Here is a 143,831-nt window from a genome sequence, read left to right as displayed (position 1 = left end):
CATCAGTGGGGTAGCTCTGGTGGTAAGCAGCGATCCAGCACCTGGGGGATATCAGGCTCTGCCTGTCAAAGTGTTTTGGTGATGAATGTCGCAGGGAAAGCTTTTGGGGAAGGAACGTAGGGGAGAGGAGAGCAGGGGAAGCGCAGCGCTCCGCTGGGATGGCAGCACAGGGACAGCGGGATTAGCGCTGCTGGAGCTGGGCAGACAGCGAGCATCTGCTCGGGGCCACCCGGATCAGAGCACAGCGGGAACGAGAAATTCTTGGACTGGTTATCAAGGAATCAGGAAACTCCAGGATACTGTACTCATGGGGGATTTTTACTACCCAGACATCTGCTGGGTAACAAATGCAGCTAATCACGGCGATAATGTACAGCACTAATTCACTATAAATTCTCTCCCATATGTTTAGAATTGTATTTACAGTAGGGAGGGAGTGATAGTTGTTCATGAATCAAGGTGAACTGAGTAGCTGGTGCAGAGTTAGCTGTGTATTGTGGAAAATAATGACAGGCTGGAACAGAATCCCTCTGAAAGCACGGCTGTATTTCAGGTATTCTAAGAGAAAAATGTTTCTGTAATTACTGATTACTTTTAAATGTACTGATCAAACTTCTAATTTCTCCAAAACCTCTGCTCACCTTGAAGCACGAGTTCACGAGGGGGAGCTGATGAAGAATTACCTGTCAGACTAAATACGCCTCCTCCAAATCAGTTCTGCAGATCGGGAGGTTGATGAGAAGGGTTAAAAAAAAACAACAACAAAAGAACAGAGTTAATGGTTGCTCAGCTCACCAGTAGCAAGTGAGAGTATGTGGTTTTGTTGATATACTTCCGTGTCCTTCCTTCAGTTGCAGGCAATCATTTCACCACCTAACTCCCTGTGGCCCCAGAGGAGCACGATGAGCTCAGGTATACCTCATACTGAGGTGGGTGGAGGTGTCTCAGCCCCGGAGCTCGGGGCTGAGCGCGGCTGGTTAGTGTTGAGTTACGGTGCCTTTTCCTTCCCATGGGCGATTTCCCTGCTCCCCAGTTGTCTTGTCCCTGCTCTGCCTCATTGTTCGTGGGGGTGTTTTGGTAAGGATGCCATATGCGAGGCCCTGGGATTTGCATAATGGCATTACTGCTTATTCCTCAATTGCAATTGTGAATATGCAAATCTGCTGACACTGGTTACTGTAATTGCCCTGGCCAAGTTCATCCCCAGCTTGGAGCCATTTACTACTAACAAGGATTTTCCTTCTGGTTTCTCATTTCCAGCTGTGGGTAAGGGAGAAGACCCCTTGAACAGCTGCCTGAAACAAGGGGGGAGTGAAAAGCAAAGAGAGAGGGCTGCAAAACTCTGAGAAGAATAACATCTTTTTTAAAAGAGCTTGCAATACTTTTTCCCCTGTTATTTTCCTTGCAGGAGCTCATGTTCGTGCTGCTGGTGAGAGATGGATGGGTCAGATTACTCCATGCCACCCACTGCAGCAGCATTTTGTCCTTGCCATGGCTGTCCCCCATTTCTGCCTTCCCTGCCTGCTTCCTGCTGGAAATCTGCCTTCAAAGCAGAAGGGCTGAGATAACAACCGACCGCTATGAACACGGCTGTCTGTTCACAGGTGGTCCAGTGGGTCACTGAGAGGCAGGCAAGGAGTCCAGCAGAGGATTATCTCACTGGGAGAACGGGGAAAGCATCCTGAGCATGGGGGGTTTAGGGTCACCTGTCCCAAGTTGGTTGTTGTTTTGGACAAAAGAAGGATCGATGAACCGTGGAGTATTTTAACATGTCTAGAGCAGGAGCTCTTCTCATTAAAACATAAACTGATGAATCTTTTCCACTTCTAGTACCAATATTTTTCTCACAGTGTTTTGAGTACTGTTATTTTTTCCTGTGCCTTTTCAAATAAGTAAAGAGAAAACGAGAGCAATTGCTTTATTTTCTGGAAGAAATAGGTAAAACAGGAAAATCGATGCCTTGTAATTCTTCCTGAGCAAGGTTGAAATGCTGGTGTCCAGCTTCCCAGGACTTCTGAAGAGGCAGTATTTCACTGAAAACACCCTACAGGACTGGCATTCAGTAAGAAGAACTGTCCTCAGATCCAGCTACCTTTGAAGGCATCACGCACCCCTTGACTCCCGCAGCAGCAGGACCAGGCCCTGTAGACTTTCTCCCAGGGAATTTTCTAGTCCAGTTCTCCCCTCAGGCACATGCTCATGGTGTGAAAACACCGAAGGCTGCAGTGGGTTAGATCTGTGTCGTCCCACCAAGACCTTGCTGTCACTCTCACTGGTGAACTGATGCTGCTGGTGGAATAACCTGGACTTCCCAAATTAACAGAGCAGGCCAGGCTCTGCAGGAACGTTCTTTCTTCATTTAGCCTAATATTAAGTGAAGTATCATTTCAATTAAAACTAACACTAAAGTTGGTTTATAATCAAATGTATTATTTAAAAGCTCTGGAAGGTCATTGTACTATTTCCTTACAGATTCGCCTGCTAATGCTCTGCATTCTCACAGCACCCAGGGTCACCCATATTCTTCTTTTCCCTTCCTCCACAGACCTGCTATCACAGTTATTTTACATCCGAGTTAGTACCAAGGCTGTGAGAATGTCACAGCAACTCAGGTCAAGCGTGCGAGGAGTGGGTATCTTGACAGATTTGAAAGCAACACTTTAGCCTCTGCATGGGGACATGTCCGATGCCATTATGTGTTAATGGATATGATTTATTTCAGAGGGAAGAAAAAGGAGAAAACCCAGGCAAATGCAGAACCAATGATGTATGGGAAACAACAGTGTTTGGAGTATAAATACAGACAAGCAGCATATTTGTTGCTGATGGTGCTATGATGTTCCCTCAGATAATAAAACCATTTTGTAACCATTTGTCTGTGTCATGAGCTTGCACACATTTTGTCTCAAAGTTTTTCATTTCTAATGAGCCTTTCGGTCCTGAATATTTTTTCTCAGATCAACAAAAATGGTTTGACATCTTTTTGTAAAAGCCTTCAGTTTAATGTATTAGTACATCCTGTTCCCACATCAGTTTCTTCCGTTCTCTGAATCTCCTCTAGCGCTCCTTTATCAGCCAGATATAGGTGAAATACCTGGAAATAAAGATGTATGTTGTTGCTGCAGATAATGTTCCTAGTGTTCCTGAGCTCTGCTTTCATGCCATACCTGGCAAGAGCTTGTCATGCTCCTTTTCTGGAAGATTAACATGAACTGAAACACTTGGAAAGCAATTGGTCCCCACATGGTTTTTGACTCTTTCAGTGACTAATCTTGTAAGGGTTGTTCACCTTGCTTCCACTGCAAGAATTTTTGCTGTACCATAAAAATAATGAAAAAATAACTGGAGAACTAGATTTTCATCTTATTCTATGAATGAAGCAGTACATAAGAATTATTTTTCATTATGTACAAATGAGCTATGTCTTTTTTTAGGTGAATTGTCATCACGGAAGGGAAAGAACATTCTGGGAACTGAAGCGTGGTGGTCAGGGCAAGTAAAGGACAACAGCATTGCTTGTACTGTTTTCTCATCATGTATCTCTATAATCTGTAAGAACTCCTCCAAAAACCTTTATAAATGAGAAGGCTAATCTAGTGTGCAGTTTTATTCAGTGTTTCTTACCTTCTGGGACCAATGTGAAGAGGTGAGGTTATGATGTTGATGCCTGTCAGAAGCTGAGTTCGTATCACTAAGACTCTTCAAGCATATAAAGTGCCACAGCCATAGGAATCAATTTTTATATCTCAGAAATTGTGCAAATAAAATGTAACCACTCAGAAACGCTGCAAACAAGTGACATGCTGCTGCTTTTGTGTTGTGGAGCAACATGGCAATGTGGAAGCAAGAGCAAGTCCAGTAAAGGACAGGACTTGCAGATGTCGTCGCTTCATGACCAAAGTGTCCCACCCCGATTCAGACTCCTTGTAGTCAAAAATTATAGCCGCTGTGAGACTTGAAATATGTTCATCAAAAGAGATTTTCTTTTTTTAATGTGAGCTTTCCCCTCACATTATATCTATGAAGTTGTCCAGGTTTCCCATCTTTTTGTTTTATTCATGTTTCCCCCAACAATATTGGGTTATCTTTTCATCCCTTTTCAGTTTGCCAGAAGTTGTAACTGGTAGAAGTGAATAAAATTCTTCAGGGTTAAGTTCTGCTGCACTGCTCTGTTTTACTTAAATACATGATCAAAAGACAATGCACCTTCTGAGGAACATTTTAAAACAGGAGCAAAATCTGGCAACTTGTTGCATGTCCTCAATGCTTCAAGTCTTACCCAGACACTTTGATCACAGCCTCCTTCGACACTTTTCATGTTGCTTACAAAGTTACTCTATGTAAAAACGTAGTGTATAATTTACTTTTAGCAAGAAAACACAGATTTATGATGAAGGCGGGAGATGGCCGGTCTCTGGGTTTGAGTCATGCACAGATCCTGAGCAATCTCTGTGCAGCTGCTGTGGAGGGGACTTGCCAAGTGACTGACAGCAGGGACACACCACAACACATCGCGGCACCAGTCACCAGCTATAATGAAGTGGAAAGGTGACTTTCTGCAGTCAGGTTTCATTAGTTCAGATTTGGAGACGAACTTTCCTCAAAATTGTATGGCATCCCTGGTGTCTCTGCACTGATCCTCTCACCCACCCTGTCTGCTCACCTATTTTCTGAGGCGTCTGGAAGCTCCTATGGACCAGGAGCCGTATCCTGAATTGGGGCAGGCTTCTCCAGAGAAGCCGTGGAGGTTACTGATGCAGTTCAGCCTTTACTGAGATTTAGTCCTAAAGAGACTGTTCCCACCACAGCTGAACCGCAGGTAGTGCCGGGTTGCTCTTATGTAAATGCAGTGCTACGCTGCTGTATTGCAAGAAGAAAAGTGGAGGATGACTTTTGCATTTGAAGCAGTATCAGGGGCATGAGTCAGACAGCATGCGGCTACCCTGGCTGGAGAAGGGCCAGGGGAGAGGGTCTGCGTCTCCCCTTCTGCACCTTGATTTTCAGAGATTGCATGGAATGCATTGAAATTAAGGAAGCAAACTTCCTTTCTATCTGGACATCTCCATCATGCCCGCATCAGCCACAAATAACTCATCAATATGGTTTACACTGTGCTGCCCTCGAAGGCTCAGCTTGCCAGCCCAAACGAAGGAGCAGCGGGAGGCGAGGAGCTGTCCCCATTCATTCAGGTGAGTTGTGAAGTAGGCCACAAAAATGCTTTTTTTCCAACACAGGCAAAATAGGCTGTTCAGACAAATAATTTCTGCCTGTGACTCTTCCTCTTACAACAGAAACCATGGCCCTAATCCAGTAGAGCACTTTAGTATGTGCTTAACTGGAAATTTGTGAGTGGCCCTGCTGTTTTCAGGGGATCAGCTCTCCTGCTTAAAGTTAAATATGAGGGGTGGGGGACAGCAGGTGGGTGGATGAACGGCACGATTGCCTGGGGGCCCTGCCTTATTATCTACGATTATACGGGCTTAGCATTTGGCTGGATCCAGGCCCATTTGAACAAAGAAGCAGGATTAGCTGGCACGCAAATAGGGAGCAAAGCCAGAGGGTTCCAGCAGTGTCGAACACAACTTTGTTACTCTGACAGAATGTATAAAAGTGAATGAAAAGGCTGTATGATTGCTGTTGCCGTCCTGTTAATTAGGCTGAACTCATGGTTCATTAGTGCTATAATATGCTTCCATCTTAACAAAGCCCTGTTGGGTGTATGAAGCCACTTTACTATTAGTAAAGTGAACCCTTATCAGAAAGCCCCGTAATTCATTTCATAAGACGTTGTGACATATATTGTACTGAAATTGCACTGGAGAGACAGATTACTTGCTTAACACTTGCTTTGCCTAATGAACATCCTAAGATGTTTTCAAAACCAAGTTTTTTATTGTATTGGGAGCTCCTCTGACCTCATGCTTAATTACATTGTATAGTCCTATAGCAGGGTTTCAAGTGCTTAATAAATAACCCAAATTGAGCTGAGCTGCTTTTCCTCTTGCACATTCCCTCAGTGGCATTGTGAAAATACAGCTAAGCAATAAAATCCTTGTTTCTTGCTGTCATTGTGGGGAAGGGAGTTTTGCGTATAACCAGTGCGATATCGCTGCAGCAGGAATGCAGCAGAAGCACTGGCACAACCCACACTGCCACATTACCTTCTTGCAGTGATCAGAAAGCAATACTGATCAAGCAGCATAGCAAAAAATTGGCATAGAAATAAGAAATAAGATGTACTGGCTAATTCACTACCCCCAAGGAAACACTACACTCCCCTGACACTACCCCTTCGTAGGCAGAAGGTGCAATTGTGGTGGTGTTAGGAGAGATGCTGAACTGGCAGTGGTTTTCCTGTGGACTCCCTGTGCAGGGAATACAGTTTGGATTAAATCAGAGCACAGGTCCACACTGACTTCTACTGGGGAGCTGACTTAAGCCAGCCCTGCCCTACTTGACATCACCACTTCTTCAGCAATGCTGGTAGGTTTCTCTGGCTGCCTTTGAAACCGAATTTGTTCAGACTAGAGTAAGTGAGAACTAGCGTTCCCCCCAAAACCCAATGAGCTTTTGCTGACCTTAATTATTTGACCCATCCACCTAGTGTAGCATATGGTAGCACTCAACAGTGTGGTCAGCACCATGGGAGTGACTGGTTGTGGGTGGAGAGAGAAAGAGCAAATGGGAGAGAGTGCATGTGGGGAGGAGGGACTGTAACATCTACCACCAAGCACAAAAGAAGGGAAGAACTTAGTGTCCTGCTCACAGAGGTATGAATTTGAGGCAGAATAACTTCCCAAGCTGTGTAACAGATTGCTAGGGACTGCTAGAGATGTGAGGCAGCTTGTGGTTTGTGCCCCAGTGACTGCCAGAACCACAGCCAAACTCAGCAACTCTCTCTGCTACAGGCTGAAGTTGAATGTCAGATTTTGGCTTTATCTCACTTCAGCAGGAGGAGTAGCACGGTGCTCCACCATCTCCCCAGAAGGTCCTCATTTGGTGGTTCCCTCCCGGGAGCCCCAGTGGCAGCACCGCTGCCTGCTGCTGCCGAAAGCAGCTGTGTCTGGCAGAGTGGGTCCTGCGTGGTGGAAAAAGCATCTCTGAACTGCTCGTCGACTGTTTGCTCTCCCAGCTCAAGCTGCTTACTTTGCCATCCAACTCCATGTTTGAAAGTCATTTCTAGGTGTAACCCTGCAAAATCCATGGATTTTATAACAGGGTGGCTGCAGTAACAAACAAGCACAGCGGGTGATGGGATCAGTCCCACGTTCCTGTACCAGCTGCTGCACGATTGTACAACCCCAATGAAATTAGCACCAGCAGCACCAACATGGGGGGGAGCAGAGCTCATTCACACCAAAACCGCTTTGCCACAGTGGTCCAAAATGAGCACTGTGATATGAAATTTGTAACAACGACAATTGGGAACTAGTGGTGGTTTCACAGAAGGAATATTATGTACTGCCTAAATGTATTATTATTATTATTAATTATTATTATTATTATCTATTTATTTATTATTATCAATAAGTCTTACAGGCATGGAGAATGCTACAGTACAGTAAATTGGGAAGACCCTGAAATATTTTATTTCAAAATGGAATTATGCTTTTCTTGATGCCTTAGTGCCACCATCACCATAAGCCATGGCTCCTGAGTGTGGCCAGGTCAGTTTAAATCCAGAGCAGATCCCTTGCTATGTTTTGCCGTGCAGCTGTAGAGATGTTGAGCTGAAACAAAGTGAAGGGGCCAGTGGCAGGACAGGACAGGAATGGCTCTTTTGGTGGCAGAGCCAGCTTAAATCAGTTTAAAACAACCACAGAACTATGGTACGAGATAGGAAATTGCTGATGTTCTCTGCTGCTTATGCTGAAGGACTCACCTACAACTGTTTGGTAACTTACCCATCTGATTTCCTAGGTTCATTTTCATACAGGTTACATATCTAAGTGAAAGGGGATAAAGAAAACCAGTGTGTCAAATAGCAAGAACTTGTAACTGCCCATTTATGCTTGTGGTTTTTAGTATATGTGATCTGTAAGAGCACCTAATTCTCCATTCTCTTGTCTGGGCTTGTCAATGTGAATACAAAATAAATGGTCCATTATCAATGCAGTCCCACAGAAGTGACTACAACAGCAGTACAAGATGCAATCTACTTGCAAATGTCTAATCCATTTATACTGGGTTTCTTTGTTGTTGTTGTTGTGTTTTGTTTTTAAGATACCAGTCCTCGTGTGAAATAAATATTTTTTTGGAAGGAGGTGGTCAAAATGTAGCATGTTGAGGAGCACAGGACCCCCTTCCCCCTTCCCTGTATTTGTGAACCATCTACAAGGATGGTGGTTGTCATGCATATGTATTTTGCTTCACCTGTCATATGCCTTAATTTACTACAGTGTTTTGCATCTGGGTCAGCTGTATTTTTATCAAGCATTAACATGCATAAGGGTTTGCCAGAGCTTCATAGAAATGCTCATGAAAACTACATTCTTCCACCTCTTTATTGGAGCAGATTATATTGTGTTTGAACTGTGTTTGAACTGAAGGTACACTCATGTGAAAACTGTTATATTCATAACCCACACCTAAGCAATAACAAAGAGCTCAGTTAATGAAAATCAGTCAAAGGAAATCACTGCCCACCCCTTCCAAGATCAATTAGAGAGATTATTCCAGCATCCCTAATGCTGCCACACCGCTGTTTTACTGTGCAACTCCTCTTCCCTTTAGACGGCTGAGGCAGGGAGTCTGACAATAATGTGTGATAAACAGTGCTGGAAAAAAAAAGCATTTATGGTGCTATTACCACCATAAATTCCTACAGCAAGGGATGATACTTGGACATTATAAATAGATAAGGTCTCCCTGGGAGTCACACATTCAAATGAGCACAAGAATGGAAGGTCTGGGGCCAAAAGCTGCTGCCCCAAAATGGATAGGAGTGTTTAAATGACATCTTCAGGCAAAGGCTGGCAAAGTCTTTCTCAGGGGTTGTACTGTCTTTGGAGGACAATTTGGTGTGGCAAGTTGTAATACTCAATAAGTCAAGGATAAGCTGGAAGATGACTGTTCCTCCAAACAGAGAAGAAAACATCCTTTCTGGCAGCACATCGGTAAAATTGGATGCCCTAAGACCACAAGAAGTGGAGCAGCCACCGGAGAAGAAATACAACGCATAGAGAGGGGAATCAAACATTTTGTTCTGTGACTATAAGCACAGCAGTGCAAGTGAACCTACAGCTGCTGGGACATGATGATGCTCCACTGGCTTCCCAAGACATACAGCGACTTATGCCAGCTGAGAGTCTGGCTTTGTTGTGGACATCCTAGTTTCCAAATGGGTCGTCCTCTTCCCCTTTTTCCTCTTGTCTTACATCTCAACAACGAGGAGTGTCTATCAGGGATTTATTTTTCCCACTGCATCAGAAGGTAGGCTTGAGCTTTAACGAAGCAGAGCTGAACACTAGAGTTTCTTAATAACTGGCAGAGGTCTTCAAATCTGAGACTAGTATTTATCGATAATGAGAAACTGTCAGAAACACTTTGAATATTTGTCTAATACTAATTGGTCTGCCAATTTTTTAACAATGTGAAAAATTAGCATTGCCAAAACATTATTTTTTGTTGCAAAAATGCACCAATCCTTGAACCAGCGTTAAAGACTATAATTCATTGACTTGCACAAATGAAAAATGTTCATAATCATTTTGGTAAATATTTCATTTAGTGTAAATACAGATTCATTTTATACTGCAAACATATGCTAAGGCATGTAAGATTTATTTCAAACAGTTCACAGCACAAAGAGCTTCTGCATTTTTCAAGTGAGTCTTCCTTCTGCCAGCATCTGGAAGCTAAAGGGGAGGAGGGAGAAGAGGGCTGACCTTTTCCTCCAGTGGTCATGACTAATTCACTGAATAACCACTTTTTGCTCATTACAGCCTTGTTTTAATATGCAATGTGATTCACATACAACACTACTAAGGGAAAAATGCCCCAACACGAATAGCTAGGGACAGAGAATGGAAATGCTAATCTAAGTACCCCTATGTTTAAATAAGAGGATTTGTGGAGCACAGCAGGAAGAAGCGAGGCATCAGTTCCCTTTGAGCTAAAACCTCCCTCCTTGCTCTCTGGAAGTACAATTCATCAGCATAGCACATTAAGATGCATTAGTTTGGCCATGTTAATTCCTCCGAAATATGTTTCAACCCATTGTGTTTCCAAAATCACAGAACAGTTGATTTAGCTTTACGTGCTTATGCGTTGTTGGCAAGATATGACATTTCGTATTTGCCTTTGTAATATTCACTAATCACACACTTCAATTTTCTTGTCTGAGCTGTTAATAAAAGCTTATGAACTTCTGACTTCTGATTACAATCAGGAAATGTCTTTTTTTACACAGAAGGTGCTTGCTTTTGTCACGCCAGAAGACGGGGAAACTTCCACTAATTCCCTCCATTGATAATTTTTATCTTGGCTTTGCTTGCTGCTTGCAGCCGCCTTCATCAAAGCGTGTTAGACCACGTCTGCTTGCAGAACATTAACGGGTGCTCCATGCTTTGCTGGAGTAGCTACTGGAAATGGCATTTAACATCTTCATCGCTGTCCACAGCGATGGGGTTTATAACTGAACAGGATGCAGCAGTTATGGGCGGTGGGCAGTGGGACTGCCCTGTGCCAGCAGTTCGTGGCCCTCTTCAACATGTTGCATCTGTCTGCACACACTTTCTTCTCCTTCCCTAAGAGTGTGAATCTTTCTGTTGTTCTTCCTTACAGTTACAAGGAGACGTGGCTTGTGCTCTAAGTCACTCCTCTGATTGTTCCAAATCAGCCAGCTACAGAAATAACCAAAAAAGTGTCATTTCTCATATGATAAATAGTGCGTCCTGGAACGGGGCTGGATGTGAAGACTTGCAAGTAAGGTGACCCAGGCTCGCTGCCTATCAAAGTCACACTCCCTGGTAGGCTGCCCACGGATTTCAGAAATAATCTAAAAGAAGAGTGAAAGCTCAGCCTGCACCTGAGATTGTCAAAAGCATTGTTAACAGCAAAGCCGACAACTCACTTTGTCTTGGAAATTCACCGGTGAGGGTTTCACATCTTGTTGGAGTCCCTTCAGTCTCTCAGAGAAATAAATATAGATGTGCAGAAGAGCACAGAATTGCTTCAGCAGAGTCTGAAACCACATGGAGCCCCCAGCATGAGGTGGTCCTTTCTGAGGTTTGCGGACTTCTGTGCATGTAATGATGGCTGCAGTGAAAGGAGAGTGCCTGGAAAGCAATCAGCAGTGATCCAAGCAGCAGTGATCCAACGAGCCAGGCTAGTCCTAGAGAAGTTAGACCAGGTGAGATCGCAATGTTATGTTTCAGATGTGGAGGGATGGGGAGAAGAACCACTATTAAGTGGGAAAATAATGAGCCTGTGCAGCAGAAATATTTCATTCAGGGAGGGTATTGCAGGGTTTGCTAGCCTGTGAATGGATAACTTGCTGCTCTTTTATTAATCCTGGGTGTGGAAATGGCAGGGTGAATATACGGTTAATTCTCAGTAAACACTCACAGTGAAAGTCTGGTATTCCAGCTGGGTCAGAAGCAGCCAAAAACAGTGAGAGAGCCACTGAGCTGGCAGGCTTCACCCTGTGCCAGGCCAGTTTCTGATGAGCCCAGCTGGACACAGCCTCCTGAAGGACCCAGCAGCATCTCCTGCAAAACTAGATGGGTAACAGGAACTGCCCAAGAGATGCCAAAACACTCAGGGATGTTAAGGACTTTAAGTTGGGGATTCATAACAATAGATCAAAACTTATCTCTGCAGTGCCAGAAATATTGGGAAACCTGAAACTGCAGGCAACTCCCTTGGGTTTGCTCTCTCTCTTATAAATTCTGACCTTTGACTCAGCTGCCCAGACACTGTTTGGATTTTTACATTGGTTTACCTCGTAATTGGATGAAGCTCAGCAGTTTTGGCCGAGTCTCCGGGTTCAATCAAATCTTCATAGATATATGAACTCAGAAACTTAGCATGAAGCACCTACTGGGAATTCACATCACAGCCCCAAACGCAATAAAGCATTCTCAGGAGCAGTGTTGAATTGGCACCTCGTACAGCTGCCCATAGGGAACTTAAACATCATCTGGTCCTTTGGCTGTGATGCAGCTCCTGCATCCCTGTCCCTGTTTCTAGCATTTTGGCAGTCTGTGTCTCTGCAGCAGTTGCTTCCTGCTCTGGCTGCTCTGCAAAGTTCCTTAGATGTGCTGGTGTGCTGATGGGTTGTACAGAGGCATTCTGCTGCCTCTTGCATCAGAACTTGCTCTCGTCTGAAAAGGCTACATGAGTAGACTTATATTCACGTATATGACTTATCTGTTCTCAGACACTTATTTTTCTGCTGTAATATGTGCAAGAAACACAGCAGGATGTGTGATCCCCAAAAGTCTCCTGCCTCCAATTTTCTATAGCATACTTTCTGTGTCTCAGGCAAATCTGCCCTAGTTTTGCTCTGTCTTTGATTTCTGTATGGCTTACTTATGGGTGTGGGTCATCTGAAGACTCATGGTAAACGAAAAATATGAAAATAAGGTAAATTGCCCAGGTTTGTTATTGAGTTTTTGAGAACCATGCCACATTAGCTGTAGTTTGTCAGTAAGCAACTGCCATAGAAGTTGCACTGTTTGTTATTTGGATGTTCCTATAGAAGCCCTCAGTCATCTCTTTTTTTTTTTTTTTTTTTTTTTTTTTACAGAAATTGAAAAATATCTCTGGGTCAAATATTGCTTTCACACTTGGACTCTGTTATGGTGATAAAGAGTTTCAATATTTGCATTACTTGCTTGCAGCTAATGCTACGCCCCTGGAGGTTCTCTGAGTAGGAAGAACACTTTCTGTACAGGAGCCATATGTGTGGAAAAGATAAGATTTGCAATTGCATATTAAAAAAAAAGGGGGGGGGGGGGAACAACACATAGGTCAACTGAGCAGCTGGTCTCAGTCCTGTTTCCAGTGAGCTTCCTTGTGGCCAGGCTCAGCTCAGAGAGTTTATGGAAGCATGGCACTGTTTATGGCACTGGTGACTGAACTGTTATTGAACAATTGTTAGGAAATAGCCTACATGAGAGACAGGAGGCATAGGAAAAGCTTTGGAAGGTTATTTAGTACAGTGAGATTTTTTTTCTGAGTTCACCTTTTCACTTGGTTTCTGTGACCAAAATAAAATATTTTGCAGCTAGTGCTCTTTTTTTTCTTTTTTTTTTCCTTTTTTTTTTTCTTTTTTCTTTTTTTTTTCCCTGAAAGTTTTAGATGAGTCACTGGATTTTATTTTGGAAAAGTACATTAAGAAGTTGTTACCGCTCTGTTCTCATCCTTATTTTTCATGCCTGGGGCCACGCAGTTCAGGAGACGAGCAATGGGCAGTGACCCAGAACCCCGCAGCCTCTCCCACGTGAGCATGGGAGGTGCTGCAGGGGCTGCGACCTTGGGAAGGCAGAGGTGAGATCTCCTTGCTGTCAGGTTTGGGATAGCTGTGTCTGCTATTTGGATGACTCCATCCTGAAATTGCTATTTCACGCATCATTGGTCAGACTGCAAAGGCAAAAGGGTTAATAGACTTAGAGGGGTTTTCTGCGTAGTAACTTCTGGACTTCTGAATCACCAGGGCATCCCCACAAGCTGAGCTGCAGAGCTGCAGAGGACAGAGGTGGCTGAGCTGCCCGTGGATGCTCAGCTTAGCACCGCAGTTCGTAATGCAAAAGCCCGATAAATACTTGAGACTGCGCGTGGTGATACAAGTTTGGCTGAAGTTTCCGATTCACCTTGCGAATTGTAATTTTCCAATTACTCATGAAAAAGAAGTAGAAAGCAGAGGTCCAGCTCTTTTAAAGGGTGTCTGAAATTCGTGACATCCAAGGTTGCTGGGGGACAGATTTATGTGTTTTCATCGTATGCCCCGTTTCTCTTGTGCTGTTCCTTGGCCAGCTCATTTTCCGAGATCATTCTGATTTAGGATATAGATTGTGCCTTCCCCTCCCAGTCACTCCCCTGCTGACAGTGACATGCTTTTTGAGAGAATACCTGGGAACACAAATCCATCAGGAATTTCAATGAGAGTGGTTTGTTTGAAAACAGCAGCTCTGAGTTTCGTACGTCTGCCTCCCGACAGATGCACATTTCCCTATGGCAATGCTTCTCTGGAAGGATGGTCCTGAGCTGCCCTGCAAGGATGCTGGCAGCCTTCATCTTATGCAGGAGCAAAACATAGGGTACGTAAGAAATTTTCTAGCAAAAGAGTATTTATTGAGGGTAGTTCTGAGGACAGTCACTCTGAACTCAAGCACCTAAACTCTCCCCACTTGAGCTCTCAAACCCTTTAGTTGGTCTGACCTTCAGAGTAAGAAGGGAAGAGGAATGTGTCAGACCCCTGCCAGACACCGTGCTCATCCTCCACGCTGACCTGAGAAACGAAGTATCTTATGGAGAACTTCTGCCCTAATTCATTTTTGGTTAATGGGTAAAAAGAGCTGGCACAGCTTGAAAAGTGCAGCGCGTGTAGTTTAGGAAAGTCTCAAATTGCAGTGGGAAGAGTTAAACTGCGCTTAGTTAGTCTTGTTAATCTGATTTATTAGTAGCAAAGACACTCCCAGCAAAACAGCAATCCCTTAGATTTTTGTAAGAGATCTGACAACTGTTTTGCAGAGGCATATGATAACATTTAAGAATATTAAAAAAGCATATATAATTGCCTCCTAAGAGAGGCATTTGTGCAAGAGAGTAGAAAGTGGCAGATTTGATGAATAACAGTAGAGAAAAGCTGAACTCTCAGAAATGATATTATGAAAGTGATGCCTAAAGAATATTTTCACAGTGGCAAAACCTTACATAAATATTTAGGGAGTACATAACTTGTTTTCCCACTCAAAGACGGCATTTCTGCAGCAATAGATGTACAGATCTCTCCCTTGAGTAGCAAGTATTGGACCCTGCCCACAAATTTCTGTGCCTTAGAATTCAGTTGGCAGGGAAATAGATCAGATATTAATATCAAAGATAGGGGAAATACTTGGACATTGTATTTTTTTTTTAAGTCTACTTTCCCGAAACTTAATTTGACATTAAATAATGTTCTGCTCAGGGTACCAAAAAATGTAACTTCTATGTCCTTGAGGTTCAATACCTGGGAAATTTGTCTGGGGTGGGAAGAAACAAAGCCTTGTTGCGGTGTCTCCCTGGGATGCAGCTGCTGTACTCTGGCCTGCTGCAGTCTCATTCCAGGGCACCGAGCAGTGCTGGGCAGGCAGGTTTTAGAAATGTTGTTGTAGAGCACTGGAGGATGTGCAGCATGTCCCGGCACAGCCAAACCCAGCAAGTCATTGCCAAGTACTTTTATCCCCAAGTGTCAAATTCTTTTTTTTTTTTCATAGTTTTTTCTTTTTAAATCATGGCCTTGGTACTCTCACACTGAGTCGAGGCAGCTGAGCAGGCTGGGGGAGTGGGGTAACTGCCTGCACATCAGCACAGCATCTTTCTTGCAGTGTCCTGGTGCTCCTCTCACTTAGCTTTGGCAACAGCATCAGGAAAAAGGAGAAGGAAGACAAGGGAAGCATGACTGAGTGCCTGCCAGAAAGATACCAAGTAAGAAAGGGCAATTTTTTTATGTCACCGCTTTGCAGAGGAAAGTCACCTTTCCCAGCAGCTTTTGAGACAGGGAGGAGAATTCATGAAAGAGCTTTGAGATAGTTTTTGGCCTTGCACCTGCTCAGGGCAACCATGGATAAGAGCAAACCATCCTTCCCCATCTCTTTATTTTTGGAGACGTGCACAGGGTTCACCTGTGAGGTGAAGGCCGGCAATAGGAGGCGAGGAAGTCACAGGTGGCTGTTGCAAAACATCTGCTGCCTCAGCCCACGGGGAATTTTTGCAAAAAATCAGCATTGCACCTGTAAGGCAACCCTGGCCGCAGGAATGCATCTGGAGAAGCACAGCCATGCACACTGCATCTAGTTAATTGTTTTAACTGGCCAGAGAAAAACACTTTTATAACATAAGACATGTCTGAAGGGAAGCAGATGTGGAGGTCTTCTCCATTGGGTTCTGCCCTGGGACGGAGCGGAGTGAGCAGCACCCTTGGTGCAGTCTGGGTCTGCAGTCAAAGTCCCCTTTTAGCTCTGGATACCGAGGCTACTGTTCTGGGATAACTGAACTTACGTTCTTTCCTATCACAGGACAAAAATAAATAGAGGCTGGAAGGTGTTTAGGCCTGATGGCATCAGGAGTCCCTTGAGGCACTATTGTAGGGTGAACTTAGCTATTGAAGGGATCAAGCGTCACCTGAAATAGGAGATGCCAGAGGCTCTTCCTTCTGTCTGTCCAAAAGGAGGTCTGTGCAGTTAACTTCCTACACCTGACATCAGATCCTTTTTTTTTCCCCCACACTTAATATATGCACTTTATCACCCATTAACTTTCAGAACCTGCTTAATGCTGTGGGTCTGGTGCACGCTAATTCTTCACAGACCTTGAAGCTAAATAGACTACTCCGTCAGTGCCATGTGAGGCTGTTAGAAAGATGGATGCAGTAAAGCCCTGTAGCACCTATACACTGAGCAGCTGTGGCTGTCGAGTCACTTTTTCAGGAGGCAGCAGGGCCACGTAGGTGGAAACCCACGCACGTGGAAGCCAAAAGCCCTGTGGGGCCCCTGTGGGCCATGATCATTTCCAGCCTGTTCTGAGCCTGAGGGAGCTGGAGCTGGCTGAGATGAGGCCAGTTGCTCTTGACAGTGCTTAGAATGTCCTGAGTTTAAGAAACAGGTGAAACTAAGATTTAGTTATTGCTCTGAAGACCTATAAGGAGGGAAAAAAAAATGGTAAAGATAAGTTATCAAATCTCCAGAATCCGATCTAATAACACCACCGTCTTCTTCAGCTTCTCTCATGGGTTAATATTTTTATACCAAGTTAAAACCGTGCAGTTCAGACAGTATAATCCAAAAGTCATTACAGAAGAGGATAATTCCAACTTCCAACCTATTATTTAAAAAAAAAAGTCCTACAGGGAGTTAATCATACTGAGCTAATAGTTTTCATTATCACTGATACGAGCATAAGACTTTGCAAAGTTCTCTGAAGAGCAGCTCAGTGGTACGGTGCCATCAGCTTTTACGGTTTCAGGTTGCTTGTTGTAGCCCATGTGAGTATGCTCTCAGTACATCTTGGCTCCTTGGTGATGCAATAGTTGCTTTATCTGTTCCTTCCTCCAGCAGCAGAGTGCTCTTCCAGGAATTGCCATAATGAGGAAACCTCAAAAGATCACCCGGAGAGGGAATTTCCAGGATTCTATAAAAATTTAGCGGGGTTCTGCAGAAATGGTTTGAAAAAAACCTAGAGAATTGGGCTCTTTCTGTGGGGAGCTTTAAGCATCCAAAATATTTCTCCTGTGGCATTGTACATCTGTTGAACTCTTCTGAGTGATTTCCAGAAAAGCATATTTTTTCCTCTTGAGACCCTGAAATTCTGCACTTTTCCACACAAAAGGAAACAGGAATATTTGTTTCATAATTACCTTGGCCCTTTCTGATTCAAGTTTCTCTGAGTCCTGGACTTGGTTGCAGGAGGCTCTGTTCAGCTGGTGCATTTTATTTCTGTAAATAAAACAGCTCCAAGCACCACTGTACCAGAATCACTGCAGAGCACCAGTACACATAGCAGCACTACCTCTCAGCGCTCACTACCCAAAACCACTCTCAGAGTACTACTTAAATTATCTTTCCCACTAAAGCCTGGAGAATTCAGACTTTGTGAAATGGTTAATCCCATGCCACTGGGGCTGCAAATCCCATAGGGTTGAGACTTGTGCAAGGAAACACGGATGCCCAGCAGCAGGAGCTCTTGGGGCTGCAGAACGCAGGTGGTCAGACTGCATCCTCACCAAGACCAGCCCTGCCAGATCAGGGTTGATAGCTAAATCAGATTTTGGTTCATAAATTTGTTATAATGCATCATTCGGAGCAGCAGCGCTAGAAATATTTAAAGGTTCTGCAAACCCTGAATTTCCATACCGTGCTATTGTTCTCTTTTCTTTTTTAAACCCCAGCTGGGGCCAAGCTCCTCACTGGTGTGCACTGCTCTGACTTTGTGAAGCTGTGCTAATTGAGAGCAGCAGAGGATCCATCTCTTGTGTTATGTTTAAAATATTCATACAATTAAAAAGTGCTTTGAAGTGCTCTGGAGCTAGATGCACTCTGCTTTACTTTGGGTGGTCAGGAGATGAAAATGGAAATGTTTTAATTGGATTTGGTCCTAAGAAAGTGTGCCATGTCCTTGTTGGGATTTCCTTGTTAAGCAATACTACATCCTCTCCTTGTAGCTCAGTGCAGCTGGCCCTGTGCAGAGGGGACCGTGATAAATGGTTGATTTTAATCATCTCCACTTTGGAGTGAATTAGGAAGGAGGGGCACGTTTTTATTCACTGAGCTGTTTTACTTCACGGAAAAGGATTTGAACCAAGGAGAGAACTCAAATGCATGTTAACTGTAGGACAGCTTTGGACTTGTCTATTTGTTTCGCTTTTTACAGTGAAAACCGTTTACTCCAGCTTCTTACAGCTGCATAACAAGGTGCCATTTTCTAATAGGCAATATTTAAAGGTCACAAAGAGCCTTGCTGCTGTAAATTAATGGCTCAGGCACTTGCCGTGTGCACAAGAATTTCCTCTCCCTCCCCTGCACCAAAGCATCCCAGCTCTAGGTAGGAGCCACACAGAGAGAACAGGGGCTATGGCATACTCGCTATGTGGAAACACCTTCCAAGAAGCTGCCATCACTTGTGACATAGCGTTGAATTTTCAGATTTGTTGTACTGTTGCTGGATGGTTTTTTGACATGCTTGTCTCATTTCGGATTCGTTTACAAATCTTTCAGTCTCTGTTTTTGCAAAGCGTTCACTTAGTCGTCTCATCCTCAAGCTTTGTTGGCTAACATCTTTTTGGTGATATAGCTCTGGCACAGCTAGGAAGTAACAGCAGATGAAATGAATGTTAGCTTTCCCTCTGACAACAGCAAACATTGATACCTTCACAAAAGCTTTTTTCCCTCCTGGAGTTGTGGAAAAAAAAAAGTGTGTATATTTATGTAAATATATTTACATAAATATATTTACATATATTTATTTTTGTGAATGCACATATATAATATATATGTGTGTATATAAGTAAAATTACATATATACACAGAAATAAATGTGTGTATATATACACACACACAGAGTCACTTGACGTATTTCTGGAAGGTTAGATGACATTGTAATCATTCAGAAGTTTACTTCCTTGCAAGTTTAAGTTGAAAAAACTGCAGGCAACACTAAATCCACTGATTTTAGTCACCAAATGAACTTGCCGCTCAAATGTGTATTTCTGTGACACTGTCCTTCCACCGCAGATTAGTTTCCTAATTTTATTTTCCTCTTTCATCTTCCAGCTGCTTATCTGTCCTTCCAGATTCATTACCTCTCCATTTCTTTCCCCTTACTTCCTTTCTTCTCCTGCTGTGTTCCCATTTTTAATGATTTATCTTACGTTTTATTTTGTAATGTTTATATCTGCAGAATGAACTGGTTTTATAACCCCCCCAAATGAGCTCTATAATTAATTTTCCTCACAAAATTAATGCTCACTGCTGCTGAACAACTTCTTGCTGATAGTGATGCATGCCCTGATATTGATGTTGAGTGATTTCACTGCAGCTCAAGCCACAGATTCTGGCTGAGTCAGGGTTGTATCATGATGGGGAGGAGGTGACCAGGCTGGGGTAGGATTTTAAATGCTGCTCTTCTGAGTCAAAACAGTCGTCCCTCTGTCCCCAGCCCCTGCTTTTAACAGTAGCATGTAACAGATGCTCAAGCAAGAATATGAACAGGAGGAAAGTTCAGAGAGCTCCTTTCTTAAGCAGCCAGCTCCTCTTCCCCTTCTTGCCCTGGGTTACAGCAGTCAGAACTGGGTGACTTCCTAAGCAGTGGCTGCATCTCAGTCATCACATTTAACAGCCACTGCTTTGTCCTGTCTTCCATGCTTGCCTAATCCACCTGTTAACTTATTTATCCTTTCAGTCTCCATGATCCTGTGGCAGAGAGTTGCTCAACTTCATTATGCATAGAGGAAAAAATACTTTATCCTGCTTATGAGCGTGTGTATTTGCTTTTCCTTTAAACCCGTGCCCTGACCATTTCACTGGGTATCTCATAGCTCTTGAAGTGCGTAAAAGGGCCAGGAAGATGCAGTACTGATGGGTTATGAATCTCTGTTCAGAGTTGGGACTCTGCAAAGTGAAACCAGCTTGCTGTCAGCTGAAAACTGAAGTCCATAAAGGTGTGAGCATCAGTGAAGGGTTGCATAAATGCTACCGAAGGTGCATAAATCAAGCAGAGTATTTTTAAATAATGGCATAACACTGCATTCATTTCCCCTGAGCATCCTTCCCCCTGTCTCCGAGCAGAGGGCCGGGACCTCTGGGTGCGTGCATGGTCTGCTGGGCTGGAGTCACCACCTAGGGGGGCCTGGAAGGGCTCCTGGGGTCACAAAATCGTTCTGTTTGTTGGGATCACGCTGGCGGAATGAGAGGGGGGGTGTCACAGGCTGAAGGTGCCATGCAGGTATGGGGAAAGCCCCACAGGAGGTTGTACGTGTGGGAAGTCTGACGGGCGCTGAAGTAGGCCCCGTGCTGACTGCTCCTCACCTGCCTGCTCCTGGGGGAGAGTGGAGCTGTCAGGAAGGGTTTTGTCCTTCAGACCCAGTTGTTTTCAGTATAAAACGTAGGGTGAGCATGTTGGGTGCTTCAGCGGCTCCTTTCAGGTGTCGATACCCGGCCAACATGCTGCAGCTCCTGTCTCAGACTGAGGGGAGGAATGGGCCAGTCTGGAGCAAATGCCGGATGGGGGAGCCTGCCCAGGTCAGGAGGGGAACCCCAACTTCTCCTCCTGCATCCCTGACTGCTGGCCTAGGATTTCTGAGATTGCGTTCCCAAGTGGCTGAGGATGGTTTGATCCTGAAGCTGGATCCAACTACTGCTTTCAGGAGCAAGACGTGATTCAGAGTGGTCTTTGTCTGGGTTTCGTCTGAGGGTAGGTGTGCCTGCCTGCCTCCCAGCCACCGTGGCATTGCCCAATAGCAGGAACACAATGTGCATCTCCCATTTGATTACCCATCAACATGCAGCTCTGCTGCCAGTCGCATGAAAGAGAGACGGTGGGAAGAGCAGCAGGAGGCAAGCAGTGCACTCGCTTTCAATTTGCCCATAAAGGAGGAACAGAAAGAGAAGGATGATGAGGTGGCCTGCAGTGCTTTGTGAAAGGGAACATCTTTTTCAATTATCTACGTCTGCATTGTGTAAAATATCAGGAGTCCTAGTACGTTCTCCCCAATATCCCTCTTCTGTCAACACAGATCAGCTTAATGCACAGAAATGATACGTGATATGAACAGCTTATTCAACACGGTAGGTAATTGCTGGGCACTCCATCCAACAGTATGCTGGGCAGCCTTAATACTTTGGCTGTGACCCTTGGGAGTGTTTTTTTTTTAAGCTTGCAGTCTCCTTTATCTGCTCCTGCAGTTCAGGAATAAGAATTATTTTTAGGAATATTTCAGGATAAAGATCCGGCCTGTGAATCTGTGAAGAGAGTCCCAAGGAAAACATCTGAGGTGGGTGACTGCCTTGGAAAGCTGGGACGATGCAGAGAAATGCAGTGCGTGACACCACGTAAAAACATTTCCATCAGAATTGCTCTCCACCCGCTGCAGTCCTGGTCTGACACAAACCTTCATCTCTGTGCAAGAGAGTTCAGCATTTTCCTTCTCACAAACTCCTATGGAAATAAGCATCCTCAAAGCTTTTAATATAGTGATCTTTGGCAGGGGCAAACTACTCAGGGCTCTTTTCCATCCCCTCCCTCCTCCCCATGCTGCCTCTTGATTATGCTGGTAAACACTGCAAAATAAGATAGAAAGACCTTTTAGCATCAAGGACACTATCTCCCTAGCAATCCAGTACTTGCCAGCCTGAGAAGTGAGACCAGATGTGCTTTGTTGCTCTTGAAGTACCAAAAAAAGCACTGACTAACGGGTTATTAACTTAGGAAAGTTGTCCATCCACTAGGAACCATAAATAATCCACGTCAGCCTCTCTGCCCGACTCCGCGTCCAATCCCCCCTGCTTACGCTGATTCACGGCCAGATGAGATTCTCCTCCTCGCAGCTGGCCAGCAGATTATTTTGGGCAAAGATGTGATGAACCGAGCTGGAACCACCTGCTGCCCCTTTGGTTCTCGTTAGCTCTGCGCAGCTCTTGGCGTCGGACTTGATGATCTTTTCTGGGAGCAAGGAAGGACAGAGGGTCCTGATTATAGCTGGAGAGCATTGCCATCTTCCTGGGGACGGCAGCCAGAGACACGCTGGCATCGATGCTTCTCTGTAGAAGAGCTCAGTGCTGCAGGAGTGTGGCTTACAGGCTGGCTGTGGTTTGGGAGCTTACAGCAGAGTAAATAGCTTTAGGCACACATGCTTTGATGCTCTGGAAGAAGTTCCTGTCCCCTGCCGATTCAGATTTTGGGGGTTTTGCTGCTGTGGGGTGTGATCAGTCCCTCTGGTGGGCCTGGAGGTGGGCACTGCCCCCCTGCTGCAGGAGTGCTGGTGCCATCACCATGTCACAGCTCGCTCTGGTTTCTTTGTGCTGGTAGCAGCTTAGAATCACAGAATCATTTAGGTTGAGATGGATGAATAATGCAGACAGGAAGAAAAAAAAAAGAAAGGAGCTATCACGGCTTGATAAGATGCACCCACACTTAATTTCTGCTTGTCTCTGGTAAAACTATTATGTTAGAAACAGCCTGACTACTTCTGACTAAATTTCAGCTCAGTTTTCACGCCTGATGCTCAAACATGGCTTTGCTTGCTTACATGCATACGCATCTGTTCAGATGGCACAAAGCCTACTTACATGTCAGCAACATGCCTGTTGCACTGGGGGAAAGTGTCTCTTCCCACTTAATTAACCTCTGGGAGGAAAAATGCCAAAATGGGCAGAAAGAGCTTCAGGTCCTCAGCCTTTGCTGTGTCTCCCTGATCTCCCACTTAGCATGAACGACTTGCAAAGGTTGCTGCGAAGAAGAAGAAAATAACGTTTCCTTCTCTGCAGTATAAAGCAATGGCTTAAACTTCAGCAAGGATGTTTCAGACTAAAAGGGAGGAAAAACCTTCTAATTGTAAGGATGAGGGATTCCTGGGGAGGCCACAGAGATCCCACAGCTGGAGATCTTCAAGAAGAGGCTGGATAAATATTTATCAGGAGTGTCACAGCCATGGTTGAGCTTTTGTGAGGGAAGGGAGTATAGAAAATAAACTGTATTTCCAGCCCTTTGATTCCATGGAATAGGTAAGAAAATGTTAATTTTAAAAAAGAAAAATAAATCTTCCACTCCTGCTGCTCCTCTAGGGCAAAGAATCTGGATATGAATTACCCATGCCAGGAAAAGGAAGCTGAAGAGGACTAGGCAGTGTGCTTCCCAGCCTGTACCAGCCAGCAGCTGTGGCATTGCAAGCTGGAGCAGCCACAGCTTCTGAGTTTCCTTCCCAAACTCAGCAATAGGGCACTCAATAGAAATCCAGATCTCTGTGTCCATTCATATCTTCGTCTGTTGTTGCTTTAGCTATCTGGGCTGGTTAAAGCATTCTTTAGGAAATACTGTTAATGGTTACTTTCTGAATTTACCTTTTTTGCTTCTTTTTACTTCTGGAATCTCTTTGGTTGTTGCAAGCCCTATCCACATTCCCTTGGTCTGCTTGCATCTTGCTTGCTGCTGCATTTTGTGTTCTGAATGCTGCTGCAGTTGCTGTGTTTGGCTAAGCTGAAATACAGACTTTCACACCACATTTCTGTGCCTTGCCTGGCCAAAAAACCTGAGACTTACGATGGCACTGATGCTATAATACAACTTTGTCATTACCATGCAGAATTGGCTGCTGGTTGGATGACAGGAGAGGGCAGCCTTTTGGGTTCCCTAGAAGCAACAAGAGATGTGCTCTGTGGTGGGACATCTCTGTCTGCCTCCCTGTTTTGGGTGAGCAGCTCCTGCACCAGGCTGAAGCTGGCCCCGGCACACATCCCCCAGATCTCTGGGGCAGCCAGACTGTCTGCTGCACGTGGGGAAAGGAGCTGAGCCTCTCCTTCGTGCAGGGTGAGCAATTATCAGAGCAGGGGGGAGATGGTTATTTCCCTCCTCAACCTGGTAGCTTATGTGTGGGTAGCAAGATAATGATGCACCCCACAGTACAGGCAGCCCAAAGTCCCTGCTCGCAGAGCACTCTTACCCACGAACACATTAGGTGGTTTATTTGCAGAAAGCCAGCACAAAAGGAGCCTGTGGAAATTCACTTAGCAATCAGCACTTGTTTTTTGGCCATGGCTGTTACCGTAGCAGATGAGGCTTATATGACCCCAAGACCATCCATCTTCTTGAATAGAAGAGATGCTGTGAGCACAGGGTGAGGTAGCAGTTTTTTTCCATTACTTTGCCATGGTCCCAGCTGCTTGCCAATGGCTGTCTCTTCTGTCTCAGTTGATTTGGAGCCAACTGCTCTGCATCCAGATCTTCTATTCCCCCCCAGAGTATGGCACTTTCTAGGTAAATCTGTGTTACTGAGGCAAAGAGAGGTGCACCCTGAGGTCAGCAGAGCGCTGGCAACCTGTGGTGTTTTGCAGATTTTCCTTTAAACTGACAAACCACTCATGCAGGTGTTGTCATTGCTGTAGTTCATGAATATACCGTGTGTCTGGTTAGGTAATAGCCTGCCAGCAATACTGATTTGGGACTGAAAGAACTGTAGTTTTCTGGCCGTTGAGCTTGATTTTGTACCTGTGTCTAAAGAGGCCCTAAGCAGGGAAAAATATATAGCCTAAAATGGCTACGGGGAATGAAACTGCAGCCTAAGGAGGAGAGACTGGGACTCCCCATTTGGAGACAAGAGGGCATGGGTGGGGGGAACACAACAGAGTCTTATAAAACCACAAATCTAGTGGCTGAAGTGCACTCAGAACTGTTTTTTTTACCAAATCACACCATATGGGATCTGGTCAGCAGCCGACAAAAGCAGTACAGTTTGTTCTGTGCAGGCATGGAAGAGATCCAGAACCCAAACCTCAAAAAGGGGAGCCTCCAAATTGTGCCGTGCTCATGTGAAAGGTGGTCCTGGGGGCCAAATATTTATAAACAAAACTACTTCACTAGGTCTGTGCCAACATGTTCATAAAGCCACTCTCAAGTCTGCTCTTAATTCTGCGGCAGGGAGACCACTGGTTTTGCTTGAGCATTCATCAGATTAATGTGCCACCAGCATCACGGCATGGCCAGTGGATGAGTTCCAAGCAGGCAACAGCACAGTTACTTCAACGGGAAAAAAATACAGTTTTAGGGTTATGATGTGTCGTATAGTGCTCCTGCTTTAATATTCACTCCCTGAACTGCTCTCTTGGATGTGTTAATTCCACGAGCCTTTGTCTGCTGCTCTGCTTTCCTCTCACAAAGCCAGGAAAGAACAAATAGCAGTGTAATGCAACGTGCCACAGTATAAATGTCCTCCAAAGAACAACTGCTGAGACTGTTGACATGAGAGTTTGTAAGAGAAACAAAAGAAAATATGCTGATTCTGCCCGTTTGCAACCAAACTCGTGCTGTGCCTGACTAAATGTTATGTCAGAGCTCTGTAGCTCACGGTTTTTCTGATGGTTTGCTGAGGAATAAATGTCGTTGTTTAAGTTATGCTGCTAAATTTCGAGTTGCAGGGTAGGAGGACTCACCTCTCTTCTCTCAGCTGCCTGTCTAAACACTTTTATGAAATACAGACATTAGGTGAGAAATCCGACTCTGTTTCACAATATTCTGTAATTATTAAGAGGAAGAGAGCGATACACAGACCACCCCTGACTGCAGCATAAGGGTAACACCTCCCACCTGCCTGTCGGTTCGGCTCAGCATCACCCTGTGGGTGCGAGTAGGGAAACTAAACTGCCTGCTGGAGGCTGCTGGAGAGCACGTCCTCACCTGGGGGGAGCTGGCCTGGGACCGCTGCAGCCTGGTTCACAGCTGGGGAAAACGTGAGGGGAGGTCGGTTTCAGAAAATCATATGCAAGTGCTTGGTGTTGGACAGGACAAAGGAGATCTGTGTCATCCCTGCCACCAGCGGCAAACGTGGAAGAAGTGGAGGTGCAGGAAAGGGTCATGAAGAAGGCTGGTACTGAGGACAAATGTGGAGCCCAGGCTTGCTAAGACAAAGCAAGGATGCTCCCTAGTTCCCAAAGTACCAAGGAGCCAACAGTCTTACAGTTGCCTCTTCTTGCCTACCCCTGTCTACGAGACTTGTCTCCCTGGGGCCTTGTGTTACTCATTCATGTGGTGTTGCAAAGGAAACACATCATTGCCCTGAGGGGTAAATCCTAAGGGACCTTCGTTTAAAGGATGACGCAGTATAAGAACACGGTATAAGAAAGCAGAAGAAATTCCCTTGCAGTTAATGACAAAGGATTAATAAAGTTGGCTGAGGCAAGGAGATCAAGGTATTTAAAAGGGAGGAGGAGAAGGTATTTCATGAGGCCTTGCACCCCACTCCTTTCCCCATGCATTCTCCGCTGATCCACAGGCATTTGAAAATATGTCTCTGGTGGGTATTTACAGCCCCAGATGGTGACTTTTTACTCCCTGCCCGGAGGGACATGGACTGAATTTTCAGCTCTGGTGACTGCTGCTTCTATCTCAGCCATCACACACGGGGGGCTCGGTGGAGATCTGACCCTCGAGGGACTGCAAGGAGCTGCAATGAGCAGGAGAGGTTTTTAAGGTACTGTGCCCATGGGGAGGATGAATCCAGGCCACCCCCAACAACAAAGCTTCATCCCAGGCTGACAACTGGATCTCTGGAGCCACCTTGCCTTTTTCACCTAGGTGTTTGCTTAGGGCCCTTGGTCATTCATTAAATACCTTTTGTCTTTCCAGCTAATTACCTAAGGCTCTAAAATCTGAAGCAAGGCTTAACTCGAGAGATAGTGATAATAATAACTTAGCATTTATCCAGTAGTGTCCCATGGTGGGAAGCGCTGAGCTGATCTTTAGTGCTTATTGATATTGGTTTCCCTCATGTATCAATCTGGGAACTTATCAGGGCGAAAAAGCATTCAGTCAATAATCTCCACTGAAACCGTGGGGTAGCACATTAATTGGATGCAGGCAGTCCAACTGGGAGGGCTTGGCAGAGCTAAACAGAGGTCTTGGGCTCACAACCTGTTTCCGAGGCAAAGCCTCTCTGAAGATTTATTGCAGAAAGGTTCAGAGCACTTGGCACAAGGTAGATCCTGAGCTTCCTTAGTCCAGCTCCTGAGGAAGGTAAATCCAGTAGCATTTTGCATGCCTGGATTCATTTTGACTTGCATGCACGAGGCACATGCTGTAAGCTGATCCCCTAAAGCTCCTTCCCTAGTTGGAGGAACTGCTGAGAGCTCGTGACAGCACCGTACCTATGAGCAGGGTGTTGTTGCTTGGAGCTGCAGGTTTCCTTGAAGGGCTATGAGGCAGCACACGAGAAGCTGGCTTGCTTCAGAGGTTTAGTGTTAGGTGAGATGAATCCAGACTGAAATGCTTAATTATGCACTGTAAACTTCAAGCAACCCTGCAGGTAAGGCAGAGCTTTACTGCCTGGGGTAGAATTATCACAGCTTCTGATTAGAAAAGGAAATTATTTCCTAAAGCCCTTGGAGCAGCTGCTTTCTTGCCTCGAGCTGGCTGCTCTGGCCATAGTCCTTGGGAAGAAAAGGAGCAGTCCCTGTGCTTGGAAGTGGGCTGAGATTTAATGGCTATGAGTCCAGCTAGATATTACCTTCGGATAAGGAGGTTTCTTGATCTGCCCTAAACCAGACTGATAATATCTGACCCTACAACAGGCTTCCAAAGTCTCTGTGGCAGCCGAATTAATTGCACAAAGCTACTGACAACAGCAGCACCTGCACAAGTAAAACTGACTGGCAATTCCAGTTAACAGCATCTGGCAGTTTCAATAGAAGTGTCAACAACCCATGCAAAGGTTATTGGAATTAAAGTGAATTACAGAATTGGTTCTAAAAACTTAATAAGCTCATGAACTCAGGAGACTGGATACAGGCTTTGGCTTTAAAGCTGTTCTAGTGCATCCTTCTGGTAAAGGTTATCTCTTTGACCATCTGTGAACGTACAGCACACAGAAATAAGGCTCTTGGCAATCTTTCCGTTCACAATTTCTTTCCTAAAGCAATATTATTCACAAGCTTCCTAAGAAGAGAAGCAAGTCACCAGAGAGAAAAGGGGAGCATTGGATATATGATATGTCTCATGCAAAAGCTCAGATCACTTCAAATCATAGGAAATTTGCCATGAATTTCAGGGACTAGATAAAATTTTCCTTGTGAAGTCTGCCTAAAGAAAAGCGCAATACAACATCAAAAACAGTGATAGCTTTTCAATGGATTTCATTTTTAGATCAGGCACTGGACAAGAAGCCTAGCACCACTGAAATCAATGGGATTTTTGCATATGGTATTAGTAGGATTTCATCTACTAACCTCATGCTGGCTCTGTAGCAGATTCTGCAAACTTTCCAGTATCCAAGCTGGTTTTAGTCACCAAATCGCCCCTTTTCATTCAGAGGGACAACAGACATGACTAAGGGCTACTCAGGGATGGAGAAACTCTCTGAATCATCCTGTGTGCTTGCAAGCCAGGTATCATCACTCATACCTCTGACCATTAAACACTCATCATGCGTACTGCAGTACCTGCGGATAAAGTGTTGATGTTTCTAGGTCAATCAAGCAGCTGGAGATGTGCCAGCAGGGTGAATAGAAAAAGTCTTCTTTCTAATGTGATGACGACGGTGAATCCTTTCATCTGAGCACCTCACCTCTAAGCCAGCATTCCTGTTCCTGCCAAAGGCCCTCCTGACATGTGTGGTATTTGTAGGCTTGATGCATGTGTAAAAAAAGAACAACATTGTACTCGAAATCCTTAAGACAAACTGCAAACTTAATTAGAAGCAGAAGAGATGCAGGTTCCTTAGTGAATTACTCCCTGATAATGAAGGAGTGCATGCTCAGCTGCCTCCCAATCAGCTCATCCATCTCATATCTAAGGCTGCCATCATAAGTTTCTCTATTTTTTATGTCAACCAAAGAACAGATATATGGGTAAATAGGCAAAAATTAGTAAAAGGAATGGAAATTAATTGCCATCCTTCATTAGGCCACTCACCTGGTCCTTTATGCAGACATGAAATACGCCAGTGCATAATCTTTGTTGCTTTATACGCTGGCTTTAGGGCATTCAGGCAACTGCAAACATTCCCTTTAGTGTTTCCCTTTGTAAACTGAATAGCTGAAACTTAAATTAGCATTTCTGACAGATGCTGCATGCAATGAAATGCCAGACTTCCTGGTGGGGGGAAGAAGTGCCTCTTTCAACTGGGCAGCAGTGTGTTGGTAATTTGAAGGGAGGAGAGCACTGACTGCTGCTTTCTGCCCGTGCTTTGACCCTCCCGCTCTGTGTAGCCTTGGGCATGTCACTGAACCTTCCCCTGCTGGTTTCTCTTTGTGTAAAAGCACAGAAAGAAAAGTTCCTTTCCCTGCTGCTTTCCACGGCCAGGGTCTGTCTCTCTGGGCCCTGCCTGGCTGTCAGGACATGTCCCAGCGCAGGTACCAGCACGGCTCGCTCCATGTCCTGCGCCACCGACGTGCACTGCTGGTTTTTGCATGCTGTTATGCTGTCTATCACAATGCTGTCACTTGAGGAAGGACCCCAGGATGACAAATAAGTCCGGCCTCTGCTGTGAGATTGATTTAGTCACTCCTGGCCTGTCACTGCGGGATGTATGGCAAGCACGGCCCAAGCAGACAAGGCCAACCTGGATCACCAGCAGGCTTAGCCTGCTCTCAGAAGTTGTGTGCATGCAAGCTGGCTTCTCATCGTCTTCCAGAGCTCGCCTGTGCCAAAGCTCACACAAAGATGTTGGCTGAGAATGGACTTAGGGGGGAATGGCGTGGGGGCTCAGGGCGAGGGTGGGAGCCTGGACCCGAACACATCCTCACAGACACTCTGGATGCGATCCTACCAGGACAGACCACTGTAGCTTCAGCTCAGCAGTAATAATTAAATAAATACCAAAATGTGGCTTCTTGTACTAGCACTGAGACTGGATATCCTAAAGAAATCAGTAAAGAAGCTTGTGTTATAGGGCACTATTGTAATACAACAGCAGAGGCATTTAGATCTTAGACATAATGTGAAGAAACATGGCGCTTTCTGTGTGCATTTATTTACATAACTTCTCTCACACCTCTGGTATTGCTAAAGTAATTCCCAGCTCACAAAGTAATATGTTTTTTTTTCTCCAAATCTTTTTTTTTTGGCAGTTCTATATTCTTCTGGCCACTGTCTGCTGCAGTTGGTCATGCTGGACTGTCAGCAGGCAAAGGGATAGCTTACAGAGGAAATGGAGTCACTTTCACAGTAAAAGCTTCAGAATTTGGCTCAGATGACTTCTGTATTGCATATCATTTCTAATCTTTTCCGCACAACATTTGGAATAATCCCTGTAAGGATTACTTGGATTAGTAAGATTTACATTAGTAGTAATTACAGGTTTTTATTTCTCCCAAAGACATATTTTACATACTAAAATAAGAACATTTCAAGTGTCTGCTTGGAGGAGGCAGCCCAAATAGTGCAAGTACCTCAGTCTTGATAATATTGCCTAAAAGATGAATACATGTTTTTTTCCCAGTAGTACCAGAAACAGGGGCCCCCACTGCATTCAGAAGGTTGGAAGTTGGGAGTTACTCCAAAGGATGAAGCCGGTCACTTTGGATTTACCTTGTACTGCTAAGAGCAAAACTGATTGCTGATGCAGTCCAGCACCTGGTACAGAAACCCTAATGAAACCCTGTACAAAAACCCTAGAGGGTCTACAGGGTATTATACAGCATAATAGAAATGAGTTCAATTTTTCAGAAAAATGGGTAAAAGATCCCAGCAGCATTATTCTCCTCTTAGCACTGAGTTATGTGTCCCATCCAGCGTAGCTTTGGGCAACAAGGTGAATAACGTAGTGATGTCATATTGCTTAGACACCTGATAATCGTACCGTTTGTAAAGTTTACCAAGCATTAGCAGAGCCGGAGGAAGAAAGACAAAAACTTATCGATAACTTGCACTTTGCTGCTTTTATAGCAAAGTCTTCCTAAAGAAATCGAAGACCTAGCTGGCCTTGCGTAATGGGGAAAAAGAGAGAAACCTCCTGCTTCCCTTTGAAAAATTCTGCTTCCCTCTGAAAACCACATAGAAAAGCCAGACATTGGAAAAAATCCTGTAATATGTGTCCTTCCTCTCACCGAATGGTAGTGGCAGGCAGCTGATAGGAAGATTAGTCCACCAAGAATAAACTACATGTGACAGCATTTTCAATGACTTTTAGAATTTTTTAAGAGTTGGAATAATGTCATTACTGCGTAACATTGCCAGATTCTCTGATCTCCACAAAAACACAAACTGTATCCATAACACTCAAGAACATTTTCTATTTGCAATAAAAATTTGCATTCCTAAGATGTCCCTTAAAAAGGCAGCAGGCTGCTGTTCAGAGCCAGCTGATGGGAGCGTGCAGGGCTGCCCGATGCAAGCGCACACTCACAAATGCTGTATTCCTACAGAAATGAAGAACAAATAAGTACAGAAAATAGTTCCCAGGCCTCTTTGGGGAAAGTTTCAAGGACACTGCAAAGCTAACACCTAGAGCAGCACAGTGCCACTGGAGGTGTTAGTGCTGGAGCCGTGGTCAGCACTGTCTTTTTGCTGGGTGACCTGGAGTGTTGGTCACCCAGGCTCAGCCCAGCAGTGACATGGGGACCCTCAGGCATCATTGTTGTCTTCTGCCCAAGAACCTCAGAAAGGCTATGAGTCCTCTGTCCCCAGACTAGAGGGAGGAGATTGTTATGAGCTTGGCCAGATGAAGATTAAGCGTTTTTCTGTGGTTACCCTGGTGGGAACTGCTTGTTGCTACTCCTGTATATAAGGGTTGAGGAACGTCACAGAGAGCTTCTACTGGGTTGGTTCAGTGTTCATGTTTTGGTTGGTTCAGTGTTCAGTGTTCATTCTGTGTTCATGTTTTGAGGCTGCTGTGATATTGGGACACTTGTCTGGATTACTGTAGGGCTGCTTAACACGCCTCCTGGCAAAGAATAAGATTTTCAGCTGTGCTGCTGAAAAATGTACTTTTTTTTTCTTTTTTTCTTTTTTTTAAAGTCAGGGCTAATAAATGCAAAGCAGATGGGGAGGTGTCCTCCTCACCTAGCAGAAGCAATCCCACCAGCTGCTGAAATGCACAGTGGGTTGCAGCTTGTACAGGGAAGCTGATGTCCTCTCACGCCGTCTGGACTTGGTGGGCAAGAAGGACAAACATCTTATTTACTCTGTGGATAGCAATTTAGGGACCAAAAAGTGAAAGGAAGTATCTGAAATGAACTTTGGCTATTTCATTCTCAAGGACAAACAAAACTAATTTTGCTTTCAGGCTCAGACTGCCTGGGTGGCTGTTTCCAGCACAGACAACAATTTTTAAAGAAATTTCTTGAAGCTAAGATTTTAATGACTTCTCAACACCATATCGCATCCCTTGGATTTGCATCATTTGAACCATATTTTTGGAGGCAATTTTTCAAAGCGGTGCACAGCACTTTATCTGCATGAATGCCTTCGCGTGAGTGATTCATGCTTCTAAACTTTGGATGTACAAAAGGGGTCCAGGCGTTTGAACAATAAAAGTATCACATTTTTCTTCTGCTTCCAGCGGTTCATCTGGGAAGGGTCAGTGTGTCATTCAGCTGGGAGAACATCACACAGCTGCTTTCATCCTCGCTTGGGGCAAAGACCCCTTGAACCATCGCAGCCTGCACGGTGCTGTGCTCTGCAGAACAGGCAGGCTGGGGGGCTGCACCCCAATGCACCCCATGTCTCCTATCTGTGTAAGGATGCTCTGGGACTGTGCAGGACGCAGTGCACTGACCTGATGGACCTATGGCTCATCACATCCGCACCCTGCCCAGGGAGCTGCCTTGGAGGCTTCATTGAATTATTGCTCTGCAGGAGGATATTGGAGAGCCTGTGGATGGAGATCTGCTCTTCCCTCTGCCTTCACCCCCCTTCTGGGCTATGCCAACAAACTGGCCTTTGCTCTGACAGCTCCAAACAAAAGGGAAATCTAGGATAGTACAGGGAGGTTTCATTCACCGTGTAATCATGTCCTAAAAGAAAATAGCCCTCTTGTCCTGGAGATGGATAAATTAAATAACTCTCCAATGTTCTCAGTTCGGAGTTCAGCCAGAGCATTTAGAACCTTTAAAACAACCAGGGAAGCCAGCTGATTTCACTGTGTCAGTAACGATGCCGCAGCTTTGAGAAATTAATTTCTCCCCCACTGCATGCTCTGTTTGAGAAATGATACCACATCGTGAGAGACTGCACCAAGCTTCGCAGATCACATTGCATAACAGGATGCTGGCTAATGATCCAAGATAATAGAAGGCAAAAGCTGAATACATTTTTAAAAATCATCACATGCTACAAACTAATGCCAGTACTTGGTACTGCGCAGGAGAAGGGGAACTGCTCTAAATGCGCTGCCCAGATATTCCATCAGGAAGAATACATTTTAATAATCTAAATCAGAATGATCTATTTCAGCTTTTCAGTGAGGGAATCAATGAAACACCTTGGGCTGGATGCTCAGCGGGTGTAAATCAGCAGTGCTCCATCGGAGGCGACGGGTCGTTATTTCTTACTGCTGGAAGAGGAAACTCAGAGTAGATACAGTCAGCAGTTAATAAGTCCTCTAGTCCCGAGCAAGTGGGACTTGCAATGCTACCGTCATTAACATCAAGCAGAAACCTGCCCTCACTGTAGATTAATAGCAATATTCCCATCAAAGCTCCCAAATACCTACAGCAGGGACCCTGGGTGAAATCCAGCCGGCATCAGTTAGCATTAGTTAAATCAAACCGCTGGGGCTTATTACAAAGGTTAAACTCCGCAAGAAGGACAGCGTGGATTGTGTAAGCGCTGACGCACCTCCCCTGACCTTGCTTCGCGGCTGGTGCTGCACGTTTCCGTCTGACACCACCAACCAACTTCACTGCAAATCCGAAATTACGTGGAAACCCTGTGATCTCCTGTTTTCCAGCGTCTGGTGATGATCTTGCTTTTACGAGGCTGAATGTGTGGAAATCGAGAGTAGAGGACAAGGAGGGGAGAACAGAGGGACAGCACTGCTCAGTAAAGCAGCCCAGTCTATTTTTTGCCCTTTTGCAGTTTTGTTACTCCTGACTTCTTAGGTGAATGGATTTTTTTCCTGTTCAGAATAATTCTCAGATTTCTTAGAAAAAATAAAAAAATAAAAAATCAAACAGGAGTAGATTTGTTCAGTTTTCTCCTGGAAAAATTTCAAAGTCATTAGGAAACAGAAAGAATACATATGGCCAGCCATATAACAGGCATAATAACCAAGAACAGCAGGGGAAGAAAGTCAGACTGCGCTGCCTGTGAGACACCCAGGCCTGTTTGGAAACCCTGTGTCCAAACAGCATCTGGTCAATTACAAGAAATGCATCAAATGAAATTCAAACTCATTTAGAAGTGAATTAAAACAGGAGGAAAAGAGAAACATTTGCAAAGAATATGATTGCAGTGAATAATTCAGACAATACTAAGTTGTGCCTTCAAAATGCTGCACAAACATTTGCTCTGATTTCACGAACACGGGGCTGTCACGGTACCTGTCCTCTGGGGCCACCGTGGGGCTTTCTGGTGACTTGATCTGAGTGGGGAACACGAGCGCTTTGTGCACAGAGCCAGACGTGTGCAGCAGAAGGTAAGGCTGCCTCGCGGCCTCATGCAGGAAAAACAATAATTCCTGTGGTCAAGACCAAGGCCAGGGGTGCCATCGTGTCACCTAGAGGTGTCATCGTGTCACCTAGAGGTGCCTGAGCACACGCGCATGTCCCTCCTGCTCGCCTGGGGAGCTGCTCTCTGCGACAGCCCGCAGGGGTTCATCACCTGCAGTAGCCGTTAGATTTGATGGGCAGCATACAGACAGCAAATGGGGTAATTGGAATCAGCGGAGAGGGAAAAGCCTGGATGGAAATGCTTTTTAATGAGGTTTCGAGTCATAGAACACAGCTGCTTGTGCCATTCTCCTACCCCCTCCTGCATTCCTGCGTGTCTTTGAACTCCTGCAAAGCCCAGAAGCCCATGCTGAAAACTGAGCATATATTTGGGCACCACCCTGCACGTGTTCTGTGCCTGCTCAGCAGGGAACAACAAGAGGCCCCATCAGCAAGGAGCGAGCAGACAACAGAGGCACTCAGCAAATAGGTGCTTAGTTATAATATTTCTTCCAGTGCCTATTTCTGTGTCTGTCTGGGGTCAAGTGCAGAACCACGTCTCCTGCACCGCAAGCTCATTAGCCTTATTTCATCTCTTCAAGGGCTGGACACAGATCCTGACATTTAGCAGGGAGAATCAGATCTTCGGTCCAAGCTTGAGATTAATTGTTGGCATTTCTCTCCCCTTCCCCCTTTGATGTGTGTGAAAATACATATATTTGTGTACGTCCATTACGGGAGGTGAGCAGGAGAGCAGCCCAGTGGGGGGACTGCCCAGAGATGCCGAGCACAGACCCCAGTGCTGCCCCTGGGCACCAGCAGCTTGCTGACTGCTCCTAATGAGAGAGCAACAGCAGTGGAGAGCAAGGTGAGATCCGCAAAGCCCTTCTGAGTGCAGGAAGCATCAGAAAAGTCATTCAGCTCACACTTCCCTCTGCTTCCCGCTGGCATATGGCTCGGCCGTGACAAGGTCCATTTCGTTGCTGTGTGCATGCAGGGAGCCAAAACAAGCAAGCAGCAAGTGTTGTACACAGCCTTCCTGACCTCTTGCTTTACGTTTGTTGCCTTGCCTTTGTTGCCTCTTGCTATTTTCAGTGGTGCAAAAGGGAGCACTGGGGGCATTTAGGCTATTTTTGATGCTTGCAGCAGGGTAGGTGAGTGCTTGCATGGATTTGCAACAGTAGGCAAGAGCCAATCGCAGCTCAAAAACCCAAAAGCAATCAAAATGGTTTCATCACTTCAGTCATCTGCATCATACTTGGGAAGCAAAGGCAAGAGAAATTAATGAGCAAGCACAGCCTGAGAGCCTGGCCCTGCTGAAAGCAGTATGAAAGCAGCCCTGCTTCAATGGGTGCGGGATGTCTGTGGCAGTAAGGCCCATCTGCTTGCTTAAAAGCAGCCCCAGTTTGCAGTCCTGTGCTCGAACCCGGTAACCAGTAAGTAAACCAGTCTGCACCCCAAACCCACCACCGCTGTGGCTCTGCCAGCCCATCCAGAAGGTCCCTCAGCCCCGGCCATCCCCTGGATGAGTGGTACCGAAATGCCACCTAGCTATATGCAGTCCGAGCTCTATTAAACCCTTAGCCCCAGGGACATGGGATGCTCCACCGCCCTGCCTAAGCGATGCTCTGCAGGAGGGACTTGGCAGGGATTTCCAGGGCTGGCTGAGGAGCAAGCCAGGTAGGAAACAGCACTCTGATTTTCCAAGGGGAGTTGAGAATAATACAGCGCAGCCTTCCCCTGAGGAGGCAGAAAGAGCAGGACATATTACTCTTTCGTAGGTCTGTAATTAAGATTTTTCCTCCTTACACATCCTGCTGGTTTCTGTCCTGCTGACCGTGTCCTCCCATCCCTGATCTGCTCGTGGGTTGCTGCTGCACAGCCCTGACAGCTTGTAAGTCAAATGGTGCCTTCAAGTGCAGCATCGCTCCCAGGAAAAATCCGCCTCACACAGCACAATAGTGCCAGGTGTGATCTTTCCCCGATAAAACATGGTTTATAAGGGTTTGATGCTCCCTCAAATGGAAAAATTCAAAATGTTGCTAGAGGAACTGAGCACCTAAATCTTCTAATGAGCAAAAAATTTATCAGTACTGCTACTACAGCAGGCAGGAAGACATCGTCAGACAGTAAATCTGTCGTGGTGGTTATTGCCATTTAATATTGAGTCAATATAAGTAATGTCTTGGAGTCTTTCCACACAAACTGATAAAGCAGCCAGGACATGGGCTGCTCTCCAAGCAGCGAGTAGTTTGAACTTGAGATTTCTGTAATAATTTTTCTCACTCGGTGCTGAGGAGGAAAGGGTAAGTTTCAGGGGGCAGGAATTAGCTGGAGGACTGGGTTGAAGTCTTGGCTCTGCCTTTGGCTTCCTGTGTGACCTTGCGCGAGTCATTGAATGAATCTGAGTTGCTGTGCAAGAGAGATTGCACTTCTGCTACCCCCAACTAAGTTATTTCAGGTCTCTGGGATAGAAGTTGTTTCTTACTGTGGTTTGTATGATCTCAGCTTGATCTGAGATCTGGTGCATGTCTTGGACTGAAGCATAGGAGACATTGCGGACAATTATATATTCCATAAAATTTCATTTATGAGGGTCATTTAACACAGACCCTAGTCTCGAATTAATTCAGAAAAATCTGGCGGTGGGTCTGGTGATGCCATAGTTTTGTGTACACAGTCCTGGGAAATTGATTTGAATATTGTGGCACACTGTGACACATACCCCCACATCCAGTCTTCACTCCAGAAAATCTAACCCAGGGGCCCAAATCCCACACCATCACACGGATGGGGGGTAAGATCACTCTCCCTCCACTCTAGGTTCATGTATTCAGCTGACTTTTTCTTCTATTTTCCCAGCTGTGGTTCCCTGGAGAAGTGGAGGGAAGGCATCCAAGCTTCACTCCTGCTCCCGTGGGTGCCACTGGGATGCTGCGCTCAGCCCCAGCCTGCTCCTGCAGCTTGGACAGAGCAGTGACAGGGACAGGGTTAGACTAAGATTTCTCTTTGTTGCTTTACAAAGTCTTTGCACTTTCGTTTGTTCAACGTGTTCCAACTCGACACAACACAGAGCTCTAATGGGTTAAACACGGCACCCAGATAAAACTGTCCCAAAAGGAAAACAGCCTGAATCTGGCTGATTTGAAAAAGCCTCAGTCAAAGGTTTTCACTGAGATATTGAATTGATGTAGCAGTTTAGAATTTATTTAATATTTATATATTCATGCCTAGCATCCAAATAGGTCAGGGCCCTATCGTGCCAGGGGAGACACAGGCGCATTCGCATGCACAACATCTCCAGCACATTTTGAAGCCACTGATGTTACCTCCAGGCTGGGACTGCAGTCACCAAAGCCCTCCTAATGGGGAAAATGGGTTTTGCACATATTTCTTAATGCAACAAAAACCCTTGGTGGAAGAGTTTGGATTACACAGACAAATGAGTTTTCTCTGAAAGTCTGTTCTTGAAGGCTTTGTTTAAGGCAGGGAAGTCTTCTGAATCGGTGGCACTTCATTCCTGCCTAAATGTAACCCAATGCTGTATGGACCCTGGACCCAGGCACTCTAGTAACTGGGGCTGAAGCTCAGCATTGCTCCGGGAACTGTGCAAAGAAGTTTGGTGAAGTCTATATTTCTCCTTTCCCTTCCTCCTGCCTCCGTCCGCCTGCGAACACAGGCACTCAGGTTGTACTTGTGCTCCTGTACATGGCATGCATTACAGACTCCCATGTTTGTGTATACACCCAGATAATGCTGGGCTCTGAATATTTGGATGCTAGCATATCTGCAGGTTAATTTAGCAGCCCAGACCTCAGTGGCCCTTGAATTGCTGGAGGCAGAATATGCCCGAAGGGAGCTGTGGGCATGCAAAAATCCTGGCAGAGGGGAAAGGGAGGAAGAGAGAAGAGAAAACAGCTCCGTCCCCAGCCCCTCTCTGCTTGTGGCACAGCAGATGGTGGAGGGTTACGAGACAGCAGTTCCTTGAGGCTTAGCATAAGCCAAGAAACAATAAAAGAAAGGGGGGGGGGGGGAGAGAAGATAGAAATGAGAATTTAAACAGATTGTCGTGTCACCATTCTATTCCTGCCACCTCAGCGGGAAATTAATCACATAATGTCATATAAAGCAAAGCTGGCCCTGGAGGGCCCATCCAAAAACAGCTCTGCCTCGAGGGCACGTGTGAGTCAAACCTCAGGGGAGGACAAGGACAGCAGCAGGGGGGGGCCGGGGCAGTGGTGGCTGGGCTGGGACGTGCGAGCAGCTCATACAGACAAAAATCAGGCTTGGATCTGTCCCATCAATGCGTCCAATGGCTCTGAGAAGTGGAAGAAAAGAAAAAGAGCTGCAAAGCCAAGCTGGGGAGGTGCAGCTCCCCTGGGAGCTGCACTGTTGGCTGGGGGCTGCAGCAGGGCAGGCAGGGAAAGAGACCAGCCTGACGGAGCCGCGGGTTAGCAGCGCCTCGGCATCACCGAGGAGTAAATGGACCGTTCTCTTAATTGCAAATTTACGGCCAAGATGGGTACAGAGGAGTCCATATTTCTTCACAGGAGTTGGATGGCCGTGGAGAGAAGGCTCCCTGGGGACATATCTGGGATGTGGACGGACGTTACCCATAAATACAGTGAAATAAGTTTCCCATTAGACTTAAATCCAGTGAGGCAGCATGAATCACCTTAAACATGCATAACTCTCCCTTATATATCACCTCTGCTGAAGCATTAATTAACCCATAACAACCATCCCCAGACACTCAAAAAGATCTCTTTCTTCATTCTATCCCAGTGTAGCTGCTGGAGAAGGAAAGTAAAGGTTTCTGGGTCAAACCACGGTCTGTGCGCTTGGCTCTGCAAAAAGCTGTGGTGAGGGTGCTCTGCTCTTCATCGGGGAGACAGCTGAGGACATGTGGGACTACATGGCCCGGGTAAAGGGGTGGCTTTAGGGGATATGCTCAGCTCCTTACACTACTCATGCTCAAGCGCTTTGCCTGGGTGGTGCTATGTCTGATGGCAGACCCTGGTAAGGTAATAAGACTTGCCTGGAATATGGGTATTTTTCCTTTTCATTGACTGGCTTTATACAACTATATCTCCCCCACCAAAAAAAACCAACAAAAAACAAAACAAAACAAAAAACCACACAAAGCACATTGGCCTGCATTAGATTGCACGGATTGGTTTGAACTGGGCTTGCAATCAGAGAAAGGCAGCTGAAAGAGCCAAGAAAAGCAAATAAAGAAAAGGTACAAAGCAAATAAAAGGGCTACTTAAGGTGGCTGCATCTCCAGTTGGAGCTCCTAGTATTTGTGTCTGTGCCAGGAGAATGAGAAGCCAAAAACAGAGAGAGAAAGAAAGGAAGGAAGGAAGGGAACAAAGTGGAAAAGAGAAATTAATCCTCAAGTAACTGAGAACAGGTGCTTCATTTGGGCACTTGGATGTGAATGAGCTGCAGTTGGTTGCTCTATCGACTGGGGAATTCAATAAGCGAGGCTGGTGCACTTATGACAGAGCTCAAAGAACGAAACCCCATGTAAATTAACTACCTTCCACCAGCCTGTGCTTTATTAAAAAGCACAAGTTGTCAAGGCACTGCCTTGAAGGTCACTGCTCCAGGAGCCTGGGCAAAAGAATTAAAACCTGAAACTCCTAAATGCCTCGTGCAGCTCAGGGGATTTGAGTTGCAACCCTGTGTTTTTCCTTCTGCTGACAGGAGGCTGGTGCCTGCCTGACTTCTGTGACGGAAACGTGCTTGCTCAGAGCCTTGGGCTGTGGCAAAGGAAGGAAGAAAAAAAGAGATGGCCTCACCCAGCTGGGCTTTTTCTCTTGAGCTGTGGCCTCTGTGTGTTGTCCAGAGGGAGATGGAAAGAGCCATGGTACCGCCATGGCATGGCGTGGATGGTGTCTGCTCCTGCACAGCACAATGCTACGGCATCCCGGCTCCATTTGATGCAGGATGATGTTTCACAGAAGAGTTAAAAGCATCATGTCAAATATAATTATGAGACAATAACAGCCCATTAGTTCCAGTGCCTAATTTTAAACCTCAGACTGTCTAAAAACCGTCAGTCTGCTTTTAGAAGAGCTGTCAGTTCCTCAAGGTATAAATAAGAAGCGTAGAGAATGGATAACCTTTGCCTGTCTTAGGGCCAGATATCATCTTCCAAAAAAGGTAAAATTCCCATTTCATCGTTTACTCATTGAGACTTTTCTTTCTCGCTAAATCTGTGCGATTCCCCCTGGGATGAGCAGCCTAATGTACGGGCTTTATCTGCTTTGCCTCTAATCCATTGTAGTTCCTTGGAAAAGGCAAAAGCATCATGGAGAGGCACCATCCTCCAAGCAGCTCAGTTCATTCCTGGGTTATTCCCAATCTGACTGGTTTCTCCTTCCTTTGAAGCATCCCCTCTGGCTGCTCATTGCCCCACACACCACTGCCGTTTGGGCTCCTGCACTCACCCCAACTTGTTCTCTGGATTCAGGCACGGGTCAGAGCACTCAGAGCGAAACATCCTGGGTAATTTGCAGGTCGAATTATCTACGGAGGAAGAACTAATTGGTCATGTGGGTATGAGCCGATACAAGGATTTTATTGCTTGAAAATCTTTAGTTAATGTTATACATATGCAAATAATGCCTTTAAATGTTAGGGCGCCATTTGGGTTGCTGTTATAAATTGCTACACAAAATATCTCCCCACCCCCACCGTGTGATGCAGAGTTGATTATCGTGTGTGTGAATGATGCATCAAAAGCACCTCACATACTGAGTCAGGGTATTTTCCACTAATGAAGTCCCCAAAGAAATGCACCACAGACCTTCTGAGCTGCGATATTCTGATGGCTTGGATATATCAGAGATAGCTCAAATAGCGTTAGATATAAGATCTCCCTAGCAAAATTCTCCAAAGAAGCACACGAACATCAAAGAATCTTAACTCTTAACTCCTATAAAATATTCTTCTATTTGGATTGATAAGAAATTAGGGTAGTGCCCTAGATACATAGCTAAGAGAACTAGTGTGGCTCTTGAATTGTTGTGGCTACTTGTTTTTATAAAATTATAAACATATTGAAATAATTAATTTTTGCCTTACAAAAATACATCACTTTTTTATTTGCAAGTCTACAGCACATGGTCATAATATACTTGATTTCTCACTGTTGACCAAATACACACACTAATAATGCTCAAGGGCTGCACATTAAATTGAATTGAAAAGTGCCTACCTTTAGCTCTCTCAAGACTTTCCAGGCTGCTTTCTATGGTTAACTATTGGTTCCACTCACATAAATGAAACAAGCAAATTCTCTATCAGATCAGACCTTATCTGTTGAAAATAGACATTGTCACAGACCATTCCACACGATGAATAAATTCCTATCTTCACTTCTTATCATGAATAATTAGAATATTTCAGTTCTGCACCCTGAGTCATAAACAATGATAAAAAGTTAGTAATTCAATTAGAAATCGGATTCTTTTTCTAATGAGCAACTATATATTGTGATATCAGTATTCAAGCCTAGTGCTAAAAAGGAAATATTTGCAGGCTTGCTAACAACTTCACTGAGCTCTCTTGAAAATACGGAACTCCTGGTGCCCAGCCCTGAGGGTGGCTGTTAGTCCATGAGTTCCCGCTCTGCAGGAGGCTGAGGGTTACATATGGAAGTTAAATCTGGGAACTGGAAATCGGTTATGAAAAGATGTTCCAGTAGCAACCCCCTCTCCCTGGGTGCTTTGTAAAAATTCCTCCGTGTCGAAGCTGGTGAAAGCTTTGGGGCGCCTCCGTGCCATCTCCTGGGGCAGCCACCATGCGCCACAAAGTCGAGTCATGTCTTCTGCTTGCCCCATGCCATTCCCCCAAGGAACAAAGTAATTTGTGCGCACATATTACTGCTCTGGGTATCTTCTCTCCCCAGACACCTGCCCTGCACTGGGGTGGCATGGATGTGCCAGCTGAAACGCTGCAGGGAGTGTTTTGCTGTCTCACTGCCGCAGAGCCCCCTTCGCCGTGTTTTAGCACATGGCACTTGAAAACAAAGTTATCAGAATAAACCGTTTAGCTATAAATTGGAGGTATTAAAGATCCATGTGATAATTGTCTTATCTGGCTCCAAATGTGCTTATGATGCTGAGAGAGAGCAAATTGGATTACGCTTGAAACAGGCTCTTCCATTTTCATAAATTACCTGGAAAAGCAGTGAGGGCTCAGAAACGCAGACGCCTTGTTTTTGACAGATCGTGATTTCGTTGAAGGATCTCACGGAAGGGAACAAGCAAACAAACAAGCTGAGAAAGGTCTTTCTGGGAGGAAAGGATGGAGAGTTAAAAAAAGCATGAACCAGCCCTGCAGAAATGCAGCAAAGCAGCAACAGAGGAATGTGGGGAATACTAAGTGACGTGCACCCAAACCCAGACCTGGATAAATTCGGGGGTATGGTTATCAGAGAAGAACCAATCTGTGTCCCCCAGCTCACCTCTGCCAGGTTCTGCAGGGTCAGATTGTCCATGCTGAAATTCAGGTTTTATCCTCACTCTGCCCTCCGCAAAGGGTGAGCCCACACGTGCCTCTGGGTACAGCATCACGGAGACCCGAATTTCTGAAATGCTGGCATTCATAAGGACCACACCGGTTTTCAGCTGCCTGGGACCAGCAGGGGCTATGGCTTTCGCTCCCCATCCTCTGAAAGCCGCTAGAAGCCAAACCCTTGGTGGCATAAAGGAGTTGTGCAAAGCATACCTTATTTTATATGCTTAATTCTAGCTGGTTAGAGACAAATGGGAACAAAAGTGGCAGAAGATATGAACGGTGTTTTAATCTAGGGAAGCTCTTTCAAAATATAGCAAAGAATACAGCATAGCTGTAATAAATATGAAAACTTTCTGGGCTCTGGTGTACAATAAATCTTGAGTGTTTGGTTAGTGATATTTACCATACTCCTGACACAGATGATCTTTTCATTTCCCCATCTTTCTTTCACTCTCACCCCTCTTTTTGGAGGAGAAAGGCTAAAATATTTATTTCAAAGCAGGTTGCTGAATTCATAAAATATGTTTTAAGATATTTCTCCACTCTTGTCAGCTCTTTGTAAAAACTCCTTGGTAAGCTCTTTGGAGATCCTAAGTGGATTTTCCTCCTGTTGGTTTGCTCAAAATGTTTATTGTTGAAAATTACTGGCATTAAAAAGAAAAAAAAAATAATAAAAGCAAACCAAAAGCTTTTAGAAAGGAAAACTGAGAAAGGAAACTTAGACAAAGCTAGGAAGGGTTTAGCATTAAGGAATATACAGACAAATGCAATGAGGCTCCAGACTGGGCCTCCAGCTGGAAAAGCAGCTCTGGGGAGCCACAGATGGGTCTGTCCTGGAGCCAGATGTTACGAGCCAAGGTCAAGAGAAGCCTTTTGCAGTGGTCCTGGGAAACTTACGACCAAGGCTGCACATTTCCAAGGGACAGTTACTGCAGCAAAATATTCTTTCTTGTGCCATATTTACAGACATCCCTGGAGAGCCTCACCAGGTCAGGCTGGTCTCCTGGTGTCAAGCCTGCAGCAGCCAGAAGGGGTGGGACGAGGGGGACTGGGCTGATGCCTCTTCTCTTCTTCTGCTCACGCTCTGGCTGTGAGAAGGGGAGCCAGGCTAATATGCAGTACTGAAATTTTACTGTCTTCAAGGCTGATCCTCCTAAAGCCAACTGCCTTCATTTTAGGGCAGTAAATTGCTGGCAGCACAGAATAAAGAGACTGAACTTTCTTTATTAGCCTGAATTTTCTTTATGGGTTTGCCAAAGGTCTTTTTTTTTTTTTTTTTCCTCATTCAGTTCTGGCTCTCTCTTCATGCTCCCTCCCTATTTTCTGTTCTTTTTAATTTGCCTGTGAACACAAATGAAGACTCTAAAACATTGCATGTGGCTTGTTTCTCCTTATCACCTGCACACTTACTCTAGGTGAGATCGTTGGCACGTGGTAGCAGCGTAACTGCCTTTGAACAGCTGAGCAAATACATGAGTTATTGCGCGTTGTTAGCAGTTGGGAGGAAAGAGAACAGCAGAGCCTCATACCTTTGGCATAACTCTGTGCATTTATTAAGAATGTATATGAAAAAGGCACATTTCCCAGAGGAAGAAACCAAAGTAAGAAGGGTCTATTCCTACGCCTAGCATCCAAACTGCCCCAGCAGTGGTCTCTGAAAGCTTCTTTCCAGGCTGTCTGGCAGCTCTGCTTGGGCGTCATCTCTGCAATATATCTACTACTCCTTGTTTTCTCTTTCCCACACACATCTAAAGCATCCCTCCCTCATCATATTCAATAGAATCTTAGGGAAAACTCCTTTTACCACATCATTCAGGTTCACGGGTGTCTTGGCATGTGTCCTTCTTGGAGCAGCTATTTCTGCCTGCATTTTGGGGAGGGCTCCGCAGTGACCAGTGGCTCCCAATCCAATCCAATCCAATCCAATCCAATCCAATCCAATCCAATCCAATCCAATCCAATCCAATCCAAGAACAAAACCAAAGGGAAGAGGCCAAAGAGCTGACGTGAGCTGCTAAAGGAGAAAAACCAGCAAGGAGAGGGTGCACTGGTTAAATCCTTGCACGTTTGCCTCATTCATTCCCCCTAAGGCAACATCTTTATTGTGGTCTTTGCTCCTACACAAGCCCACACATCATTATAGTTGTTTACATACCATCACTAGCAATAATAATAATAGCTAAGTAATAATTCTTCATTTGAATGTGATGAACGGCTGCATCTCTCAGTAAAAATAAATACATGGGGAAAGGGAAAATACATCATTGTTACTAGCAAATGAGGCATAGTGCAAGAAATTAAAATATCTGGCTCGTGGAAAAGCAGGGAAAAACAACTTTGCAAGGAAGTCTTAAACCAACAGGCATAAGGATCATTTATCGAACGTAAGAGAAATTAATAGGGAAAAGGGATAATTAAGAGAGATATAAATGTTTGCTGAAGTTCTGTATAACTGAATACCAGCAGGCATAAAATTAGAGCTCAGATAAGAACATAGATTAGAACTGCATACTTCGGCTGACACAATCAATTTGTACAGTTTATAATTTTATTTTTTTATTTTATTTCTACATTTTTAAAGGATAAAACACATCCAGGCAAGACAGACCCCATAAGTTCCCTGACACTTAAATGCCTAGCTCAGTAATGGAGCAGATGAAGTTAAATTTCCCCTTTCCACGCAGCGAGACACCCTGCAGCAGTCATCCACCCCAAGCACTTCTCCTTCTTCAGGCATTTTCTCTACTGTTCATATAGCAAAGGTAGAAAAGGCAGGAAAGGGACTGGGACACTAGCAGCACTCTACCTGCCAGCCAGGCTTCCCCATCCCACCCAAGAGTATCCTTGGGCAGCCCTGCTGAGCAGGCAAAGCCTGGGATTTCGGGGGTTAGCGCTGCCAAAGTTCAAAGGCAGTTCAGGTGAATGCTGCCAGCTGAGAGCTGTTACAGCAAAGCCCAGCCTGCTTAAGCTGAAGGCTTTAAAAGGGAAGGAAAGGCAAGTGAGCAGGCTATTTGCCTGAAGAGGTGATGTGGGGTGGTGAGACATGAGGCTCAAGGTGGGTCATGCTATGCAATGCTGCTCTTACACCTTTCAACGCTTTGCTTCTGTGCTTCCAGGCTTGTCGTGTCCATGCAGTGGGTGCTATGGCCAAACTGGCAGCTTTCTGCTCTGGGCAAAGACACCTCTGCTAGACCCTGCCATAAGGATGGCAGCTGTTGCTTTCATCTCTCAGGGCTTTGCTGGCCTCCTTTTCCTCCTGCAGCAGTGGTTGTGCTGTACTGGGGCAGGGGATGGGTGCTGGGCAGGGGAGGGTTGAAGCTTTGGGGCTCTTCAGTGCTCTAGGCATCTAGGAAGCCAAATCATTCTTCCTGGTGGGATGAGGCTCTTGTTTTCAGTCCTCAAAGGTTTGGATTTTACTTGGTGATGTGTCAGGATTTAGCTTGCTCTCTGAAGCTGGAGCTATTGGATTCATGACTTTGACGGAGCTTTCTATACCAGCGAGGGGGGAAAGCAAATAGATTGGAAATATTAATTTAATAGCACTGTAAAGCAGCTTGTCCACAACCTGCTGCACATCCAGAATATGCAGCAGTGAGGAGGCATAATGTTTCAACACTTTTTAAAAAAAAACTTTCAAGCTTATGCTGGAAAAATTATCATGCTTGTGCTCTCTAGTATAAATACGTCAATGTTAAAATCATGCTCTTGTTATGCTTCTAAGCACTTTTCTATAAGGAGGATGCAGGATCACTCACCAGTCTTGAATAACTGTGCTTAAGCGTGGCACAAAGCAGGGACCTAAGACCTGTCTCATCAAAGGCAGCCTGTATTTCTGTTTCATGCTTTTCTTCTTCTCCTGAACTGTTTACAGATGGCTGTTTAGCCCCTGGTCTCTGTCAACATGCTCGGCCACAAAGCCTCCAAAGGTGGCCGAAAGTACTTCTTGCCTTTTGCTCTAAGTCCTTTCACTACTCCACCAGAGATGAGCTACATTGTTTAAAAATAAAAGATCAGGAATGAGTCAGAGGCACGAATGCGAGTGATAACAATTAGGAGCTGCTGCTCAGCTTTGATTGTTTGGCATTTGGGCAGCTGCTCCAAGCCCTGCTGGCTGCGGTGTGGGGCTGGGCTGGTGGTGAGGCAGGGCACGCTGTTCTTGTTCGTTCACAGCAAAATTGGAAACTAATTTCAGGGGCTACTGAGGTGAACTTTACACAAACCTTCCAACAAGCTCACCTGTACAGACCTACATGTTTATGCAAGAAAGCTGGAGAGTTCGCTGTTTCTCAGGAGCTTGTAGCACTAATCGCTGTATTATTGCTGTTACCACCTGTGTGCGTGTATACATGCTGGAAAAAAGATCAGATTTCTGTGCTATGGCTGTGTAAAGGAACCAACATCTATATTTAATGAAGCTACGTCATATGCTTATTACTCTTTTTCTGATGTAAGGTGCTTAACTTCTCTTTAATATAAGAGGGTGAGAAGTCACCCGGTATGCCCGTAATTAGTCATGGGCCCAGAGCACGTTATTTCATTTTTGCAGGGATCCAGACTCTGCATGTTCATTAAAACTTAGTTCACCCTTTACTTTTATTTCCTAATGACTAATATTGCTACTGGCATAGGGAACTGGGGGGAAGGTCTCTTTACCCCTATAGTAATGGAAAGGCTGGGATCGGGTTGCTGTCATCCTGCTCCTGTGGCATCCTGTGGTAGGATATGCTGATTTCTGACCAAAGGCTTTTTACTAGAAAAATAGGAAGGAGGAAGTGGCCACTGTGGTTTCTTAAAGTGTAGGCACTGAAGTAGAAAAATGAAGCCTTTTTAGTTTAACAATGAGAGAAAACATAGGTTACAAGGGGGTAAATATCTGCAGTAAAAACCAAGCATAAAGTTCAGCAGTTTTGTTTAAATATATATATATCATAGACTGACTTTCCTCTTTTTGGGGATTAGAAGAGACTGGTGTTGTGGGGAAATTTGCCACAAGTGTTACAGAAGACAATGGGACACGCTTCCAGGTGGGAAAGCAGCATGTTGGCTCAGTCTCTCACACACTGAGATACCAGCTGTCCCATGTAATGTGGGATTTCCTGCAGTACATTCACAAATCCTGTGCCCCTCATTAAGATGGCATTACCTGGACAGTTACTTCAGCAGCGATGTTCAGAAGCAGTCCATCTGGTACACGTAGCCAGCAACAGGCACCGTTATTCTCTAAAAGCCTCGCTGCTGGCAGCGTGTATGGGGCTCCCCATTGTCCTGTGCCCCCTATCTGGGGTCTCTCCCCTCCTTCCAGGCTCTCGTGTCCCCTGGTCCCTCAGTCACTGGAGACAAAGGTCCGCTGGTGGTTATCAGAGCTGGGTAGGGCAGATGTCGTGCTCGTCAGTGGTCTGATCCCCATTGTAAATGCTTTAAACCTTGCAGCCCTGTTCTGACTGAAGTCTGAAAAAAGGAAATGCAGAAATCCATCATTTTTACTGCATCTTCTTTCAATCACTATCTCCAAAATGTCTTGTCATTTCGCTCCCTTCCTCTCCAGTTTCGCAAGGCAAAAGTTGCACTGAAATTAATGAAGACACGGAGATTCAGCATTATGAAATAAGAAAGCTGGGCCGTATTAATTTTCTCCAAGGGCTTTATAACCTCAAATTCAAATGTTACTTATTAGCAAAGGTCACAAGAGAGAAAACCTAGGAGTGAAAGGGGTTGCAATTAGGAGCATGTAACTGGAATAATTCCTCAATTTCCATGCATGATGAAATGAATCTGTCCTGGCAGAGCTAGTGTGAATAGAGGATGTGTTGTGGTAAGTGTTGTGAAGTGTTTGTATTGTCTAGGAGTAAAGAAAAAGCTGTGTGTAGCAGCATGTTTGGCAATGCTTCCATGCTTGATCTGTTCCCTAAAAATGGTTGGGTGTGGTTGCGCCGAGCTCCAGATGGTGGATTCACGTTAGGTTGGAAGCACAATGAGGTTAATTTTTTAAGCAAGTTTTAAAACAGCTCAGAGCTAAGCTATATTCTACATCTGAGGGTCTTGCAGGAATCTAAAGTGAAAAGGAAATGCATAGAAACTTCTGTAAAGCTGCACAGGATGGAGAGCAGTAGTTCAGCTTAGAAATGCAGCCCATGTCCCTTGGTTTGGATCCTGTTGGAGTAGCACATGAGAGAAGCATCCTGGAACGGGCAGAAAAAATGTCCTCAACTTCAGGAATGGTGTAAAATTGGCTACCCCTCAGGGATGGGTGAGATCCTGAGATATTCCCATGCTCCCCCAACTTCTACAGGATTGGAACAATCATTTTTGGGGTTTCTTCTTGTTCTAAAAGAATTGCACAGTACTGTTCTTGTTTTTTCTTTGAATTTGAACTTTTTAATATAACTTCTGAAATATGAACACTTTCTGTTCACGGAGTCCAGGCTGTGCCTGCTTTTATCACTTCTGAGAGCTCATTTGTACTCTTGTAAGGCATTGTATCCCATTCCTTTCAGTTGAAAGATTATCTCCGGGAACAGCTTACTCTTTGCCAGTGGGTCCTAAGGCGGAGGATCAGTCATGAGAAAGAAACTGTAATAAACGGGGCACTTCTCTCACTGACCTGCTCTGTCCTCTTGATGTAGCACTCTCACGGGTTTGCGAAGGTGCTCAGAGATTAATGTAGACAGAAGGAGAGGCAGTGCAGGGCCTCTGGCTTAACCATTCATTTTGATGTAAAGAGTATGTAGCAACAGTAGTTAGGGTGACAACCTGGGATTTAGGAAAGCTGTGCTCAATTCCCTGCTTCGCCATGTGTGACGTTGCACCTCTGTGCTGCGGATCCACATCTATATAATGGGACAACTGTATTTTCCCAATTCATGGGGCTCTTGGGAGAATAAATGCCTTTAAAACTGTAAAGTGTTCAGTTAGCCTGACTATGAGATCATATAAGTGTATTACCCAGATACAGCAGAATCCCATGAAGGTGGATTTTAACATCTATCTTCTTGAGCTTAATTCTATAAGAAGAGACCGTTCTGCACCTGTATTTCAGTCTATTAATCATATTGCTGATCATCCATCACTCAGGATGTTCCTTGGCTGTGAAAACCCAAAAGTGCTTTGTCACAAAGTGCATATTAGAATAAAGATTTCTTCCATTTGATAGAATGCTGGGATCTGACATTTTCTTAAGTGCCTTGTATTTTCTTCTAAACTAACAGTAGTTAATAAAATACAGTGATGATTTTTACAAGGTGTCCCGTAACTCAGAGGAATAGCTTGGAGATTTGAACTTTGCTCATCTTTCTAGATGTCTTGCCTGGGCTGTACAGATAGACCAATTGCAATGATTAAGGAGTTCTGTTAGCATCAGCACTATTCAGAGTTTTGGCTGCTTTATCTCTGTCTTGCATTTAGTCCCAGCTGAAATCAAGAAGTAGAAAGGCAAAATGAGTGAGAATGATTATTAATTAAAAAAAAATTTAAAAGTTATCCAAACTTTTTCAGTCTTAAAAATAAATTAAAAAAAATCAGGTGTGATGTCTTAAGCTCCTCGTACAAGTAGATCTATTCCTCCTTTATCTGAGTCCATTCAAGCATACCACACAGTTGATATGGGCCCCATGTAGCTTTATCTGAATCAGTTCTCCCAAAGTCTTAAACTATATAATTAAGCTCATTTTAGTGACTGGAAAACTGCCACTAAATTTGAAATCTGTCATGGTAATTTCAAGGCTAAAGGAATTAAATTTAACATGAGATATTATTCCTAATTATTACCCTCTCTTCAGCCTTTCTCTTGCTTAAATTCTTTTAAAGTTGTGTCCGTTCCGTAGCCACCTGATCACCAGAATTTTAATTAATGCTAATCAAGATGTCTGAACTGTGACTGCCCGTAGATTACTCTTTGATTTAATAGTAGGTGTTCATCTCAAAGCCTCATTGTATTTGCTACTTGGGGTGACATAGCTGTCATGGCTTCCAGTTTTGATGCAGCTTTTCCTGAAATTGTTTGAATTGAGTGAACTGAATGTAATGTGTAATTTCAGAGTAGATTACCACTTTTCTGCATTGTGGCAGTCTTGCAACAGGGTAAATCCTTCCTGGAACCATTTGCTGTTGCCACTGATACCATGTTAGATGCAGGGTCTGATTTTTATCCCGGAGAAGTATAGATGAACTGCTTATACTGGCCACATTTTTGCTGGTAATTTAGATTATTGACTGCAGAAAATATCTTCATTGATTCCCTGTAATTACTGGCATCATGTTTTTCAGTGGTATTTAATAAGCTCTTCTAGAGTTCTTAATAGGATGAGTATTACTACAAAAGATGAATTCTCTTCCATGAAGGAGAGGGGGGTCTATCCTTCAAGGGGCAAATATCCACTGAAGGACAGTGGTTGCACAACACAGCTCTGTAAATGAAGAGGTAAAGAAAAGTTTGGCTTGGAGAGGTTGTTCACCAATTTACTCCCATTTATGAAATTGTCCTTAGTTTTCCTGTGGCCAATGCTTGACTTCAGAAGCATTGATTTCTCTTTATTTTCCTCTTCATTTTCAGTAAATGATGTCATTTACAGAACACGACAATAGCTGGACTGGGTCAGACAGCTGACTGCCTCTGGAAACAGCCAAGAGCAGACTCCTGAGGAACAGGGCAAAGATATCACGGCAAACTGTGGGAATTTGCCAACGTGTTCTCCCAGTTCTTGGTAGCCAGAAGGCAAGGCCTGGGACTGTCTGAGCTTCCCCAGGCACCGAAGTGGTGTGAACTTGTAGGCTGGTGGAGTTGATTCATAATGATTTTTGAAGGTGGTATGGGAAATCTTTTTTTTTTTCCAAAAGAGGGTTATGCTGGCACAAATCTGTGCAGCAGGACATGACGGATGGGCCCCTACGTCACATCAGGGGGTGATGTTCCTGGAGGCTGCAGTCAGGTACTGTGACTGCTCTTTGTTAGTGATACTCAGGCAAGCACAAAACGTATTGCCGGTGCAGTAGATGATCTGAATTTGAACAAGAAAGCAATTATGGTGCCAGATTTCCATTAACGGGTAGAAAAAAGCAAGCCCAAGGTTTCTTCTGCATCTCAACTTGCAACCTGATGTTCAGATAAGATGCAAACACAATATTCAGTGGCTAGCTGTGAAGCACTGGAAATAAGGCAGTTGTGTTTGTTCTCAGGTACGGGCTTACGTACTTTCATCTAGGCACTTCTTTTTGAATAGTGTGGCCTTCTGTGACACCATGGAGCATCTTTTATGTGCAGACTTAATTGAAACAGTCTTATTTATAGCAGTGAATATTCATTCTTGTTAAAGGTGGTTCTGAGGGAGGCTAATAAATGCTCTCCTTTTCCTTTGCGTCAGCTAATGATCTGGAAAACAAATATACTGCCATTCCCTGGGAAACCTATCTTGCAATGCTGGATTATACTGGGTAAGAGTTGTATTTTACCTTCCGTTTATTTATTATTCACCTCTCTCCAGTGCATAAAGCTCCTATGGTGATGCATCAGGCAGACCCGGTGGGCAGCCCGTGTCCCAGAACTGGAAACATTAGTCTGAGACAGGAGATGAGAGACGATAGATGGAGCCAGAGAGACAAAGAAGTACAAGGAGATAATTAGACCAAATCAATCAGTGCAACTGGCCATGGTGTCTAGGTGCATTAACATAGTGGCAGAAGAGTGTAAGGAGGGTCTCCTGAGGTGTACATGACAGTGCTGAAATATTACCTTTGATACTCTACAACTAAGGAACATCATTTTAAACAATCTAATTGTAGAAGGAGTAATTTTTAAACACATTGGTGGTTCTGTGCTCAACTTAGCTCTCTGTTAGCTATCCATGGTTTATCAGCCTGAAGCCTGGCTTACATCTAGCATGCTTCTTCGTGATAGAAGCAAATGTTGGCCTTCCAAGAAGTTTTATTGAAGGGAGACGACAGCCCTTCGTGCAGCTGTGGCACAACATGGAGCTGCCAGTTTTTGTGGGCAGAGGTATCGCAGTGTTGCTGCGTGAACTGTCCAAAACTGTATGCTGACTGTCACTGGTCATGTAACTTTTTTCCCCTGCGGTGATGTTTTGTCACTTAAACAACCAGGACACATGGTGGCATCCTTGAATTTGGTTATTTTGCATAGCTGAATGCAAGGCTATACTGCAGTGAGATCTGGGGAATATGAGCCTGTCCTGAGCGCTTATTCTGTCTTTTCACAGCCAAGGTTTAACCAATGATGCTGTCAGTGGCAGTCGGTGAACACAGTTTATGGGCCAGCACTCCCATGAACTGCCTGAAGCTGGAAAAGGTCTGCATGGGGTGACCACTGCACAGGGGCACTGGCTCCTGCTGGGGAAACTCTGTGGGTAAAATGAATGACAAAGGGTGAAAAATGTTCCTGGTCAGCACTCCCCTATAATGACTCCTGGCAAGTGATCCTAGGCTGCCTCTGACTCATACTGAATCCAGTCCATTCTCAACTGAAGCCTTTTAGTGATGAACATTATTAAATCAGGAAAACCGGGATGAAATGAGATCTGGATCATAAAGCTGGGAAATGGCTGGCAACTTCTAAGCTCTTTTGGGGTCCCCAATCCTGCATGTTCTCCCATGAAACCAAGAGGGGCTGGACTTTAACTTGATGATGCCAGCTCTGTCCTGCAGCAAGAGCCAGAGTGCTGCTGCATGTATTGATTCACCTAAGCAATTTCTGACTTTTGGAAATTACATTGAGCTCTGAGAGCAGCAACTCTGGCAAGCCATGAACAGACCAACAATGGGATGAGAAGCCTCTGAACTGCAAAACCACCTCACTCGCACCTTCTCCAATTCTTCTGTTTTTTGCAGAAGTGCCTCCTTCTGTGAGCTTTTGCAATTACCTCTCATTAGCCATTGACAATAAAGGAAGAGAAGGCATAAATTAGAAGCATGAATCATGCCCCAATTTAGCCTGTCTCTTCTGCTAATAAAAAGCATATGCTTCTCAGATACTCCTCTGCATTAAAGCTGGGAAGGGAGGCAGCAGGATGACCGAGGCAAAGCTGAACCATGCAGGCTTTTGCAATGAAATTGTTTCAATTTTCCTTTAAATATAAGAATTCTCAATTAGAATTTTATTCTGTCTGTTTTGTATGAGGTATGTGCCCAAACTAGTCCTCCATTCCCAAACATGTGGGAGGAAAACTTGGTTTCTGGTGAAGTATCTGTGTGTCTCAGTTAACTGTGTGGCTCTGCAGATTGTGATTAAGCAAATTTTATATAATCTGCATTTTACAGATGAGGCAATAGGAATGCCCTCAGTACGGTTCATGGGAAGATCTGTATGAGATTATTGCCGCAGCAGCGAACTCACCTGTAAAACCTGTGAGTTCCTTCTGGCCCTAAACTCCTGAGTTTGCAGGTTTGACAAGGGCATTAATATTTTTGAGGGTTTCAAGCAGTGTAATGATAGAATAAGCAGGCAGAACAAATGGACTCTTAAATATCCAATAAGAATCTAGAAATCAAAACAACATCAGCTCCATTAATTCCTTTTCTTGAAACAACAGAGGTAATAGGGATTAAGATTAGGCTGTAATGCTCAGCTGATGATAGAAAGACAGCACTTGTGAGAATGCACAGTTGTTTCAAGGAGATCACATTTAAAGAAAAAGTGATGGTATCTTAAGCCGAAATAAAGCAAGGACGTGGGTACAAGAAAATCCAAATTATTTCCTCTGGAAGACAGATCAAACCCCACTTTTATTTGATTGCAATCTTTCCTGCAAACTTTCTGTAATGCTTTAATATATTGTGATTTTTTTTTCTGTATAAGATCCTTACAAGTAGTGCTTGGCTGAGTTATGACAGTGCTTTCAGTTTACAGAAAGTTGCAAAATTCAAACAGGTCAAACCTACATCACAGAAAGAAGCAGGGATTAGTGAAAACAAATGTGTACTAACAGAACACAGATTAAATATTGATGATTCCCAAATTTCCACATGGTAGTGAAACAACCTGTGGTACTCGGATGGAATAACAACAAGGCTACTTACTTGGAAAGAACTTTGCAAAAACTCAGTGCAGATCTGTTGCAAAAAAAAGACTTAAAACTTCATCAGCTAGCTGTTGTACTATTATGTTATTGCTTTTCAGGAGAGAAACAAAAGCAAGGCGGTACATAGTGTGCTTGCTAAACTGCCCTATTTCTCTTCTTATGCTGCTGCTAACATATCAGAAGAATCTCTCATTTGAGTATGTGCTAAAAACTTAGCCTCTGGAAAAATGTCATGGCACAATTCCTTGCTTTACAACACCCAGAAATCCCAAAGTGTGCCGAGGGATGTGGGCAGTGGTGTGTGGTGAGCTGGTGGGGAGTACAGCAGGGAGGAAACGCAATGAAAGTAGTAGATCTTTGTCCTTCCAGTGAAGTTAACCAAAGCCCCAGCAATGCCCTGCCCGATGTGATTGCAACAAAGCAGCAGCATTTGCCCAGAATGAGCAATGAAATTTAAGCAAGAGTTCTGAGGTATAATTAGCAGCATTTTGAGAAAGTGTCCGTACCCTGCCCCAAAGGCCAAAGCACTTCCTCTCTTCCAAGAGAGACCAAAACCAGGCAAACCAAGAAAAGTGGCTTTCAGACAGTGTATTTTTTCCCTCTATCTTCAAAGCAGAAAATATACCGAAGCTGAAGTAACCCAAAAAGGACAGTTTCTGGATACCAAAAAACAGGCCCTGCCCTGGTGTTCTCCAGCTATGCGAACACCAGCCACACAGGCAGCTGCTGCTGAGAGGAAAGGGAGTGAAGTTGTGAAAGCTGGAATCTTCTCCGGGGGCTTTTCTCATCCAAAGCCCCTTCACTTTGCTGGAAACCTTCCCTTTGACTCCATCTGCCTTTGGATCTGGCCTTCCTGGTGTCCCAAAGGCTCCTGAGAGCCTTGGGAGGGAAATAGCAGCAGGGATGAGCCTTTCCTGCTGCACAGCTGGTGGGAGAGGAGCCCTGTGGTAACTGCAGGGTGATAACAAGCAGAACAGTTCAGATTAAACATCTGCAAATCCACATGGCTAACACAGCTCAGGCCAGCAGCACCAGATAATGAAAGTTATTATATGAAATGCAGCCCTTATTTTAGAAGTTAATACTCATCTTTATCTACTCTAAGTTCTTTCTGTGAAAACTGTAAATGCTCCATCCTTTCCAGAGCCACTTCAGGCCTGCTGCACGGAGTGCGTAATACGCTGATAGTTAAGGTTTTGTTCAATTTTATACTTGAAAGGCTGAGTCCTAGGCTCTAATCTGCTGAAGCCTGCCACTTCTGGGGGTGAGACCATGCAGCGAGCTCTAAGGTTAGAAACCAGCAAAAGCTCTCTGGATGCTTGGGAACTAAGTGCTGGCACTGATTGCCCAGGCAGATTTTTAGGAAGGGACTAGGGAAATTTCCGTTGAGTATTTTTGGTAGCACTGGTTGGTTCCGCCATGGGGCGGTCGTTCTCTTAAGAGCCCTGTGCTCCTTCCCTTTGTTCTGCTTTCATTTCTTGTCTGGGTCCTGGGAGCTTGGTGTTTTCTGCTTCCCATCTGTGCCAGTTCTTAGAAATAAGCATCAGATCCCACGGTGTCTTTGGGACCCTGCATTACCGCATGAGGGCTCCTGCAGCACTTCAGACCCTGCGGACCCGTGGCTCGTCCTGCTGTGGAGAAGAAGCCATCCTTTTCAACCGAGAGGCAACAGTGTCGGCTGGGCCGTAAAACAAACCGCATGTTTCTCCCCATTCAGAAATTGTACAAGAATTCCCAAGCTAGCTTATTAACTGATAAATACTAATATCATCACCTGTCATGGGAAAAGAGGAGGAGGCTTTAAAATGATCTCCTGGGAAATACAAGAGCCTGCGCCACATGAGTGGAGTCAGATGTGTGGATCCAGCAGGCCAATTTTATTTCCTTTGTTATGGTAGTTAAAAAGCATAGTGAAATCCCTGCTAAATTCAAGCATTTTTGGATCCTTCAGAGTAACAGATTTAAATCTTAAATTGTGCTGGAGCTTCTTTTGGAACAGGGGTAGTTGTTTCTCGAAGTGCTACAGGAACTTGCCCCAGGCAGGTGCTCTCTCTTCCAGTCCTTAGTCACAGCCACAGAGCACTGCAGCTTGTTCTTGTAAAGTATGCAGGGACAAAATTTGCCTGGCTGGAGAACATCCATCCCACGGAAAAGGGAGTTTAATATTCACTGAGTGCTATTCATCAACTCTGAAGTCCCCACTTTTGGAGATTAATTGATTCATTCCTTCCGTTGCCCAGGACAAGTGCTGCGGACTCCTTGCGCTCTCTAGGCTGCACATCCCACTCAGCAGGCATTAGCATGCCAGCAGGGTTTATTTTTTTTACCTTCCCCCATTAGATAACCTTCAGCCAGTCGGGAAGAGGGCCTGGGAACGGGGGAGCAGGTAACAAGGCAGCCAGAAGCTTCCCACGGACTCTGGACATGGCAGAGATGTGGACCATCCACTCGTGAAAAGATTTCCTTTCCTATCCCATTTCTAGTTACGTTCATGTGAGAGAAGGGCACAAACACCAAATGTCTGCAAATAAGCAAGGATAAGTTTGCTATAAAATTAGTGAGGGTAAAAAAAAAAAAATAAAATAAAAAGCAATAATGACTTGGATACTGGTGTTGGGATCTACACACGTACTGAGAGAAGGATGTTTTGTCTGTGCATACCCCGGGGGTATTCATCTGCTGAGAAACATTTTCTCCTGCAAGCTGGAAATGGTTTGAAATGCCTTCAGGATCGCAGCCAGCTCCCCATCTTCTGTTCCCCCTCCTCGCTGTCCCTCTGGGCTGTCTGTCCAGAGGAGAAACGCAGAGGGAGGGGAAGCTGCTCCTGCTGCCTCACCTGGCCATGTCCCCTAAGAGCTGGCTCCCTGGGACAGTCTCTGGGTGCACCAGTGGCATCTCCTGCTCTCTGCACCCGTTGGCAAGAAGTTCATATGGCCGTTAGCACTTCTGGAGGAAAATGTTAATATTTGCACGCTCTACCAGGCTGATCAAGCATCTAATGCTCAGCAGGTAGGAGAAGAAATGAGAGGAGACAGAAAAAATTGATTCAGAGACCTCAGAACAGTGAATCTTCCCATCAGTGCCCTCTGGACCAGAGTTTCTTTGTAGCTGGCCTGGCACAGACACTTGAAACCAGCCAGCTGGGGATCATAACCATCGCATACAGCACCAGGACGGCAGCTCTGCTTGTATTTTGGAGGGGTTGCACACAGAGATGCAGAAAACATAGCACCATAAGGCTCCTTAGCAACTTTTACAAACCAAGGACATTTAAAACAGTCTGAGGTTTACTTTGTTTTGTACTGGTGGCAGATTTGGCCTTTAGCCTGTGCCAGAATCAGGAAGAGTGGAAAAAAGTCTCTGGTTTGTCTTTGCCTTCCTGCGATACCTACACTGAACAGCTCCTTACTCCGTTAAATCCAATTTCCTCAGTACTATTTCTGGTATAAAAGTAAAGGGTCATTGAAGTTACACTGATTGCAAAACCAGTGTAAAAGTGAGGAAAATTAAGCCTGTTCATCTCTTAGCCAGTGTGTAATTTTTAGCTGGAGCGAGCATATTGCCACAAACTTGTCAGCAAACAAAATGAACAGCGATCAGAAATACCTGGGGAGAATGTGCTTACTGGTGTGTGAAATGCCTCGGCCGTCACTCAAGCAATCCTTGCAGCTCCAAGGACAAACGAGCAGCGGCTGTGTGGTTGCATTTCAGGACACGAGCCCACGTTGAGCTGTTCCTTCAGCTGCCTTTCCATCTCGCTGATGGCATGTGTGAGTGGTCTGCAGATCCCCAGGGCTGCTGGGGGGATTTTTTTTCCCCCTTCGCCCAGCACAGCCTCAGGCCAAGTAAATCTCAAGCCGCGGGGAACGCGACTGCAGTTGCTGTAAACCAAGGTTAGATGTTTCACGCTGTAATCAGAGCTGGCAACTTCCAGTGAGCTTTTCTACTACTTAAAGGCAGAATTGATTGTATGGTAGCAGAGCTGAGATCATGAAAGAGCAATTTCTCTTGCACAGACTCATCTGGGCTAGTTAGCTGACCTGCTCTGCAAACTCTAATTTTAAAACAGTCAGACAGACACTTAAGCTTACAGCTAAGCCTTGAAGGAATCTCTAGGATCCTCCTGAAACCCCTCAGCACAGATTAAAAGTCCCACCACTCGTTGACTTCTGGATGCGCGATTCTGGCACTCAGAGCTTTGCCTGTTCAGTTAGCAGATGTTGTCGTTGTTTGCAGTCTGCCTTCATCTGTCTCTACTTCTTTCTGCTCATCCATAATCAAGTTTTTGAGCTACAAATGAGCTACTCAACAACCCACAGCCTTATGTTCCTATCATAACCCATTAACTCTGGGCATGCATTGGAGGAAGTTTCTATTTCTAGAAGAGTGGGGAGAGGGTTAACAGAAGTTGCCCAGACACACAAGTCTTGTGTTAAAGCTGGTATTAATCACATCACTCAAGGTGTTATTGGTAGCAATCAGCCATGGTCACAGGCAGCATATTGACCTGTCCGACTGTATAACAATCCATAACATTTGATTATCCGTTTCTTGAATTAACTATTAATTGTTCATCAGCCTGTTATAAAGTATTCATATATTCATCTTTCATGTAAGGTATGACTGCAATGCTAAAGTCTTGTGTTTGACCTCTAGATTCAAACAACCCAAAAATAAGTAAGAAATGAGTTTTAGGAGCATTCACATCTCTGAACGAGCTGCACATCAGCACCTAGTCCCAGCTTTTGTTGGATGGGGGGGATTCATCTTCCCTGATTTTCCCTGTGTCTTGCTGAGGTTGTTCATCTGTGTTCCCTCCCTCTCCTATTAAAGGAGAGACCGTGGCATTATCAGAGCAAAATAGATTGAACCCACGCATTTCAGATCCCAGGTTCAGGAAGGGTTGAACCACTCTGACTCTGGAGATGGCCGACCTGGAGAAACCAAAGAGCTGAGGTGCAGTGAGACCGCTGCCCACCACTCCCTGCTCTGATCCAGCGAAGTCCTCCAGGAAATGCTTCAGCCAAAGGGCTGGAGGCTCTAATGAGCCACAGCGTTTATCTAGGGTAGGGAACATGTACCACATCATGCAACAGTGTCTTCTTAAGGGAATGGTGTTCTTTACAGGGCACCTAAGCTGGCTGAGGGCATTCAGATGTCCACACAGGGCATGAGGAGCTTACGCACCAGCATAGGACACTCATTTCTATCACATCAGGAGGTCAAAGGAACCTTGAAATTTCAGCAGGGCATTCAATTCACGGGCACATCCATTGAAAGGCCTTTTATCTTTGGCTGCACAACTTTCTCATTCTCTCTGGCTCTTAAGACTAATAACAGCAAAGCTAGCTGATGCTTATGGAAATATTTTGTCCGACTTCCAAGCTGGGCACTGCACTCTTTCTGGTGTGTTTAGACTCCAGTCATCCTCCTTCATCATCTCCATGTCCTACATCATCAGGCAGCAATGTGTCACAAGATTACACACCGCGAATTAAGCCTCACAACAAAGTGTTCTGAGCTAGGAACGTACGAGAAGCAAATTTTGGCAAATCACATGAGGAGCAGAGAAGAACAGCAGATGTTTCCAATAGGCAAATGTTCCCAGTTTGGCCTTGAGTCTGTACTCTGGACCAATCTCTGGCACAACGCTGGAGGATGTTATTTGAAGGGAACAATTGTGGCTTAGAAATCATTTTTTGCTCATCTTTTGATCCCCGTGCTGTGCTGGTATCTGCAAATTCTGGGAGAGCTGACACAAATCCCTTCCAACCTCATTCTCATCCAAAGACACCACGAATTTCTTTATTCTCTGTCCCTGACTCTCCATGGCAATCATCCAACACCTGCATTTGAGCCACTAGAGGCAAAGATCCAAAACATTCACCAGGGGAATGGAGTGGCGAGAAGGCAAAAGACAATCTGCCATGATATAAGGTGGGTAATTCCCTTTCAGTGTCTGCGCAAACACCCAGGCACCGTGGCAGCGAGCCTGACAGATGGCTAGAGCGGAGCGATGGGCTTGGAGTCACTGAGGCATGGCCACCTTCTATCTTCGAAAGGAAGACGTAGCCTGGATGGTAGTTGTCTGCTTCTTCGGGATCAAGCTGACGGGATGGATGCTCACCTGCGGTGTGCTGAAACCAGGCAGGCTCCCCACTAGTTCTTCTTTTGCATCCAAAAACGTCAGTCCGTGTGTCCGTCCTGCCTGTTTCTGGCACACCAGCCCTTTAGGTGTTGGCACATGGAGCCGGGCGCTCGGGCCAAGGGCCGCTCAGGTGCCAAGTCCTCAGCTGCTGCTGCTCGGCACGGCCCTGCTGCGTGACTGCGGCTTGGCACGGGCGGCAGCAGATCCGATGTCCCCTCTGGGGATGCCTTTGCTCTCCTTGGATCCTGTCCTGCCAGGGGAAGCCACAGCTCCTGGTTTGGGGGTGAGAGAGCAGCTACCAGTGGTGGGGCCTCCAAGCAGGGACCCCTGTGGGGGGACACTTCCAGGGATGGGGAAGAGGGCTGAATTTCTCACTGAATTTCTCCCCATTGCTGGGTGCAGCCTGGGGCAGCCACCCAGGGACAGGCTCGTGCGAGGCTGGCAGCGCAGCCTCAGGGAGGGAAAATACTTTAAATGCTCTCTTTCATTTCTTTCCTCTTTTGTTTCATCAAGCTCTCTGCTCAGCAGCCTACCTCTAATGTCGCCTTTCAAGTGATTTCCCTTGCTGCTTTCACTACCACGAGTTTATCCCTCCTGGAGAGGTGAGCTGGGGATGTGTTGAATGCGAAAAGAGAAAGGCGAGGTAATCAAACACCTGCTCCCACTAAAACAAAGCCTTCCCTCTTCACAGGCTATTGAGCACTGATGCGGAGAGGCGAAGGCGAGCACCAGCCCTCGCCCAGCACAAGGTCCAGCCATCAGAGAGGGCAAATCAGGGTCGTAAAAGCACAAAAATCAGCCGCGCTTTGTGCCCAGGTTTCAGCCACTCTGCCCAGTCCAGGAATATTTTGCAGACATTTCAATCAAAAACTACTGGCGCTTTCGTTGCTGCCTGTTTCTATTGCCAGGCATGGAAAGAACAAGTATGGAGTGGATAAATTAAAAAAAAAAAAAAAAACAAAAACCTTTTGTCATTCTCATTGGAAGGCAGAGCCCCAGAGCTCTTCACAGAGGGACTATTGTGCCTCCATGCATCCCACCAACATTGGCCAGATCTGGCCGTGCTTGGCCCATTTCACTGCAGGCATTGCGCTGCCGCTCCAGCTGGCACATCATGCGAAATCATGCCAAAAGACTGAAAGCTGGCCCAACAATCCACTCGTGATCACTTACAGGAGTGGGGAGATTGGTGTTTTACAGTACTGACGGGAAAAATAGGACAGGGCCAGGGTTAAAAACAAGCCCAAAAGCCAGAAGGATTTCTGTACCCCGACTTTTGCACTTTTCCTGTCCAGTGACACTAAGAAAGCAGCTAAGGAGTGCCAGCTGATCTGAAATACTCCATCAGCTGTCCTAGGCCAGCCTGGTGAAGTGCCCTGGCAGTGCCCTCACAAATGCCGACCTGAGCATCCTCAGTCAGAGCACAGGTTGCAAGGAATTCCAGATGGCTTCTCCTTGCCCCTGGTGGCTGACTTGCAATAATTTCAGGGGGAGCTGTGCATGATGCCCATCAGCAGAACAATCCATGTAGGAGGGTCATTTTCCCTGGCTGGGAATGAGAGCCTCTGGTCCTTTGGCCGTTGCCGTCATCAATCCCACATCTCAAAAGAACTTTCTCCATATCAAACACTTGTTAGGGACAGCTTTTTGAGAAATAACCCTGTATATCTTGTGCAGTACAGTGGCATCAGCCCCAAAGAGCTCTCTCCCAGATCAGACAGCTAAAAAAATCCCATCTGGTCCTGACTGCTCTGGAACAATAGAGATGCAGAGGTATATATTTCAGACAAGCAAGCCCCAAGGCAAATCTGTGCAAGTCTCTACAGACTGTACTAGTGCTAGAATTGTAACCAAAAGGAAATAAGCTGCCAAAACATAGCAGGGCTCAGCGATGTTTTACACATTGCTGTTTTATAGACTCACCTGCACGGCGAGCGTTTTGCACCACCTATTGTAATCTCTCCTTCGTGCCCATATTTCATTATAGGTTTGCCATTTCTCGACGTGTAAAAATAGGATGTGCTGGCATGGTTTAAGTGGTGCTAAGAGCACCATGGAGAGGCACAGCGATAGCTGTGAGGGAAAGGAGAGAAGAGAGGAATTCTCCCGAGCAAAGAGCAATATCAAGCGAATGCTGAACCGACAACCTCTGCTGCTGGGACCGAAATGCTCTGGCAAAAAGCCACCACCATGTACATCCGTACAGCAACCAGCAGCCCCTCAGAGGAGAGCACATCAGGAATGCATTCAGCACACAAAGTCTCAGCTGAATGAGACAGTGCAGACAAGATAATCCTGCTGTTTTATCTATCCGAGGGAAGTCAGGTTTGGATTTGAAGGGCAATTTTCCAGGACTTTCCACCTTGTAAATTCAAAAGCAAGTGGCTGTACGCTGGTGCCAGTCTCACACCTCCCTCGTGTCAAGGATGATTCAAGACAAGTGAGAGGGAGGTCTCCAGGGCTGGTTTTCTGAACGGGCTGTTTTCACTCCACTGCAGCACGGCGCAGTGCTCAGTGCTATCCAGGTCGCTGAATTTTCAGCACTGATACGTCCCATGCATGCTGTGCCCCTCATGGGCTTCCATTTGGTGCTGGGTCTGGTCAAACGGACCTCGTGGTGGTAGTGTTTGGGGGGCCATCAACTCTCTGTTAGTTCCTTGATGGAATAAAGACTGTGTGTGGCTGGAGGAAAAGAAAATAAGGAGAAAGTGGGCTGGAGGTGATATTGGAGACTTGTTTGCCAAGATTTAATACATTTTGGATAACTGACAGCTGGCTTTCCACAGCCACATTTTTCCTCTCAATTCTTTTTATTTCCTCAGGCAACATTTACTTCTGCTTTTTAAACAAAATACAGTCAGAGCCAGGATATCGCAGTGCAGGCTGACTGACTGCTTTCAGACAGTTCTCCAAACCTCCTGAACACGTTAAACCACCCTTCTGAGCAGCAGGAATAAGGATGTGGCTCTACCAGGAAGCATTAGCGAAAACATTATCATTCATAAGAGCTGCTCAGTATTTCTGGGCTGAAATTATCCACAACAATATTTTTATAATTTTGTTTTTAATTTCTAGTAGTGGGAGGAAGAGTTGCTGTTCCAGCTGCAGAGAGAGCTTTTCTCACTATCTAACATGGTAATGTTTTTTTTTTCCAATGCTGAGAAACAGCAAATGAAACACGGGAGGCTGAGGCCATCACCAGATCTTGGCATCACAAAAAATACGTTACTGGGGTGGGGCTGGGACATGGTCAGTGAGTTGCCGGCTGTACAGACCTGGAGCCTGGTTTTCAGCAGCTGCACATGCTGGATTTATCAGCCCGTATGAGATATGGCACCGCAGAAATTGGTCTGAGACCGCTGGACTATTTACTACCACTATACCAGAATAATTCATATGCTTATTCCCTGCTCTGAATACATCCGAAACTAAACCTCCCAGGTGAAGTTGCACTGATTTAAAGCTGGCCATAAATCTGTTGACCCTTGCCAAGCCAAGATTTTCTTTTTTATTTTTATTTTTTGAAGCAGGGGAAATATGAGTCTCTATACTGTGGTGTAGGGAAAAAAAAAAGGCAATTTTCCAAACTCTGCAGTGAGAGAGAAAAATACTTTTGCATATTTGTCCTTCGTCCATAAGCATCAAGCAAATCTTCATACCCTTTATGCTGCATTGTCCCCTCATCTTGCTCTGTTTCCCGTTTGTTTTTATCTCCCAAAGCTTTCCACAGTCTCTCCCGCAGTCCCCTAAATTTTCTCCCTGGCCTCTTGCACAGGGATTGAAACAAGCTTGGATTGCTTGTCCCCGCCTAACCAGGGAGAGCAAACAACCCAAAGCAAAGTCCCCGTGCAGCCCCGTTATCAAAATGTTCCATCAGCACACTTGGATTCAGCACCCGCCCAGTGCACTGTCCCTGACCCGCAGCCCACGGGGGGAGGCAGACCCAGGAGAGCCCGAGACATCTCCCCCTTACCTGCACCCTGCTGTATGCGGGAGGATGCTTTTCAGCACAGGGTGAGCATGGCTGATGCAGGATCTCTCATGTCCCTGAGCCGGTGCACTGATAGCAGATAGCCCGTGTTTTTATTACTGAGCAGATATTTTTACCCTTTGGGAAACAGAGCCGAATTTAGGGAGGGAAAATGCTTCACCAGCCTGCTGATGGCCAGATTTTGGAAAGCTTCCTTATTCAGGACAGCCTGAGTCATTTTAGGCTTGCTTTCAACTCCCACTGTTTAACCATTAAGCTTTTTTGTAATTCCCTTCCACGAATAGGTGCCTGTGTCATACAGCATCTCACTTCTCCTTCATGGCATCCTTTCTTAGCCTTTGGACAAGAAAAGGAACAGGTCTTTGGTAACCAGAGTATGTAGAAATCTCTAAGTTCGTTTACAGGTTTATTGCAATGGAAAAGAGATTTTCTTACTGTAAACTCATTAATATATTCTGATTAGCCTTGAACAGTGGTAGGAGGGAATAAGATAAGGTCTCAACATCCTTCAGAAGTAAACAGCAATGTGTAAAGTTGTTTTAACAGCTTTAGGATGAGTTTAAATTAGGTGATTTTTTTTTTTTCTAAATGACATATCTTGAAAAAAATAGCCCTTCAGCTCTTTAATGACACATTCACTTATATCACTTAATGTTCCATGCTACTTCTTCTACAGGCATGGCTGTGTGAAGTGCCAGCATTGTTGCGATCTAAATTAACCAACTACTTCCTTAGCCATTCTGCTGGTTAGCTAATTTTAAGGATGCAGATTTTCCCCATGAAATTCTCAGCTGGACACCACATCAACAAGAGTCTTTGTGTAGCACCAAGCATGGTGGCCCTTGACCACGGCCTCCAAGAATAGTGAAAATAATGAATTCGGGCCATCCAGACAGGAGTAGTTTTTCTCAAACTAAACCATTTGGGGATGTTGGAATCCCTTCAAGCCCCAAAAGCACTCACCATGCATTTTCTCCAGGGCTTTGGAGATTCCCTGTGGACAGCAGAAAAAGGGATTTTGTCCATTTTGTCCATTTTGTCCACTTCTTCCAGTTATCACTCTGTCTTCTACTTAATAGTCCCTTACCGGGGCTGGGCAAGCATTTCTGCAAACCTACTGAGAAATTTGGCTTGGAGGGCCAAGGGATGGGATGGGACTTGGGTTTCTCCGTGGTTATTGCCACGCAAGGGTCCTGGGCCTGGCGAGGAGGCGCTGGCTGGGGGCAGCTCCAGCAGCAGCCGGAGCAGGCTGAGCCCCACACCCGGGGACGCCTCGCCCACGTCCTCTGGGTTCTGCGGTGTGCAATAAACAAAAGAAACCCCCAAAACCACAGACCGACTGTGTTGGAAATGTTGTCCCCAGTGTGAGGGAGTATTTGTTGGGTTCTGAGAATTGCCAAGATTACAAAATCCAGATCTCATTGGGAGTTACGTAGTGTGAAGCTTCTCCTCCACCATAGATGTTGGTATTTTTAAAGAATATTGAAGTCAGGGAAAACAAATCCCTTTATTTATTTATTTGTTTGTTTGTTTATTTTTCTGGCTTATAGATTGATTAGAAAGCAATTGGATAAATAACCACCTTCTACATTTTCCCATGTTTTCTCTTAAATGCCCATAAGAAGATGGGAGTTTTTTTCCATGCCTTTTAGGAGACTATTTCACAGAGATTTTGTCCTGTTACTGAGCTCAGACTTCTGCTTCTGCCTTTTCTATCGTGCTTCCCTTAGCATCACATTTTCGTACACACAAAACAATTCTTTTCTGTCTGCCTGAACATAGTAACCATAACCCTAGTCATTACTCAGTGAAGCTATATATATTTAGTTCATCATCTTTCCTCATAAATCAATCTTTTCAACTCCAAAATCATTTTAGCTGCTCTTTGAATTGTCTCCGGCTTCTCTATTTTTGCCTGGTAATGATGTGGCCCAGAACTGAATGCTGCATTCAAGGTAAGCTGCCACCAAAGTAATGGGGACCAGGGTGATTTCCATTATCTGCTGCTTGACACAAAACTTCACGTGAATACATTGCAAGAAGAGGTCTGTTCTCGTAAATGTAACAGCACTGAAAACAAATCAGGGGCTGATTCTCCTCCGTTTTCCCTCCAGCTGTCCTGAGCTGGGCTGGTGCTGAGCCCCACCAGGGCTTTTGCTGCAGGGACAGCGGGGCCAGAGGGATGTGGTGCCCAGCCTGTGGTGTAGTGCATCCCATGGGTCTTCCTCAGCACAGACCCTGCTTGCTCCATGGAGAACTCACATGCAGATGTTGCCACTGGAGAGGTACCACCCCAATCCTTGATCAGGCATTGCACAGTTACCAATTAGTTAAAAGTGAATGTCTTTTGATCTGGTAGGCCCAATGCAATACTAAGCAGAATCCCGCAGAAGGCATCATGGCTTTCTTTTGGCTGATCTAGCCTGCAAAGATCGCACTGATCTGGTACAAACTGGTACAAAAGGCAGCACAGATTTTTCAGTAATTCAGCTTCCCGTAGAAGAGAGCTTCCAAGGGCCAAATTCAGGCCCTGCAGCCATGTGGCAGGGGTGAACCTATCCCTGCTCTGCTCTCTGCATTAGCACAGTGTTGTCACTGTTTGCAAAGCTGAAAAAGGTGTTTGGTTCCAGTGAGAGGACAGGACTCAGGGTTGCAACACTTTCCTGGAAAAATCAAGGTCTGTTTTTGTATTTCTGGCCCGGCTTTCTTCTAGATACACATGCTGGGGTGGGGAGAGTCCATGGGGTGCTGCATCCTCCTCCCGGCACAGATGGCAGGGGTGGCTGCAATCACAACTTCTGCGATGGTAGCTCTGGTAACAAGTACCAGGGTCCGGCTGTTTATACCCTCTGTACCCCTAAATCCCACCTCATGGCAGGTCACGGCCTCCTTGGCTGCACTGGGACATCCAGACTGGGAGTGAACTGCTCCAGCTCAGCAGTTGGGCACGGGTCAGCTCTGTCGCTGAAAAGCTCTGCAGGTACAACTCCAACTTAAGGATGCTCCTTTAGGACTAACTCGCTTCCTGGAAGGATGAAGCCATGCCTGATTTTCTGCAGTGAGTTATCAGTAAGACAGAGAAGTTGCAATGTGGTGATGAAAACCACTGCAACATGTCAAACTCACCTCGGACCCCTTTACAGAAGAAAGGCTGAGACTTCCAGGTCTCAGGTTTTCTTCTACCTTATCCAGCAATCTCCTTCCTCCTTGTCTTCCTGGAAATGCATTTCTCAGGCTCCAAAATCCCTCCTCAGCTCCGGTTCATATCAGTCGATGGGGCTGAGCTCTCTGCTTGAAGCATTTACTGATACTTTTTTATGGTGCTGCCGTCACATAAATACAGCACCAAGTTCTCCTTATGGCCACCTGGGGACTTGGTAGCCAGTCTAACATCCCTGTTATTTTGATGTTAAATAGAGCAGTAAGAGCAGAGCAAAACCAAAATCAGAAGCTGAGCAAAACAAGTTTCTCCCCACCATTAACAGGATTTCTGGAAATTATTTCCTTCCCTCAGCCTGTTGGCTTGCAAAGGGCGCTCCCCCTCCTCACATCGGTAATGGGAAAAGGCGAAAATCGATAGCAGGGAGGGAGGATCAATGCGAGCAGAAATGGCAAGTTTTGTTTTAAAAGATTTTGGCAGAGGGGTTTTAAAAAACGATGCCATCTGTGGTATTTCTCTACATCGACAGCACGGGCTGTGGATAACGCCGGTCCCACATCAATAACATCTGCTAATGCCGCTTTCCGAGCGGCACAATCAATCCTGCCCAGCGGGCCCCAGGGTAGAGAAGTGAGCTCACAAACTGTGCCTGCCATCTGCAGCCCACCCCCCGCACCCGAAATCTGGCATCCTCACCCAAAGCGCCTGATGGGGCCGTAGCTCACGGCACGGGCCCTTTTGGTGCTCGACAGAATGGGTCGGAGCAGGGGTTCCCCGCGGCAGTGCCAAAAGCCGTCAGCTGCCTTGGTTTGTGGCTTTTCGGTCTTGAATGCGAGCGGTTCCCCACCAGCAGCTCCGCATGTCTGTGCCCAGCTGGGGCAATGTCCCTCGTGTGCCACTGCAAGCCCCGTGTGCCACCACGGGGACGGTCCCCTGGGGACCCCGATGGGTTGTGGGCACAGATTTGGGCTGTCACTGGTGTTTGGGCTAGCAGCCCCGCGGCAATCGGAACATCCACAAACACTTGTCATTGTGCAAAGGAAATAAATGCCCCCCCAAAAAGGAAAATGAAAAAATGGGGTGAAAATATATGACTGACAGAATCACAATATATGGAGGAACTGCTTTCCTTGCTAGTCTCATTTGACATCCCTTTTTTAATGAAACACCTTGCTGAGGTGCTGGGGAAGGGTAACGCTGTAAAGTCCTCATGTGGAAGGGGATGTTTCACCCTGGTTGAAGGAAATGTTTTTTCATCCAGAGGCTAAAATGTGTTTGACAAAAAGCATAAATTTTTTTAAAGGTTTTATATTTTGTAGATGAAGCAAAATAGGGATTTCACTTTGACATCCATTTTTAGACAGATTGCGATCTCTTATTGCTTTTTCTCTACGTACTGATAAAGCAAATGCTCCCTTCAGAGTTGTTTACCTTCAGCTGCACACAGCCAAGCAGTTGTTTTAATTAGAAGGTTTTCTATAGACAAGGGCATTTCCCTAATGCTGTTCTTGCATCAAAACTGAACAGAACAGGAATGCAGTACAAAAATGACTGTGAGTCATCTGTGAAAACAAAACCAGCCCCATATAAACAGAAACCTGGCCGGTACCTGACCCAAGCCCAGTCATCCTACCACTGCTGCTCGTCAGTAGCTGCAAATGGAAACCTCTGTCCTCCCATCCAGCAAGCAAGCGCTTGCAATCTCACTGAGCCACTCTGCACAGCTCTGGCTGCAGCACTGGCAGTGCAGGTTTGGTAAATCGGGTACACGTCCATGTCAGAAAAATGTGCATGGCCCTAATAGTTATGCTACTGCAGGCAGCACCGTTTGGGTTCCTGCGGGACTTTGGGAAAGGGGAGAAAAAGTGAGAAGGAGAACGATGTGGTAAACTCAGTTAGATAAAGTTCCATTTGTCAAAGAAGAGTTGAGGAAAAAAAGGCTGATGCATTCCAGCCTGTTGTATAGTGTATTACAAAAGCAATCTATTTTTGTTCCGCTATTATGCCATGGAGAATTCATCTCTCTGCAACAGTAGAAGTGATAAAGGAAAAATTGGCCCTTTTCCTGTAAATCAGCTCCAGTGCTCTGGGGGAGGCTGCTCTTGCTTTCCTTGGAGCTGAGCGCAAACCCGCACGTTCCCGAAGGAGCCCAGCAGTAGAAGCCAAGGTGCTCTTGAAGATCAAGTGCAAAACTCAGTGACCCGGGACGAGAGAACAGGTCTCGAAAATAATCAGCCTGAGCTGGCATCTGAACCCCAAAGTAAATCAAGCACTTGGAGCTTTCAAAAGTTCAAAAGGCTTTAAGAAAGATAAAATCACTTGCCACTGAGCTTCTTATTTAGAGTCTTGATTTTTTAGTTTTAATACAAAGCAATATTTCCAGAGAGCTCTTCCCATCAGCTGAGTATGCTGCAGTGTCATCACTTGGAACAAGAGAGGCCAAAACTCTCCACGAAAGGAGGACTCGACCTCCAGATACTGGTGGACATGAAGCCTCTGATGACAGCCCAGACAAAAGCATCTGATGCATCCCACATCAGCAACATTGCCGGGCACACGGACCTCAGCCCTGGACATGGGCCCCACTGTTGAATGCAGTGTATCGGGGTGCCCAGGGTGCTTTACCCTGATAGATACATCCTGCTTCACCTTCTGGTGGCCAGCAGCTGCAAGACACACACCCTGGGCTTCAGGGAGACTTAAGGACTGGCTCTTTGCAAGGAGCACAAGGACAGGCCAGGACCATACCAGGTGTGCAGAGGTTGCTGGGCCTCACTGCTGGGAATGACTCTTCTGGCGGGCACAAGCAGCTCAGGCCTCTCTCTCCTACGTGCTGCTAGAGAACAAAAACACATCGCCTCTCCCCCAGGAGAAGACAAGTAGCAGCAGGTCAGTGTGGACAAACAGGCGGGGAAACTGAAAGAAATAATAAGGTTTTGGTGAGGGTGCAAACCAGCGATATCAACACCCCGGCTCTTCAACCATCTCAGGCTGCTGTAGGTGTGCAAGGCAGTATCTAAACAACAGAGCCCCAGCAGCCTCCAGAAGGTCAGCCAGAAACCACACTTCTGCTGCCGCTTGGGCTGCCAGCAGCAAGGAGGTGTCTGGGGATGGCCAAGCCAGGCGCTGGGCACCATCCATTGCGGGCTCTCGCTGCCTGGAGGCAGAGACAGGCAATGCTCTGATGATACCGGGTTAGATATCACCGTGCATTTGCTAGGTGGCTGCTCAGCTTGCTGCAGAGCAGGAAAGCTTGCTTGAGGGGGGAAAGTTGATTTCTGCTCGGGACGGGCTGCAAAATACGGGTGGGGAAGGTGCAGCAGGCTGCAGGGCTGCTCGGAGCCGGAGGCTCTGCGGGCAGCGGATGGCACAGCTGGGCCACTGAGCAAAGGGAGAGGCAGGGGAAGGAGCAAGCAGCAGGCAGACCTGCCGGTCCTACCAGGCCTCTGCTCATCCCTGAGGCACCAAAAAAGCCACTGCCTTGGTCATGCAGGGGTTACGGTGGTATCTTGTGCAGGGAGCATCTTGTGTGGAAAAGGATGCCGCTGTTTACGTGATGTACAGTGAGATAAGATGGTTTATAGCAGTGAATAATGAATTCCTACGCATTAACTGGGGCCACAGCACAAACCTGACACCCTCTAAGAGCAAAGTGTTTGCTTCAACCCCATCTCCCCACATATACCTTTCCCCAGCATTGCCCTGTGAACTGTTAATATCTATGCTGGGCAGGGCATCAGGGGTCCCGTGGCTGGCACGAGCCTTGAGTCCTCCCACGAGCCCCACCATGGTGGTGGTGATGGTGATGGCGGTGGCGATGGACAAGGCTGAGATGAAAGTCATGAGTCAGGCGGACAGGGGGAAACTGCCCTCAGACATACGTGGGCTGGTTGTTTATTGATTTGGCTCTTGTGGGGATAAAGGGCAAAAACAATGAAAAAGGGGTTTGTAACAGCCCCACGTTCTCAAGTTCTGGTCTTGCAGCCTGGGAGGTGGTTTGGGTGGTAGCTGCTGGAAGCTGAGTCTGTTTCCTAAATCTCAGGATGTATTTTCAAATATTATTCCCAGATGGCTGGGTCATAGCATCCCAATTTACACTGCAGACATTTGCACTTCTGCTCTGTTTTCCATTTTTTGCTTACAAACATTTTGAGGAATGAAAAGAGGCATTTTTGAGCCACACTAATTTTAATCTAATTTCAGACAGCTTGGTAAGGTAAGGTCAGAGTTCTGTCAATGACAAATGTAATGAAAATAAAGGTCCAGACACCAAAATGTTATGGAAGTGGATAAGGCTTTTTGACTGCTGTCATTACAATTGATAGTTCTATTCAGTCACTTTAAATTTTATTGATTTTTTTTTTTCAAGCACTCCACCTTAAACTTATTTTTCATTTCAAGAAATCAATACTATGGATCCTTTGACACAAGGCATGCAGCATTCTGCCACAGTATGTATTTCATGATGGAAGGAGCCACACTTTTTTTTTTTCCCCTGCTCAGTTCTTTTGTCTTGAAAATAAACTGAAATTCTCAGTTACTTACAAAAATACAAATCTGGGGATGACTTCCTGCCCTTGATTCTCTGCACTATATCACCTGTGCTGCTGGCTGCTATGGAGATTTTTTTCCTGAAGTCCTGCTGCTGGTGAACAACAGAGTTATGAATGTGCTTTGAGGTTCATCTAATAGCTCTGACAAGTGGAAATTTTTTTCTTCTCCTTCTGTTTTCTCCTTCTGTTTTCTCCTTCCTTTCTTTTTCTTTCTTTCTTCTTTCTTTCTTTCTTTCTTTCTTTCTTTCTTTCTTTCTTTCTTTCTTTCTTTCTTTCTTTCTTTCTTTCTTTCTTTCCTTTCTTTCTTTTTCTTTCTTTCTTTCTCTCTCCTTCCTTCCTTCCTCCCTCCCTCCCTCCTTCCCTTCCTTCCTTCCTCCCTTCCTCCCTTCCTCCCTTCTTTCTTTCCTTCTTTCTTTCCGTCTTTCTCCACACCAGTGAAGTTGTATTTCTGGGCAAAACAAGAGTGGCTGCAGTCGGTGCTGCCCTTCTCAAGCATCTCTGATGGGCATCTTTGCTCTTCCCATTTGATGTATGAGGAACAGATATCCAGTTCCTAAGTTTCAAATCATGTCTCCATACTGTATTTTTTTCCTTGCAAATGCATAATTTTCAAAGCCTGTGCTTGATTAAAGCCAACCACTTTCCTCTGTCTGGAAAGCTCAAGGGAGCAGAAGGAGCGAGGTCAAATCCCTTCTCTGCCCAAAGGAGATGACCCTTCTGGGCAGCTGAGGTCTTCAGAAGTACCCTGGCACTATGGCTCCCACAGTCTTTCTGGCTGATAAATAATTTAGTTCTGGGTATTATGAATCCCCAGCTTTTTATGAGTATAGGAATTTATTACAAGTACAGAAAGTCTCACCTTTATAAATAATTAAACTTAGTTACACACAATGACTGTAGTGAATGATGTGAAACTGAAGCCGAAGGATGGAGTATTTGTCCCTTGTTTTCAAAAAAAGAAAGAAGGGAGGCAAGGGAGTGATAATAACGTACGAGTATACAGGAGGGGTGAGTGGACTACATCTTTCTTCCAAGTATCTCCCTGACCCGGTGGGTTTACAACTACAGATCTGTAATTTTGAGGTAAATGACTTCAGCTCAGACAGAAGCAGGAGAGGAGGAGGGAAGCCTGCAGTCAGCATCTGTACATGTGCAACAGGTACAAAAAGACAATATTCAGCATCCGTACCTCATTACAACCACCACTAAAACAGAATGCTATTAGCAGTCGTGGCACAACAGAGAATGGGAGGGTAGATAAAGAAAGAAAAAAAATTATCAGGATTGATGTTCTCCTCCTGTATTTGTTATCTTACAGAAAACAGCAGCAGAATACAAATCAACCCATCCCATGTACAGACGAGTGGGATCCTTTGAGACTCTTGTTTTATGGATGAAATAAATTCAGTCATTGGGGGATGAAAGGCTCTATAAGTGTAAAGAAAACCTAACCCTTTGCATATTTTTTTTTCTCGAGTCAAGAGCTTTCAGAACAGTGTCATGCAAAGGGAAATGCTAACAGCAGCTTGTCTGTGGACGGTCACAGTTTTCCCCTTAGCAGAAGAAATGTACAAACAAATTCCTTCCACTCATGGCAACTCCTTGCTCCTTCCTGGAGATGACAGTAAAATGGCACATAAGAAACTGTTACTCATTTGGAAAAAAAAAAAAAAAAAGGAAAAGAATGTCTTTTAAAAGGGAAATGAGCTGGCTAGGGAAAAGTATGTGGGCAAAAGTGGAAAGAACATACATTCTGCAAGTTTCAGCAGAGACAGCGGCAGCAACTGCCAGTGCTCTGCTTTCCAGCCTGCAGTTCTCCTCCTGAAGACATGGGTTTGTATGCACTGCACACAAAGCCAACATCTGTTACTTTTCTGAAGGAATCTGTATCTTCATGAGAACGTGAAATCACAGCAAGCACCAGACTGGAGAAGCAAGCTCACGCCCCCACTGCCATCTCCTCTTCTGCACTGGAGGCACTGCAAAGTTATTCCTCACGCTACAATGCACCTGGCAAAGAAGAGAGATTTCACAGCCATCTATAGGCTGGACACAGTACCAAGAGCTGAAATTTAACTGTAAAGATATCTGAAATATTCCCTTTTTCATGTCTCTTGCAGATTAGCATATTAGGTGGACAACTTTTCACGCTAGTGCCCTTTGCTAGAATATATTGATTTGCAAGGTGGTGTCAAGAAATTGGTCATTATAATGGTATCACCCATAAACTCACAGTCCTTTAAATTCCCATCATATGAAATATCCCAGAGCAGCTGGGATTCTTGAGGTTTCCACGTGCATTGTGTCCAGAAGGTGATTTCTCCATGAAATCAAGCCCCAGTACAAACCAAAGGGCACTTTTCAGGCTGGTGATGAAATTCTTAATTATGCAGCATCAAACACAGCAGTTCTAGGGAGAAGCAAATTCACTTACAAATTATGCACATACATCAAAACCACCCTCTGTTTCGGAGACAAATGCCCAATCAATCCAATCTATTTTGCCATCTACAGCAGACGCTGCATCAGGCTATTTTATAAGTATAAATTTTAATATGTCTTTCCACGCTATATTCAGTCAACTCATGATTATCCAGACCCGGGGGAGGGAGCGGAACTAACTCAAATAAAGTAAAGCACAGTTGAACAAAACCAGAGTTAAATCAGATTGTGAAAATAAGTATTTTATTTTCTATATTAATCTTAGTATAAACTGGAGTTATGATGTAGAAAAAGGTCAAAGACAGGAATAAAAATGTTTTATTTTTGGTGTAGCACAGTCCATTTGAATCTGGATAATCTGCCCACACTTAATTAGAAGTTGGCAGAGTATTGCGCACTAGGTGAGAGATTCAGGGGGAAAGCAAAGCTGATTTTGTCTCAGTGCTTGCTAGGACTCTCCTGCTTGGTCCAGGTGATGGATTAAGACAGAGCTGGAATGCAATTTACAGCCCCGTCCCCTGGGCAGCACTTCAGGAGGAAGGAGAGCAGAGACGGAGCAAGCATAATCCTGGTGTGCTGGCAAAAGGCAGCTTGCTTCCAAAACACGTGGGGCAGGGCCACAGGCAGGGGGGTTAAACGAGACCAGGCTGGGAGAACAAGACCACTTGCTAGGCTTGAGGCGATGCCAAAGCCCTCTGAGATTGGGCAGGCAGTGCCCAGCTGGCCGGGGAGCACACGCCGAAGGCAACGCTCCCATCACCAGCACCGCATCGCCCTGGCTCCTCTGGTGCTCCGAGCATAGGAAGGAGGGGCAGATAACAGCTAGAAGAATTTCTGTGTGTTCAATAATCAGCCTTAAAGGGATTTGATTCTTTATTACATTGTCCTGAATTATATTAGAGGTAGCGCACAGAATAAAGATTGGGCTCCCTCAACCTTTTATGCCTCCAAACGCAGCTGGAATGCTAGAAAACAATAAAGCTCCTTTTTTTTTTTTTCCCTCTTCACTTAAAGGAAAAGGTGCTTAACACTAGTTTTAAGATTAGGAAGGAAATGGGTATTTAAAAAAGAAACATATTCCTCTTGGGTCACTACAAAAAGCTGTTTCGTTCTTGCTTAGAACCAATGGAAATAAAGGCAGCATGTCATCAGATTCTTAATACAGCACCAGATCTAATTGAATCTTTTGCATCTATTTTTAATGAGCAGCTCGTTTGTTTAATGTGATGGCTACATAATTATGAGTATGAGTTTGTTCTCTGCTTGGGACATATTGGTACTAATGCGGTGATATTTAATTACTGTCTCTCAAGGAATTATGAGAAACAAGCTGCCAAGCTTGAAACCACGGTGATTTATTCCTTGTCGAACAGCCTGCAAAGCGGCATGGGCCCCATTTACCTGGGTGGTGCTGCTGAGAGGAGCAAGCCTTTCCTCCCCACTTTCTTCCTCAGCATCTAGCACTGCAGGTCTGTATGGAAACCAGCCCAACACCACCCCATGCGATGCACTGTTGGGTGCGGCTTTCTATAAGGAGAATGAAAAACCTTAAATTGAATGTACAAGCGCTTGGTGCAGCTAATTTTGGAACAGTGTTAGTGAGCAGTAAGAATGAGGATGCGATCCAGCTGTTGAGGCAGAAACCACGGCACGCCCCAGCCATGCACATCGGCTTTCAGAGGAACAGCATCATCTGTCCCTGTCGCAGCCATGCGGCCCTATTTTTGCCTGCTAATAGGTTGGGGAGGTTCCAGCACCCAGCTATAAGAAGCTGCCGAGGTTCCTGCTGGGAGCTCCCTGTCCCAGTTTCTGTCCCCGGGGCTCGGGACTCGACATGCGTTCGTGCCACACGGCACCGCTCAGCCTCTCCCGGCTCAGCTCCGGTGGCTGGTTGCTGCAGAGGGAGCTGACAGCAGCGGCGCGGAGGGAATTACTGCTGCTAATAACTCTGCAGCACATCCAGCCTCTGCCTTCTTTCCGCGCTTTAACCAGGATGAAGGGATCAATCACTGTAAGTTTCCCCCCCCCCCACCAGGCTGAAGGGCAGCTCCTGACACCCGCGTGCCTTTGTTGTGGGCACTGGGTTTTTCCCATTAGCAATCACATTCATCTGATCCCTGAAAAAAAATAAAAAATAAACTCCTTAAAGAAGCAAATAATAAATCTTCACCCTCTATCCAGCCCTTCTCGTAAGGAACAGCCTATGCACCTTCCCTTCCCTTGTCCATTCTAACTAATATAGGTATTCATATTTTTTGCTAAGATTTGGGAAAGCTTCTCCAGCATTTTCAGTGCCAGACCCCTCCAGCCTGGCCTGAGCAAGGAAGGGTGATGGAGCTGGAGGCCATCCATACACCAGGGCTGGATGCCGATCTTTGCTCACCTGGCCAATTTGCAGCTCTTTCTCTGTACACCACCACTTCTCCCTTCGGGATAAGGCTCCCATACATGCAACCTCATCAATCACGCTGAGTTTGTCCTGAAAAATACGTCAGGATCCTCACTGCTACCGCTTGTCCATCTCTTCCTTAAGCACAGGGACTCTTTGGGGGCTGGTGGCCATAAGGAACACCTTCAAAAGCGCACTGATTGCTTTAACGATGTATCCTACCTGCTCCACTCCTAGGCTACAGCAGTGGCACAAGCTAACTGCGGAGCAGTCGGGGAATAACATCACTTCACTGATGTAAATTACTGGAGAATTACCATTATTTCCAGCAGAGCTACAGTGTAGTCCCCACAAATAAGTGACTTACATAAACCCTGATATTGTCCTTCAGCTGTTTTCTAGGTGCCGGGAGCCATGGCTGTTGGGATTCCATAGGTGTGCATTAGCAAAATTAGGGATTTGTGGTTTAGCCAAAGTCAGAGACCCCCCTGGCATTACTGAACCAAACCTCGCTACTTTATTCGCACAAAGCAAGCCCAACATAACTCAGCGCAACTTTCTAGGGGGAAACAGGATGAACTAAAGCCACTGTTATCATTTCCGTTCTTTGCTCCAGCTTAGAATGAGAGTGGAAGGGAGTATTTTTGTTTTAAAGGTGCATATTCTGTCCTTCCACTTGCCGGTACAGCACGGTACGGGAGGAGGAGCGGGGTCAGCGCACACTAAAACACTAGCTTGGGCTGGCAGCAAAATATCACGCTCAGATGCTTGAATAACCCACAGCGAAGGGAAGATTAGACAAATGAACGATAAAACTGACTGCTCCAGCTTGTCCTCAATGGATGGGAAAGTAATGAAAATCTCATGAAAGATAAATGGTAAAGTTAGTTTAAAATGGATTTAATGAAAGTAAAAGAGGATGAGTGTTCATTCCAGGCTGCTGATTTATATTTTCTATATTTTAGCCTTCATAACCAAGTCCTGTCTCGTTAGCCATTAGAAGTTTAATACAGGGTTACACGTTCCATCAAAATCCAAGCAGCTTTTAATACTTTGAAGGAGCACAATGCTGCATTTTGAAAGATTAGCAAGGGCGTCCTTGGCTGGATTCTTGCATATTAAAAAGTGATCTTCAAACCCAAGTTTTACTTGTGGGATAGGGGGATGGGGAATAATTCAAACCATCTCTCTCTTTCTATCATTGAACTTGGCATAATGTAAAATGATACCAAACTTGCAACAAAAGGAATAACGGTTTATAAAGAATTAGCTATGAAATGAGAGGATCCTGTGAAGATGAAACGTTCCAAAATTAGCTGAGCTTTTTCTTTCTTTTTTTTTTTTTTAAATTCTATATTCTTTGTCTTTCAGCTGCTCTCAGATTCTAGAAAGAATGAGCTAATTTTTTCCCACTTCTCCCTCTCAGTACTTTCCACAGCATAAATAATACATAACAATAACAATATTGGTTTTATTTGAAAATAAATAAATAAATAAATAAGTAAATGGAATCTGTCTTGGAGTCAGAGCCAGGCTGGAGGCAGCCCCAATGAGCACATGGGTGATGTGCCGTGACGAAGCCTTGTGTTACCCAGCGAGGACCACGAACCAGCTACACCATCCTTGGCTGGATGTGCTGGAGAAACATCCGTAAATGGAGGCCTACGGATGCATGACCTTTTATACGGGCAAAAAATAAGCAAAAGTCCTTTGTCAAACAGGAGGCACAAACGCAGCCCCAGGCTGCCCACACCGCCTTGCCAGTGACTCAGCACCGAAACCGAGCCTTTGGGACCAGATAGCTCAGTCTCCTGTGACTCATCCCCAAAACAACAGCAAGGCTGCCAAAACGCAGCGGGGTGTTGTGACAAAGTTTCTAGGCAGCGGTGTGGAGCGTGAGGCCAACGCACCCTCTCCGTAGGGGGGAAAGGCAACGGTTTTAGGTCACCACTGCTGACCTGGGCTGCATAGGTATGGACCTGGGAAGGTGCAGGTATGGCCAGCCTGGGGCTAATTGCAGCTAGCGAGGAGTTTAGAGCACTGGAGCACCTGGCTGTAGTGACAGTGTGTGGATCCAGAGCCCTGCAGATTGACAGCAATGCCCTCAATCCTTTTAGCTGTATAAGTAAGTAAAAAAACAGATAGCAATGAATTTCCTGCAGATCAAAAGGGCATTTTTAACACATGGTTAAGGAGCAGCTCCCCTTCAAGGTTCCTTCCCACCCACATCCCCAGGACTCCCAGGTAATGCAGGACCCTGCTCGTGTCTCTGCTTCTCCTCTCCCAGCCCCCATTGCCATGAAGCAGCTGGGAGCGCTAAGTGACTTTCTGCACCAGCGCCCATCTCGTTGCCTCCCCTCAGCAGCTGGAGATGTGGGGCCTGACTTCAGGCAATTGATTTTGATGGGGATCGCATCCACTTACCCAGGGCAGAATTGGATGCACCAAGAGCGTCTCAGCCCGTGAATGAACAATTGTACTAGCGGCAAGGACGCAAAGGCAACAGATTTCAGGCTCTCGCAGGCAGCAGTAACAGTCAATCACCTGCATGGAGTGATTGTGTTACAGTAAATCCTCCTGCGCCGTGGAGTGAAACCATCCCGTTCCTGGCCTCTTTGGATTCAAAGCAGCAACTTGTTTCCTGATGAAACTCGGCTGCCCTTTACTTTCCCATGGGAACCTGTTGCACAGTAGCTTCGTAATCCGTGATCAAAATGAAGGAATGCAACCTTGGCAAAGGGAGTGCTTTGAGATGTAAATTCCCCCAGAGAGCCCACTTGCCACCCTACACTCTCATTCCGATGTATGAGCATTTAAAACCCACAGACTGATTTTGCTGGTCAGTAGTGCCTCGAAGTCTCATCCTAGACCTCGGTCCCATTGCGAAATTCCAGCTGAGGAGCTCCCAGAAAACAGCCCCACCAACACATCCCATGCTATGGAGGTGACCCCTGTCCTGTGATTTTTGTGCCATGCTATGAAGCGGTTGTCTGGGGACAGCCGCATCACAGATGATCAATAGACACGGAGAAGTTGGCTGTGGGTGTCCTGCTGCCCTGTGATGTGTTTTTGGCCCCTCTTCACCCCAAAAGCTCAGTGGGTGCAACCAGCAGGGTCTCAAACATCATGAGTAGGGCAGGACAGGGCAGATGGTTGCCCTGCCACAGCCCCCAAAAGTGCTGGGGGTTGTTGCCCCAGATGCAGGAGGAACAAATATATTACCCACCATGACCAATGCCAGACAAATAAACAAAGGCAGTTTTCAGGCCTTGATGACTAGGGCACATATCTCCCCAGAGAATAATCTCCCAGAAATCGACACATAACATTGAAAGACAAATGAGAATGAAAAGACCTCTCAAATTTAATAGCCTCCATGAATTACACTGCCTTTCGTCTACATGGACTGTCACTCTTTCCATTAAAGAGTCACTGTCATCAGTAATCCATTTTAAGATTTATAGATGTGGAGATTTATAGACTTACTGTTCTTATCTGCTTTTTTTTTTTTCCATGTATCTCCATGGGCTCCCAAAGGATAGGATTCTATCCTAAACCTCCCCCCTGCATCTGAAAAACTAAAACAGTGATGGGATGGCAGGCCTTTGAGCTGGAGGCCAACAAAACCAATTATGCTGATAAGAATAGCAAGAACGATAGTATGGAGGCGGGGGGAAGAACTAGAAAGAACGGGTAAACGATGAGCAGGAGAAAACAAGAGAAGTAGAATCCAGGTTTTCATTTATTTTTCACAGATTCTCATTCTATAAGTTCCATAAGTTCTTAAAAGAAAGAAAATAATTAGGTTATTTTTCCTATTTGGTCATTTTCATCTTAAGACAAAAAGCCCTGCATCCTCGAAGTGAATATATTCAGATCCAGCTCTCGCATACAAGAAGACCACTTTACCATGCTCACAACAAAAATATACTCAGGTGGGAGTATACTGACATTACAAAGTCTCTTCAAATAGCTAAAGGAATTGTAGTATAAATGAGCCTCCAGCTACCTGCTTTGCATATTTTTATCTGATTCTAGTGCAGTTGAACAGTTTGCTCTGATAGTAATTGAATGCCCGTATGTGGATTAACACCTCCAGCACAAAAGAATTTGAGTATGTTCGTGCTGCTTGAAACTTGTCTGTTTGCATGTGCAACTTCATACTGGGTAAAATTGCAAACACTTACATGACTTAGAAATCAAAGTACTATTCAAAAGCTTCAACTCATTCTGAATCTAGTTTTGAAATGTGTGTGTGAGAAACAGATTTACTTATCCTCTCTCCATTACTCTACATATTACGTTGCCAGCAGGTAGTTTTTGAGAGAACTCCGAAAAAGTAGTATTGGACAGAATTCCTTAGGTTACCTCTAAAATCTTTGTTCCTGCTAAATATTGCTTGGTATTTTTGTACGTGCCTGTCTATAAGGAGAACTAGGACAAAGCTTTTTCTGAGTTTTGTTGCTGTGCTAAAGAAAGCTGCTATATGTGGTGAGATACTGCAGAGAATGCTTTGGTACAAATGGATGTGGTGTAGCACAATAGACGTCTGCAGGCAACACTGTCCATGTATATTAAAAATAAGGCTCTCTTCCCAAATGCAAATTTTCTTAAGGAACAGTGAACTGTAGGGACTGCGTGTGTAATGCATGCTAATTAGCTTCCTCCTAGTAGTAGCTATTACCACAGGCTATCATCACATTGGAAGCTCTGTCTGTGCTGATCCTTTACAACATGCACATGTGATGGCTGTCAAAGTAATTATCAGCACAAATGTGTATTTTCTAGTTTGAGACAGAGAGAAACTTTAGTGGTGTATTAATTTTCCTGTGCTCTTGGGGAAAAGCAGAAGACTGCTAGGACTCATTTTAAATTGATCCTACTCAAGCTTTTCAGCAGATAAGGTTATGACCTATTAATTCAAGAGCTGGCTTCCTGCACTCTCATGTATTACGCAGGAAGGAAACCATGAATCCAAACCTGTTAGAGTCTCCTCCTTGAATAAATAGTTTCCTAAATAAGTGCCCTGGTCTCATTGCCTTTGATAACCCTTTGGTTGAATGTCATTAATGTGCTTGTATTTTTCTCTCAACAGCATTGTTTTCCTGCTAAACAGTTTCTATTCTGTCTCTTCTGCTGTCTTTTATGCTTAACACTTTTTGCATGGCAAAACAGCTATTTGAGATATAAAATTCAACAGGTCAGAACGGTAAATGATGGAAAGTCAGTGTTTTTACACTCATTTTATCCTATATTATCTGGAAGTTGACGCTGAACACAGGTCATGTCATGGAGAAATGGTGTTGGGGGGACCCTCAAAGACAAGAAGTGCTTGGACACAAACAAATTCTTCCTCTCTGGGAAGCGTCTTACAGAATCACAGAATGTTAGGGATTGGAAGGGACCTTGAAAGATCATCTAGTCCACATCCAAGCTAGTATCACTGCACTTGGAGCGTCAAGGGGATGTTTGTGCTGTTCTGTGGCCTAAGGACTAAGAAAATGAGAAAATGGTGTAGGCCTCGCCCACATGTCCAACAGCCTTCTTGCATCACAAGGAGGGCTGCCTGTGGTGGCCCTCCTCCACCTGAAGGCCAGTGTTTCTGAAAGCGTAAGAGCTGGCAATTAGGGCATCCTACAAACCTGTGGATCTTGCGGCTCTGTGAAAAAGGAGGCTTCTTACCTAGGAGCAGAGAAGTTGCCTGTAGCTGCTCCTGGGGCTCTTCTAAGCCACCCAGCTCCTGCAGGACCAGCTGTAACTCAGCACAGGATGGACAGTAGGACACTGCAGTTTTTCACTGCTCAACGGCTCCCACCTGGAACCACAGCAGAAGGGGCCAGAGTTTGGCAGATGGCCTCTTTTTTCATCTCACTTGCTCTAAATGCCCTAAGTCATGGCTAGGGCCGGTTGTGCCGGAGAGCCAGGCCAGAGGGAGGCACACAAGAGGCAGCGGCCTCCATGCCTGCGTGAGAGCTTGCGGAAGGTGACCCGTTATTAAACACATCTGCAAACAAAGCAGGTGATGGCAAACACCATTTCGCAGCCTCCTGGCAGCAGTCACCATGCTGACAGGGAGCAACACGGTATCAGACGGTGGCAGAGCCCGAAACTCATTTTTTACATACGCATCCCCCCTATTTTAGGTAGTGATTTAGAGATCAGAGGAACGGCTTGACAGTTTAATATTTAAACAATTTGTTTCATGTTTAGACCATCACATTAATGATCTGTGTGTCACAACAATAATCAAGTGGGGTGGAAACTCACTTGCAATTAGCCATGTCTCCTGTCACAGCCTACACAGAACATCAGGCCCATGGGCGCTAATTTTAGCTAAATGCTTGCTTCAAAATTTAATTTGCGTTCTATTTCCCCCCACAATCCACAAATGCTTGTGTCCTCCAGGGCTCTGCCTGTAAAGTCCCCCTGCTCTTGACTCACAGGGGATGAATCTGGCATAGCCCCAGCTGCAGAGCTGGTCCCCTTCCTGCTCCGCTGCCCTGCACTTTCAGATCCTCGTTCCCCATCCTCGATGCTCAGATGGATTCAAACTGCTAACTGAGGTCCAGTGAGAAAAACGTTTCAATTTCTAGGTGCCAACATGAGCAAGACACCTGCCGTGCCCCTCAGAGTCTGCCCATGGGCCTCAGAGCATCCTACACACACTGAAGGAGAACACTGTTATTCCAGAAATTTGGGTAATTTCTGGAAAAACTGGGAAATAAGAGAAAACTACAATGCTCTAAAATTATTTATCTAGGCTGTTTTGAACTATTAAAGTGGTGACAAAATAGCCCTACTGATCCTGCTGTTGGTCCACAAATCTTATGCAAAACCAGATTTAGGCCTCTTGCACTAAAATACCCTCCTCTCACCTCTTTATTCTCCCTCTTTAATAATCTGCATTGTGTTGGCATTAATACCAGTCAGAGGCCTGTCATGCTGAAGGCTGTGTGCACAAAGCCAAGGCCAGTGCCCTAAACAGCTGAAAACCTCGCTTCAATTTTGGTGCAAATAATGCAAAACAAAGTCTTTGCAGCATTGTTCAACAAGCTGCGGAATTTTCTGAGAAATTTGTATTACGCTGAAAAATCAAGCTGGACACTTTTTTTTTTTTTTTTTAATAAAAATGAAACAATAACCTTGCTGCCACCAGCAGCTTTTACCGAGAGCAACCTGGCTCGTTCAATGATAGACGAGAGGTTTTCACTGATGGTCTTGCTGCGTATCAAAGCCCAGCTCTGCTGTGGTGGAGACCCGAGTAACAATATCCCCAGCAACGCGCTGCTGTGCCTCCCGAACATCTTTATTAACGATGTACAGCAGAGCCCCTGCTGCTCGCTGGCGCTTACCACCAGATTTATGGCTAACTTCCACGGCCTTTCCCACTAGTCCTAATTTATTATAACAACACTGTTCATACATGAGCTTTTCCTGTTAGGGAGACAGCGGCATGTCCCGTAGCACTGCAGCAGATGAAGTTTATTAAAGCACCACCGGTTTAAGCAGCAGAAGTCCCAGGGCAAGGCATCTCTCCCATCTCACAAACCGCAAAGTCGCCTTTTTAGCCCTTGCAAAGTGGAGAGTATTTATCACGCTCATAAAAAAAGAGCAGTTTGCATCTGGCCGCTTGCTCAGGAGGGGATCTGCAAAACCCTCATTTGCTGAAGTCTGAGCTAAGCCCTTTCTCCTCCCAGTGGGCCACCTACCACAGCTCAGCTCCCCGAGAGTGACCCGTTTTTCTGTTTTTCCAGCATGACGTGATTTCCCCTAATCCTCCCCAGACTCCCACTTGAGTTACTGAGGACAGACCAGGAGAGAAATCCTGGACAATCCGCCTGCCGAGAAGCCTCACGCCGGCAGGATTTCTGCAGAAAGGTGCAGAACTGGAGCGCCAGGAGCACGCAAAGGGGCGCCTTCTCCAGGGCACTGGCAAGCCATCCTGACCTACACACCCAGGGAAAGCAAGCCAGAGAGCTGGCCCTGGTGGGATTGCTTCAGCGTGAAACCCACAGACGACCTGGAGGGATCCCTGGGGCTATCTCACTTCATCCAAGGTTTACACGTGGCCCTTGTCCTAGCTGGGTCGGTCTGGGGTAGCCCCTGGCCCTACTCGAGGCACCCCATGTGTAGGAAGGCAGTGATGGAGAGCTGCCCGGGGCACTCATTTCAGGCACAGCAACATCAGCCAGGGCCCTTTGAGGTTTATCTGTAACTACATTTTCCAGCCGTATGCAGAAGGAAAAAGTCATACATGCTTTTATACGGTCCGATAACAATCACTCTATGAATCTACACTATTTAATAGCAAATGATCCTTTCCAGTAATTTTTTAGTCGTTCTAATGGAATTTCTTTATTAATAATTTTTTATTAAATTTGACACGGCAATAACAAAAGGCTATAGAAAAATATTCAATTTTATTATGGTCTATAGTACCTTTCCGTAAAGGTTAATATGGACTTACCACTTCTAATAATTAAATGGCAATACTCCTGCTGAGGATAGTCAAACCTCACAGTTCTGCCCTTTCAGGAACAGTCCTTCATTTTACATTTATACTCCACTTTTCTTCTATGGTTTTCCCCAGGAATAAGCTAGATTTGCAGAAATTTAGTGGTCTTCTCTTTCCTCCCCAGGTACTACTGGATACTATAGTAAAATACAAAATAAAATCTACTGATCAAGACAATTCTAAAACTGTCAACATATTTTGTTCCCTAACTATACATCCCAATCATCTCGAAGGTATTGTAGTCGTCTCCTGGAGTTGATAAGCCATTTAATGTATTATTCTGGTGACAGGCAAGATGGCATTTGCTACAAGCATTTTATGATTCAGTAGTTTTCAGAGAGACTAGAAAACTAAGCAGCAGATTTACACTATAACAAAATAAAAGCTGAGATCTCATCAGCCTGATGAATGACTAAAGCAGCTTTCATCTACAGATTTTCAGCTAGTTTGCCTGAAGGTGGAGAACGTATTGTTTAGGACATTATAGCAGAACCTCGAGGCTATAACCAAATGGCATGTGGTGAAGACTGTGCACATGCAGGGGGTAGAAATACTGCTAACTCTGGGGCAGTTTCCATCTAAGCAAGACATGTAAGTGCAATAAATTGAAAGAAAAAGGAAACACAAGGAAAAGAGAAATTCTATATGCATGTACATGGGCCTGGCAGGCTGCTCTGCTCAGCCAGTTGGCTGTTTGCTACGGGTGCCACAGCGGATTATTTATTTATTTATTTATTTTCAGAAAGAGATAAATGCAAGGAGAAAAGCAGCTTAGAAGGGCCGTTACATACATAAGGTTTGGCACCGGCAGGCAGGCAGATATAGTATTACTGGCTGCCTTATTCCTTAGCAAACCGATATTAGATAATGCCTCCTTCTCTGCCAAGCAATGAGTCAGTGGCTGAGATGAGAGGAGAGCTCTGGCCTCCTGACTCCCCCTCTCCACATCTGACCAGAGATCACTCCAGCTGCCTTCCAGCAAGCAAGTCAGGTTTCAGCCAGACATTTGAAAAGGAGACAGCTGTTAATGGTACGGGTGCCCGTGGCTCAGCACCAAGGGCCACATTCAGACCACCTTCCACCAAGGGTTAGCAAACCAGGCTAGTTTGAGCTAAAATGCCACAGGAGGTGTGAGAGCAATGGAAAATTCATTCTGTCCCAGCACCTTCTGACTGTGCCTCTCCATCACCTCTAATCCTTCATTCCCCTGCACTGGGACGTCATCTGCACCTTCCCAAAGGCTCACAAACATCAGCTCCTCCTCTCACAAAGCAAACGGCTGTGAGGACATGAAGCACTGTTGGATCTGAGCCCGTGGAGTACATACAAAGGCCAGTGGAAATCCTGGACAAACCCACCGACTGCATTTCCATGCATGTACATTCTGGTGCTTTCCATCTGACTTCAAACCACGAACAACGCTGGCTTCCAAAGATTTGTCCTGTATTTGAACCTTACTCACAGTCTTCCACTTGCTTAGCCGTGAACATGATTTTAACAAATCCATTTCAACCTCTTAGTTAATTTGTTTCCGAGGCCTTTCTCTTTCAGAGTGTGTAATTAAACTAAAAGAGCCTGGAAAAGCCCCTTACAGTAAATAATTTACAAGTTCCTCCCTGGGGACATTTTTTAATTATAACTCCACTGGTCAGATCTTACTGAATACTCTGAGATAGCATTCCCTGCTGGGATCCTGAAATATAATTACCTTATTCCTTTGGTAATGGTATTTTTCCTTAAACTACCCATTTCTTATGCAGGGCAGGCAGATTTGTTTATAAACAAAGTAAAGCCTGATAGGCGCTTTGTCATGAGAAGAGCAATAATGACATTCACTGCAACAGACAGGGGCACATCCATTTGGGGAAGGATGATACCGTTTCGAAGTAATTTTTATAAATCCTACCCTGACAATCCAGCATTGATAGGAGGGAGCATACAGACAGCCCAGGCTCCTCTCCTTCTTGGCAGCCTGCCTTGCTCCCCAAGTGCCATTTTATGCATAGCAAACGTAAATAATTCTGACGCACCTACCAGCCCCCTAACCTTTGTGCTTCGGAAACGCTGTTATATACCATCAAACTGACAGTGATTTCATGTTATGTGGCAAACAGAAAAACCCAGAGCGACAGCGGCAAGTTTTAGGTGTCAAATGAAAGCTGTCACATTTATTTAGCTCTGTGGTTCTCGAGACGATATACATAAATATTGCTTTACTGTCCCCACCAGCCACATGTTAAGGGCTGTCTGCATCAGCCGGGGCCCTGCGGCTCCCCAGGCCTGTGCTGATCTCCTTCCGACCCAGGAGGGGCTGGCAGGGAGCACAGTGCCTGCTCCTCTTGTTCCCAGTGACATGGTGCATTAAATACCTCCCTCCTTCTTTCCCATCACAGCCGTAGCCAACAGGGCAGCTGGGAGCGCGAGCGGCAGAGATCGGCTCCGTGGTGCCCTGCGATGTTATCGGAGAGATAAGAAGGCCTTCAAAGTATGCTTTCTTTTTCTGTACCAATTATTTCCAGCTGGCCCACAAAGACGTGGCTTGGCACCTACCTGCGGCTGTGCTGGACAGGAGCCCCTAGTGTGCAGCCAAATTCTTGCTTTTCACTTTTACCCCATTTTAAACTCCCCCACACCAAAATGAGTGACCAAGTCCTCAGTTCTCTCTAGTTTCTGTACAGCTGTTAGTGCTGGCCTTGAAGTCTCTGCATCATTTGCTAGCCTTGTTGTGCACAGCTGCTCACCTGTTATCACCCGTAGCGAAATACGTATGTCAAACCAAGGTTTGTTCTGGTGAACACACCAAAGCTCAGCCAGAAGGACTGAAAGTTAATCCAACAGGCCCATAAAGTGTTGTGACTAACCTCACATCTAACTGGTCAAATAATAGTAATAATAATAAAATAAAAATAAAATAAAGTAATAATAATAATAATAATAATAATAAAAAAATACCTTCTTATGTAAAGAATGCCTAAGAAAAGCAAAGCCACAAGACACAGAGGTTTTGGATAAAAAGGTGGCTTTCTGAATAGCTATTTGATTTATATAATATAAAGCATTCTAATAAAACGGAGTCAAAAAAAATTATTCAGCTTCAAAACCACACATCATGGCTTCCCCTCAGCTTGAATGTAACAGCGAGAGGTCATTAGTGCCTGATTATGTTCTGTTATGCTGCCATAGGCTCTCAATTTGTGCCTAAAGTGGGACTGGAGTGGCGTTGACGCAGTCATGCTTAGTGTCACACTAACCAAAAGCACAGAAACATGTCTCAGGACTCCAGCTAAGCTGCCAGGGTTAGACTTAGAGGCAGGACGCCACTATAAGCACCCCAATTTGGGTGGGATGGAAGGACGTGGCTGTTTGAATAGGGCTGGACTTAGTATATGCATTTAAAACATTTATCAGGATTGGGATCCAGGTTTCTGCTGTGAAAAACACTGGCTTCAGCATAGCTTTGTTGATGTCCATGGCAGGCAGTGCCATCTGGCATAGGTCTCATCCTAAGGTGACCGGTGAACTCCAACAGCCTTGCAGACAAACCTGCTACATGTGAAGCCTGCCCCATCTTTTCCTTTTTGCTCTCCATATGCCAACAGAAGTTCAGAAATGAAGAAGGGATTAAAACACTGCCAGGATAGATTCTGTGAAAAAAAAAAAAAGAAAAAGTCCAATTTTCTCATCATATTTATTCCCTGAAGGTCTTGAATCTTAAGAGTCTGCCTTCCTCCCTCCTGTACAGCAGAACAGCTGACAGCACTGCAGAGCTGAGAGAAGCTGGAGAACGCTCTGCTGCATGCACCGACACCATCATCTCACCTTCTGCTTGCACAACGCTGTATGACACCTGAACACAACTTATTCTGCATAGTTTGCAACACGCCAAGTGAGAAAATGCATCTTTCGTTTGGCGGAAGGATTCAGTTTGATAAAGCACCGACAGACAGCCAAGTCTGATCACCATCGTTTTACGAAACAGCCCGTGCTGCAGACTGCTACCACCTGTCTTGTTCAGGCTGCAGCTTTGCTGTGCACACTGGTGGGAAGGCCAGCAGGCCAATATTGAAGGGGCATGCTCATCCTAGGCAGGTGGACCTGCGTTAGCATGGGGTAAAGAAACACCAGGGAGCACAGGCCAGAGAGACCTGAGCTAATGAAGCTATGTTAACCCCAGAGAAAGAGGGTTTAATTAGTTACTGTATTGGCAAAAATGGAAATAAAATTGAATGCAAGCATTCTGAGATGACTCATATCTTCACACACAGGCATGGTTTTGTTCACAAGGACAGTTACCTTGGACAAAGCTTAAGGGCATTCTGGTCTGCATCTGGTCCCTGAGAATTCATGGAATTTTTAATGATAACATGGAGTAGTTTGGTTAAAATAAGTGCGCTGACTCATTGATTGAGGAATTAGACACATATAGGAAAAGTGAAGTCATGTTGAAGAAGGCAGGTAGGATTATTAATAGCACAGAAGGGGAGCATTTTGCCACCCTCGTTATCACCTATTATTGGCCTTTAATTCCCAAACCTGTTTTACTCTAATACCTAGCATCCTCCCTCCGAGTGGGCACCACACTTTTCCTGGGCACACACATTTTCGATGCTGTGCAGACCCCAAGACAGAGTTGTGCTTTAGTTTGCTCTAGTTCCAGTTCACACATGCAGTACACACACAGCGATGCACGATTACATGGCAAAAACTCTGTAAGGCTTTTGGACCACTAGGTATGGAAACTGAATTTTGACTGTGATTGATCCAGAGTCAGAAATACCGTGTCCTGTTACCGTGAGGACAGCTTGCAGAGGAAAACTGATTGTCCTCCTGCTGACTTCCAGGATGGTCTGGAGGATTGATAGTCTCTGCCACATCCACCTAACTAATGGGTGTCCATCTTCCTCCAATCTGCCCCTCGACATCATTACACTTAAAGCGTAATTACATACATACTGTTTTTAATCTGCCTGGGGCAAATAATAACCTCCCACCCAAAACCTTAGTCAATCCATAAAAACTGTTCTCTGCAATTCTTAGTGTCTCATCCTTCAACATAGTTCCCATACTTCCTACAATATTCTGGGATGTTATGAATGTACAAAATTGTAGAGGTTGAAGTAATTTTGAATGTTATTTTACAATAAAAAAGAAAAAAATAAGTTGTTCTCCAGATCAAGAACTCCCTGCCCACATTTGAGGCCACATGACATTTTTATATTCAGATAAAAGAAACAAACATGTATGAAAGTCATAGACATGAAACTTGTTCTTAACAGATATTCTTTTTATTATGAGATCACAGAGCCAAATAACAATCAACATTACTTGCATACACTAACATCAATTAAAACTTATTTTGAATCACCAGTTTTTGCCCAGCTTACTCTACGACTTATCTGGTGGTTTCTTGTTTTGCTCACGGATGCACAAAATATTTCAGTACTAAGAAAGTTTACCATAACAAATATCAGAATGGATCAAGAAATGTCATCAGTAGACAGTTCACTTTGAAACTGGAATAATAAAACTGTTAGGTATCAAGTAGCTTGTTCCTCACAAGTATGATGAGAAGAAATGATTCTTACTGCAATAAACAGTCACATATTCTTATTTCTATTGATTCTAGAACAAGAATTCACTCCAGATATTTGCTAATTAGAAGCAAATCAATGCAATCTGCATTACTATTACCACATTTACATTGTGTTTATTTTCCTGTTTGAATACAAATAATGTATTTATTGCTCCCAATGTCATATATGACTATTAAAAAGTTGTGATTGATGGATCTGAAGTCTTTGGTTGGTCACTCTGAAGGCGGGTTGGTATCAAGATACTTTCAGCAGTCTTCATAAAGGATTTCATCTACTTGGACATCATTTTCTGCCACAGGCACAGATTCACAAATCTGTTCCTTAAAGGCCAAGGCAATCGTGTAAGGCTTTCCACTGGGATGTTTCATACATCTTTCAAGATAGGTATCATAATATCCTTTCCCTCTTCCCAATCTGTTGCCTTTTTTATCAAACCCAAGGCCTGGCATGAAGATAAGGTCAAGACCCCCTGTAGAAAAATGAAATAAACATTAGTGGATGCACTGTGGATCTCCTGATGGCTGGACTACATGCACATAATTTCATACATAGCAAAAATGCTAGCTTTGTGTTTTGCAAAATGCTACCCTCTCTTTGATCAGATGAAAAATACCTTGAATACTAAACCTGTGAATTTACATTTTCATCTTACCAATTGCATACTAGATCAGCTGTAAAATAATTAGACCCTGAAAAGCTAGAAAGAAAAAAAAATCTACCTTATAACAAATTTATTATATCATTCTAGCCTCACACTTCCAAATACTAATGATTATGACTCTAAATCTAGACAGAGATTGAACTCAGAGAAATTAAATGCAGGAAGAATCAGAAAATCAAATGAACTTCTACATCAGGCACAATAATAGAAAGGAAAAAAAAAATGAAAAGAAGATGTGTAAGACAGAGAGTACTTTCTTGACACAACTGTGAGATGCTATGACTCAAAGAGGCTTGAATACAAAGTATTCTGAAAGTGGTTATCTGCCCTTTTACATTGCGATGAAGGTTTGAAGGGCTGTCTCTTTGTGAGGTTCCTCTCCTAAAGGACTGTCTTGCCGGGTCTCCAGCAATTTGTGTTGCTCCAGCAGCACACCAAGGTGTTCTGCCTGCCTTCCCCGAATCTCTCTCCTTACAGAGGACTGTATGGGTTCTCTGAGACCCTTCTGAGATTGTACAATTGGAACTCAGAATCGGTTAAAATACTGAAGCAAGTTGCTTAGCTGGCCAATTATCCGGGCAAAACGGATCCGAGCAGTTGGGGAAACCCTGCCTACAGATCCCACCCGCCAGCTCCAGACAGAAGAGACGGGATCAAGTAAGCCCTTTATACTTGCTTTGCTCATACTCCATCACCAGATGAGGAGCAGCATCATGCCAGGAGCATCAGTGCTCCAATTTACATGCTGCTGCCCACTCGTTTCAGGAGCTGATCACACCTCTGCCATCAGGCAAAGGGCACGGGCTGCCCCGCTGAGCACCCGCCAGGCGCACAGCAGCCAGCGCGCAGCTTCCATCCCTTATGCGAGGCTTGTTCTGCTGGTGTTAGAAGTCTTGCAAGGACATCCTCTAAACAAATGAGCTTGGCTGGCCTGATACTGACCGCTGAACCCAGGAACACACCACTTACTAGTTTCACAATGCAAATAAAGTCTTTCATTACTTGCTGCTGTAGCAGACAGACACTTAAGAAGAGGAAAGCAGGAGTGGCAGGGGAAAGCTAGCACGGACTAAAACACAACTCAGATGAGTTTAGAAAGAAAGCAAATATTGCATCCCAGTCCACTGCTTCCTCCTTATAGGAGCAGTACTGCCTTAAGAAGCATTTTTATAATTACCTTCTGCTTCTTCACCAGAGCTAGCATGCATCAGTACTTTTCCAAACCAATTCTCTACTGCCACTTTGAACTGCACAGCTCTCACCACATCTAGCTGAGGGACAACACTCAGCTTTCAAGGAGATACACGGGAGCATGGACTGAGAAAACCAGAGCTAAGCAGAGTTCTTCAGTTTCCACAGAACCCTATGTGAGACCAAGTATCAGCTCTGAACTCAGCTTGGAAGAGTATGCTGAAAATGCACACAAGAGCAATGCCTTTGCGCATCCTTCTCAGGCTCCTGGAGATCACCTTCCACTGCTCATCCTTCAGGGAAGAGTCACTGATGTGAACACCCATCCATCATGACCTGACCAAACTAGAACACAGACATAAAATATGCAAAACAATGCACATGCGATGCTTGGAGAAGATTAATCTTGTAAATCTGGCATCATACAGTTAAGAAGTATACTTTTTTTAAAGAGGTCAAGGAAACATGAGGAGGGAATTAGCCAACGGGGAGGCTACAGAATATTACTGGTTGAATTACAAGGGAGCCTCAGTAATTTACCACACTACAGTCAACTTTTTTCCTAAGACAGACAAATGGTGAATAGCAAACAGAAAAAAAAGGCAAGAGAGCAGAAATATGGTCTCACTTGGATAGGGATGACATTCTTACGGTATCACCGTGTACACCATATTGGACATACCTTGTCAAATCTCTTGAGTGTTCAAATAAAAACAGTGATTTGCCAATTGTCAGGCCTATAGACTAGGACCTGGAAACCAGCTGGTCTTCTCCCCGTTAGCATGGTCGGTAATGGAGGTTCTGCAGGTCGAATCCTCCCCCAGTTAATCCTGTGCTCATTCCTTGTTCTCTCCATGAATTGCTTCACATTGGCTTTGCACAGCCATACAGGTGGTCCAAGAACCAGTGTAGACCAAGCACCAATCATGTTTAAAAAGAAACACACTCTGGCGTACACATTTTTTAGTTGTTTTCACTCCATGTGACTCATGGAAAAAAAGCAGAAAACATTTGCCGTCGCTACTGTTGGCAGGTAGGAATGTACACAAGGGGCAAATCTGCTGAGGAAAAAGGTGCAATTTCTCTTTACATTTATATTACAGACAGGAAGGAGACAAGCCGGGGAAGCACTAAGGAAAGAGGGAATTGGCAGGAACAGTGCAGGGAAGAAATATATTTTCTGTGTCGTTTAGCTGATAGCACAGGGCACACTCGAGTGAATTCAGATGTATTAAAGCACTGTGTTTTCTTCTGGGTTCTCTGGAGAAATGGAGTCTGCTTTAATGAGTTAGCTCCGCTATAATCATGGATTTTTTATGCTGAATAACTCAAACAAGCTTGTGCAAATCTCAATACAAAAAACAATGCTGTAAATACTGTAATAGTTACCGTTATATTTTTTTTCCACTAGAGCAGTGTGACACTGAATGCCTTTACTCTGACTCACAACACACTGATATCCACGCAACTCACACCGCATCAGATTTAAGTAAAATACCAAGCAAGACTTTCAGTAGAAAAATGACACAGCTTCCCTGCAAGGAGCCTGAAGGCAGTTCAAGCAGTATTAGCCCCAAATCCTGCCCTGGGAGCTAGAAGGAATGACAGAAAGCTGCATGGAGAAAACACTTCCCCTCCACATAACTTGGGGAGCAACAAAACCTCCTGCGGTGCCTGTGGCAGCGCGGGGGAAGAGCTGTTGCTGGATGAGAGTGACACACAGATGAGACCAAGATTGCAGACACATAAGATTACTATCAGCGGTGAGCATACATCAACAGGATGGCAGGTGAGGGGAAGGACATCTTGCCCCTCCAGGCATGTGGCCTTCCTCACGCTCACCAGCCCTTCCAGCCCTGCAGGACCACGAGTTGCCGCTCAGGATGCCCTGAAGGCCTGTTCCTTTCCCACATCCTTGTCCCTGAGAAGAGAGAGGAGGTTCTTGAGCATCAAACGCCCATCAGTTTTTACTGCCTTGTAAAATGGTATAAATGAGGCCTCCTGATGGCCACCAGCTTCTGTCCCTGTCCTTGTAATGCCTTCTGTCCCCCACGTGCCTGCAGTCATTAACTGCTGGCTCAGGAATCCCTGAGCCTCCTGTGACAACAGGCCAGGAGCCCAGGACACGAAACCATGAAAAGCACAACCACTGTCGAGAGGTCTCTTGCTGTGGTTAATCGACAGTTCTCTCAGAATGCTTCTCTCAGGTGGTCTGCAAAATGCTGAGGGCTGAAAACACACAAGCAACAATACATTGCACCAGCCCAGGCCTTCCGTGAAGAGAATACCAATGCTTCTTATAAACTTTAATTAAGCTACAGGATATCCGAGTAAGGTTGGCAATTATGATGACTGTCACCTAATACTCACTCTACCTGTGACATGAGCTCTTGTGGCTACAGCTCCTTCAACTGTGTACCACCATGTGTGAAATAATACACCCTGACTTACCGACGTGGGCATGCAGCCGTGCTGACATGGCCACAAAGGTTTCATTTATACAGCTAAATAAAGCAGGACCAGAAAGCAAACTCATTTACAGGATCCCAGGTGGTCCACACTGTTTATCTGTTTGTATGCTGCCTGGCTCTGCCAGTACCCGTGAGCAGCAAAGACAGAAGTGTGCAGGTCTGGCCCCTTTCACCCTGCACGGTCCTCCTACACCATCCAAACTGGTGTTGCTCCTCCAGACACAGGCTTTCCTGCCTCATGTCAGTTTATGCCACACAAATCTTTGGATTCTTGCTACAAAAATACTGCTGTGATGGTCTGCCACAAGGCCACATGCTGGGAGGCAAGCCAAGTCCTGTGTGGTGGGGACAGGACCAGTCTGCTACTAGGCCCCACTATATTTAGCAGTATCAAGTCACAGCTTCAGAACCTGCCATGTGGGTGTACAGGCACGCTTTGTCTGCACTGACATGCAACATCTAGGTCTATATACCTTATGTCTACATAGAGAAGTGAAATGACTGGCCCGAGGACTCAGGAAATGTGTGGCAGAACTACATGCAAAAGGCAGGTGTGCATGCTGCGCGTCCCCTGACTTACCCAGCAGACCGAAACATTAGCATCCTCTCTCTGCTGTTTTAAATAGGAATACACAGTTTCGCTTCCTCTAGGCAGCTGCGGTGAATTTCCTCAGTTCGGCAGTGCATTTCTCATTACCCTTTATGATAATATCAAGTTTGATTTGATCCCCAGGGAAGGATTTTCTCCTTGCACCTCATTACCTCTCTTCTCCTTAATCTGATGTTCCTATTTGAAATGCCAAGCGGCGTTTTCTGAAGTGTTCTTGACAATGGTTAATTATAGAAGAGTCCAGCACAGTGCACCAGACATGGGTCATGGAAAGACTGCTGGGGCCTTGGCCTGCCCTCAGACGGAGCAGCCTGTGCGGCCTCTCTCCTCCCAGACGTGCAGAGGTGCCACCAGCCCGCTGCCACCCCGCTGTCAGGGACATTTATTCCACAATTTCTCTTGGGGGACACATCTCCCCCAAGCCCAGCAGTTGCGCAGGGCTTGCTGTGTCCCCACGAGATGCCTGGGCTCTCCCAGCACAGTGCCTGCGGCACCAGTGAGCTCTTGAGCAGTTGCTTTTTTTTTTTTTTCCAAGCACAGCTCATTCCGCAGTGGTCATTAGGGACTCCCTCTGCTTTGCTCAGACATAAAAGGTTACATAAGGTGCAGGGCCATGAAGAACCAGGCCAAGAACAATCTTCTGTTTAAAGAAAAGGAGCGCCTTTCTGAACAATGCTCACCATAAGCAGTGTCAGATCAGTCTACGCACAGCCTCTGCAGAGCTGACAAGCACTTGAAAGCTGTTCATTTACAAGGAATGAAAGCCGACTGGTGCTTTCATGATCTACCGAAGACTGCAATGGAGGAAAAGCAAACCTTTATGCAGGAAAACTTCACTTTTCAGAATGAAAAGGACATGGTAACTGCCTGCTGCCTCTGCATCTGCTGCCCCGGCAGAGAAGAAAACATTAACTCAATCCATTTGATCCTAATATTGAAAGAATCACTCTTGGTGACATGCAGGGTATGGGCCAATGAGTTGGAATAACTGAGAAAGTTCTAATTAATGGCAGAATCATTACTATAACTTTAATTACTGTCAGCATCAGCACAGTTAGGCCTCTTGGGTAAGTGCTAGCTTCTCAACATATATTCCGCAGGACTCAGATCATCATCTTGTTCTTTCCACAGCACCTAATACAGTGTGCTCTCGGTTAATCACCAGACCTCAGGGAAAACAACTCCACAGAAGTAAATATTTCAATTATGCTGCAGAGAAACAGTACTCAGCTTTCCCCCTGGAATGCCCTGGGTGCCCCTTGCACCGCTACTGAGGTTGCTAACCGCCCAGTACTTCCTTCCAAATGCAAATTTTCTGCCCTTTGGAAAAAACTTGCTCTTGGTTTCAAGCACAGCATCTCTGCTATTACACACCTGCCACGGTAGAAGTTCAGAAAGGGAAATGACAAATCTGTTCACTACAGGCCTAATCCTGAACCCACCCGGTGTGTGTGCTTCCCGGAGCTGGGATCACTTCCAGAGGAAACCAGCTCATTATCCTGACTAAGCCCAGGAGAGGGTAAGGAACAGCATACAGCACACTGCCCCGATGGCAGGACCTGGAGCCAGCCCTGATCCCGCAGCTCCTGGTCTCTGGGGCTCCTGTCCTTCAGGACACACTCCTGCCACCAGCAAAAGGCTGTGCTCTGGAAGCCATGCGGCGTTATCACCCCAAACTAATGTGCAAGGAGACAAAAGCATTACCCTTTGCTGCAATTGATAAGCATTTGAAAAAAAGTCATTCATCCAGAACCAATTATGGCAAGTTTTTCCAGTAGCACAAGTGATCACAGCCATAAACAAGAGCATTGTTTAACTTTGCCCCAGACAGGCTGCTAAAATGCAAATACAATCCCTGAAAAAGAAATATTGGTAAGAGTTTCATTTCTGATTTGTTCACATGACATAGCCTTTGAAAATCAATATCAGAAGCTCAGCATGAATCCTCATCTCCTTTGAAACCTAAGCTACAACATAAAGGATCAGACCCTCAGTTATTGTAAATCAGCATTACCCCACCGAGTCCCCTCTGCACTGACCTTGAGAACTACATAGGAAGTATCACAAGTTACTGACAGGTTTGAGGAAAATCAATTCTTTTCTCTTGTAGGTATTTGTTGTTTGCTCATAAACAGCTCTCCTCTAAAGCTTTCCTAGAGAGCTCACTCTGTAGTGTCCTTGTGATCCCAAACACAGTTACTTAACAGGACTAAAAGTTGTGTTTCGTATTAGATTAAAAATACAGCTCATTTTAAACCGCAGACACGAGCTCTTCCTCCAGGTGTTTCCATCATATGAACAACTTTAATTGTGCGGTACCACAGCACTTCGGCATGACCTCCTTTCTTCTGACTATTCATGGACAGTCTTTCCCCCAAGAAGGAAAGCCAGAGAGATGCTTGCATGTACTAGCCAGGCACAGAAATCAAAACCCAAAGCATCGCAGGGTGTGACTGCCTGTAGACCCATGCCAAGGGCTAGCTGAGCCCCTCACCACCCATAGAGTGGAGGAGAGCCTCCCTGAGCACCTCTGCACACCAGGTCCCACTGCTCTGGGTACAGGGTACGCCGTGAGGTCCCCAAGGCTAATGCTCACCTCATCCAGGGGCGCTCACTTGCTTCATTTGTATTCCTCTTTGTTTAAGGGCACTGTAGGCACCAGGAAGGTTTTTGTGTCCTTTTGTCTTCTGGAAAACAACATTTTATCTACATCCACGCATACACGTGGCCCACCAATCTCTTTTACACACATATATACGTCAAGTAGACTATCTCCTCTGCCATCCATGTGCCACAGGTAATTGGTCCACTATAGAATGACTGAGACAGCTTTTGTTATTGCTTCAATAAAATATTTTGCAGAAAATAGAACCATCAGCAGAATCTACAAACAAGCACGGAGCAACTCAGCACTTATCTGTCTGCTCATCCATGTCTGTGCTTCGTGTCAGCATGAAACATTGGTATCCGCAGTTCACACTTGCCCTCCTGAACTAGGGCATAATAAAATATTTATACTTCTCTCTGAGAAGCTACATGATAGCCATCAGTCATTCAGGTTTAAAACAACGGAGTGTCAGTCCCTCTCCTGTTATCAAACCTGCAAAACCCACTAATAATGCCTTTTGATCAGCTGCTGTGCTACTGAGCTTCAGAAAAGTAAACATCCTCCTCCTTCTAATTTGAATTTATTTAAAACAAAATTTAGTGCCAATGCATTTGAGAGGTTAAGGGCACTGCACAGGTTCAGATGTGCTACTTCAGCCCTGCACAAACAACCCTGTCCTGCCCCACAAATAATTATCCTTTCATGTGTCATCAGTGAAGCTACTGTATAAGGCCAAGACTTGTTCAAATTCTGGCTGGTTTCACCATGTGGGAAGGCTGTGTGAGGTTATAACCATCACACTCATTTCCCCTGAGGTTTAAGTTATTGTCAGCTGAGGTCTAGTGTCTCATTTTCAGAATTTGCCAAATGTCTACCTAAGAGAAAATTTGAACTAGCTCTTTTCTATTTCGCTATTATTCATCAAGTTGGCAAAGGCACGGTAAATAAACCATAATCACTCAATGCCACCTACAAAAATGTCTGGTTTTGCAAATTCAAAGTAAAGGAAATCATTGCTTAGAAATGCTTTAGTTACCAGTCTGTGAAAAATGACTTACCTACTTCTGCTATTCCGACATTTGAGCAGTTAGAACAGTTTGATTGGGAAAACTTGGGCAATGAACGATTTTTGGTTTTAATGGTTGCACCTGCGCTCTCCTGTGATTTTAAACCACCGAAATACTCTGAAACAAGATGTGCAAAGGAACAACTCTGAAGGGAGAACAAACTGCATTACAACCACTTTAGAGCACATCAACACATCCTGTTAAATCAGAAAATGCTGACTGCAGAGTTTCTCCTTTAGAGAAACTAACAAGGCACAGGAGCTTGAGCTGTTGATGTTGGGATTGTCATAACTCTGCTACAGCCTAAAATACAAGGATCTTTGTGCATCTTTGTGTGTGCTTGTGTGAGATTCAGTAAGATTTTATCAGCTACATTTCCCATAGTGTTTATCTAAGCACTTATTTAAATACTTCCACTTGATACATGTGCATGTGCACTTCATTTCTTTACTCTTGGTCTTCTTTTGCTTGCTGCTGTCTGGATATTTTTAAATCAAAATATGACACAAGTGAATCATCTGGGGATTTTTTCAACACATCATGTATCACTATCAGTATTTCCAACACCCCTTGACTCAGTCAGCAGATAGCCTATCATAAAATACAGAGAATCGCTTGTGAAATATCATCAACTTCTTTGTCAGTGCATAAACTTGACTCCGGTAAGGAGTTACACCACTTGATAGAAACATTAGGCATCCTTCCAGGCAGGGTTTGCTGAACGTGTAGTCAGCTGGTTTGTAGGTGACAGCACCTTCACTGTTAGTGTCAAACATGTTAACGTCACAACAGCTGAGTAATCCAGCTCTTTCCATCACAAGGTTTTATTTTTAAAACTTGCACAGCTTAAAATAAACAAAACCCAAACCAACCAAAAAAAAAACCAAAGAAAACACCATCCCTGGAATCCTCCACCTCCCTCCAGCTCTCTGTGTGTTTGACACTGCCTGGATGAGACTTAAATTATAGGAAAACTGCCTAAATGACACCAGTGCTCCATAGTAAATCTATGGAATACTGACACCTGCCGGCAAAGGGCTTCACGTCACTCCTGGACAGTAATTTGCCCTCCATCTACACCCAAAAACTGATGCCCGTCCCATACACACAAAAGGCATCACAAGCAAGAACTGCATCCAGTTATGAGCTATCATTACACGGTGGAACAGCAGCATGTGAATCCTGCCCTCTGAAAGCCAGCAGCTCCCTGCCAGGTCCAAGGGATTTCCCACCGTACAGGGGAAATGACAGAGTATTTTGAATCTCAGGGATTACCTGTGCCAGGAAGACAATTTTTTTTGTAGCTGGAAAAGTGCTGACCTGATTTAATAGCCCACTAAGCTGGCAGAAAACCAATCTTAGGGAAAAAAAAAAAAAGTAATTTTCTGCCAGATTCATGAGCTAAATCTGCTCACCAGAGGTGACATCAGCATTGTTGTGAGGACAAGGGGAGAACAGAGCTGGAAGCAAAGAAAAGGCAGCAGAACTGCCCCTCCAGGCACCAGCTGCAGGGCTCAGCTATCTCACCAAACTGCATCTTCAGTCCACATCACTGTACACAGGTGAGCACCAGGTAAAGGCGTTCTCTCCTGTCCTCCAGATTATCCAGATTATGTGCGCAAAGGCACAGAGACAAGCTTGGTGCCTCTTCTTCCTTTCCAAAAAGGAAAAAAAGGGAGACAAAAATCTGTTTGGATTAGTTAATGCAGCCAAAGATACTTCCATGTTTGCATTTCCCTAGACTAGTTTGGTATACAGACCCATGCCACGCTCCACAGAACAACCTAACCTCTTATTTGGTTTTGAAAGACTCCTGTACCTAGGAAACAGTATAAAGAAAATGACAATACCACTATTCACACTGTAGCAAAATAGCCCTCTGAAACAAAACACTTGAGAGTCACTTGCAGTGAATTTAAAGCCTGCACCTATGTTGTTTTCACTTCTTGTTCAACATTAGTTGATGACAGAAGAAGAAATCTTTTTAGCTGTTTTGCTGAGTGCAAGGAGAATGTTTTCTGCAAGAAAGCAAATATGGATGTTACACTTAGGATGATTACAAAGAAAAGCACTTTTAAAGCCTTAATGACCTTAACAAAAGCAAAAAAAACCTGAGTATTCCAGACCTCTCAGACCTCCAGGTTCACTGCAGGATACCTCTGCACAGACACAGTATTAAAATTAAAACACAGTGTTCGTGGTTTAGTCTGCACCAAGGAAATTCAGGACTGAAGAATACCAAAAGGGCATTACAAAGTGATGCCAAAGAAACACATCAACTTGTGCATTTCAAAGTTTTTATTATCCAAAAGTCTTTCAAAGAAGAGATTCCGTGTATATCACAGCATGAATGTTTCTAAACAGAAGTACTGGGAGAAGCCCAGCTAAAAGTATGGGTGTTCGCCCAGCAAATTGGGTTCTGATTGTTATTAGGCTGCTCCAGAGCTGTGGAAGGTGGTGCAGACCGCAGGGCAGGCATGGGGACGGAGTCGTGCAGCTTGCAACTGAAGGCTGGAAAGCAGGAAAACCTTGGGGGAAGCAGCTGCTGCCACAGCTGGGTCCAAAACCTGAACTATTTTATTTCCAAGCAAGTATTTTCCTAGCGTTTCTTGTTAGGGAACACCCTATACAGAATAATTTATCTCGTCTGTTTTATGGATCAGAAATACTGGAACAGACATTTTTGTAATGACCTTGTAGCTGTGGGATACCTGCGTGGAACCCAGTAAAAAAGGCCTGCCCAGTGAGCTGATTTGAAAGCAGTGTTATGGCATATACAGAATGAATTAACTTGTACACTGTTATTACACATATTTCACAACATTTCTTCACCTGGGCGTAAAACGTTTTCTCAGGCATATTTTCTCCAAAATTGCAAAGGCTGACAGACCAACGGGTAGAACTGCTACAGATCTAGAAAACTTCCATATGAGAATAAGAAAACAGAAAATATTTAGTAAAGAAAAAAAGGTACAACTGATATAATACAGGTTTAACTAAGCAATGAATAATAAAAAGAAAGTAAATCAAACATCCTTATTTACTTCTTATCGTAGAAGAATGAGGTATCACTTGAACTGATAGCAGCAAATTTAAAATGAATACAAGGAACATAATATTTCACGTAGCATAGGAACATAATGTAATATTAACGTAACAAGGAACATAATATTTCACATTACAACTAACTGACTACAACTCACTGCTGTCAGAAGGTTGCAGAACCAAGGGCTTAATAGAAATAAAAATAGTTGCTTATAGGAATGACCAGAACGCCCACAGGTAAAGAAAAACCAGAACCTGTTTGCAAGGGGATAAACCAGGAACTGCAGCTGCAGTGGTAGGAAGAAATTTCAGCTATTGTAACACAGCTGCAAGTTGTGAGGTTTCCTACGTCTTGTGAAACTCGTGATGCTGGACTGAATGGCCAGTGCTGTGACCCTGCGCTGCGTAGGGGAAGCATCCTCCATCCACAAGTAGACTCACCACCAGAATGTTAACGCCTCACTTGCACTGAATTTGCTCTCCTCATGCATATCACAATATTATGGCTCATTGTCTCCAAGCAGAAGTTCATTCCAAACTTCTGATCATATCATTAAAAAATAAATTATATTAAGAGCCAAGCCTTGATTTTCAATTTTGTTTCATCCCATGGTCTCAGATTTTCTTTTTTATGACCAGTGTAAAAAGATTTTAAATTGTAATCTACCCCTTGACATATATTGTACTGTAAGTTTTAATCAAGACTCCCAGAGGAAAAGAAAATCTAATACTACCCTCAATCACTTCACACTTTTTTAACTAAGCAGTAATATTTAACGTCTGCTTTCCACAAACCTGTATTTCATTTATTCCAGATACTTTCCAATCTGCGTATATCACTTAAATATCTCACAGTTACCCGCGAGTATTATTTACCACAAGCGTTTTTTCAGCTTGATTAACACCATTTTCTATGTTCCCATTATGCCTCCATGTACAACTCTACAACCTCCAATGGGTTTGAAGTAGCTTATTAGACCTTCCCTGTGCTTCAAGACACTGCATTTCTATTTCTAAACTTTCATGAGCCTTGTATTTCAAAATCTTCCAATTTCTGGTGCATTTTGCGGGGGGGGGGCAGGGCGGGGAGGGCGGGAGGGGAAGTGGGTTATAACCCATTATCTTTTTTTTTACATCCTATTTTACTTTGCAGCTGTAAATTAATCTCTTCCTCTTAAGACTGTATTGCCACAACCTCAGCCACATTTCTAAAGAACTTTGCTAAAATTTGGAATGACTGAGAATACCAATGTCATCAAAAGGCCATCACTCCTGGCAGCACATGCAGACTCTTTGAATGTGCAACAAAATTGTGGGACTTTAATGACAGGTGAAACAGAGCTTTCACAGACTAAAATGTTTCTGCAGGGCAGATCCCAATGGCAAACTCTAAAATGGGGCTAATGGTCATTCTGGAAAAATTTCAAACTACTTTGAGTTGCTCGGAATTGTAGTCTAGAGGTAGACAGCATTTTGCTTGCAAGAGGTTCACACTTCCCAGTGTAAATACCTCTTATAAACCAAATACAATCCACATAGGCAAGCTGTCCCTGTCCATTCCTGCTACCAGCATATTATTGTCATTTATGTTACAGCAAGGCTCAAAGTATTCTGCAGGTTGTAAGGACAGAAAAATATAACTACTCTAACCTCAAAAGCTAACGTACAAAGAGCTACGTGAAAATGAAGTAGCAATAAGTCACTGATAGACATATGTTAGCATTTCCTCACTTTGAACTTTGGATTTTTCCTTAATAAATATTTTGGTATTTATATCATGGGTTATCTAGTTAGCATCTTACTAATTAATTTGAAGACAACACAAATATTGTCATCAGTAGGCCACTACTGTTTCCAATACTAAAAATTCTGGAAGTCTCCAAATTAAATTACAAAATACAAGTCCAGTTCTTAATGCATTCATTTCTGGAAGCAAAAATACATTATGCTCCAGGAGAGTAGTACCAGATTATTCAGCATTCCCCATCATATATAAGACGCTATATTTCCAAGTGCTTATATTTTTCAGTCTGGGCATTTATGACAAACCAAGGTTTTTTATGTTCTTCTTTATTCAAGGCAAAATGGTTCACTGGTTTCTAAGAACAATGCTAGCAAAAAATGACCAGGAAACCTCCATTGCTCCATGTTTTGAGGCAAGTAGAAAACTTGATCAGAGTAGCCCCTGTGTCAACGATGTGGCTTTAGCCTCTCAAATCCATTTGAGTTGGTCTTATAAAATATTGTAAATGTTTGAAAATCTGCCATTTGCACAGGCTTAGGAAAGATTTGTTAGGGTTAATGCTGGGCCTCCCTGAGGATGCCGCCCTCTGTACCAATGCTGGAGCTGCAAGCGCATGGATAGCCCCACAGCTCACCAGGAACTAGTGCCAGTTTATAAGGGACACTATCTCCATTCTGGCTACTCAATCCCACCCCACGCACCTTGCATCAGGATGGCCACGTGGCAAACTGGATGCATTCACTTATCTGGGTTACAAAATTCCCAACCAAAACAGGCAGAGAGGAAGAAAATTTTTTTTTCATCCAGAGAAGCTCATTGATCCAGTTTGCCACAGAGAGGCTGGGGTAGGAATATGCTGAAATTACAGGGAGGGAGAACTCCCTAGGCCAGCAGTGAGGCAAAGAAGAGCACATGGAGCTGCAGGCTCAGATCCACACTCTGAGCTGTGAGGACTCAGAAGGACTTTTATTGCAGGGGTTGCCCCAGTCCCTCTGACTGGGGCGAGACTGGGAACTGAAACGTGGAAGGAAATGAGGGCTGGAGTTTCACTAACATTTCTTCTGGAAAGTCACCAGTTTATGCAACCCCTCATCACCAGCTTCCTGCCAAGCCTTTAGTTGCACCAGTCCAAATTGGTGGAGGGTTTCCCCGTGCAGCTTGCAGTGGTGCCACATGGATAACAGTACCGGCACCACAGCGGAGGTCTGGGACAAACAGAAGGCAACAAGACAGGACAGCGGCTGATTTAATCCAGCAGTGCCCAAAGGAAAGGATCACAAAACTCTGCTTGAGAATCACAAAATCACAGAATGGTTTGGATTGGAAGGGACCTCAAAGATCATCTAATTCCAACCCCCTGCCATGGCAGCGACACCTCACACCAGACCAGGTTGCCCAGGCCCCATCCAACCCGGCCTTGAACACTTCCAGGCACAGGGCTTCTCTGGGCAACCTGTTCCAGTGCCTCACTGCTCCCATAGTAAAGAATTTCTTCCAAATATCTAATCTAAATCTCCCCTTTTTTAGTTTAAACTGAAGTTACTACACTTCCTGACAGAAAGTCCCTCCCCAGCTCTCCTGTAGGCCCACTTTAGGCACTGGCAGGCCGCTGTGAGGTCTCCCCACAGCCTTCTCTTCTCCAAGTTTCTTCTGTGTCCTTCTTGTGCTGGTGGCCCCAGACCTGAACACAGTACTCCAGAATGAATTTTGTGCTGTTTAGTACAAGTACTATTTAACAGAAAAGGCTGTTTTTTTTTTTTTTTCTAAGGCAATGAGAAAGAAGCCACAACAGTGAGGAAGAAAATGAGAAAACTGGGACAGGGAATCACGTATGTCTGGACCCAGACAAGCGAAAAAAGAGAAAGCACATGATCTTCTTCCTTTTGGCGGTGGCAAGCTATTTATGTTGGCCCAGCTGCCCAGGAAATGACAGCCTATGACTGGGAGGAAAAGGAAATGGGGAGTATGGTCAGAAAGGCCAAGAAGGGCACAGGGAGGGAGACTGAGACTCTGGGCAAAGAGCAGGAGGGATGGAGGCAGGCATTCTGCTGGCAGAGAAATTAAAACTTGGAAAAGAGGGGTCCAGCCCAAGGATGAGACAAGCCTGGGAAGCAATCACTTTGGAGGGAACAGAGAAGAAGCCATATTGTTTGGAAAGACAGGCAAAAGAGTTTGTGTTCACTGGGGGCAACTCCTCCCTACAGCCTAGCTTGGAACCCACGATCCTGAGCCTCTGCTGGTCCTTTATCACATTATAGTGATAAAGAGCCCATACAGAAATGAAGACTTGTGTCACAGTTTGAATAATGCACAGCAAAAAAGGCCTGCAGCTCTAACTTGAACAAAAGGGAGAAAACAAATGACTGAATGCATACTTATTATGTTAATGCATTCACTAACAGCGTTCAACCTTTGCACCTTTGAAAGAGTCTAGATTATTGCATCGGGGTTCATCTTGAATGACTCCAGATCCAATGGGCAAGGACTATGTAATGGCCTACTTGAAGACTGGGGCAGAATTTACACAGATAAAGAGGCTGAACTAAGTTTGTACATGTAATCCTGCTTCTTGCATTTCTTCAGAGAGTACCTCACAACCCACTAGAGTTAGCAGATTCAGAGCCACAATTCCTAATACCTATTTCAGCCAAAAACAAGTATCTAGGCCCAAATTCCTCTTACCATCATCCAGGTGAATGTTTTAAAAGTTGTCTATAATTTATTGTACATCTTCAACTACCAGTCTACAATTTGCTTATGGACATTTAATTGTAATATGCACTGGATGCAAGACTTCCAGCTGAGATCCCTGAGGCCAACGTTGGTCACTTGACTCCCTTCAAAGAAGTCACCTCCAAGAATTTTACCACAGGGACATATTCAACCCAATCATTTTTTTCAAGTCCCAGTAAGAATAATTGTTTTTTAGGAGGAACAACTTAGCTTTTCACCCATAGCACTCAGAGTAGATTTAAATACTAATAAATAACATTACAAATGAGGAAACCCATGTCCAGCCTGCTGAATCACACCGCCTCCCTAAACCACATTGAAATGAGAGCTGCTGGGAAGGTGTCCTTTAAATTTCTGTAGGAGTCGTGATAAGAAGCAAACAGGGAGCATGGTTTTATCTGATTTACTCCTTCCATAGTTGTGCAAGGTGTTTACACTCATGTACACAATTGCTGCAACCTGCCTGAAGTTTCATCAAAAGTATTACCTTGGGCAACAAACTATACCAGTGCATATTTATATTTCTGGTGGGCAAGGATATAAGCATGTGAATTCAGACCTATTGAGAAAATGTACCACTGGCTTGTTCCAAAAGTTGTCTAAATCTTAGAGTGGGCATACCTGGAAATCAAACAAGTCATGCACTTACATACACCCTTACTCCAAGTAAAATATCTGAACTTCTTCCACCCTTGTTCTTTGTTTCTGTGTCCACTAACCTGAAGAAAGGAACTTTTCATATTAAAATAGTTATCCATGCATGGTAGAGAAGACAACAGACTTTCTACTACAGAACCTACAATGATCTTTGTTTATGACAACAAGGTGTAATGTGCTGTGCTGTCAAGATGAAAACAGGTAAATCCTGATCCAACAGAAAAAGGACTATCTCCCAGAGGAGGGACTCATGTCTAGTAAACACGGCCTGCGAGTACTACCAAACATTGGGAAACTATGCAAAAATTATACCTAGTTTTACATTCGAGCTGTTCTTCACAATAACTCTGCCTTAAAAAGAGGAAAGAAGTTTTAAGGACAGTCTGCATTTAAGCTTTTTGTCATGCAAGATGAATACACTCAGTAGTGACATGACTTATTTATGTACCTGCAGGGTATTCCTTGGAAATTACATAGCAACTTATGCAAGCAATGGGAACATTACTAGTATAACACCATGTCATCTCTTTATAACAATGTAAATGCCTCAGATCACCACAGTATTTGATAACATCACAAAGATAAATGTTTCATCCATGCATAATTCCAACAATGAAGGACAAATGTAGTAGCAAGGCAATTTGCATTCCTGCAAATGTACCAAAGTTCAAAAGATATAACTGACACAAAAATATAGCAGAAGTATTTTAAAGATGCACTGAGATACGGTGTCTGTTTCTGTGGGGACAAATTGGAGTGTATGTGTCCAATTATGTAATAGTGCAAAAAACCTAAACTTACTCTCTAACCTTCAAAAGCTTTCCAAGCAAAAAGGACCAGGATCTGACTTCCAATTCACAATAAATTATTCCTGCATTATAGAGTAAAAACAGACTAAACTCAAGCTTCAGACGGGACAATACTGACGTGGCCTTATATCAGTTGTTACAACTGCTGATCAGAAAAACAGAATACCATTTCAAAAGTTACATCAAAACAGAAGTATGAGTAATTTAGAGCAAATGCACGCTTATCATTCTATGCTCCTCAAAACACGATACATGGGATCTCTGTGAAATGCCTCTTAAAACTCTCCCCCTGATCTCTCACTGCAGTCAGCAGCCTAAATGCAGGACTCACAGGACCGCTGTAGCTCTCTTGGCGTCGCTCTCTGCCCATAAGCATACCCTAGTGCCGAGAATGAAACAGCAGCTCCAGGGCTAGCCAGGTACCACAGCTTGCTCCTGCCTTCCTGCATCTTCACTGCCACATCTGGGCCATCTGCAGCAGGTCCATCCCAGTGCACTCTGCACCTGGTAGTCCCTGCTCCCATTACACCTAATATTGTAGGTTTCCTTTGTGATCTCTGCAACAGACTTGTTAAACTCAACTAACAGCAGCTTGTTAGTAGTGCAAAAGCTTGTCCCAAGCACCTAACTAGACTTAATCAACAGAACCCTGGACACTTCAATGGTTACCTTCAAAAGCCACTAGGTATCACCGATACATAGAAATTTACAGAAAAAAAAAAAGAAAAAAAGAAAAAAAGAAAACAAGTAACAGTGCTAAATATTAAATGAAGTAGTTAAATCCCTTGCTACCTAAATTGTGGACATGGAAAAGATTCTGAATTAAGAAAGAGGTAGCAATCCAAAAAACAAAGAGAAACAAACACAGTGAAAATGCTGATAAATGAAGACTACGCACTAGAGCTAACGCTTCCAGCATAATTGTCTATAGGGCAGTGTTCTGGGAAAGCACATTGGCATCCGAAAACAAACACAAAACCCAGTTCAACCAAACAGATTCATATAAATTTTATGTTCCTGTACTGAGCATTAAAAAGCTGGTGAGTCTGTGAGGTGTGGAAGCTGTCTGCATGGTAAATTTCCATCTAGAGAAAACTTCCCCAGCCTGAGGTTTCAAGCCTGATCCACTAAACATTTCTGCAGATGTTTCAGGAAGACGTTAATGTGTTTACAAAAAGAATGAAAATAATTAATGCAGACACAGAAAAAGTAAGTTTGTTTACAGTTCTGTAAAAGCTGGGGAATTTTAGGTTAAGAGAGAGGTTCTTTTGGGACCAAAACACATGTCATAGATAGACCTAAATGAACTTGTAACTTTCCAACTCTGAAGAATCCAGTGTCTGAGACAGCATTTTAAGATCAAAACGAAAATGTAAGAGACCATGATCGAAAAGAGTTTGCAATGTTTACCCAAGCCTGCAATAAAGTTTTTTTATTTTCAGTCTAAGGTCTCAGTCCAGAAAGCTGTTCTGCATGGGCAGGCTCCACATCAGCACTGTGATTCATCCACGCAATACAATTTGCAGGATCAAAGATTTCAGAAAATCCTCTTGTCAGCCTACAGGCATCACCTGAAAAGTTCTGTACCTTTCAGGCAGTGGAAACTGAAGTTCTCAGACTGTGTCTGAAAATACCTGCGAATCCCCGTGACTTTCAATGGCAGCCCAAGCAACTCCTAGCAAGCCCCTGCTTCCGTGAGGCCCTGTGCTGTGCTTGCCAAGACTGCATTGAGCCTGTCCGTGGAAGGGGACCAGGGAGTGGATTTATCTGGAGGGAAGACTATTTTCAGTTGGATCAACTGTGCAGTATTGTTCTTGCCAGCTCTGCTGGCATATCACAGGGGTGGCACAGGTTGGAGAAAAACAGGCAAGAGAAAGTAGCACCTGCTGACATCGACTTCAGCATCTCTACCACAACACATTAGACCAAAGCATAACATTTAATTTAATTCTCGCTATCTGATTACTTCTTACCAGCATCCTGACTACTCCTGATCAACAACCCTGCAATGTAGGAGGAAAACACTCACCACCAGCAAGAGCTTCCTCTCTTGCACTGTCATCGTCACTAGGCTGAAGAATATTCCAGGATGTCAAAGTAAGTGAAGAAATGTCTTCAGCTGATGATAACTTTAGCATGTCCATGTGATTGCTGTCAGGTTTGTAACGTGGGATGAAACACTCCTTGCCTTGCTTAAAAATGTCCTTAATGATTTCTTCTGTCTGGATTTCATCTGGCATGCTCAGAAAGATTGCAATTCTTTTGGATTCTTGGTACCTTGAATGCCCAATCACCTATACAGGAAATTGCTGTAATGAGTTTATGAAAAGTTTACGAAACGATCGACTTTAATTAAAAACACAACTGGAGGAAAATATCCATTGGAAAGAATAGAGATACAAACTACCATGAGTCACAAAGAGAATAAACTGACTTTGTTTCCTACTTGCTACCATGAGCAAAATCAAAATGGCCAAATTTTTGCACCCAGTGAACAAAACATTGTAAGACAGGTTTGGGCCATCAAAAAACAGTTTTAGAGACAGTCAGGATCCTTTAAATATTTGTGCCATATAGTACAGGCATCCTCAAACACCAAACATCACTTGAGAAAGATACAGCAGGTCAGAACTGCCAACTTATACAAGACATGAGGATTTTGCATTCCTTTTCTTCCACCCTTTTTACATGCTGCATTTCACAACTGGGCCTAGGCAGGATGAAAAGTGCATCAACGAAAATAACTCTAAAGAAAATTAGCATCAAAGCAGTTGACTGCAGAGCTCAAAGTCTTGCAAGATCAGGTCCTTCTTTCTTTTTTTTAAATCTGAAATGCCTTACCTCCAGCAAATTTAGATATATGACTACAAACACCACCTGCTTCTGATAGGTGATCTTATTACTGCACATTTTTCAGAGCTTGAAGGAAAGATGGCCTTGCCTTTTTTTTTTTTTATTTTCATGAGGTTGTCTGTGCTGGACTTATGAAAGATCGAATGTAGGAAGGAAAATAGAAAATGCTTATATGGTGAAAAAGCGTTAACAGATTCATACCTTACTATGTCTCTGCCCAATTCCAGGTTAAATTCCACATTAAAATTTGTGAGTTTTTTTTTTAAGGCTTGTCTTCTCTTTCTTCAGTACCTTATATATTTTGTTACTTACATCAAGACAAGACAAATACAAATGGGTCCCTTCTGACTTAAATGTGATTTATGCTTATTCTACGCACTTGCAAAAAGCTGTCAGAAATATCGGACAATTGAGAAACTGTGCTTACACCAAATCCTCTGTTCTGTGTTTGCGTAACTGCAGGGTAACTGCTCTCCTGAGCTTTACCCCTTGCCCTTTCCCTGTTTTGAGAGACATATGCCCATATCTGAGTTGAGAATTGGTTTTCATTCTTTTTTTTTTATTTCTTTCTAGCACACCAGCTAAAAGCCCAGGTGAAATATTCAAAAGATGGATATATTTTGTAAGGCAAGATATAATGAAACACGCTGGCCCAAATTATGGTAATGTGTTGCTAGGCCATAGAAGTGCCTAACAATTCAAAAGCGTACTTTACTTCTTTTTGTAATTTGTTCAACCTTGCACATGGATTTTTCCAACTAAGTGATTAAGCTCTTAAACAACAGAATTTCCATGGCAGCCTTTGTTTGAAAGAACCAACTATTTAGTCAAATTGCAGACTCCAGACAATGCCTGTGATTCATGTTACTGAGGGGCTCCTGAGCTGAATCTTTTCATGGGTTGACAGCATTGAGAAACCGAAACACAAAACTCTCCTCTGTCAAAGAGGTGCTGTGGGCAGCACACAGGTCAAATCTGTTCTGACATGTCCAACAACACAATGATTATGCACTACAGAAAGAAGTGAGGTTGGAGATGTAAAACCACAAGCTATCAGAAAGGCATGACTTCAAATGTTTTCAGAAATGTGAAGATGAAGCTGCTAAGACTCTGAGCAGTTTCTGAGAAGAGTGAGAAATTTCCGCACTTACAAATATTGTGTGCCCTTTGTTCACATCAGTTGATGGCTGTTGCTGCAGAATCAGAGCATGCAAACAGCATGACTTTAGTCGTGAACAGAAACATTAAAAAAGAATAGTCATCCAGAAGATAAGCAATTTTGGTTTGAATTTAAAGATCATTTTGAGATGACATTTTACTACTAAAAATATTGTTCAGGTGCTATAAAGTAACATACTCGCTTTTATTAGCTACACTTACTGATATACATTATAGAGCTACACTTTCAGCCTCATATTGTTCCAAGTATTTTCTCATAATTTTCAAGAATTTCTTCATGTCAGCTGCATTACCTTCCTATAAGGAAGCTGACTCTCTTTTCTGTCAGCTGTGCAATGCCATTGTGTCTGAAGAAAGCTCATGATTTCAACTTGTGTCATATTATTAAAACGGCATGATAACATCAACTTATATGTCATATTTCCCAGTGCCTTATTCTAAGCAAAACAAAAGCTTTACCTTTCAGTATGTCCTCACCCACAAAAATAAGTGTCCGGTTGCTGAGTTTATCAGCTACAGTTAGACTAAGGCTGAGAGCTCCAAAAACTTCTGTATATGGCCTGGGTGCTTATAAAGTTGGCAGAGGACTCTGACAGTATTTTGTAAAAATTGTGATTTAAGTCTAGGGTGTGAGATTATTAAAATACATTTGCATTGTAGTAGGATGTCATATATACATATTATATATATTTATATATATATAAAAGCAATGAAAAAGTTTACGTGAGTTCCAAGTAAACCTATGACCTAAAGTTTCCGTGCTGCCATGTCACATTCATGAGGTGGCTACACATTAGTATTAAGCAAAGTTTATATGATTTAAGATCCTTTGGCAGGAAAATAACAATATAAACATAGATCATCTGGAAGTACACTCTGGTGCTGTAAAAAAAAAAAAGGGGGGGGATGACTGTTCTATTACATGCAGTGACTGAAAAATAAAATTTTATTGTGTTTATTAAAATGATAAAATACATCTATATAAAAACTTTGCAATCCAAATGCAAACAGGACATTTCAAAAGAACACACTGGTATCACGCTGTGCTATGACACCAGTTAGGTAAACCCCGCTTGATACCTTTTAAAGTATAAAAATTACATTAGAAATAAAATTGCAGGGAAGAAATACACTGAAGGACACAGAAGGGAAATTACAGCCAGTTAAGCAAAAGGCCGGGGTGAGACAGTCGCTAAGTTTTTACACGGCGCTGGCTATAAAGCGAAACCGACGCGAACATTTTAAGATAAACACCCACCACGGACCCACGTGAAACCCCACTGCGCTGGGTTTCATCACAGAGCACGTCCCCACTTTCACAAATGCCCCACCACACGCGTGACGGCGTTTTGGGCAGCACCGCTCGCAGCAGCCACCCCAAATCCCTGTGAGGGGCTGAAATCCCTGCCCCGTCCTCTCCCAGCGCCCTGCTCCGGCCTGATCACCGCCGGGGAGGGCAGTACCCGGTTTAGGACGGGGCACGGCAATGGCCAAGCGGACCCCGCTGCTCCAGGAGGGATCCGGGCAGCGGCCGAGGAGCTGGCGGCGCCCCCGAGTCACCTCCTGGGCCCCCAGCGGGGCTTGGAAACCCCCCGGCGGGGTTCCCCGCGGAGAGCCGGGGCCGGGCCCGGTTCCTTCGTCCTCCCCGCCCGCCCCCGGGCTCCGCTCTTCCTGGAAGCCTCCGGGTGACGGCAGGGCCCCGGCTCGCACCCACCTTGCGGCTCAGCAGGCGGGATTGCCGCTGCTTCTCCGCCGTGCCCAGCGCCCGCAGCCGCTGCCGCAGCTCCGCTCGCAGCGCCCGCTTGGCGGCCCGCAGCGCCGCCGCCATTTCGGGGACGCCGCCGCCGCCCTCCCGCGGCGGCTCCATGAGCCCCGGGGAGCCGGGCCGCAGCGCTTCGGGGCAGCGTTGTGGAGCTGCTGGACTGGGTTCCCGGGTGGCTGCCAGCCAGCTGAGGTCCCAGCACAGCCCCGCTGTCCGGGGAGGGGATTGTTGGGCAGGGTGCCCCGGCCAGGTCTGGGGGAAGGTAGGAGCCCGGTGGCCACGCAGCCTGGCAGGGCTCCATCCCTGCTTGGGGCAGCCACCTCCTCCGTCCCTCACAGCCATGGGGTCAGCCTTCCCTGCAGGGTGATTCCCACCGAAAGGTCGTGGCTTTGAGGCCTGGTGTGCTCTGCCCACTGTCTCTGCTCCAGACCAGCCACCACAGCCTGTCAGGGTGAGCCATGTGCCATGCAGAACCATTTTCAAGGCTGAATGTCAATCTAGCATTCATTGCAGAGAATTTCCCCTTTCCTAATTTTGCTATAGAAAGGGAAATTACACTTCAGCAGGATATTTGACCGCTGCCTACCAGATGGTTTCACATCCCTACAAGCTCTGCTGGTGGCTGGTGGACCTGGAATGCAGGGGAGATTTTGTGCCCTGAGAGGAACAGAAAGCGCTGCGCTGGCACCGGCCCATGGCAGCCTCACGCCCCCTCACACCACGGGTGCTGGCCTGGGTGATGGGGGTGTCAAAATGGAGATGCTGCAAGTGTCCTTTGATTTCTCCCTTGGCATGAATATGGGAATAGGCACTTTCATACATCTGCTGTAGGTGCTACTGAGAAACATCTCAATCTAACTGTTGTGTGTATTGATGTCACCGACTGTCCTACGTGCGGCTTGTTGGCTGCATCTTTTGCTCTGGAAAGAGCATTGTGTACTCCAACATACCGCTGGCAGCTGCTGTCGGTGAAACAGCACTGCCCTGGAACAGGGGGTAATACATGTCGGACAGTGTCATACATAAACCCATGATGTTTAATAAAGCATATCTATAGTGTTTTAGAAGATTTAACTGTTATCACTGCTGTTTTAAGACATAGTCTGTTTAGATTCTGGACAGAGTATCATAGAATCGTAGAATCAGTAAGGTTGGAAAAGACCTCCGAGGTCTTCCGGTCCAACTGTCCCCCTACCACCAATGTCACCCACTAAACCATGTACCCAGGCACCACGTCCAACCTTTCCTTGAACACCCCCAGGGACGGTGACTCCACCACCTCCCTGGGCAACCCATCCCAATGCATGACTACTCTTTCTGAGAAGAAATGTCTCCTAATTTCTAACGTAAACCTCCCCTGGCACAACTAAATGACATTCTCTCTAGCCCTATCACTAGTTATCTGTGAGAAGAGGCCAACCCCTAGCTCCCCACACCTTCCTTTCAGGTGGTTGTAGAAAGCAGTAAGGCCTGCCCTGAGCCTTCTCTTCCCCAGACTAAACAACCCCAGTGCCCTCAGCCGCTCCCCACAGGACTTGTGTTCCAGGCTCTTCAACAGCTTTGTAGCCCTGCTCTGGACACGCTCCAGGGCCTCGATGAGGGGCCCAAAACTGAACACAGAACTCGAGGTGCAGCCTCTCAGCCCAGCTTTTTTTGCTCTTAAATGCAGAGCAAACACATTATTTATGTCCTAGTGAAGATAATCTAGAGCTTAAGGAACTATCAGTGGTCTAAGTTTCTTTTATTTAAACCCAGGCCTTATCCATGAAAGGCCAATTATCAAATCATTACAACATCTAGACTTTTTAAGGGGTCGGATAGTCTTTTATATTTAATTCAAAAATTGTACCCCCCAGTATAAAATAAGTTACTAGATTAGTATAAAAGGAAGTGAATATAGTATTAACAGGCTGGTATTAGCCATAACACAGTAAGAGCTTTAAATGGCATAAGAAAGGGAACTGAATAAGAACTGTTGACCTTATCCTGAAGACTGAGACTATAAATAAATAAATATGACAAAATATATTTAAAATGTCATTCCTGACAGAAACTTCCATAGTTGTCCTGAAGGGGATGTTTTCCTTTAGCTGCCATATGCCCTCAGGAAGCTGCCATCTCTTCTTCAACGGCAACAAAATTAATCTCAGAAATCCTGCTATACATGCTAAATCATCCTTATTGCTTTCATTGGAGAGGAAGAGGGAGCAGTACTGTTTCTTGCGAATGTTAACGCGTGCGTGTGTTCTCTAGTTAAACCCAGCAAGTTGGAGAGAGAGCCCAATACCAGAAGGAGGCTGGTTCATTCTGCTGGTGTCATAAAGCCTTCATGGTATAGAGGATTTGTCTCGAGGAATACTGCTGTTGTGTGCCACAGGCCCGTGGCTGCCTTTGTTCGGTTCACCTCCCACCATGTCTACAAAAGAAGACTATTTAGACCTAGTCTTAGTCCCCAAATGTAGGGCAGTCACTACAGCTAAAGAAAACCGTTCTAAAATGAATTCTTGACAGTTTAAATTTTGAAAGCAAATGGAACTTGAGTCAAAACAATAGTTGTCCCAGACTATAAAAGTCTGGAAGTCTGTTAGGAACTACCTGTGAATTTGCTGACTAGGCCGTGTATCCCAAAACACCAATTACTGTCATTGAAGCTGATCCAGTTCATTAATTTTGCAAAAAGCTATCCATTTCTTGTATAAACTACCATATAACACTTAAGAGTACTACAGAAAATTAAAGTATTGACATCCCTGGGCTTCAGCTCAAACCCATCTATTACTTAGATTCTCCAGTAGCTCTGTAACAGCTTTTCTGAGAGTTATCTCACCCAGGTAGATCTTCCCCCTTCCTCCAGTTTTTCTGAAAGAGATGAGGCCAATCATAAGACTTTAAAATATATATTTTAATGTATTTTTCAAAAATATTAGTGTATTTACACAAATTTCTTATTTTAAAATAATTTGTATTTCTCTATTTAAAAAAATCTAGTTTAAAAAAGTTCAGGTGACTACATTACAAAATTTTGAAGGAACAGTCACTGTAGATATGAGCAATTAAAAATACAACAAAGAAACACATACCATTGCATTAACAGTGAGTGAGTGTACAAGTCCAAGGTGATAGTTTCCACAATTCGTTCTAACTATGAAGATTGCTTTGTGTCAGTAATTTGTACCCACTTTTACACTGGAATTTGCATTTCCTTTTTCTTCAGAGGAATCCCCTCCTTTTACTTATACAAATGTTGCAATAAAAATGCATTACAATAGTATTCATTTACAAAACAAATGAGATTAAAGTTTGTTTCCTAACCCATTGGATTGTATTTCAGTAAATCAATGTCCTTTCATGGAGGTGCAACAGAGATTCCAAGAACTGTCTGGATGTGGGGGACGATCTCTCTCTCTCTCTCTCGAAGCAGTCCTGCCTGGAAAGGTTGGCTTGCATTGCTGCATGTTGCTGTGTCAATTCCTCTTCAGAGGGGTCTTTTCTTTAGGTTTGGCAATTAGGAGAGCATGTTAAACTTTGCATTCAGTCAAAATAAATACAAATAAATTAAAAAAAAAACAGTAAAATTATTTTCTAGTTGATACTGCTTGGAGGAAAGCTTAGCAATGAAGCTTGTGGCAATATCTAGATTGTGCGTGAATGGCGGGTCCATTATTTCAGTAGTACTCTCTGAACAAGGAAAAAAGAGCTACGAATATGTCTGTAATTTTGGAGAAAGACAGTAGTGATCTTCTTTCAAACTTTGTTAGGAAGCCATTTTCCTGTGGAAAAGAACATGCACAGTTAGGGACAGCTTAGAAGCAACATGTACAGGAAAAATGGACCACATTGTGCTAGTATCAGGTTAACAAAGTGCTACACCATTGCGCATAGAGAGGCAGCTCTTCGGAGCTCTGCCTCAAAAAGATGAATAGAGCTTTAAAATGAGTAGGTGAAAATAGCTGCACCTTGCTCAGTGTTTGTTTTATCTCCAAGTCAAGACCGTGCCCTCCCTGTGTAAATAGAAAATGAATGTGAACTGTATCATCTGAGCCCACATCTTAAAGGAAGATACAAGTACTGTGTTTCTGATATAATAATATGATTATAAATATCTTCCTTTAAGCCTCCTTCTTCTACTATGATGGGCCACATGTTATGACAGAATGCTGCCTGGAGTTGATACTTCTTTAAAATAAAAATGACTCTATTTGCAAGAGATGAAGAGAGAAGCCTCTACAATAAATCTGATGCATCAAGGGTCCATGACTCATTATCACCTTTTTTTACTGTTACCAGCCAGAGAAGGATCAAAACAAACAAAAGGAGAATAAAGGAAAAGAAAAACACTAAAAAACAACTGAGGGAAAAACAGTAATAGAAAATAGGAAATATAAGAGAAGTAGGACTAGAAGGGGATGGAAAGAGAAAGTAACATTTACAAATAGGTAAAGAAAAAAAAAGTACCAGGGAAATAACTAACTCTGATGTCACTGTTACTCAGCTTCCCCTAACTGCAATAGAAAAAGGTATTGGTGGGATGAAACTGTGCAAAGCAACAGGGACCTCCCCTCCACCAGCAGAAGCGAATTTCAGCAGCTTGACGAAGTAATCCACATATTGACAAATGCTTTTCTCAGCTTTGACCATTGATATATGGAACTTCTAGGATTATCTCAGCCCAGACAAACAGAAGAGATTTGTCTCCAGTCGTTCTTACCTCTAAATGTGTTTAAGTCAACTGATTTGGGGGATTAAATAGTGGCTTCATGAAATCCACAGCAGAAGTACTGATTTAACTGTGAGGATGAGACCTGTGTATTCTTCCCTTACTTTGAACTTCAGTATTTTTGGACCAACTCCTCTACAAAAGCATAATTGCTACACTAACTGTAGGATGCATTCAATTTTAGATTTAATAATGGGAAGTTTTGATGGAATGCCTTGTTTAACCTGCTTGGAGCAGGAGGTTGCACTAGATGATTACCTAATGTCTCTCTAAACCTGAATTATCGTACAATCCTATGATTAACTCTAGGGTTTTGACTGTTAACAGAAAGTGCCTTTTTCAAAAGAAAGATGTCTTTTAACATTGTTCCATTTAAAGCAGAAGCAAAGATTTCTCTGTAAGTCTCAAGCAGACATTACAGACATCATAAACTAAGCCACCACGTAAAGCCCTTAATAAAATGTTTTTGAAAGTGTCTGTAACAAGTTTTCCTTAATTAAGAAAAATCTCCGACTCTATATTTTGGGGAAAAATTAGAAGATGCTGAACTGAAACTTACCCAGCCACCATTTGCATCTATCCATTCGGCTTTGTTGTTTATGATGTACTCTGTAATAAAATAAGAGATCTGCTCCTTCTCCTCTCCAGTGAGCTGAACACCATGTTCTTGAAGCTTCTTAGTGAGAAGACCCCCAAAAGTAAATATGGTCATAATTCTTCCCCAATTAGTATTTCCATCAGCAAATTTCTCATCCATGACACCATTGAAAATTCTCTTGGCAACATCTACAGAAGTAATATCAATCCTGTCCAGGAAGGGTCTGAGAGCCTCCTCTGTTTGATCTTGCAGCGAAGATGCAATGTTTCGCAAGACATGAGCAACTCTGGTTTGGGCTGGTCCGAGATGTGATTCCTGAAGCACATACTGCAGATAATCTTGAGCTAAATAATAAACGTAATAGAACTCAGCAGTTTCCATTTAGTATGAAGCTCAGAGAGCAGTGCACCGCTCTTAATCAGGGTCAATAATGAGCAGCCACAAGACATGCACACAGCTTTGTATCTTCGGTTTTAGATGGAATTTTTTTTATTTTACCACGGAAGTTCCTGTAAAAGTGTAGTCACTTAATGATCGTGTGGGTTGTGGAATATGTCAAAGCGGAAGTGAAAGAAAAAAACGTCTGCTCGGGGGAGAAAACAAATCTTGAGTGATTTATTATTTTTATAAATAGTATGATTCTACAACTAAAAACACCACTTACCACATTTCTTAAGCAGTGTAAATTGTCATTTCCTAGGGACTTTTGCTATGTAACACTTGCAAAGATTTGGCATTTAAGAGAGGTGTTTGCTAGCAAAGGTTAAGCATTTAGCTGGAAAAAAGAAAAAAAAGCCTGAAAAGCTGCATGCTATAGGAACTTGCAGTCTGCTCTAATCCCCAGCTTCCCCCACCCCAATCTTCAGTGCCAGTGGTTAAAGCTGCAGTCTGTATTGCAGGTTTATAGGTTATCTCTGCTTCACATTCATTTTGAAAGAAACTGGTGGAAGTTTCCAACACTATGGAAAAATGGATAAACCTTTTTCATCAGGCAGGGAGCTTTATGTAACAGCTAGAAGTGGGAAAACAACAGTGGTGCACATATGGATGGGAAAAGGGGAAAGCCAGCTTTTTAGCATTATTCCCTGTTCCAAAGTTTCCCACACTCTCTCTGTGAGTGCTCTTCAAGGTCCTTCTTTGAAGATTTGAGTGAATGGCTTCAAGGATTTCCTTCCCCCACTGGGGGGTTCTGGTGTGAAAAAAAATATTAGTATAAAAGACAATGCTAATGGAGTCAGCATGTCAGAACACGATGCTGAAAATATGGGGCCAAGCTAGTGATGTGTAATACCATCCGATTCTTTCATGACAGATAACAAAAAAGCATCACGATGCCTACAATGACTGCTCTGCGATTCAAATTTCTGGTCAAGCAGTTGTTTTGGGGGAGAAGAGGCAGAGGTCTCTAGCCCCCCCTTTTCCTGACAAATCCACCTCTCCCGAGGCAGCCTGATCTTGCCGGAGCATCAGGCAAATCTCCAACTGCAACACAACTGTGCTGTCAGTATATTCCTAGCCCTAGATAGCCCACTCAAATTGTATATGCTGCTGCTCTGACATCACAGTTTTGCAGAAACCCGTTAATTACAAACGTGTACTTTCCACTTCCTTCGCTGGGTTTTTCTTCTGTATGAGGTGAACCAGGTTCAGAGTGACACAGTCATCTTCCATGCACAGCGGGGTTCGAAACCTCAAGGTATCACCAGCGCAGCACAGACATCAATCGCTGTAGTTCCTGGGAAACTCCATTACCATTTGCCTCGCTTTCTGTTGGAAGCAAAGGAAGAGGTGGCTGGTGCCATGTTCACCCTTGGGTGAGAATGAATTTAGGAAGGAGGTATGAGCTGGAAAAGCTCACGTTTTAGATGCTTCCCCCCAGGGCAGGATGAGATGCTCGGGCCGGGGTGGGAAGCTAGCTCTCCCCTCCATATGCACGCCTTCTTACCGAAGCTCATTTTGAAAGTTCAGAGGTGTCCTCTATCCAATACCTGCAGCTGCTGCTTTGGCAGAGCTATTAGGCTGTCTTTGCCTTTGTTATGTTCAGTGATTTCAGCAAACTGCCAACATTTTTATGAGGAATGCAAATGAAAACAAAACAAAATGAGAAAAAGAAAAAAAAAAGAAAAAAAAAGAAAAAAAAAGAAAAAAAAAGAAAAAAAAAAAGAGAAGGACGTGACAGCTCTTACCTCTACCCAACTCACCTAAATCTGGGCAGAAATTTCTGGGAGAAAGGGGTGAAAATGCTGTACCCAGACAGCTTCCCTCCTGTCAAGTGCTTGCTGCAAACAGGGCTAACTCAAGGAAAAATCACAAGAACCCTTTTTCTATATAGCACAATCTATGAAGTTATAACCCACTCCTGACTCTCTTAATAATTGATTAATGAAAAGCTGTTTGTATTCATTGTGAATATAAGTAATAGTTGAATATGGGAACAGTGAACAATACCTACGGAGACAAGTTTTGTTTTCTTCACCACCTGCAGCATCAGAGCAGAGGCAGAGGCAGATATTTCTTCATTAGTGGAGCATTTAGGATTCCGAGGAGGCTGATGAAATAAGGCTATGAATATGTCGCCATTATGGAAAGAAATCAATGTTAATATCTCGGCAATTTTGGTACAAACACTGCCACTTCCAGCCCCTTGATCTCTTACAAGGCTGAAAGGTGAAGCTCATACGCAGCTCCCAGAAGGGGGGTGGCAGCTCGGAGCAGACATCTCGAACAGCAGCTGTGACACCGGTGGCCAGAACTGGGGATGGAGCTGCTGAAGGTGCCCCAGGTCCATCGACCTCAATGTTAGACACATTTGCTGTTCAACAGCATGTGGTGGCAGGTGTGATTCTAAGTGCTGGATGTTTAGTAGCCCTGACAGGTTATATGTATATGTATGTGTATATGTGTGTGTATACATACATATATATATAAAAGGTGTGTGTACATATATATATATATACATATATATATATGTGTATATATAAAAGGTCAGACCAGAGCAGTCTTCTCAAGATCTACAGTTGAGCTCTGAGCATGGCAAGAAGTCAGCTTTGGGATCTCTTACCTGCATCGTGCCACTGCAATGCTCCGATTCTCATTTTGTACATGAGGCTGTGCCTTCCTTTCTCCTACCAGATTTTATTCACATTTTCTAGTTACAAGTGAATACCTTGAACTTAATGAATCTCTGCTCTTCTTCCTACCTGCTGGATCTCCACAGTGCTGCCTACAGTGAACTCTCGTACAGCGCACTACTTCTTTCTTCTTTTCCTCTTATCTGTATGTACTCTCTCTTTTATATAGGATGATTATTGATAATAGGTTTGAAATAGAAACCAGCTTGACATGGAAGTTCAAATGCAAACCCTCCCCTTGCTACCTGGCATAGAAAGGGGCTTCAAATACTTTAATTTAAATCTGTGCTCTGCAGAGTTAGCTCCACATCCTCCCCTAACCTGAAAAGGCTTATTTTCTAGAACAGATGGGAACTGAGTTGACAGATTTTTCATAAAATGGACTCGTATGAGATAATGTTATCTCATCTTATTTCAGACCAAATTAAGCCAAAATGGCAAAATGGCAATAGCTCAGCTTCACTGAGCTATTTGTGCTGCATCTGCCTTGCCGGAGTTGTTCACATCCCAGGTAAATTTGGGAACAGTGAACCCTTCTAAGGCAGCCAGGCTTTGTCTGAAGGAACAGTCTGAGGCCTTGAGAAAATCCTTGCAGAATTTTTCTGTTTTTCTTCAGTTTTTTTGTGTCCAAACCTGGACGATTTTCATGCAGTATTGGATTTCATCGCTCGGTTCACTTGTAACTCTCCAGCTGTCCCGCACAGCCCTGATACAAGACTTGAGGAGGCTCTGGTGACTTTTATTTACCCTCCACTCCCCTACAGCATGGAACATGCAAGCTGGCTTTCCGCGAGCTGCGGAGCTGTGTTGGGATGAGAAGTCCCCGGGCTGCTTTGCCCAGTGGAGTGCTGCCACCTAGTCGCAGCCGGCTTGGCTGCAGGCACGGGTCCTGGGCTCTCAGCGTCTCCAACACCAGCTCGCGGTGCTTTAGATCCTGTATGCAGCAAAGAGCTGAAATACTGCAGCGCTGGGACTCATCACGGGTAACGATCTAAATTAATCAATGATACCACGTCGCCTGACTTGTTATCAGCCAAGATCTTTAGCCCGGAGCTTGGGAGGCTTATCTCCATAAGGAGTTTGGGGACCGGTTCATCGTAAAAAAACTCCTTCCCATCTCCTAATGTTTCTGGGATGGAAATACAATAGGGAATATCTGTAGCAGGATCCTGGATCTCAAATTCTGTGGCAATTGAAAGACTTAGAGCCCGCTTACATTCTGTGTGCCTCAGGAGATGCTGATGTAGCACAGAAGACAAACTCCAGGAAGGATAGGGGCAGCTATTTTTGCATCCTCTGGGCCAACTGAGAGATTCAGAACCAGTCGGAAAGCTAAAACAAGTAGCTCCAACAGCTTTCTGTTGAGCTGTGGTGTAATCCTGAATGGTAGAGGGCTGAGAAATACGGCACGGGCTCTCTCCTGCTCTCAAAATACCATGCAGTGTATCTGGGAGGATTTTTCAGGTGAAGACGCGCACTGCGGCTCTCCATTGACTGAGCATGAGAAGAATTCTCTGAGAGGCCATCCTGACCCCTGGAGTGATGTGAGGGGAGTACCGCGAGGGGCAGGATGGCTGTGCTATTCAGGGCCAGCCACTGCCTCACCACTTCCTCTGGTAACAGCTCACAACTTGCCTTCTGGATCCAACCTCTCTCAACACCATGAGTCAAGGGGGCAGCTGAGCACGTTGCTTCACGATGCATGTGCCATTTGTCATCGTGCATGTGTGTGGACACATGTTTTGTTCTCACATGCCTTTCCAAATGTTTATCCAGGATTAGGATAATTTGAACAAGTCATCAGAGCTTGTCAGCAGTGAGCCATGAAAAAGTCAGGCTCCCTAAGCCTCCTGGACAATGGAGCACAAACAACTCTTGGTAGAAACTTAGCAAGATCTTGCAGATCCCAGCAGGAGCACTTCAGACTGAAGCCATCTTCATTGCTGAAAATACTTGCTCCCAGAAGCTAAATAAAAGGTCTGCTTGGGAATATTCATGAAATGATAAGTCAAAGGCTCATGCCTCAATAGGATAACCAAAACTTTGTGTGTCCCACACTCCCACAAGGCAAGAGTGCTCTTGACTTTTGGTTCACTGTTCTAGCAGGTGCAACGTGAGCATGTGCAAAGTCCATTTGTGTATTGATCCGCAGCTTTGGTTTAGACCTGTGTCTTGGGACGCAATGGGATCAGGGGAGACAGGCATTCAACATCAGCCGCGTCGATGCTTTAAAGATACTTTAAATCGTGGTGACATTTAAAATGTGGTTGCACAGCACTTCAGACACATACCCGAACCTTACTTAGCATTCAGAGGGCCCCAGTGGTTGAGATTTTCAAAACACAAACAAGATTGAAGTAAAAAGCTTCTGCTGAGCATAAAGAGGATATAGGTGCCCAGTTCCTTCTGGTGCCTTCCGAAAAAATTGTAGCTGCTCAATAAGGTGACTAACAGATTAAAGGAGTCAAGAGTGCTCTTAAATTCTTTTCTATGTGGTTTTCCAAAGGAAGTTTATGTATCTCATGTTTTTAAAATAAATTGCTTTAAAATTCAATTCACTTCACCAGGTGCAAGCTACCTGGATGTCTCAGAGGCTCGCAGTCCTCTGCATCAGCTCTCCCAGGAGCATGTTTGCTTCCCTACTTCTCCCTCCTTCAAATCAAGCCTGCATCTGCTCCTGTTAATACCAGAAACCTTTGCACTGGGTCAAGTATTAGTGATTCATAGGTTAAATATCTCTCCTTTAGAAGATAATGTACCCTTCTAATAAATCATTTTAGTCCACCTTTTATGATATCCCCTCTGTTCATGACCCTATAAAAGAGGGCTGTAGCAACACTAGTATTTCAGCTATAAATCACTCTTCATGGAGGTTTCTAACTCGCCCTTATTTTGTTTTATATGCAGGGTCCAGTCTGGGAGTGCATTTATTTTTATTCCCTTTGCAATTTGTCTTGAATTATTTCAAGTTATAAAAATGAGTTGAAATACATCTTTACAGTATGCAGATATTTTCCTCTTTTATAATCAATCCAGATCTGCTTTGAATGAAATTATGTTTAATGACATGAATGTGTAATGTGATTTTAGCAAGTCTCATATGCTCAAAATAAATATTTATATTAAAATATGTTTCTGAACCCTAATTCAGTATTTCTACCACAATTTTATTACTTCTTCAAATGTGTATTTGCATGAAAACATTGTGGTGCTAGTGCCTGCTGTTTTCAGCTTTATTTTTTTTTAAAAAGCCTTTCACCTAACGTACCAGGAAGACAGACTATATTGCAATCTGGTAGGACTTTTCCAGAGTGTAAAAGCATTTGGTATGAAATTCATTCCATCCACCTATAGCCTAAGAAGTTGGACTGTATATAGTAGAATAAAAATGTCCTGCATAAGCCAAGTGCCAAGAAGAACTCACGAACCTAATATCCCATACAACTATTCTAGGGGGGGCTTTTAATCCAAAGTGTCTTTCTCATGCTGATCTGCACCATTTCAGCACACACTCTGCTGTTGGCATTGTGCAGTATTTTCAAACCCACAATGATTATGTGTAAATTGCTGCAAATTGTAGCAAGAAATTAGCTGTAGCTCCCATGGTATATTTTTATCCCCGTGTTTGTTATGATTTTGTGATCCTCCAAAAAAGGCCTGCTGAGATGGCATTTTTGTGCTCCTAGGAGAGGGCCGTGAGCAGAAATAGCTAGCTAATCTGTCTCTCCAGGTATTTATACCACATTCATTACCTTGCTGTCTGAGCATATATTACTAGCCCCTCAATCTTTTTAAGTGAAATGATGTCCTATTAAATAATTGTGAAGGAAGCTGATGCTACCATGACTAGTTATCCAGACCTGCTGCCGTTCTTTGACCACAGCAGAAGGAATTTTGCTTTTGAGCTCATTTTTTAGTCATATATCTTTACAGCGTTCAGTGCTTTGAACCACATTTGTGCATCACTTCATTGTAATGTCTGCGTATAAAGCCTTTGGTTCATCCAAAGCCTGCACAGAATTAAGCCTGCACAGAAACTATAAGGATGTCAGTAATGATGCTAATACCGATGACTGCTCAGACCCTCAAATGCTCTGCCTTTCAGAAAGCTGAGCTCTTCTAGACCCTTTCAAATAATCGATAGTTTGTGCTGATTGTTATAGACAGTAAAGCAACACCCGCTTGCCCCAGACAGGACATGGATTGCCTTCTGCTGATACTTTCACCTGTTAAACCCATAAGGAGTCTCCTGTCCCTGTTCATGAGCGTGGGGAGAAGTGCTGAGCCTGCCCAAAGCCCGCTGGCTTCACAAAGCAGTGGGAGCAGGACCATGATAGTACTTCATTATGACTGCGTTTAATTGGCAAGGCACTGTAATGGCTATCAGTAGCAACAACAACTAAACTCCGCACCAGCAGTTCAGCATACGTCATTTTGAGTTTTCACAATAAAACCCCAGAGCACCCATTCATCCTTAGCAGACTTGCCTTTGTATCAATCTGGGACTAGATTCTTGGCGTGCCAGGGAATTATGCATCATAATGACTTAATCAAAGGCTTTCATAGTTTATTCTAGAGCCGAGAAACCTTTTTAAACCCAAATGCAGATGGAAGCTTGGACCCAGCAGTGAGTGCTTTGCTCATGAAGTCAGAGGAGCTCTGCACAGGCTGACCCCCATGCCTCAGCAAAGCTCTATTGATTTTGGTAACTTCATCTGTGCGGGGACATGAATCTATCTACAGGGAGCTAAATGAAGCCTAAAGTTATTGATTTTCAAGGGAAGAGAACTTTAGTTAAAAGACCTCGTATGTTTTCTTAATTATTCCTGATTTTGACATATGACATCACAGCAGATTAATTAATTATTAAGGAGTGACAGTAAATAGCCAGTTTCACGTGATTTAGTGCAGCAAAACTAAAGAGAGAATGGGCTGACTGAGTTAGACAAGGTTTTTATTTGCTCTGTGTGCTAGATAACTGTTAATCACCTAATGAGAAATGCATATCCAGTGACCAGTGCTCAAGCAACATAAATAATAGCAACATCCTTGGTTCTCCTTTGCCCTTAATCTCCTTCTGGAGGCTTGACAATAAACAGCCATTCCCAACCTATTTTGCAACTTACAGCTCAGCTCCAAAAAGCCCCCTTCAGAAGTAATTAGTTTGCTTTACATCCAGCCTTTATATTCGCGAGCTAATAAATGGCCAGTGCAGCTCCAAAAGGAGTTCGTTTCTCCGGCTGCCTGTGGGGACTGGGGGAGTTGTTGTCTCCGGGCAGCACAACTCAATCGGCAGCTGAACGCCTTGGCAGGGACCAGGGCTCTCTACAAAAGGTGGCAAGCCACAAAACCTAAAGTCTTTATACCCTGTATAAAAGTCAGCATTCACATGGTCTGGCAGAACCCTTCGGGTCTCCGAGTTTCAGTTTCCCCATCTGCGGGATGGGCTTCTCCAAAACATTTGTTGATTCAGCAAACATTTGCCTCTCATACCACGGCTTTCCTGCATGACCTTGACAGAGCTTCTAGCCTCTCTGTGACTCACTTCCCTGCTTCTAAAATAGAGGAAATTAGAGCATTACAGTCAGGTGTCTGTCTTTTGCCTGTATTTAGCAGCCTTCCCAAGGAGGCTTGCCAGGAGAAGTGCCACTCATGGTGCCGCTCAGCTGGTTTGGGGCACACTAGGATGCCAAGGCCTGGGCTGTTGGTGGCGATGAGTCCATGTCCACGTGCCCAGCAGAGCTGGAGCAGGTAAGAGCTGACTCAGATGAGCATCATTTCAGCCATTTGCCATCTGCACGTGAGTCAGAGCTCTAGTATTTGTTCTCTTCTATTTTTTTTTGTCAGAAGTCAGTGGTGTTATTTGCTTGTCCTGCACTGGGGCCTTGATCTCTGCCAGGCCTATGTGCTATTTTTAATAGGGTAGCCTAATGTAGCTATAGGGTGAGATGTTGGTTTGGACACTTGTGTGTGTTTGTTTATTGGGTCCTGTTTTTCTCCTATGTGGCCCTGTGGATAAGAGAGAGATCTGCCCTAGAGGTGACAAAGCTGTAGGACTCATAATTCTTCAGACGTGTGTTTTGGTCAAGTCCCCAAAGACTGAGTACTTGTGAGGCAATCTGAAAGACTGCTCAATCAAGTCTGTCTCTTCAAATCACTTCTTTTTCACAGTAAGCCTTGCTGGCTGTAAAATTATTCTATTAAACTGTGTTACTGCACTTTGAGGTGATTCTTTTTCCTGTGCATTGATCTTTGCTCCAAGGTGCTTTCTTCTGAAAACATTCTTCCTTTTTAACCATTATATAGAAGCTACTTTTCATATGATTTGGAAATTGGTGTAGAACTTCTTTAGTTTTTCCTCTGTCGTTTGCTGATGACTTCTGGAGAGCCAGCTTGTGAGTAGATTCTTCTTCTGTCGTGGGCAGATTCTTTGCAGCGTTTAGTATACTAAATTAACTTGTGTAGTTCTCCAAAGGAGTTTAAAAAGGTAGATTTCATAAAAGGGTGAAATCTTTTTGTAAATGAAGAAATAGTTCTGTCAGTATGTAATGTTTTGCAGATGGAAAATTGGATGTAATTGTAACAGCAATAAACTACCTTTATAGTTAATTAACTTGTAATCTAATATAAACTAATCTCTCTTAGAAGGTAAAACACAACACACTTGCATGATGTAGTCAGGTTTTCTGTTCGTGGTATCCAGCTGGATGTTCAACAAAGAAAAGACTGGGATTTTATTGTATTAATGCCTTGCCAAATAAGGCTCTACGTTAACCACGGCCTCCAGTGAAATCAGTAGGAGTTTTAGGTACATCAGGGTTCTCTAGCTATTATGTCTCCCTGAGACTTTAATGTTTTCTTCTGAAAACATCCACACAATCACATTTCTTCCTTCCTGCAGTTTCAAGACCTGTTCCTGTGGCCCTGTGTATGTGTTTTGCTGTCAGTGCATCCTCCTGAGTGGAAAAAGGCAGCACCCCGCTGCAGGACCTGGCCTGTAAAGGGGCTTCCTCCATCCTAAGGAGTTGTGAGCACTTCCATCACCTTCTGAGGGAACAGAGCTGGGTGACAACATGGGATCTAGAAGCTTGCACTGTGGCATAGAGCTCAGCGTTAGCAAACCTCTTCCCTGACACGTGGCAATATTAACGAGATAGGAGTGCTGAGACAAATGTTTACAGCCCCAATAATACACTGCGAGTGGTGTTCTGCTGTGAAAAGTGACTCAGTAAAAATGCCACTTGCAAGCTGCAGGATTACTGGCTCTCAGTAAGGCCAGACCAAATGTGCTCACTTTATAAGCAAAAATGCTTTTTTTTTTTTCCTTCCCCTTAGCAAACAGCCATAAAAAGGGGATTATGCTCCAGCTCTGCTGCCCTATACCATGCATAGTCATTTCCCCCAGGCAGTGTTAGAGTCATGGCTTGGTAGTGTTTGTCTCTATATCTGTTACCTGGGTCGCACCTGGGTGTGAGTAAGATCAAAATAGATTCCTTCTGATAAATATTTAAATAAATAAAAGTGCTTATTTGAATCAGATTATCTAGTCTGCCATATGTATTAACACAAACCTTATAATTTCTATTAGGGCATCCTTATGTATAGCTCATAACTCCCAGCTAAGACAGGCTCTGCTAGCTAGATGAATCCCCCACAGCTTTGTCATTTCATTTCTTGTAATGGTTTTGCAGAGATCAACAATTCAGAATAGGGGCTCTCAGTCACGCTTGCTGACGACTAGCCTTGCAACAGCTGCTGTGGCTCCTTCTCCCAGAAATCATTCCCTCCCTTCTGTCCTGACCCTACTGCAAAGGCAGCTCGTGAAGCAGCACCTGAACTGCTGCACCTTGGACCTCAATGGATCGAGGAGGACAAGCAACATTTAAAATCCTCTTCAATACCCTGGGTATAGATGACTTGTGTGCTTTTCTTTTTAGCTATCAGAGTGATGCTGCAATAGGATTCAAGGCAGGAATATTGTAAAGCTTCTTTCCACCCTGAGGTACCTGTCTGGCTTTCAGTGAAAGCTTGTCCTCTACCACTGATACCAGGGTATATTTTGCAGCAGGTTCAGCGGTTAAACAATCAAAATGATAGACGAGGAGTTCTCTGTCAAAGCCAAGTAACTTCACTGGTGTTGTCTTTCTGGCAATGTCTCTGTACTTGTATGAGTCAGGATATGGTGACAAGATAACTGTAGTCTCTTACTCTAACAACGCTGATATCGCTGCCATCTCCACCCCTTACTGAAGTTTGGGATTTGGGTACCTGCTGCCATTTAGGTTAGGAAGAATATGGAGTCAGCAAAGGCTCACCCTTGTTATCGTGGGTGAATGACTGCATTGGTCACTGACTCTTAAGGAATGTGTAGAAGTTTATTTCAAGGAGAGCGGTTGAGTTATCAGCTTACAAAGGACCGATCGATACGAATCAGTCTCAGCTATTACAGTGCTTTTAATTTGGCACATTCCTCTTCTGTCATACAACATCACAGGGTTTCTTCTCATTTGAGGAACCTGAAGAGAGTATTGACTCTTGACTGATTAAAAAATCTGTGAAGTTTTACCTTCAATTTGTCTACAGCATCTCTGTATAGACAAAGCAAACTGTTTAGAAGTTGAAAAGATTAAAGCAATTCTGTGCAGAGATTTAGCCATGTATGTCTGGCTGTATTAATGGGAATCCCACTGCTAAATCCCTGTGCACCCTGCTACATAATTTGCCTAATGATTTTGGTTAAGCAGAGAAAACAAGCACCATCTGAAACAGCATTTGATGTACTATGCCTGATGTGTGGGAGCCAGAGAGAAGAGACAGCACTGCGACATGGCTGCCTTGTTCTCAGTATTGGGAGTGAGAGAGGGAGACTGGCCTGGAGATAGTGACGTCCCAGGGCATTAGTGCCTTCTCTAATAAATCCTGAGCCTATAGCATGAATTCCCCCTTTATCCTGCTTCTAGGAATGTGCCTTTCTTACCTCAGGTCTCTGGGTCCAGGCCTTTACCAAGGGGAAGTCTCAAGCCAGGTTCCTTGCTCAGCGATAAGGTTTGGGGCAGGTCCTCTAGTTTGCAAATTAATCTGGTGTTGAATCCAGTTTGGACAGAAAGCTCCCTTCACATAGTGATTTTTCCTATGACTTCCTGTTATGTAGACCTCAGTGTCGGTGTATACTGCTTTGGTGCTTCCTATCTGTCTTTGGTAACATTTTTTTCTTAAATGATGGTCTGATCAGTGATCGTCCCTTGCACTACAGCTCCATTCAGACAGTGGTGGGTTATACAGGCAACATGATATGGACAGTCTGTCAAGAACTGTCTGCTGTTTCAGACAAATCTTTCCATAACTATATATAGCAACACGGTGAATGCAGAAAAATAACAAAACAGAGGAATTTCTCACTTTCTCTGTATTCAACTCTGATCTTCCCATCCTTCAAGTAAGTGTCAGAGCCAGCCCTGACGCAGAAGTTAGAGCAGGCCGTGGGGATGCATTAATGATGCAGCTCTAAGTCCAGTAGAAAGCTATATATCCTCCTACCACCTTTAGGGAAGGTTCACTGTGAATTAAACAGTACGGTATTATCTGCTTTACAACTCAGACATCAGCAAGGCGCCTACGCGTCCCTGGCTGAAGGCTGCCTGTCACGCACCTTCCCACACCTCAGCGCGTGTCTGGACTGCAGTGAGTAAAGCTGTTTGTGCCAAAGTTCTCCTAAACCAAAGGGAGATGGGCTTCACAAATCACCGGGCTGCTTAGGAAACTTTCTAGAGAGACTTGTGTGCTGTTAGAAATGAAGTTTTCACTTCCCAAGGCACAGTCTTGTCCCTGAGTTCTCCTGGAAATGGTGTGGGGATGGAGAACCTGATGCTGGTGGAGCAGCCATCGCTCTCAACTGATGAAACCTGACCCACAAACACTTCGGGGCGTATTTTCACCACCAACAGCACATCAGCTCTCACGCCCTCATCAAACTCCGACTGAAGTAATTAGCTTGAAATTTCAAATGGTAATATTCATTGCTTCGTTACCTCCTGTACTCGTAACACTGTGCAGGATGGTCACCTCCTCTCCAGCTCCGCAGCGATTACCTTCCAGCAAAGGGAAAAGCAAACAAACAACACTATCAGCCTCCACAGCACCTTGGTTCTCTTCAGGATGAATGGTGTAATATAAATGTGGAGGATTATTTAAAAACCCATTGTGAACACTTCTGGCATATTAGCCATAATATTAGTCTGAGTGTTTTATTTGGCCATAATCCAGTTCTTTTGTCGAGATACAGTACCTGGTGCATGTGCTCGCAGATGATCCGATTGGCTCATAAAACAGCAGGATGGCAAAATTATCAGGAAAAACAATGATGTGTTGCTGTAAGTTATGGATATGTAATAAAAGGGGGACACGGAGTTCTTGAGCCAGTGAGCATAAAGGTGAGGGTTTTATTGCAGCCGTAAGTTCTGAAGTGTGCATTTAATACAGAATGATATTTAGCTGCCCAGCCTGATTTTTGTGTACTGGAGTAATGACAATAAATGTGAACTAGGTAATTTAGGAATTAAGAAGTCTAGCAAGGCAATGTTTTCTCTGAGGTCACTGAAGAAAGGAAAACAATGTGAAGTGTTTCCAATCAGAAATAAAAATGTAAGGGCCTCCATAAGAGCACTAATGAGACACTGGCCTGAATTCATTCCACATGTAGTTTATTTGAAATCTGAGGAGGTATCAAGAGTTCACTTCTGGTATTCGAACAACATAGCCACAATCCCACAATTACAATAGAGCTTCGTTTCTCTGAAACTTACTTTCTATGTGCAGTCCTTATTAACAGATCTGCAATCACTCCACAAAGGGTTCCTCCAAGGTGGAATGGAGGCATGGCACAGTGCCATTGCTGACAAAAATCATATGTATTTTATCAATTGTCATCCCTAAACAATGTACATTGATGTTGATAACATTCATCAGTACTAACCAAACTTCCTGAACAACTGATGTTCAGTGGTCTGTGCAACTGGTTGAATTTTAAAACTGTATTTTGAATCAAACACTTTGCTAAACGCGAAAAAACTCCCTGGAAGAGTTTACTGAGTAGTGCTCTTGTAATGTCAGTAATTGCCACCAAGTCTGGGGGTTTGTATGCTGTGTGCACTCAAGGCAGAGCTTCCACAACCAGGGGCTTTACGCTGGGCCTCAAGCTCAGCTCAGTTTTGGAGCAGAGCGTCTTAGACTTGAGTACAAGTATTTTCAGAAGCATCTCCAGAAAGATACTGTGGTCTCTTTACCTTCTCTGCTGCTGCTTCAGGGTTAAGTATGGAAGAGGATCTTGTAACCTTCCCGCAGCTACAGTGGGCTCTCAAACTGAGCAAACCTCAGCTCCAAAACCTCCCCTGCTCCTACTCATTTGCTCCCAACCAAGAGCCTGTAGAGAAGAATAGTAACTGATCTCTACATCTCCTTAAGGCCCAGCTAATTAAGAGATGCATTAAGCACGGGCCTAACTAGTGAAGCCTCAGAGCATCTCTTGTGCTGCAGGTACATCGTATCATCTCCTTGCATCTGCAGTGGGCCTCAGTCATTCATGCTCTGTGATCTGTGCAGTTTCTTGCTTCACAAAGAGTGTCACCAGGGAAGAAAGTGTTACTCAACACAAGTAAATGTGACAGCGTCTGAGTCTATAGTTAAGTCTAACCTACTCTGAAGTGAGAACTGAAGAAGCCTAACCCTGCCAGATGAGTCACTGGCAGAATCAGGACAAGAACAAGAATCCCTCATTACCAGCTTTGCGATATAAACACATGCCTTCCCTCTCTGTTTTCCCAACCTTTCATTAACACAGCGGTAGCAGTTAGAGATTTGGTCTATTTTTCTCAGGATCAACTTTCACCCATTTTCAAGTTGGGAAGGAATTCTTCCTCGCCTCTCCTTGCTCTTCATTAACTTCCCCTGCTCCTGTAAAGCACCAGGAGTGTAAGGCTCCTCCTGGCTGCCAACCGGCCAGTGTGAACATGAAGCAGCGATTGCTGGCACAGGCAGGATGTTTCATACTTGCTGGGCTGCCCCTAACCTCTCACCTGGGTAGGCATCCCCCTACAGCTCTTCCCGTTGCTTTTCATTCTTTGTGGGATGCTGCAGCCCAATATGAACATACTTAAATGCTGTGAGTCAGGCCTCCTCGAAAAGTCATGCATGACTTAAAATCACAAGGATGATCAAAAACAATAAAATGCATATTTTCTACTTGCCTTTGGGTTTTCTAAAGTTAAGGCACACCCGTTCCAGGTCTGCAAGCTTGTCTTTGCAACCATGAAGGCTAGAAACTTGGGGCACTCATTTTTCATGAGCTACACACAACAACTTTTTTCTCTCTTTCCTTCTTTATTTTTTTTTTATTTTTTTTAAGAAAATACAGTGAATAATGCAAGACCTGCAGTAAAATGACCAGAATTAACAACACCGGTGCTACCACTGAATGTACTTAGTGAAACCAAATAAGTGATTTTCCTTTTCCATCTAAAATGAGGGGTTTGATTTTCACAACAACACAATGACTTAGGGTTTGGATATATAAAACTACTTTAGGAAAATATAGATAGCTTTTACTGAGATTTTTTTTATTTATGTCAATGGATTGGTGTTGGATGATGGTCACAATAGGGCTGATCCTCCCAAGACTGCACCTTCAACTTATGATTGAGTGTGCCACTGGTTTGGCTTGGGCTCGTCATATTCATTTCTTCTTGTCTTCACGTGGCTTGGTGTGGTTAAGCCGAATCTTCCAAGCTTTCTCTCAGTTTTCCTCTTCTCTAAATAAATTTTGAGCCTTAAAGCAATATGCTGGCAGGGCTGCGCTTGGCACATCCGATCATTCAGACTGAGCACCTCGCTGGTAGTCATGCCCCTCAGATAAGTGGGATGCTGCAAAATGACTGTGCAGCCTGTCCAGGCTGGGGATAGCTCCATCCGTGAGTAAGCCCTGCATTTTTTTGGGGGGGGGCTCACTGCTGTCACAAACATCACCACCTTCTTCTTCCTGTGCTAGCTGCAGTTCCTCGAGCTTAGCGCTCTCCTTGTATCCAGGAACGCGACAGGACCTGCCAAGAGACGCGGTCCTTCCCTCGGAAAAAAAAAAAAAAAAAGGATGAGAAAACAAACTACACATGATGGATGTTAGTCACGTTGCTTATTGCACTGCTGGCACACTCTCCACCCGGGGCTCCTATACTTACATCCAGGATTTGGGGATGAGTCAGGCATCCTGCATATGTACTTACGGATGATTTGAGCATATACAGAACATAGTGGGAACTTCTTGATATACCAACATGCTTTTTTATTTCCCTCTGTGTCTGTAAATCCTAGGCAGAGAGTCCTCTTTCTCTGATACAAGTTTGCTGGGTGGAAAAACCTAGTGTGCCAGTTAGCCTGCTGGAATTCAATAGATGAATTTTGCCAAAACTCACAATTTTACTGCAGGACACAGGGCCTGGTTGCGATTCTCTGAAATCTCACTATTCCAGAGTCATGTTATTACTCAAGAATCCTTGTCAAAAAGAAGTTTACAGCCTCCACATTTGTAAAATGAAGCTGGTTTCATGTGATTTCCCAGCATATCGAGAAGTGAAGACAAATAAGAACAAACTGAACCTGTATTTTGGAAACCAACACTCTATAAGGCAATTGTGTGGCTTTGGGGGGGGGGGGGGGGCTGACAGTTTATTTCTGAACAGTTTGTGTTGGCAACTCTGTAATTTTCCTTTAATAGCTATGTCTATGCTTGTGCAGTTTGGCTTACAACACCTTCTGCAATAAAGCTATCAATGTTCTTTTGTATATATTAAACTTTGTTTTATTTTTCCTTCTAGCTCCTGAGTCACTAACAGGAGAGATAATGTTATATGTAAGGCAATTATTCAGGCATTTCAAGACTAAAAGATGGAATATATTTCCCTGGGAAGTAAAGTTTTTAGTCTTTTCCACTTATTTAAAGGGGGTGGAAGCTTATACACTGCCTGTTCTGGTTCCTTGCTTGTAGAAAAATAATTTTCTTTCTTTTTTTCTGTCTTGAAAGCAGGAAGATTGATTAAAAAAAAAATAATCAAAATAGGAAGGGCAAAAAAGCCTCTGAGCTCAAGTAACACGTCGATGGGAAAATGTTTGCTAGCGCTCAGCTGTAGCATCCTGCTTCCATGAGGCTGTTTTACTGCAGGCAAAACACGACAACATTGCAGTGAATAAAACATTAAATACTGCCGAGGCTTTTATAAGGACATTTTTATAGTTCTACCAGGTGCAGTGGCATCCTTTTAATTACCTGGACATGACAAAGAGTGCTGCAAAGCTGAAGTGTTGATCCTCGGGCGTACATAAGGCCGTAAAAGTAGCAGCCAGGGAAGGGATCAACTGCAGGTGAAAGGTTCTTCTGTGCACAGCAAAGGTCAGTGTTTGTTTGCTTGGATCTGTCTGTAGTTATTACCCTGCTAATGGGTGGAAATCATTTTTAGGCGTAGAAAACCCATTCATAAGAAAAATCACTTGATTTAGCCAATAAATTAATTCAGAGTATTGGTGTCTTCCCATCAGGCCTTACTGAATCTAATAAATGCAGTGCTGTAAGGAGCAACGTGCCCAGCCACCTGCTGATGCTCCCTGCCTTCTTCTATCTTTCTAACTATGTGCCTAGATCCCCTGTCCTCACCCAGGCCCTGTATGTCTGATAACTGCTCTGGTTTGCTGAACAAGTTGGTTTGTGCGCTGTTGTTCCTTGTCCTCCCATCTTTCACGGGACCTGACCCCTTAGAAATGTCACTCCGATATTTCCCCAGACGTTAGCAGGAACTCATTCCTCGGGAGCGGAATAAACCCTGACCCCACTGAAATACCTTCTACACGTGGTGCCAATGAGAAATCAATCTTTTTTTTTTAGCAAACAATTGATTTGCCCACTGAGTATTAAGGGCATAACTACTTGCCCCTAAGCCAAACCAGCTCCCAGAGTGCTGGTTAGGGAAAGGTTTCCTTATCACGAAGCTGAGTCGGAAAGCTGTTGAGCATCTGCCAAGACCTCAGCTCCCACTGACTCGGGGGACACCTGAAGTCATCCCATTTCTATCCACCTTTTACAGGATTTGATATAATCCTAGCTAACAAGTATCCTTTGAAATTCAGCAACTCACAACACAAGCTACAGGGTAGGGAAGCATTACCTAACTCCAAGGCAGAGAGAAATTATGCATCTTGCCCAAGATCATGTGGAAAATCTGTTGAAGCACGGGAGAAAAAAATCCAGCATGTTCAGATTCTGGCTAAGCGTAAGAAGTTAATTTCCCTATTCCAAAGGAAAGGGTCTGATACACACTGTAGGGAGTTTATACCTCTTGTGTCCTGTGGGACCATTTATTCATACGCTGTCCGGAAAGAGGTAACTTTTTGTTAGATATGGACTAAAACATGGGTCTTCGATGTTTATGACTTTCTCTATTTTGCTTATTGCTTTGCTTTCTCTGATTTACTTATGGCTCAGTATTGATTTTGAACTACACGGGGATGTTTTGTTAGCAGACAGCCTTCTGTTTTATGGTTTGTAATTCTCACAATTCCTTTCTTCCAAGAGCAAGGGCCCTGGCAAATCAGCTCCAGCATATTTAGCAGTGGTGTTTGCAACCAGCAGTGCTTCTCCCGGTATTTTCTGCTGGACTTTATTGACACCAGCATAAAAGCAGCACAAAAAGCCCTGTGTCTTATACCGCAGTTCATAGTCCAGCATCCTAGCACCAGCTCATCCCCACCAGCACTTTAAGCTGGCTAATTATTACAGCACTGTAATATTTATGGAGTTATTCTGGTTGGTTTTACAGGCCGTGTGGCTCAGCAATGGCTAAGCTGGTAGCAGTACCCGAGCTTCATTTAAAGGTAGTTTGGGTAAATCTGTGTTACTTCACAGCCACATCAATGACTGTCAGGTAGACATAACTTAATGCTTGACATATTCAACGGCATAATTAGTTATGTCAGCAAATTAACAGCGCTGTATTAAGCACAATTCTTAGCAAGAGCTGGTGAGCTTGGTGTGCTGTCTATAAATATTATTTCGTACTAGTAAGGACAAGAAAATAGGTAACACGAATATTCCCAAGCAGATTCCAGAGAACATTACGTAAGAGAGCAAAGCACAACTTGAAATAGATTTTATAAAGTAATATTTCTGTAAGATTTGAATTACTGGCACATTCCAATTTTCTCATGACAGAGCTCTGTACTGTGGTGCCTTGCTCTCTTTCTGCAGAACTTGTTGTTTATTGTGGCAACTCTGATAATTAACAATTTCCCAAAGGAGGGAAAATTTTGCAAGCCTGTAAAATGTCAGAATATTGTCAATTGACCACTACTGTGAAAACAAAATGCTAACATGCATTCATTTTGAAGAGTGAAGGGCTGAGGAGGCACAAAGATATGACACAAAAATGTCACAAATTTTAGAGGTGCTTAAAGGGATAAAATCCCCCCCACACCCTATATTTTTAAAGAGAAAATTAATAGATGTAGACGAGCAGCCAAGAAAAAATTCTTATCCCCATGACCAATGCAAGAAGCATTGTATCACACAAATCTGTGTGCGCAAAGCTGATGTGAGCAAACCAAGTAACTGCCTGCACAGTTCACACCGACGTGCAGAGATGCATTTTGTCAGTGTGTGACGTGTATTTCGACCAACACATCCACTGGATGCCAAGGACAGAATGCAAATGAGGCAGAGGTAACACCAGAAGAGAAGATAATGCCAGAATGGTAATGCCGTCCTTTCTAATGGCCCGGTTTTCTTCTCTTTTAGGAGAGGAGAAGCAGTAAAGGCAGACAAGCAAAGAGAAGAAAGCTGGAAGGGGTGGGATGGAGTGCTCTGATGTCATAATCTTCCGGATTATCAACTCTGCCATAATCCCACTACTCAGCAGCGAACACTTCGTAGGGCAGCAGGAGAGCAGAAAGCGAGCAGCAGAGAGGGAGAAAGATGAAGAGGGGGAAGGATCATGGGGAAGGAAGCAGGAATCACAGGCGGCTGAAGTTCCCCGTTGACTGATGCACATAAAGAAACATTTGCTAAGCAGTTTACAGGCAACGTGAATTTTCCTACAAGTGTGGTGTTAGGACAAACCCTCTCTTCAGCTTTAGACTCATCAGTGATCCAAAGCCTCAGCCTGGCTCTGTGTGCACTTCTGCTCAGGAAGCCCATCGGGGCATTTTCTGGGGAACACTGGTAAGTTGCTCGTGTGTGTTTTTAATATGTTCTGTACAGTGCAGAAGACGTCAAAATGTAGTAAAGGGCACCAAGACTTTCTTTAGAACAAAGTAAATTAAACTTTACATGTGCTGGACCAGATCCAGTTTTATAAAATGTAGCAGGGACAGGATGGGAATGAGGATGGACAGGCCTCTAGTGTTCCTGGGTTCTCTGTCATTGTGATCCTCACACAGGCCACAGATGCGATTTTTTAAGTCTGTTGGTTTCTTTCCTAAGGTAGAATACCAGCCATCCCATTTCAGCTTTGGTGTCCCCCACCAAAGCCTGAGAAAGCTCAAAGCTGATCATGACAAATTACTTGGCTATTATAGGACAAAATGTGTGTTCTAGGTGTATTAAGACTTTCAGCTCCAAATTTCCTAAAGAAAATAGACAAATCTCAAATGCATTCTAAACATCTGTGAGTCTATGGAAATGTCCTGTTTTATTACTCTCTCCAGTAAAACATTTTATTGTTTTCAAATCCAGCAAAATCTGATGACATTTTGACAGCGAAGATTAATTGTCTCACTTAGGGAAACACTGATCAGATCTGCTCTGCTGTAAAACTTTTTATTGGTTGCAAATTTCAAGTCATTCCAGCTATCCAAGACTGCTTTAGAAAAAAGACTCGAGGCATTATAATTTTACAAGAAGTGAATAACTGCTTGGAGATTTTTGCAAAACAACCAATTTCGTTCTGAGCAATCAAAGCAATGCTTCAGTTTCTCTAATGAGGTGGTTGTATCAAGAAGCTGGAGAACACCGACACTGGATATTCCCTCTGTTGTTGCAGCAGATTCCTCTGGCATTGACAAATAGCCTGTCTGAAATAGCAAGGTCAGATGGACAGTAACAGAACAAACAAGAGTGTCAAACCCGTCGTAGGCTGATGCTCTTGGCATTCCCAAACAGGCAGGTAGATGGATGAACAGACATTTTTGTCATTTGTACCGTTTGTATCTAGATCCTTGACAGCCACGTCAAGTGTGCTGTTTGCTTTCTAGACGCCGGGATGTGTGGCCAGGCACCAAGATTATTTACACAGAGCAGGCCAGCCATTTCTTTGTCTCTAAATCCCAAAGTCCAGTGGCACGAGATTAACTAAGAGCTCCGCTACATGTAACGGAGGCAACCGAAAACTGCAAAAACAAAAAATTGGCCCCAGGGATGCACTCAGTCCTTCTGGCTTGCAACGCCTCTGCAGGAGCTCTGCTGGGAAGGAATCACCCCACAGTGCTGCACTGATGGCAGCACCTTTGCTTCCCTCGACTTGTGAGGGCCAGAACAGAGCCACGTAGGGCCAGACGGTGTGCACAGAGGTTTTCAGTTCCTGGTGGCTGAAGGAATTCTGACGTCTTGTTGGAGCATCTCTGGTCCCTTTGTGCTCACAGCCTAGCAGTTGGTAGCCTACGGGCTTTCTGTACAGTGACCTACTTCTGCAAGGGTTTCCGCAAGCATGGTACGTGGATATTTTAATGTTGCAGAATATAGGGCTCCAGATTTGGGGTTTAAACTAATTAATAATAAACCCCTGTTTCAGCAGCAGGGTGATTGTCAAGCACATACAGAGGCCCTCGTGTTAAGATGCTGCTGTTGAGGGTAGGACTGAGGAGCACAGAGGCTCTCAGTGAGGCTGGCATTCGCTGTGTTAATGACTAAACATGCAGAGCATGAGCCGCTCCCTTCCTCAAAGCCTCCACTATCTACACAGACAAAGCAGATGCAGGAGGAAAAAAAAAAAAAAAAAAAAAAGCACAGAGGTACCAAATAATTTCTGCGCCTGAAGTTACTCATTGGCCAAGAATGGCACACTGTTCTCCTGAATACCAGGCCATACTCAATGATCTATTTAACGTGGATATTAAAAGCTTAAGTAGGGAGTTGTTAAGGTTTTAAAAGGCCCCAGCCTGGATTTCTAAACAGGGCTACCTAGAAGGAAGCTCCCAGATTTGTAATAGCATAGCAAAACGATCTGCTTCGTTTTGGACAATGCTGAGCAGACGGGGCTCTGCTCCATGGAGGACCTCCATCCTGTGCTCCTTCCTACTCAAGAAAGATGCTCAGCAGCTGGATTGCTCCAAGGTCCCTTCCCCAGCTCCAGTGGTATCAAGGAGCTGTGGCTGTGAGGCTGGCGCTGTGACTCTGGGCAGGGCAGCACAGACCTGGCTCCACTGCCTGCCTGGGTGCTCTCAGGCAGCAGCAGGCACTGTCAGATGTGTTTGCCTGCCATCCCACCGACCTGTTCTTACAGTCAATCTCTACTTTGTTTTCTCCTGTTGTCCTTTGTGATCATTCAGCTTTCCCTAGAGCTCCTTCTCTGCTCCCACCCCTTGAGAGGCAGAAAGAGATTAATTTTATTCAGGGAGGGACTCTGACTGG

At 44.4% G+C, this 143,831-nt stretch overlaps 2 protein-coding genes and 2 long non-coding RNA genes across 8 annotated transcripts; 2 read left to right on the top strand and 2 right to left on the bottom strand.

The window, feature by feature from the left end:
* Positions 1-45,837: 45,837 nt before the first annotated feature.
* LOC308201134 lies at positions 45,838-59,883 on the top strand. Of its 4 annotated transcripts, XR_013956079.1 has the most exons (4): positions 46,987-48,544; positions 52,069-52,946; positions 54,786-54,872; positions 56,163-59,883. It is a non-coding gene; the product is annotated as an uncharacterized lncRNA (long non-coding RNA). The 4 variants fall into 4 exon arrangements; XR_013956078.1 differs by lacking the exons at positions 46,987-48,544; positions 52,069-52,946 and adding an exon at positions 45,838-46,575; XR_013956080.1 differs by lacking the exon at positions 52,069-52,946 and having other exon boundaries at positions 48,179-48,544.
* Positions 59,884-92,007: 32,124 nt separating this feature from the next.
* Positions 92,008-116,214, bottom strand: MTHFS (methenyltetrahydrofolate synthetase). Of its 2 annotated transcripts, none has more exons than XM_080607860.1 (3): positions 115,681-116,152; positions 111,964-112,228; positions 92,008-92,807 (listed from the first exon to the last, which is right to left on the bottom strand). In XM_080607860.1, exons 1-3 carry the CDS (start codon positions 116,068-116,070, stop codon positions 92,584-92,586), a joined length of 879 nt encoding a protein of 292 aa, XP_080463986.1. In that variant the 5' UTR covers positions 116,071-116,152; the 3' UTR covers positions 92,008-92,583. The 2 variants fall into 2 exon arrangements, with proteins under 2 accessions (XP_080463986.1, XP_080463987.1); XM_080607861.1 differs by lacking the exon at positions 92,008-92,807 and adding an exon at positions 103,844-103,867 and having other exon boundaries at positions 115,681-116,214.
* Positions 116,215-118,615: 2,401 nt separating this feature from the next.
* BCL2A1 (BCL2 related protein A1) lies at positions 118,616-121,888 on the bottom strand. The gene is made up of 2 exons (XM_080607815.1): positions 121,005-121,888; positions 118,616-119,498 (listed from the first exon to the last, which is right to left on the bottom strand). Exons 1-2 carry the CDS (start codon positions 121,422-121,424, stop codon positions 119,394-119,396), a joined length of 525 nt encoding a protein of 174 aa, XP_080463941.1. The 5' UTR covers positions 121,425-121,888; the 3' UTR covers positions 118,616-119,393.
* Positions 121,889-129,000: 7,112 nt separating this feature from the next.
* LOC308200908 lies at positions 129,001-131,604 on the top strand. The gene is made up of 2 exons (XR_013955908.1): positions 129,001-129,925; positions 131,076-131,604. It is a non-coding gene; the product is annotated as an uncharacterized lncRNA (long non-coding RNA).
* Positions 131,605-143,831: the final 12,227 nt, after the last annotated feature.

The sequence above is a fragment of the Anser brachyrhynchus genome (assembly GCF_964034855.1).
Source record: "Anser brachyrhynchus genome assembly, chromosome: 11".
NCBI classification, from domain to species: Eukaryota; Metazoa; Chordata; class Aves; order Anseriformes; family Anatidae; genus Anser; species Anser brachyrhynchus.
Note: the sequence above shows the minus strand (reverse complement) of the source record. Positions and strands in the feature narration are given on the sequence as shown.

Bases quoted from the DNA above. Each gene is read 5' to 3' on its own strand.
- MTHFS (XM_080607860.1), bottom strand. From the start codon at position 116,070: ATGGCTGTGAGGGACGGAGGAGGTGGCTGCCCCAAGCAGGGATGGAGC. The intron at 112,229-115,680 runs GTGGGTGCGAGC...TTTCCTGTATAG, and splicing joins CCCGCCTGCTGAGCCGCAAG to GTGATTGGGCATTCAAGGTA. The intron at 92,808-111,963 runs GTGAGTGTTTTC...ATTTTTCTACAG, and splicing joins AGAGGAAGCTCTTGCTGGTG to GGGGTCTTGACCTTATCTTC.
- BCL2A1 (XM_080607815.1), bottom strand. From the start codon at position 121,424: ATGGAAACTGCTGAGTTCTATTACGTTTATTATTTAGCTCAAGATTAT. The intron at 119,499-121,004 runs GTAAGTTTCAGT...TCTTTTCCACAG, and splicing joins TAGATGCAAATGGTGGCTGG to GAAAATGGCTTCCTAACAAA.